Source organism: Lithobates pipiens, unplaced genomic scaffold (genome assembly GCF_037356315.1).
Source record: "Lithobates pipiens isolate NorthernLeopardFrog02 unplaced genomic scaffold, aLitPip1_a1.2 Scaffold_27, whole genome shotgun sequence".
NCBI lineage: Eukaryota > Metazoa > Chordata > Amphibia > Anura > Ranidae > Lithobates > Lithobates pipiens.
Window position 1 is genome coordinate 220,056,709 of NW_027507788.1, and position 144,179 is coordinate 220,200,887.

Consider the following 144,179-nt stretch of genomic DNA (forward strand, 5'->3'; position numbering starts at 1 on the left):
TAGGCGTCATTCAGTCTCCTCTGTTCCCCATTATCCTAGGCATGCCTTGGTTGAAGGCACACAACCAGGGCTGCTGATAGAAATCATGGGGCCCCGTACAGCCTACCTGATGGGGCCCCCTTTAGCCACATCCCTGGCCCCGCCCCTATACCGAGAGGCTAGGGTATACAGACAGCACCCCCCACCAATTTAACACAACTAGAGGATGATCAAATGAAATGGAATCAGTATACAGAGGTTAACTTTTTCTGAGAGATATTAAAGAAACACTCTAACCACAATGACCACTTCAGTGATTTGAAGTGATCAAAGGTGGTAGGAGTCAGTATGTGGGATGGCATATGAATATACCAAGGTGGTATAATGATTGGCTTCTAACACGGAGGGCTACACATAGATCAAAATTTGTCCGATTACTGCTAAACTGAATTTTGATGTGTGTGTACCCAGCTTTACCCAACTTCTTGCTTTAGCTGTCTTCTTTTAGCGCTGAATGGTTCCCTACAGCGCTTGTGTATGTTTTACTGACTATGGTGTCCTTTTATGAAGCAGTGAAATCTATTCACTACTTCATTCTCCAGCATTCACATAGGAGATCTTTCTCCTCTGTATGTCAGTTTATAAAGCGGAGTAGATCGCTTCACCCTTGGAGGAGTGAAGCGATCTACAAACGCTTCTAACACTGGAGAACGGCCCCTAATACTGGAATCTCGTGAGACTTTACGAGATTACAGTACTAGAAATTCACTGATACACAGAGATGTCAATTTATTAAGCAGTGATAAATTATCACCGCTCAATACACTGACACACGGTGTGATTAATGTTAGTAAAATAAAGAGTCCCCCTACATAATATATACATGTATACACACACCGACATTATATACATGTATATACACAAACATTATATATATACACACATTATATATAAATATGACAGGGGGACATGGTTACAGTGTTGGGGGGTCTGAACGAGGCATAAGGAAGTTAATCATCTTCCTCTTTCCTCCTCAGATCCCCCCCAGATTTCCTCTTCACTCCCCGATTCTCCACCTCTGAGCTGGTGAATCGGGGAGTGTGAATTCTGACACAGATCGCCAGTGAAGCGCTGAGATCGCAGCTTCATAAACTGGCCGTTTCTGTGTCATTCAATGAGTATTCTCAGTGTGCGGAGATAATCGGTGGGAGAACATATTCAAACACTTCTCCCCTGATTATCTCTGGTTCATAAACTTTATGGGCTGTGATCAGCGGCGATCCTCGGGATCACTGCTGATCACTGCTTCATAAACGGACACCTAAGCCCAGTTGCTCACACTTCAGCCCCCCTGCGATGTGATGAGGTTTGGTGGAGGAAGAGGGCTCTGCAGCTGGCTGGAGCATGGAAACAGGTAAGTAAAAGAGTCTATCCCCCCCCCCCTCCACACACACTGCAAGATTGGACTTTATTTCATTTCCTGGAGATGGGTTGTATTATATATATGTATACACTTTCTTTGCTGTTAATACTCAACTTTATGAATATGTTAGGAATATACTGGGACTTTTCAGGTGCTATATAAATATATTCAACATACAACTATATTAAAAGAATGATTTTGTGAAATGCATCTGTGTGTAGTCCCTGAAAAGTCCCATTATTTTCCTAACATATTCATGCATTTAGCTTTCACTTCCACCAGACCGGTCCTGCTGAGGTGCAGGGCAAGTTTGCAGCACAGATTTGTACAGAGGCAGAACGGGGATCACAGGAGAAGAATGCAATCTGTCACCTGTTATCTTGCCTTGAGGAGAGCTCCGGTGTTCTGTCCTTCCCCAGGAGGGGGAGGGAGGCTCGGGTGCTGATAGGAATACATGTCCTCTCTTATCCATAGATCCCTGTGTTATCTGAGATCCAGGCTCCTGGGGTGATGCTCTCCTCCTCCCTCGGTCAGCCCTGTGCAGTCAGACTTTTTTCTTTTTTTTTATTATTCTAAATGCTGTTAAGATTGCTCGGGCCCCCCCTGCTGGCTGGGCCCGGTACAACAGGGTCAGCTGTACTGGCTTATCAGCGGCCCTGCACACAACCCACGCATTGATTGGGCCACCGGAATAATTGAATTTCCCTCGGACTACTGCCACCAGCATTGTTGCCCGACCCCCAACGGGGACTCCTCGGTCCTTCTCTGTCTGGATTCGGATGATGAAACCCGACAAGCTGTGCCTAAGGAATACCATGCTTTTCTGGACGTCTTCAGTAAGAAGGGGGCAGAGACTCTCCCTCCCCATAGGCCATATGATTGCCCTATTGAACTGCTCCCGGGGGCAGAAATCCCCTTCGGAAGAATCTTCCCCCTATCCGAATCCGAACTAAGTACCCTGAAGTCCTATTTGGACGATAACCTTGAAAAAGGGTTTATCCGACCCTCTACCTCCCCAGCCGGCGCTGGGATTTTCTTCGTGGAAAAGAAGGACCACTCCCTGCGCCCATGTGTGGACTATCGGGCTCTAAACAAGATCACCATTAAAAACCGCTACCCCCTGCCATTAGTACCCGAACTTTTCCAGAGACTGGGTTCCGCTAAGTTGTTCACTAAGCTGGATCTTCGAGGTGCCTACAACCTCGTCCGTATCAGAAAAGGTGATGAGTGGAAAACAGCCTTTCGTACCCGCTTCGGACACTACGAATACTTAGTGATGCCATTCGGGTTGTGTAATGCCCCAGCCACGTTCCAGCATTTTGTTAATGATATTTTTAGAGATTATCTTGATTTGTTTGTGATTATTTACTTGGATGACATCCTAATTTTTTCCTCCACTCTAGCCACCCACAGAGAGCATGTTAAGAAGGTTCTGACCCGCCTCCGCCTTCACGGCTTGTACGCCAAGCCCGAAAAATGTGTTTTCGAAAAGGAGAGTATCCAGTTCCTTGGCCTGGTTATCTCGGTTAGAGGGGTAGAGATGGATCCCCAGAAGATCTCTGCAATCCAGGACTGGCCTGCCCCCTCCGATAGGAAGGGAGTTCAGCGATTTGTGGGCTTCGCTAACTTCTATCGCAAGTTCATAAAGGGATTCTCCTCTATTATCGCCCCCATTACCGGGCTGACCAAGCAGGGCCAAAGGTTCCGTTGGACCCCTGAAGCACAAGAGGCCTTCAAAACCCTGAAGGATTTGTTTGTCTCAGCCTCGATCCTGAAACACCCCGATTCCGCTCTACCATATATCCTCGAAGTTGACGCTTCAGAAGTAGCAGTCGGAGCTATACTCTCCCAGAGGCAGGGACCCAAGTCTTTACTCCACCCGGTCGCCTTCTTTTCTCGCAAATTATCAGAGGCCGAAAGAAATTATGACGTCGGTGATCGCGAGCTGTTAGCAATCAAGTCTGCACTCGAGGAGTGGCGCTATCTGCTGGAGGGGGCTATCCATCCAATCCTGGTCTATACGGACCACAAAAACCTGGAATACTTAAAGACAGCTAAGAGATTGAAGCCTCGTCAGGCCAGGTGGGCACTCTTTTTCTCAAGATTCGTATTCCACATTACTTACCGTCCCGGATCCAAGAATACGAAGCCAGACGCTTTGTCCCGCATGTTTAGTCAGCCGGAAAACTCGCCACCTATCGACACCATTCTTTCTGCTGGAAACTTTCTTCTACTCCAAGGAGATGTGGTGTCGCAAGTCAAGCAGGCCTCCATAGGCGCTTCACCTCCACCCGGTGCCTCGTTGTCCTCCAATGATGACCTTATGTGGCATGGGAACAGGATCTTTGTCCCCCAGGCAGTTCGGACCCTGGTTCTGGCCTCCTGTCATGACCACCCTCTGGCTGGCCACTTTGGGGTATTCAAGACCAAGTCAAGAGCCTGGGGCCTACTAAGACCGCTACCTGTTCCTGATAGACCATGGAGGATGATCTCCATGGATTTCATCGTCGAACTTCCCCCTTCGGAGAACCATACAACAATCTTTGTCGTAGTCGATAGACTCACTAAGATGGCTCACTTCTTGCCCATGAAGGGCACCCCCTCAGCCGCAGAGACAGCTAACACCTTTGTAAAAGAAATAGTGAGACTGCACGGCATCCCCGCCAACATCACGTCTGATAGAGGGGTGCAGTTCACCTCAAGATTTTGGAGGGCGCTCTGTGGAACTCTGAAGATCGACCTTTGCATGTCCTCAGCCTACCACCCGCAGACCAACGGTCAGACCGAGAGGACGAACCAGACATTGGAGCAGTACCTTCGCTGTTTTTCGTCCTTCTCGCAAGACGACTGGGTCTCCCTGTTACCAATGGCCGAGTTCGCCTACAATAATACAATCCATTCAGCCACCAAGCAGTCCCCATTTTATGCAAACTTCGGGTTCCATCCGTGGTTTTTGTCTGGCAGTCTTCCCGAGTGTTCGGTACCAGCGGTTCAGAAGAGACTTAACTTCTTTGAAGAAAATAACAAGCTCTTACAAGAAACCCTGGCCAGGTCACAAGAGCATAACAAGGAAGTCTTCGACAGAAGGAGAAGAGGGGAGCTGGATCTTAAGGTCGGGGATCGGGTCTGGTTGTCCACCTTAAATCTCAGACTGTCCTGTCCCTCCAAGAAGTTGGGCCCGAAATTCCTGGGTCCCTTCCCGATCAAGAGGAAACTAAATGACGTGGCATTTGAACTGGAACTTCCTGAATCCTTCCGAATTCACCCAGTGTTCCACGTATCGCTTCTCAAAACTGCAGTCGCGGACCCCTTCACTGACAGGACCTCCTGCCCCCCGGAACCTGTGTTGGTCAATGGGGAGGTTAAGTTTGAAATCGAGGCCATTCTGGACTGTAGGAAGAGAAAGAACCAGGTCCAATTCTTAGTCAAGTGGAAGGGGTACGGACCCGAAGAGAACTCCTGGGAGCCAGAGGCTAACATTCATGCCAAGAGACTCATCCGTGCTTTCAAGAACTCCCACCCGAACAAGTTGGCTCAGTTGGGCATCCGGAGGCTGCCCCTTGGGGGGGGCAATGTCACGATCACTCTGACGTTTCGACCATACACAGGAGACTTACCCATAGAGACCTGTCGTGGAGAGCCCGTCGTTTCCCTTTGACGCACGCTAAAGCCAACGAACGCACTCGCGTCAACACGAACGAGCGCGCACGTGGGTCACGAACGGGAGCACGTCTACTCGCGGGGGCGCGCTGACCCGTCGTATGTCCGTTTGGCGCCCTAAGGTCTTCTTAAGTCACTGGCTCCCTTCCATCCGTGCTGTCCAGTCTACAGCGTGTCCGTGACCTTGCTTCCTGTACCAGTACCTGTTACCTTGATCCTTGATACCCGGCTTGTTCCTTGACCCTGATCCATTGCTGCCTGCCTATGACCTCTGCTTGTCTGACCACGTCTCCGCCTCATCCTCTTGTACCTTGCTGACCGATTCCTGCTGACCCGGCCTGTACCCGACTCCGCTGTTCCTGTTTACCTGTTGGGGTTCCTGTGTTCCTGACGCTCAACTACTAGGTACGTGACAGGGGGCCTCAAGATTGTCCATAATTTGAAAGGGTGCCTCGAGATTTTTATTTATTTATTTATTTATTTTTCAAAATAGTTTTTATTGAGTTTAGCAAACATACAAAAATGCAAATAAGCAGTAGGTACAAACGGTACAATAGGAATGATAGGTACAAAAGGTATTATAGGTACAATATAATGTTCATTTTAGTACATAACGGTCTATAATATCAGCTTATAAACAGAAATAATGATAGGGAAGGGTGAGAGATATAGGGGGGAGGGGAGTGGGAGGGGGGAGAAGAAAGGGAGGTGAAGAAAAAGAGGGGGGAAGAGAAGAGGAGGGGAAAAAAGGGGGGGGAGGATAGGAGGGGAAGAAGCAAGAGAGGACGGAGAGCTGTGGTATTATCCAGAATCAAAGAGTTAATCAAACATTGCGGTAATGGTCATACCATACCGACCAGGGATTCCAGAGAGTTTTAATGCGATGATGGTTGTGTTTCCCTCTAGAGAGGACCATCTCATATGTATAGTCAGTTTGGACTACCATGATAATTTCGTCCAGTGATGGGGCTGCAGTTGTCTTCCATTTCCTTGCTATCAAGAGTTTTGTGGCTAAGCCTCGAGATTTTTTGAAAGGGTGCCTCAAGATTGTCCATAATTTGAAAGGGTGCCTTAAAATTATCCATCATTTTAAAGGGTCCCTTGAGGCTGTCCATAATTTGAAAGGGGGCCTTGAGGCTGTCCATAATTTGAAAGGGTGCCTCGAGATTGTCCATAATTTGAAAAGGATACCTCGAGATTGTCCATAATTTGAAAGGGTGCCTCGAGATTTTTTGAAAGGGTGCCTCAAGAATGTCCATAATTTGAAAGGGTGCCTCAAAATTATCCATCATTTTAAAGGGTGCCTCAAGATTGTCCATAATTTGAAAGGGTGCCTCGAGATTTTTTGAAAGGGTGCCTCAAGATTGTCCATAATTTGAAAGTATGCCTCGAGATTGTCCATAATTTGAAAGGGTTCCTCGAGATTTTTTGAAAGGGTGCCTCAAGATTGTCCATAATTTGAAAGGGTGCCTCAAAATTATCCATAATTTTAAAGGGTGCCTTGAGGCTGTCCATAATTTGAAAGGATGCCTCGAGATTGTCCATAATTTGAAAGGATGCCTCGAGATTGGCCATAATTTGAAAGAGTGCCTCGAGATTGTCCATAATTTGAAAGAGTACCTCAAGATTGTCCATAATTTGAAAGGATGCCTCGAGATTGGCCATAATTTGAAAGAGTGCCTCGAGATTTTTTGAAAGGGTGCCTCAAGATTGTCCATAATTTGAAAGGGTGCCTCGAGATTGTCCATAATTTGAAAGAGTGCCTCAAGATTGTCCATAATTTGAAAGGATGCCTTGAGATTGGCCATAATTTGAAAGGATGCCTTGAGATTGGCCATGATTTGAAAGAGTACCTCGAGATTGTCCAGAATTTGAAAGGATGCCTCGAGATTGTCCAGAATTTGAAAGGGCGCCTCCAGATTTTTTAAAAGGGTGCCTCAAGATTGTCCATAATTTGGAAGGGTGCCTCGAGATTGTCCATAATTTGAAAGGGTGCCTTGAGATTGTCCATAATTTGAAAGGGTGCCTCGAGATTTTTTGAAAGGGTGCCTCAAGATTGTCCATAATTTGAAAGGGTGCCTCAAAATTATCCATCATTTTAAAGGGTGCCTTGAGGCTGTCCATAATTTGAAAGGGTGCCTCGAGATTGTCCATAATTTGAAAGGGTGCCTCGAGATTTTTTGAAAGGGTGCCTCAAGATTGGCCATAATTTGAAAGGGTGCCTCAAGATTGGCCATAATTTATAAGAGTGCCTCAAGATTGTCCATAATTTGAAAGAGTACCTCAAGATTGTCCATAATTTGAAAGGATGCCTTGAGATTGTCCATAATTTGAAAGAGTGCCTTGAGATTTTTTAAAAAGGGTGCCTCAAGATTGTCCATAATTTGAAAGGATGCATCGAGATTTTTTGAAAGGGTGCCTCAAGATTGTCCATAATTTGAAAGGATGCCTTGAGATTGGCCATAATTTGAAAGAGTACCTCGAGATTGTCCATAATTTGAAAGGATGCCTCGAGATTGTCCATAATTTGAAAGGATGCCTCGAGATTGTCCATAATTTGAAAGGGTTCCTCGAGATTTTTTGAAAGGGTGCCTCGAGATTGTCCATAATTTGAAAGGGTGCCTCGAGAATTTTTGAAAGGGTGCCTCAAGATTGTCCATAATTTGAAAGGGTGCCTCAAAATTATCCATCATTTTAAAGGGTGCCTTGAAGCTGTCCATAATTTGAAAGGGTGCCTCGAGATTGTCCATAATTTGAAAGGGTGCCTCAAGATTTTTTGAAAGGGTGCCTCAAGATTGTCCATAATTTGAAAGGGTGCCTCGAGATTGTCCATAATTTGAAAGGATGCCTCGAGATTGGCCATAATTTATAAGAGTGCCTCAAGATTGTCCATAATTTGAAAGAGTACCTCAAGATTGTCCATAATTTGAAAGGATGCCTTGAGATTGTCCATAATTTGAAACAGTGCCTTGAGATTTTTTGAAAGGGTGCCTCAAGATTGTCCATAATTTGAAAGAGTACCTCAAGATTGTCCATAATTTGAAAGGATGCCTTGAGATTGGCCATAATTTGAAAGAGTACCTCGAGATTGTCCATAATTTGAAAGGATGCCTCGAGATGATTGTCCATAATTTGAAAGGATGCCTCGAGATTGTCCATAATTTGAAAGGGTTCCTCGAGATTTTTTGAAAGGGTGCCTCGAGATTGTCCATAATTTGAAAGGGTGCCTCAAGATTTTTTGAAAGGGTGACTCAAGATTTTCCATAATTTGAAAGGGTGCCTCAAAATTATCCATCATTTTAAAGGGTGCCTTGAGGCTGTCCATAATTTGAAAGGGTGCCTCGAGATTGTCCATAATTTGAAAGGGTGCCTTGAGATTTTTTGAAAGGGTGCCTCGAGATTGTCCATAATTTGAAAGGGTGCCTCGAGATTTTTTGAAAGGGTGCCTCAAGATTGTCCGTAATTTGAAAGGGTGCCTCGAGATTGTCCATAATTTGAAAGGATGCCTCGAGATTGGCCATAATTTATAAGAGTGCCTCAAGATTGTCCATAATTTGAAAGAGTACCTCAAGATTGACCATAATTTGAAAGGATGCCTTGAGGCTGTCCATAATTTGAAAGGGTGCCTCAAGATTGTCCATAATTTGAAAGGGTACCTCAAGATTGTCCATAATTTGAAAGGATGCCTTGAGATTGTCCATAATTTGAAAGAGTGCCTTGAGATTTTTTGAAAGGGTGCCTCAAGATTGTCCATAATTTGAATGAGTACCTCAAGATTGTCCATAATTTGAAAGGATGCCTTGAGATTGTCCATAATTTGAAACAGTGCCTTGAGATTTTTTGAAAGGGTGCCTCAAGATTGTCCATAATTTGAAAGAGTACCTCAAGATTGTCCATAATTTGAAAGGATGCCTTGAGATTGGCCATAATTTGAAAGAGTACCTCGAGATTGTCCATAATTTGAAAGGATGCCTCGAGATGATTGTCCATAAATTGAAAGGATTCCTCGAGATTGTCCATAATTTGAAAGGGTTCCTCGAGATTTTTTGAAAGGGTGCCTCGAGATTGTCCATAATTTGAAAGGGTGCCTCAAGATTTTTTGAAAGGGTGACTCAAGATTTTCCATAATTTGAAAGGGTGCCTCAAAATTATCCATCATTTTAAAGGGTGCCTTGAGGCTGTCCATAATTTGAAAGGGTGCCTCGAGATTGTCCATAATTTGAAAGGGTGCCTTGAGATTTTTTGAAAGGGTGCCTCGAGATTGTCCATAATTTGAAAGGGTGCCTCGAGATTTTTTGAAAGGGTGCCTCAAGATTGTCCGTAATTTGAAAGGGTGCCTCGAGATTGTCCATAATTTGAAAGGATGCCTCGAGATTGGCCATGATTTATAAGAGTGCCTCAAGATTGTCCATAATTTGAAAGAGTACCTCAAGATTGACCATAATTTGAAAGGATGCCTTGAGGCTGTCCATAATTTGAAAGGGTGCCTCAAGATTGTCCATAATTTGAAAGGGTACCTCAAGATTATCCATAATTTGAAAGGATGCCTTGAGATTTTCCATAATTTGAAAGAGTGCCTTGAGATTTTTTGAAAGGGTGCCTCAAGATTGTCCATAATTTGAATGAGTACCTCAAGATTGTCCATAATTTGAAAGGATGCCTTGAGATTTTTTAAAAAGGGTGCCTCAAGATTGTCCATAATTTGAAAGTATGCCTTGAGATTGGCCATAATTTGAAAGAGTGCCTCGAGATTGTCCATAATTTGAAAGAGTACCTCGAGATTGTCCATAATTTGAAAGGATGCCTCGAGATTTTTTTGAAAGGGTGCCTCAAGATTGTCCATAATTTGAAAGGATGCCTTGAGATTGGCCATAATTTGAAAGAGTGCCTCGAGATTGTCCATAATTTGAAAGAGTACCTCGAGATTGTCCATAATTTGAAAGGATGCCTCGAGATTGTCCATAATTTGAAAGGATGCCTCGAGATTGTCCATAATTTGAAAGGGTTCCTCGAGATTTTTTGAAAGGGTGCCTCGAGATTGTCTATAATTTGAAAGGATGCCTCGAGAATTTTTGAAAGGGTGCCTCAAAATTATCCATCATTTTAAAGGGTGCCTTGAGGCTGTCCATAATTTGAAAGGATGCCTCGAGATTGTCTATAATTTGAAAGGGTGCCTCGAGATTTTTTGAAAGGGTGCCTCGAGATTGTCCATAATTTGAAAGGGTGCCTCAAGATTGTCCATAATTTGAAAGGATGCCTTGAGATTGTCCATAATTTGAAAGGGTTCCTCGAGATTTTTTGAAAGGGTGCCTCGAGATTGTCCATAATTTGAAAGGGTGCCTTGAGAATTTTTGAAAGGGTGCCTCAAGATTGTCCATAATTTGAAAGGATGCCTTGAGATTGTCCATAATTTGAAAGGGTTCCTCGAGATTTTTTGAAAGGGTGACTCAAGATTTTCCATAATTTGAAAGGGTGCCTCAAAATTATCCATCATTTTAAAGGGTGCCTTGAGGCTGTCCATAATTTGAAAGGGTGCCTCGAGATTGTCCATAATTTGAAAGGGTGCCTCGAGATTTTTTGAAAGGGTGCCTCAAGATTGTCCATAATTTGAAAGGGTGCCTCGAGATTGTCCATAATTTGAAAGGATGCCTCGAGATTGGCCATAATTTATAAGAGTGCCTCAAGATTGTCCACAATTTGAAAGAGTACCTCAAGATTGTCCATAATTTGAAAGGATGCCTTGAGATTGTCCATAATTTGAAAGAGTGCCTTGAGATTTTCTGAAAGGGTGCCTCAAGATTGTCCATAATTTGAAAGAGTACCTCAAGATTGTCCATAATTTGAAAGGATGCCTTGAGATTGGCCATAATTTGAAAGAGTACCTCGAGATTGTCCATAATTTGAAAGGATGCCTCGAGATGATTGTCCATAATTTGAAAGGATGCCTCGAGATTGTCCATAATTTGAAAGGGTGCCTCGAGATTGTCCATAATTTGAAAGGGTGCCTCGAGATTTTTTGAAAGGGTGCCTCAAGATTGTCCATAATTTGAAAGGATGCCTTGAGATTGTCCATAATTTGAAAGGGTTCCTCGAGATTTTTTTGAAAGGGTGCCTCGAGATTGTCCATAATTTAAAAGAGTGCCTCGAGATTTTTTGAAAGGGTGCCTCAAGATTGTCCATAATTTGAAAGGGTGCCTCAAAATTATCCATCATTTTAAAGGGTGCCTTGAGGCTGTCCATAATTTGAAAGGGTGCCTCGAGATTGTCCATAATTTGAAAGGGTGCCTCGAGATTTTTTGAAAGGGTGCCTCAAGATTGTCCATAATCTGAAAGGGTGCCTCGAGATTGTCCATAATTTGAAAGGATGCCTCGAGATTGGCCATAATTTATAAGAGTGCCTCAAGATTGTCCATAATTTGAAAGAGTACCTCAAGATTGTCCATAATTTGAAAGGATGCCTTGAGATTGTCCATAATTTGAAAGAGTGCCTTGAGATTTTTTGAAAGGGTGCCTCAAGATTGTCCATAATTTGAAAGAGTACCTCAAGATTGTCCATAATTTGAAAGGATGCCTTGAGATTGGCCATAATTTGAAAGAGTACCTTGAGATTGTCCATAATTTGAAAGGATGCCTTGAGATTGGCCATAATTTGAAAGGATGCCTTGAGATTGTCCATAATTTTAAAAGAGTGCCTCGAGATTGTCCATAATTTGAAAGGGTGCCTCGAGATTGTCCATAATTTGAAAGGATGCCTCGAGATTGGCCATAATTTATAAGAGTGCCTCAAGATTGTCCATAATTTGAAAGAATACCTCAAGATTGTCCATAATTTGAAAGAGTACCTCAAGATTGTCCATAATTTGAAAGGATGCCTTGAGGCTGTCCATAATTTGAAAGGGTGCCTCAAGATTGTCCATAATTTGAAAGGGTGCCTCAAGATTGTCCATAATTTGAAATGATGCCTTGAGATTGTCCATAATTTGAAAGAGTGCCTTGAGATTTTTTGAAAGGGTGCCTCAAGATTGTCCATAATTTGAAAGAGTACCTCGAGATTGTCCATAATTTGAAAGGATGCCTCGAGATTGTCCATAATTTGAAAGGATGCCTCGAGATTGTCCATAATTTGAAAGAATGCCTTGATATTGTCCATAATTTGAAAGGGTTCCTCGAGATTTTTTTGAAAGGGTGCCTCGAGATTGTCCATAATTTGAAAGGGTGCCTCGAGATTTTTTGAAAGGGTGCCTCAAGATTGTCCATAATTTGAAAGGGTGCCTCAAAATTATCCATCATTTTAAAGGGTGCCTTGAGGCTGTCCATAATTTGAAAGGGTGCCTCGAGATTGTCCATAATTTGAAAGGGTGCCTCGAGATTTTTTGAAAGGGTGCCTCAAGATTGTCCATAATTTGAAAGGGTGCCTCGAGATTGTCCATAATTTGAAAGGATGCCTCGAGATTGGCCATAATTTATAAGAGTGCCTCAAGATTGTCCATAATTTGAAAGAGTACCTCAAGATTGTCCATAATTTGAAAGGATGCCTTGAGATTGTCCATAATTTGAAAGAGTGCCTTGAGATTTTTTGAAAGGGTGCCTCAAGATTGTCCATAATTTGAAAGGATGCCTTGAGATTGGCCATAATTTATAAGAGTGCCTCAAGATTGTCCATAATTTGAAAGAGTACCTCAAGATTGTCCATAATTTGAAAGGATGCCTTGAGATTGTCCATAATTTGAAAGAGTACCTCAAGATTGTCCATAATTTGAAAGGATGCCTCGAGATTGGCCATAATTTATAAGAGTGCCTCAAGATTGTCCATAATTTGAAAGAGTACCTCAAGATTGTCCATAATTTGAAAGGATGCCTTGAGATTGTCCATAATTTGAAAGAGTGCCTTGAGATTTTTTGAAAGGGTGCCTCAAGATTGTCCATAATTTGAAAGAGTACCTCAAGATTGTCCATAATTTGAAAGGATGCCTTGAGATTGTCCATAATTTGAAAGAGTGCCTTCAGATTTTTTGAAAGGGTGCCTCAAGATTGTCCATAATTTGAAAGGGTGCCTCGAGATTGTCCATAATTTGAAAGGATGCCTCGAGATTGGCCATAATTTATAAGAGTGCCTCAAGATTGTCCATAATTTGAAAGAGTACCTCAAGATTGTCCATAATTTGAAAGGATGCCTTGAGATTGTCCATAATTTGAAAGAGTGCCTTGAGATTTTTTGAAAGGGTGCCTCAAGATTGTCCATAATTTGAAAGAGTACCTCAAGATTGTCCATAATTTGAAAGGATGCCTTGAGATTGGCCATAATTTATAAGAGTGCCTCAAGATTGTCCATAATTTGAAAGAGTACCTCAAGATTGTCCATAATTTGAAAGGATGCCTTGAGATTGTCCATAATTTGAAAGAGTGCCTTGAGATTTTTTGAAAGGGTGCCTCAAGATTGTCCATAATTTGAAAGAGTACCTCAAGATTGTCCATAATTTGAAAGGATGCCTCGAGATTGGCCATAATTTATAAGAGTGCCTCAAGATTGTCCATAATTTGAAAGAGTACCTCAAGATTGTCCATAATTTGAAAGGATGCCTTGAGATTGGCCATAATTTGAAAGAGTACCTCGAGATTGTCCATAATTTGAAAGGATGCCTCGAGATGATTGTCCATAATTTGAAAGGATGCCTCGAGATTGTCCATAATTTGAAAGGGTGCCTCGAGATTGTCCATAATTTGAAAGGGTGCCTCGAGATTTTTTGAAAGGGTGCCTCAAGATTGTCCATAATTTGAAAGGATGCCTTGAGATTGTCCATAATTTGAAAGGGTTCCTCGAGATTTTTTTGAAAGGGTGCCTCGAGATTGTCCATAATTTAAAAGAGTGCCTCGAGATTTTTTGAAAGGGTGCCTCAAGATTGTCCATAATTTGAAAGGGTGCCTCAAAATTATCCATCATTTTAAAGGGTGCCTTGAGGCTGTCCATAATTTGAAAGGGTGCCTCGAGATTGTCCATAATTTGAAAGGGTGCCTCGAGATTTTTTGAAAGGGTGCCTCAAGATTGTCCATAATCTGAAAGGGTGCCTCGAGATTGTCCATAATTTGAAAGGATGCCTCGAGATTGGCCATAATTTATAAGAGTGCCTCAAGATTGTCCATAATTTGAAAGAGTACCTCAAGATTGTCCATAATTTGAAAGGATGCCTTGAGATTGTCCATAATTTGAAAGAGTGCCTTGAGATTTTTTGAAAGGGTGCCTCAAGATTGTCCATAATTTGAAAGGATGCCTTGAGATTGGCCATAATTTATAAGAGTGCCTCAAGATTGTCCATAATTTGAAAGAGTACCTCAAGATTGTCCATAATTTGAAAGGGTGCCTCGAGATTGTCCATAATTTGAAAGGATGCCTCGAGATTGGCCATAATTTATAAGAGTGCCTCAAGATTGTCCATAATTTGAAAGAATACCTCAAGATTGTCCATAATTTGAAAGAGTACCTCAAGATTGTCCATAATTTGAAAGGATGCCTTGAGGCTGTCCATAATTTGAAAGGGTGCCTCAAGATTGTCCATAATTTGAAAGGGTGCCTCAAGATTGTCCATAATTTGAAATGATGCCTTGAGATTGTCCATAATTTGAAAGAGTGCCTTGAGATTTTTTGAAAGGGTGCCTCAAGATTGTCCATAATTTGAAAGAGTACCTCGAGATTGTCCATAATTTGAAAGGATGCCTCGAGATTGTCCATAATTTGAAAGGATGCCTCGAGATTGTCCATAATTTGAAAGAATGCCTTGATATTGTCCATAATTTGAAAGGGTTCCTCGAGATTTTTTTGAAAGGGTGCCTCGAGATTGTCCATAATTTGAAAGGGTGCCTCGAGATTTTTTGAAAGGGTGCCTCAAGATTGTCCATAATTTGAAAGGGTGCCTCAAAATTATCCATCATTTTAAAGGGTGCCTTGAGGCTGTCCATAATTTGAAAGGGTGCCTCGAGATTGTCCATAATTTGAAAGGGTGCCTCGAGATTTTTTGAAAGGGTGCCTCAAGATTGTCCATAATTTGAAAGGGTGCCTCGAGATTGTCCATAATTTGAAAGGATGCCTCGAGATTGGCCATAATTTATAAGAGTGCCTCAAGATTGTCCATAATTTGAAAGAGTACCTCAAGATTGTCCATAATTTGAAAGGATGCCTTGAGATTGTCCATAATTTGAAAGAGTGCCTTGAGATTTTTTGAAAGGGTGCCTCAAGATTGTCCATAATTTGAAAGGATGCCTTGAGATTGGCCATAATTTATAAGAGTGCCTCAAGATTGTCCATAATTTGAAAGAGTACCTCAAGATTGTCCATAATTTGAAAGGATGCCTTGAGATTGTCCATAATTTGAAAGAGTACCTCAAGATTGTCCATAATTTGAAAGGATGCCTCGAGATTGGCCATAATTTATAAGAGTGCCTCAAGATTGTCCATAATTTGAAAGAGTACCTCAAGATTGTCCATAATTTGAAAGGATGCCTTGAGATTGTCCATAATTTGAAAGAGTGCCTTGAGATTTTTTGAAAGGGTGCCTCAAGATTGTCCATAATTTGAAAGAGTACCTCAAGATTGTCCATAATTTGAAAGGATGCCTTGAGATTGTCCATAATTTGAAAGAGTGCCTTCAGATTTTTTGAAAGGGTGCCTCAAGATTGTCCATAATTTGAAAGGGTGCCTCGAGATTGTCCATAATTTGAAAGGATGCCTCGAGATTGGCCATAATTTATAAGAGTGCCTCAAGATTGTCCATAATTTGAAAGAGTACCTCAAGATTGTCCATAATTTGAAAGGATGCCTTGAGATTGTCCATAATTTGAAAGAGTGCCTTGAGATTTTTTGAAAGGGTGCCTCAAGATTGTCCATAATTTGAAAGAGTACCTCAAGATTGTCCATAATTTGAAAGGATGCCTTGAGATTGGCCATAATTTATAAGAGTGCCTCAAGATTGTCCATAATTTGAAAGAGTACCTCAAGATTGTCCATAATTTGAAAGGATGCCTTGAGATTGTCCATAATTTGAAAGAGTGCCTTGAGATTTTTTGAAAGGGTGCCTCAAGATTGTCCATAATTTGAAAGAGTACCTCAAGATTGTCCATAATTTGAAAGGATGCCTCGAGATTGGCCATAATTTATAAGAGTGCCTCAAGATTGTCCATAATTTGAAAGAGTACCTCAAGATTGTCCATAATTTGAAAGGATGCCTTGAGATTGGCCATAATTTGAAAGAGTACCTCGAGATTGTCCATAATTTGAAAGGATGCCTCGAGATGATTGTCCATAATTTGAAAGGATGCCTCGAGATTGTCCATAATTTGAAAGGGTGCCTCGAGATTGTCCATAATTTGAAAGGGTGCCTCGAGATTTTTTGAAAGGGTGCCTCAAGATTGTCCATAATTTGAAAGGATGCCTTGAGATTGTCCATAATTTGAAAGGGTTCCTCGAGATTTTTTTGAAAGGGTGCCTCGAGATTGTCCATAATTTAAAAGAGTGCCTCGAGATTTTTTGAAAGGGTGCCTCAAGATTGTCCATAATTTGAAAGGGTGCCTCAAAATTATCCATCATTTTAAAGGGTGCCTTGAGGCTGTCCATAATTTGAAAGGGTGCCTCGAGATTGTCCATAATTTGAAAGGGTGCCTCGAGATTTTTTGAAAGGGTGCCTCAAGATTGTCCATAATCTGAAAGGGTGCCTCGAGATTGTCCATAATTTGAAAGGATGCCTCGAGATTGGCCATAATTTATAAGAGTGCCTCAAGATTGTCCATAATTTGAAAGAGTACCTCAAGATTGTCCATAATTTGAAAGGATGCCTTGAGATTGTCCATAATTTGAAAGAGTGCCTTGAGATTTTTTGAAAGGGTGCCTCAAGATTGTCCATAATTTGAAAGGATGCCTTGAGATTGGCCATAATTTATAAGAGTGCCTCAAGATTGTCCATAATTTGAAAGAGTACCTCAAGATTGTCCATAATTTGAAAGGGTGCCTCGAGATTGTCCATAATTTGAAAGGATGCCTCGAGATTGGCCATAATTTATAAGAGTGCCTCAAGATTGTCCATAATTTGAAAGAATACCTCAAGATTGTCCATAATTTGAAAGAGTACCTCAAGATTGTCCATAATTTGAAAGGATGCCTTGAGGCTGTCCATAATTTGAAAGGGTGCCTCAAGATTGTCCATAATTTGAAAGGGTGCCTCAAGATTGTCCATAATTTGAAATGATGCCTTGAGATTGTCCATAATTTGAAAGAGTGCCTTGAGATTTTTTGAAAGGGTGCCTCAAGATTGTCCATAATTTGAAAGAGTACCTCGAGATTGTCCATAATTTGAAAGGATGCCTCGAGATTGTCCATAATTTGAAAGGATGCCTCGAGATTGTCCATAATTTGAAAGAATGCCTTGATATTGTCCATAATTTGAAAGGGTTCCTCGAGATTTTTTTGAAAGGGTGCCTCGAGATTGTCCATAATTTGAAAGGGTGCCTCGAGATTTTTTGAAAGGGTGCCTCAAGATTGTCCATAATTTGAAAGGGTGCCTCAAAATTATCCATCATTTTAAAGGGTGCCTTGAGGCTGTCCATAATTTGAAAGGGTGCCTCGAGATTGTCCATAATTTGAAAGGGTGCCTCGAGATTTTTTGAAAGGGTGCCTCAAGATTGTCCATAATTTGAAAGGGTGCCTCGAGATTGTCCATAATTTGAAAGGATGCCTCGAGATTGGCCATAATTTATAAGAGTGCCTCAAGATTGTCCATAATTTGAAAGAGTACCTCAAGATTGTCCATAATTTGAAAGGATGCCTTGAGATTGTCCATAATTTGAAAGAGTGCCTTGAGATTTTTTGAAAGGGTGCCTCAAGATTGTCCATAATTTGAAAGGATGCCTTGAGATTGGCCATAATTTATAAGAGTGCCTCAAGATTGTCCATAATTTGAAAGAGTACCTCAAGATTGTCCATAATTTGAAAGGATGCCTTGAGATTGTCCATAATTTGAAAGAGTACCTCAAGATTGTCCATAATTTGAAAGGATGCCTCGAGATTGGCCATAATTTATAAGAGTGCCTCAAGATTGTCCATAATTTGAAAGAGTACCTCAAGATTGTCCATAATTTGAAAGGATGCCTTGAGATTGTCCATAATTTGAAAGAGTGCCTTGAGATTTTTTGAAAGGGTGCCTCAAGATTGTCCATAATTTGAAAGAGTACCTCAAGATTGTCCATAATTTGAAAGGATGCCTTGAGATTGTCCATAATTTGAAAGAGTGCCTTCAGATTTTTTGAAAGGGTGCCTCAAGATTGTCCATAATTTGAAAGGGTGCCTCGAGATTGTCCATAATTTGAAAGGATGCCTCGAGATTGGCCATAATTTATAAGAGTGCCTCAAGATTGTCCATAATTTGAAAGAGTACCTCAAGATTGTCCATAATTTGAAAGGATGCCTTGAGATTGTCCATAATTTGAAAGAGTGCCTTGAGATTTTTTGAAAGGGTGCCTCAAGATTGTCCATAATTTGAAAGAGTACCTCAAGATTGTCCATAATTTGAAAGGATGCCTTGAGATTGGCCATAATTTATAAGAGTGCCTCAAGATTGTCCATAATTTGAAAGAGTACCTCAAGATTGTCCATAATTTGAAAGGATGCCTTGAGATTGTCCATAATTTGAAAGAGTGCCTTGAGATTTTTTGAAAGGGTGCCTCAAGATTGTCCATAATTTGAAAGAGTACCTCAAGATTGTCCATAATTTGAAAGGATGCCTCGAGATTGGCCATAATTTATAAGAGTGCCTCAAGATTGTCCATAATTTGAAAGAGTACCTCAAGATTGTCCATAATTTGAAAGGATGCCTTGAGATTGGCCATAATTTGAAAGAGTACCTCGAGATTGTCCATAATTTGAAAGGATGCCTCGAGATGATTGTCCATAATTTGAAAGGATGCCTCGAGATTGTCCATAATTTGAAAGGGTGCCTCGAGATTGTCCATAATTTGAAAGGGTGCCTCGAGATTTTTTGAAAGGGTGCCTCAAGATTGTCCATAATTTGAAAGGATGCCTTGAGATTGTCCATAATTTGAAAGGGTTCCTCGAGATTTTTTTGAAAGGGTGCCTCGAGATTGTCCATAATTTAAAAGAGTGCCTCGAGATTTTTTGAAAGGGTGCCTCAAGATTGTCCATAATTTGAAAGGGTGCCTCAAAATTATCCATCATTTTAAAGGGTGCCTTGAGGCTGTCCATAATTTGAAAGGGTGCCTCGAGATTGTCCATAATTTGAAAGGGTGCCTCGAGATTTTTTGAAAGGGTGCCTCAAGATTGTCCATAATCTGAAAGGGTGCCTCGAGATTGTCCATAATTTGAAAGGATGCCTCGAGATTGGCCATAATTTATAAGAGTGCCTCAAGATTGTCCATAATTTGAAAGAGTACCTCAAGATTGTCCATAATTTGAAAGGATGCCTTGAGATTGTCCATAATTTGAAAGAGTGCCTTGAGATTTTTTGAAAGGGTGCCTCAAGATTGTCCATAATTTGAAAGGATGCCTTGAGATTGGCCATAATTTATAAGAGTGCCTCAAGATTGTCCATAATTTGAAAGAGTACCTCAAGATTGTCCATAATTTGAAAGGGTGCCTCGAGATTGTCCATAATTTGAAAGGATGCCTCGAGATTGGCCATAATTTATAAGAGTGCCTCAAGATTGTCCATAATTTGAAAGAATACCTCAAGATTGTCCATAATTTGAAAGAGTACCTCAAGATTGTCCATAATTTGAAAGGATGCCTTGAGGCTGTCCATAATTTGAAAGGGTGCCTCAAGATTGTCCATAATTTGAAAGGGTGCCTCAAGATTGTCCATAATTTGAAATGATGCCTTGAGATTGTCCATAATTTGAAAGAGTGCCTTGAGATTTTTTGAAAGGGTGCCTCAAGATTGTCCATAATTTGAAAGAGTACCTCGAGATTGTCCATAATTTGAAAGGATGCCTCGAGATTGTCCATAATTTGAAAGGATGCCTCGAGATTGTCCATAATTTGAAAGAATGCCTTGATATTGTCCATAATTTGAAAGGGTTCCTCGAGATTTTTTTGAAAGGGTGCCTCGAGATTGTCCATAATTTGAAAGGGTGCCTCGAGATTTTTTGAAAGGGTGCCTCAAGATTGTCCATAATTTGAAAGGGTGCCTCAAAATTATCCATCATTTTAAAGGGTGCCTTGAGGCTGTCCATAATTTGAAAGGGTGCCTCGAGATTGTCCATAATTTGAAAGGGTGCCTCGAGATTTTTTGAAAGGGTGCCTCAAGATTGTCCATAATTTGAAAGGGTGCCTCGAGATTGTCCATAATTTGAAAGGATGCCTCGAGATTGGCCATAATTTATAAGAGTGCCTCAAGATTGTCCATAATTTGAAAGAGTACCTCAAGATTGTCCATAATTTGAAAGGATGCCTTGAGATTGTCCATAATTTGAAAGAGTGCCTTGAGATTTTTTGAAAGGGTGCCTCAAGATTGTCCATAATTTGAAAGGATGCCTTGAGATTGGCCATAATTTATAAGAGTGCCTCAAGATTGTCCATAATTTGAAAGAGTACCTCAAGATTGTCCATAATTTGAAAGGATGCCTTGAGATTGTCCATAATTTGAAAGAGTACCTCAAGATTGTCCATAATTTGAAAGGATGCCTCGAGATTGGCCATAATTTATAAGAGTGCCTCAAGATTGTCCATAATTTGAAAGAGTACCTCAAGATTGTCCATAATTTGAAAGGATGCCTTGAGATTGTCCATAATTTGAAAGAGTGCCTTGAGATTTTTTGAAAGGGTGCCTCAAGATTGTCCATAATTTGAAAGAGTACCTCAAGATTGTCCATAATTTGAAAGGATGCCTTGAGATTGTCCATAATTTGAAAGAGTGCCTTCAGATTTTTTGAAAGGGTGCCTCAAGATTGTCCATAATTTGAAAGGGTGCCTCGAGATTGTCCATAATTTGAAAGGATGCCTCGAGATTGGCCATAATTTATAAGAGTGCCTCAAGATTGTCCATAATTTGAAAGAGTACCTCAAGATTGTCCATAATTTGAAAGGATGCCTTGAGATTGTCCATAATTTGAAAGAGTGCCTTGAGATTTTTTGAAAGGGTGCCTCAAGATTGTCCATAATTTGAAAGAGTACCTCAAGATTGTCCATAATTTGAAAGGATGCCTTGAGATTGGCCATAATTTATAAGAGTGCCTCAAGATTGTCCATAATTTGAAAGAGTACCTCAAGATTGTCCATAATTTGAAAGGATGCCTTGAGATTGTCCATAATTTGAAAGAGTGCCTTGAGATTTTTTGAAAGGGTGCCTCAAGATTGTCCATAATTTGAAAGAGTACCTCAAGATTGTCCATAATTTGAAAGGATGCCTCGAGATTGGCCATAATTTATAAGAGTGCCTCAAGATTGTCCATAATTTGAAAGAGTACCTCAAGATTGTCCATAATTTGAAAGGATGCCTTGAGATTGGCCATAATTTGAAAGAGTACCTCGAGATTGTCCATAATTTGAAAGGATGCCTCGAGATGATTGTCCATAATTTGAAAGGATGCCTCGAGATTGTCCATAATTTGAAAGGGTGCCTCGAGATTGTCCATAATTTGAAAGGGTGCCTCGAGATTTTTTGAAAGGGTGCCTCAAGATTGTCCATAATTTGAAAGGATGCCTTGAGATTGTCCATAATTTGAAAGGGTTCCTCGAGATTTTTTTGAAAGGGTGCCTCGAGATTGTCCATAATTTAAAAGAGTGCCTCGAGATTTTTTGAAAGGGTGCCTCAAGATTGTCCATAATTTGAAAGGGTGCCTCAAAATTATCCATCATTTTAAAGGGTGCCTTGAGGCTGTCCATAATTTGAAAGGGTGCCTCGAGATTGTCCATAATTTGAAAGGGTGCCTCGAGATTTTTTGAAAGGGTGCCTCAAGATTGTCCATAATCTGAAAGGGTGCCTCGAGATTGTCCATAATTTGAAAGGATGCCTCGAGATTGGCCATAATTTATAAGAGTGCCTCAAGATTGTCCATAATTTGAAAGAGTACCTCAAGATTGTCCATAATTTGAAAGGATGCCTTGAGATTGTCCATAATTTGAAAGAGTGCCTTGAGATTTTTTGAAAGGGTGCCTCAAGATTGTCCATAATTTGAAAGAGTACCTCAAGATTGTCCATAATTTGAAAGGATGCCTTGAGATTGGCCATAATTTGAAAGAGTACCTTGAGATTGTCCATAATTTGAAAGGATGCCTTGAGATTGGCCATAATTTGAAAGGATGCCTTGAGATTGTCCATAATTTTAAAAGAGTGCCTCGAGATTGTCCATAATTTGAAAGGGTGCCTCGAGATTGTCCATAATTTGAAAGGATGCCTTGAGATTGGCCATAATTTGAAAGAGTGCCTCAAGATTGTCCATAATTTGAAAGAGTACCTCAAGATTGTCCATAATTTGAAAGGATGCCTTGAGATTGTCCATAATTTGAAAGAGTACCTCAAGATTGTCCATAATTTGAAAGGATGCCTCGAGATTGGCCATAATTTATAAGAGTGCCTCAAGATTGTCCATAATTTGAAAGAGTACCTCAAGATTGTCCATAATTTGAAAGGATGCCTTGAGATTGTCCATAATTTGAAAGAGTGCCTTGAGATTTTTTGAAAGGGTGCCTCAAGATTGTCCATAATTTGAAAGGATGCCTTGAGATTGGCCATAATTTATAAGAGTGCCTCAAGATTGTCCATAATTTGAAAGAGTACCTCAAGATTGTCCATAATTTGAAAGGATGCCTTGAGATTGTCCATAATTTGAAAGAGTACCTCAAGATTGTCCATAATTTGAAAGGATGCCTCGAGATTGGCCATAATTTATAAGAGTGCCTCAAGATTGTCCATAATTTGAAAGAGTACCTCAAGATTGTCCATAATTTGAAAGGATGCCTTGAGATTGTCCATAATTTGAAAGAGTGCCTTGAGATTTTTTGAAAGGGTGCCTCAAGATTGTCCATAATTTGAAAGAGTACCTCAAGATTGTCCATAATTTGAAAGGATGCCTTGAGATTGTCCATAATTTGAAAGAGTGCCTTCAGATTTTTTGAAAGGGTGCCTCAAGATTGTCCATAATTTGAAAGGGTGCCTCGAGATTGTCCATAATTTGAAAGGATGCCTCGAGATTGGCCATAATTTATAAGAGTGCCTCAAGATTGTCCATAATTTGAAAGAGTACCTCAAGATTGTCCATAATTTGAAAGGATGCCTTGAGATTGTCCATAATTTGAAAGAGTGCCTTGAGATTTTTTGAAAGGGTGCCTCAAGATTGTCCATAATTTGAAAGAGTACCTCAAGATTGTCCATAATTTGAAAGGATGCCTTGAGATTGGCCATAATTTATAAGAGTGCCTCAAGATTGTCCATAATTTGAAAGAGTACCTCAAGATTGTCCATAATTTGAAAGGATGCCTTGAGATTGTCCATAATTTGAAAGAGTGCCTTGAGATTTTTTGAAAGGGTGCCTCAAGATTGTCCATAATTTGAAAGAGTACCTCAAGATTGTCCATAATTTGAAAGGATGCCTCGAGATTGGCCATAATTTATAAGAGTGCCTCAAGATTGTCCATAATTTGAAAGAGTACCTCAAGATTGTCCATAATTTGAAAGGATGCCTTGAGATTGGCCATAATTTGAAAGAGTACCTCGAGATTGTCCATAATTTGAAAGGATGCCTCGAGATGATTGTCCATAATTTGAAAGGATGCCTCGAGATTGTCCATAATTTGAAAGGGTGCCTCGAGATTGTCCATAATTTGAAAGGGTGCCTCGAGATTTTTTGAAAGGGTGCCTCAAGATTGTCCATAATTTGAAAGGATGCCTTGAGATTGTCCATAATTTGAAAGGGTTCCTCGAGATTTTTTTGAAAGGGTGCCTCGAGATTGTCCATAATTTAAAAGAGTGCCTCGAGATTTTTTGAAAGGGTGCCTCAAGATTGTCCATAATTTGAAAGGGTGCCTCAAAATTATCCATCATTTTAAAGGGTGCCTTGAGGCTGTCCATAATTTGAAAGGGTGCCTCGAGATTGTCCATAATTTGAAAGGGTGCCTCGAGATTTTTTGAAAGGGTGCCTCAAGATTGTCCATAATCTGAAAGGGTGCCTCGAGATTGTCCATAATTTGAAAGGATGCCTCGAGATTGGCCATAATTTATAAGAGTGCCTCAAGATTGTCCATAATTTGAAAGAGTACCTCAAGATTGTCCATAATTTGAAAGGATGCCTTGAGATTGTCCATAATTTGAAAGAGTGCCTTGAGATTTTTTGAAAGGGTGCCTCAAGATTGTCCATAATTTGAAAGAGTACCTCAAGATTGTCCATAATTTGAAAGGATGCCTTGAGATTGGCCATAATTTGAAAGAGTACCTTGAGATTGTCCATAATTTGAAAGGATGCCTTGAGATTGGCCATAATTTGAAAGGATGCCTTGAGATTGTCCATAATTTTAAAAGAGTGCCTCGAGATTGTCCATAATTTGAAAGGGTGCCTCGAGATTGTCCATAATTTGAAAGGATGCCTCGAGATTGGCCATAATTTATAAGAGTGCCTCAAGATTGTCCATAATTTGAAAGAATACCTCAAGATTGTCCATAATTTGAAAGAGTACCTCAAGATTGTCCATAATTTGAAAGGATGCCTTGAGGCTGTCCATAATTTGAAAGGGTGCCTCAAGATTGTCCATAATTTGAAAGGGTGCCTCAAGATTGTCCATAATTTGAAATGATGCCTTGAGATTGTCCATAATTTGAAAGAGTGCCTTGAGATTTTTTGAAAGGGTGCCTCAAGATTGTCCATAATTTGAAAGAGTACCTCGAGATTGTCCATAATTTGAAAGGATGCCTCGAGATTGTCCATAATTTGAAAGGATGCCTCGAGATTGTCCATAATTTGAAAGAATGCCTTGAGATTGTCCATAATTTGAAAGGGTTCCTCGAGATTTTTTTGAAAGGGTGCCTCGAGATTGTCCATAATTTGAAAGGGTGCCTCGAGATTTTTTGAAAGGGTGCCTCAAGATTGTCCATAATTTGAAAGGGTGCCTCAAAATTATCCATCATTTTAAAGGGTGCCTTGAGGCTGTCCATAATTTGAAAGGGTGCCTCGAGATTGTCCATAATTTGAAAGGGTGCCTCGAGATTTTTTGAAAGGGTGCCTCAAGATTGTCCATAATTTGAAAGGGTGCCTCGAGATTGTCCATAATTTGAAAGGATGCCTCGAGATTGGCCATAATTTATAAGAGTGCCTCAAGATTGTCCATAATTTGAAAGAGTACCTCAAGATTGTCCATAATTTGAAAGGATGCCTTGAGATTGTCCATAATTTGAAAGAGTGCCTTGAGATTTTTTGAAAGGGTGCCTCAAGATTGTCCATAATTTGAAAGAGTACCTCAAGATTGTCCATAATTTGAAAGGATGCCTTGAGATTGGCCATAATTTATAAGAGTGCCTCAAGATTGTCTATAATTTGAAAGAGTACCTCAAGATTGTCCATAATTTGAAAGGATGCCTTGAGATTGTCCATAATTTGAAAGAGTACCTCAAGATTGTCCATAATTTGAAAGGATGCCTCGAGATTGGCCATAATTTATAAGAGTGCCTCAAGATTGTCCATAATTTGAAAGAGTACCTCAAGATTGTCCATAATTTGAAAGGATGCCTTGAGATTGTCCATAATTTGAAAGAGTGCCTTGAGATTTTTTGAAAGGGTGCCTCAAGATTGTCCATAATTTGAAAGAGTACCTCAAGATTGTCCATAATTTGAAAGGATGCCTTGAGATTGTCCATAATTTGAAAGAGTGCCTTCAGATTTTTTGAAAGGGTGCCTCAAGATTGTCCATAATTTGAAAGGGTGCCTCGAGATTGTCCATAATTTGAAAGGATGCCTCGAGATTGGCCATAATTTATAAGAGTGCCTCAAGATTGTCCATAATTTGAAAGAGTACCTCAAGATTGTCCATAATTTGAAAGGATGCCTTGAGATTGTCCATAATTTGAAAGAGTGCCTTGAGATTTTTTGAAAGGGTGCCTCAAGATTGTCCATAATTTGAAAGAGTACCTCAAGATTGTCCATAATTTGAAAGGATGCCTCGAGATTGGCCATAATTTATAAGAGTGCCTCAAGATTGTCCATAATTTGAAAGAGTACCTCAAGATTGTCCATAATTTGAAAAGATGCCTTGAGATTGTCCATAATTTGAAAGAGTGCCTTGAGATTTTTTGAAAGGGTGCCTCAAGATTGTCCATAATTTGAAAGAGTACCTCAAGATTGTCCATAATTTGAAAGGATGCCTCGAGATTGGCCATAATTTATAAGAGTGCCTCAAGATTGTCCATAATTTGAAAGAGTACCTCAAGATTGTCCATAATTTGAAAGGATGCCTTGAGATTGTCCATAATTTGAAAGAGTGCCTTGAGATTTTTTGAAAGGGTGCCTCAAGATTGTCCATAATTTGAAAGAGTACCTCAAGATTGTCCATAATTTGAAAGGATGCCTTGAGATTGGCCATAATTTGAAAGAGTACCTTGAGATTGTCCATAATTTGAAAGGATGCCTTGAGATTGGCCATAATTTGAAAGGATGCCTTGAGATTGTCCATAATTTTAAAAGAGTGCCTCGAGATTGTCCATAATTTGAAAGGGTGCCTCGAGATTGTCCATAATTTGAAAGGGTACCTCAAAATTATCCGTAATTTTAAAGGGTGCCTTGAGGCTGTCCATAATTTGAAAGGGTGCCTCGAAATTGTCCATCATTTTAACCCCTTGCCGTTTAAGTCGGCAGAAGGGCACGTACAGGAATATTAACGCACCTGTACGTTGCCCTTTAAGACGCAGCATTGTAGGCTCGTGCCCACCGTGAACTCCATGAGTGCGATCGCAGGTCCTGCGGACTCGATCATCTCACGGAGAGGAAGAACGGGGAGATGCTGATGTAAACAAGCATTTCCCCATTCTTCCTAGTGATAGGACACTGATCACAGCTCCCTGTGATCGGGAACAGTGTTCAGTGTCGTGTCACAGGAAGCCCATCCCTCCACAGTTAGAATCACTTCCTAGGACACACTTAACCCCTGGAGCGCCCCCCTAGTGAGTAACCCCTTCACTGCCAGTCACATTTACACAGTAATCAGTGCATTTTTAATCGCACTGATTGCTGTAGAGAAGACAATGGTCCCAAAATAGCACCAAAAGTGTCCGATCTGTCCGCCATAATGTTTCAGTCATGATACAAGTCGCTGAATGCCGCCATTACTATGCCATAAAACTATCCCCTATTTTGTAGACACTATATATTTTGCGCAAACCAATCGATAAATGCTTATTGCGATTTTTTTTTTTTTTACCAAAAACATGTAGAAGAATACATATTGGCCTAAACTGAGGGAAAAAAATGTTTTTTGGGGATATTTATTATACCAAAAAGTAAGAAATATTGCGTTTTTTAAAAAAATGTCACTTTTTTTTATAGCGCAAAAAATAAAAACTGCAGAGGTGATCAAATACCACCAAAAGAAAGCTCTAAATGGTCCGGGGCTGAAGTGGTTAAAGTGTGCCTCGAGATTGTCCATAGTTCTAAAGGGTTCCTTGAGGCTGTCCATAATTTTAAAGTATGCCTGGAGGATGTCCATATTTTTAAAGGGTGCCTCGAGATTGTCCATAATTTTAAAGGGTGCCTCAAGGCTGTCCAGAATTTTAAAGGGTGCCCTGAGGGTGTCCAGAGTTTTAAAGGGTGCCCTGAGGGTGTCCATAATTTTAAAGGGTGCCCGAAGCTGTCCATAATTTTAAAGGGTGCCCTGAGGGTGTCCATAATTTTAAAGAGTGCCCTGAGGGTGTCCAGAGTTTTAAAGGGTGCCCTGAGGGTGTCCAGAATTTTAAAGGGTGCCTCGAAGCTGTCCATAATTTTAAAGGGTGCCCTAAGGGTGTCCAGAATTTTAAAGAGTACCTCGAAAGTGTAAAAAAATCCAACACTTTAACATCACTTTAAGGGTGGATGAGGAATGTGTGTGTGCACAGAAAGCCTTGGAAACTCCAGCTGGTTGACAAACAAGGATAACTTTATAAGTATATGACATAAAACACATCCAATGCATTTCATGGGTGTCACAGTTAGAGGAGAGGCTCCCACCCACCAGCTAAGTAAGTACATGAGCAGATCACCCTGGCGGATGAGGATGGCACACCCGAGGTGTAGGGGTCTAAGCGCTAACCAGTGTTCACCAGAGCTCCTGATGGTGAGTATGGGTTTTGCTGCCTGTTAGTACCAGGTTGCGGTCTTTAGAATCGCCCCATCAAGAGGTAAGCAAGCTGGGGGGTCCAGTAGCAGATATAGCAGGCAGTGTTGACTGGTGCAAAATAACATCACCCCCCAGCCCCCTTGTGCTGGGAGAGATGGACAGGTCTCAGGACCCACTTTCAGATTGGCCGGGAGGAGAATTAGGAAGACAATAGCGAATTGCACCCCTTATATCTGACAGGTACACGGCTCTGCTGGAGCATACACTCTGGGCTGTAAGAGAGGAGAGAGAGGCACAAAGAGCAGCTATGCATTTACAAAGGCTTCTGTGATTGGGCAGAAGGAGGGCATAGCAGCTGCACCAACTCTAATGTTGAAGATGCTTAATGTGCCCCCACTTTTCACAAAGGAGCTGAATTCCTGTCATTCTGCTTTAAGGGGTGCGGGGGCTGGGCAGGGAAGGTGTGAACATATATTCAATCACTTGTTGACATTTTCTGGAATTGTCTCCATTTCGTATCTCTCGAGGTTCTCCGCCTTCTCCGCGACCTCCATCGTTGTTCTGGAGGTTCTTCTCAGATCCCGAAGATTTCTTTCCTGTTTATTCTTTGCCTTCGGAAAAAAAATTAAATGTACACAATAAAACATACGATGGTTCCTTAAGGGGAAAAAATAAAGCGCACTTGTAGAGAGCGTAAAAGAAGACATAAGAGGGAGCGAGCTTTATAGAGCATGTCGTTCCACATTCTGATGTCAGCTTCGTTGGAATAAAATTTACAGCGGAAAGTTCTGAAGTCATTAAAATTCTTTTTTTTGAAAGCTTGGCGGATGAATTGCCACCGCGGTGATTTTTGCTCTTGGCTCTTTTAGTAAACCTTTCTTCAAGTAAAACTTATTTTTATTTTTTTTTATTATTATTTTATCAAATTTATTTGCTATCTGTGCCCCAAAGGGGGGTTTCCCTTCACTTCCTGCCCCATTGTCTAGGCAGGAAATGAGTGGCAATCCCTCCAAAGTCCACACTAAGGATGAGCCGAACACCCCCCTGTTCGGTTCGCACCAGAACCTGCGAACAGACCTAAACTTCGTGTGAACTTTAGAACCCTATTAAAGTCTATGGGACTCGAACGTTAACAATCTAAAGGGCTAATTTTAAATGCTAATATGCAAGTTACTGTGCTAAAAAGTGTTTGGGGACCCGGGTCCTGCCCCAGGGGACATGGATCAATGCAAAAAAAAGTTTTAAAAACTGCAGTTTTTTCGGGAGCAGTGATTTTAATAATGATTAAAGTGAAACAATAAAAGTGTAATATATATAAATTTTGTACCTGGGGGGGTGTCTATAGTATGCCTGTGAAGGGGCGCATGTTTCCCGTGCTTAGAACTGTCCCTGCACAAAGTGTCATTTCGCAAGGAAGAAAAGTCTTTTAAAATCACTTTCCATTGTCGGCTCCCGTAATACAGAAAACACTCAATGAGTGTTCTCTGTATTAGCCGACAATTCATTCATTCATTCATTGATTGATAAAAAATTAAAAAAAATTAAAAAGTGTGGGGGTTCCCCTAAATTCAATTACCAGGCCCTTCAGGTCAGGTATGGTATGGATATTAAGGGGAACCCCGCATCAAATAAAAAAAAAATGACGTGGGAGTCCCCCTAAAAATCCATACCAGACCCTTTATCCGAGCACGCAACCTGGCAGGCCGCAGGAAAAGAGGGGGGGCGAGAGAGCGCCCCCCCTCCTGAACCATACCAGGCCACATGCCCTCAACATTGGGAGGATGCTTTGGGGGTCTGTGACCCCTCAAAGCACCATGTCCCCATGTTGATAGGAACAAGGGCCTCATCCCCACAAACCTGGCCGGTGGTTGTGGGGGTCTGCGGGCGGGGGGCTTATCAGAATCTGGAAGCCCCCTTTAACAAGGGGACCCCCAGATCCCGGCCCCCCCTGTTTGAAATGGTAAGGGGGTACAAAATTACCCCTACCATTTCATAAAGAAAGTGTAAAATGGTTAAATAAGACAAACACACTTTCCAAAAATTCCTTTATTAAAAAAAAAAAAAAAAAAAAAAAAAGATTCCAGTGGTGCTAATCCACTCTTGCTATCCAGCGATGGATGATCATCTCTCCGGGGTCCAGCGATGGCGGATCTGATCCAGCGACGGGTGATCTCTCAGTCCAGCGCTGTCCATCCATGCATCCATCTTCTGTCTCCACTGCAGGGACATTGCGGGGATCCCAGCGCTGACATTTCTTATATTAGGAGGGCGGGGCCATCCGTCACCTGACCCCGCCCCCTCTGACACTGGTGAGGGAAGCAATGGGGTTCCCCAGTGACGTATGGGTGACCCCGCCCCCCTCTGATGTAACGCAGAAATCTTTACTGTGATCCTTTACTGTACAGCCCACCCCAATGTCCTGCGGCCTGCCAGGTTGCGTGCTCAGATAAAGGGTCTGGTATGGATTTTTAGGGGGGCCCCCACGTCAATTTTTTTTTTTTTTATTTGACACAGGGTTCCCCTTAATATCCATACCATACCAGACCTGAAGGGCCTGGTAATTGAATTTAGGGGAACCTCCACACTTTTTTTTTTTTTTTTTTTTTTACATTTTTTTATCAATGGATGAATTGTCGGCTAATATTACGGGAGCCGACAATGGAAAGTGATTTTAAAAGACTTTTTTTCCTGCAGAAATGACACTTTGTGCAGGGACAGTTCTAAGCACAGGAAACATGCGCCCCTTCACAGGCATACTATAGGCACCCCCCAGGTACGAAATTTAAAGGAATATTACACTTTTATTGTTTCACTTTAATCATTATTAAAATCACTGCTCCTGAAAAACGTCAGTTTTTAAAACCTTTATTTGCATTGATCCATGTCCCCTGGGGCAGGACCCGGGTCCCCAAACACTTTTTAGGACAGTAACCTGCATATTACCCTTTAAAATTAGCACTTTCGATTTCTTAGAATTTGCCGCGAACACCCCAAATTGTTCGCTGAACAGGCAATGTTCGAGTCGAACATGAGTTTGACTCGAACTCGAAGCTCATTCCTAGTTCACACCACCAATAAGAGTGCTTTTTTTCTTATTTACAGTAAACAATAACCGCAGACTATAAATAACATTTTTAGGTGGAAATCGGAAACCAAGAGAACTGACTCTCAATCATGTGACCACTGTCATAGCCTGTGATTGGCTGTCACAGTGATCCTTTACTTTACAGCTCACCCCAATGTCGTTTCTCCTTTGTGAAGAGGAAAAGATACATTGTACAGTAACTTGAAAAAGTATTCATACCCCTTGACATTTTCCACGTTTTGCGATGTTACAACCAAAAACGTAGATATGTTTTATTGGGGATTTTATGTGATAGACCAACACAAAGTTTTTAGGCCATCTACCTCGGGAAACCCCTAGACGCATACAAGGTGAAGAAGGTAACGGTAAGCCCAATAAAATCAGCGGCTCCTTCGGGAGTCAGTGCTACATTGGGATTGTATGTGATACACCAACACAAAGTGGCACATAATTGTGAAGTTGAAGGAAAATTATAAATGATACAAATAAATATGTGAAAAGTGTGTGTGTTTGGGGGGGGGGGCTTTTGTATTCAGCCCCTTTACTCTGATACCCCTAACTAAAATCTAGTGGAACCAATTGCCTTCAGAAGTCAACTAATTAGTAAATAGAGTTCACCTGTGTGTCATTTTATCTCAGTATAAATGCAGCTGTTCAGTGAAGCCCTCAGAGGTTTGTAAGAGAACTTTAGTGAACAAAAAGCATCATGAAGGCCAAGGAACACACCAGACAGGTCAGGGATAAAGTTGTGGAGAAGTATAAAGCAGGGTTAGGTTATAAAGAAAAAATCTCCCAAGCTTTGAACATCTCATGGAGCTCTGTTCAATCCATCATCGGAAAATGGAAAGAGTATGGCACAACTGCAAGCCTACCAAGACATGGCCGTCCACCTAAACTGACCGGGCCGGGCAAGGAGAGCATTCATCAGAGAAGAGCCAAGAGGTCCATGGTAACACTGGAGGAGCTGCAGAGATCCCCAGCTCAGGGGGGAGAATCTGTCCACAGGACAACTATTAGTCGTCTCTCCACAAATCTGCCCTTTATGGAAGAGTGACAAGAAGAATGACATTGGAGAAAGAAAGTCATAAGAAGTCCTGTTTGTAGTTTGTGAGAAGCCATGTGGGGGAGGGGGCAGCAAACATGTGGAAGAAGGTGATCTGGTCAGAGGAGACCAAAATTCTACTTTTTGGCCTAAAAGCAAAACGCTATGTGTGGGGAAAACTAACACTGCACATCACCCGGAACACACCATCCCCACTGTGAGACATGGTGGTGGCAGCATCATGTGGTGGGGATGGTTTTCTTCAGCAGGGACAGGGAAGCTGGTCAGAGTTGATGGGAGGATGGATGGAGACAAATACAGGACAATCTTAGAAGAAAACCTGTTAGAGTCTGCAAAAGACTTGAGACCGGGGCGGAGGTTCACCTTCCAGCAGGACAACGACCCGAAACATCCAGCCAGAGCTACAATGGAATGGTTTACATCAAAGCATATCCATGTGTTAGAATGGCCCAGTCACAGTCCAGACCTAAATCCCATTGAGAATCTGTGGCAAGACTTGAAGATTGCTGCTCGCAGACGCTCTCTATCCAATCTGACAGAGCTTGAGATATTTTACAAAGAAGAAGAATGGGCAGAAATGTCCTCTCTAGATGGGCAAAGCTGGTAGAGACACCCCCAAAAAGACTTGTAGAGAAAGGGGGTTCTACAAAGTATTGACTCCGGGGGGCGCCATACAAATGTACCCCCCACACTTTTCACATATTTATTTGTATCATTTATCATTTTCCTTCCACTTCACAATTATGTGCCACTGTGTGTTGGTCTATCACATAAAATCCCAATAAAATACATTTACGTTTTTGGTTGTAACATGAGAAAATGTGGGAAATTTCAAGGGGTATGAATACTTTTTCAAGGCACTGTATATAGCGGTATGAGTAATAAATGTATGTCTTAGCATTCTTTTTCTTTTTTTTTAAACGTACTTTGCTCTTCCCTGCGAGGCCGCTACCATCTTGAGTGTGGGCATCTGAAGCCAACTCGTTGCCTTTTCCAGGATATGGCGCTTGTGCATGCGCATGTCGTAGGGATGCTACAAGTGGAGGTTGCCTATTGGCTCCTTGGATTGCTAAAACTCATATCCCAGGAGCCAATGCTGGAAATGACATATGGCGAGGTACAGAGGAAGCGGAGCATTGGCCGGAGATGAAGGTACGCCCAATGATAAATCGTGCAGTAGTCATGAACGCAGGGGCCAAAAGTTTACAATGTGGGTGGGACTCTGCTTTGACCCCTTTAAGCTGAGCATAAGATATATGCGATGTCCAGGAAGCGGGACATATAAGTGCCTGAACCCGGACGAATGCAGCGATGTACGGGTATGTACTGTACCTTTGTAGGTGAGTGTCAATTTGACATGTAAATGGTTGAGGGTAGGTGGGTGTCAGTCTGAGGTATAAGTGGTTGGGGATAGGTTGGTGTCAGTGATTGGGGATTTGCCTGTAGATGCAGCGTGTCCGCAGTACAATGCTGCTGGGCGATCCTTTTGTGTAAATTCTAAGCCCCTAAGAGTATCCAACTGCTGTTTATTTACTTATCCAACTATTCATTGTAATAGCAGCTCATCGGCTCATCCAGTTGCTAAATTGAATCCCCACCTCCAATGACAAAGCCCTGTGGGTGGGGTGAAATGCGTCGGGATTTGTGGCCTGGAGGGGAGCCAGGTTGAAGCCACTTTCACTTGTCTGACACTTGGGCAGCTATGGTGGTCGGTGGCTCGTGCAGTGCACTCACCATAGGCAGAGAGGTCCAGAGGAGCCGAGTGGGGGTGTGGAGGTGATATCAGAGTGAGAGGAGGACATCGCTGGGAGCCCGGAGGGTGAAGGTGTGGCATGCATGTGCTCTGTCCAGTGTCAACCATAATATTACTCCTCCACATCATCAGTGCGCTGTGTCTGCACAGTGCTGCCCTCACCTGTGGAGAGGTGAAAAGGGCACAGGAGGAGGACACAGCACATTGATGATGTGGAGAAGTAATATGATGGTGGACAGAGGAGGAGGCTACTGTGAGGGGTGAGCAGGACACTATCATATTCGCATCCTCTGTCCACCTCCTGCAGTATGTCCGCAGCCTCTGTCCACCTCCTGCAGTATGTCCGTAACCTCTGTCCACCTCCTGCAGTATGTCCACAGCCTCTGTCCATCTCCTGCAGTATGTCCATAACCTCTGTCCACCTCCTGCAGTATGTCCACAGCCTCTGTCCACCTCCTAAAGTATGTCCGCAGCCTCTGTCCAACTCCTGAAGTATGTCCGCAGCCTCTGTCTACCTCCTGCAGTATGTCCGCAGCCTCTGTCCACCTCCTGCAGTATGTCCGCAGCCTCTATCCAACTCCTGAATTATGTCCGCAACCTCTGTCCACCTCCTGCAGTATGTCCGCAGCCTCTGTCCACCTCCTGAAGTATGTCCGCAGCCTCTATCCAACTCCTGAATTATGTCCGCAACCTCTGTCCACCTCCTGCAGTATGTCCGCAGCCTCTATCCAACTCCTGAATTATGTCCGCAACCTCTGTCCACCTCCTGCAGTATGTCCGCAGCCTCTGTCCACCTAATGTAGTATGTCCGCAGCCTCTGTCCACCTAATGTAGTATGTCCGCAGTCTCTAATAATTAAAAAAGAGTCCTGCGCAAATAATACCACAAAAAATGAATAATGTATAAAAATGTGAAAAAAACAAGAGTCAATGTAAATATTTCAAAATAAACACACCAATAGTGTAAGTGTGTAGTGAAAAAGCACTGGAGAAAGAACAGGACCAAATGTTCCAAAAGATCAGGCTCCCAGAACTCTCACCTCAGAGATGGAATAATAAGGCAAAAGAAAGTAATTCCAATGGACTTCTCCTTCACTTCTCTGTGCACAATCATCAAATGGTATAAACTTCTACCACTAGAGGGCCGATTCAATCTCTTATGAGTAATGCTGCAGCATATGTATCCTCGTGGTATGAAACTTAAAGAAAACACAGAGGGGAAGGGGGAAGGGAGAGAGAAAGGGGACTCCAATAGTGTAGTGGTTTCCAAAACTGAATAAATTTATTTAAGAGAAAGCAAATGGACTCTCACATTTAAAAAGAAAATATCAAACAGAAAGAGATCTGGCGTATACAGCCAGTCTTACGCTTGTTCCGGTATTCCTACGGCCACTCCCTACGCGTTACGTCACCACGTGACTTCTTCATGGGGATGACGCTAGACCGTTCGTAACATACTTATATACGAGAAAACCGGAAACGATCGGACCGGAAACGTCCGAACGACCATTTTGAAAGAGGTAAAAAGCGTCCGAACGACCATTTTGAAAGAGGTAAAAACAAACATGTTGGCCGGATGTAGAAACTCCGCCATCTTGCTCCTCCAAAATGATGAAAGGGAAGTGTATGTACACCACCATTTTAGACCGGAAATGATTCTTCGGCCATTTTAATACAATATGGTGTACAGAAAAATATGCATTCTCCCTTTAAAGAGCAAAAAAGATCCGAACAAAATATAGAATCCGAACGAAATATAAATACTACAAAATATAAAGCCTAAAAATTGAAAAATAATAAAATTGAAAAATAATTGAAAAATAATATATATCCAGTAATTTATATTAAGATCATCAAAAATTATATATAAAAACCGCAATAGACATGAATGTATAAATAACATAATATACAAAATAGGAATATATAAACAATGTGGATAAGGAATAAAATATCCTAGGGATTTAAAATATTCCGTCACTGTATAGAAAATGTATATATAATGTAAATAGCGGCAATAGATAAAATATTTAAAAATATTTAAAAAATATAAAAATATATGTAAAAATAGTAGATATAGTCAAATATAACTGTTCACCAATTAAAGTGCCAAAAAATAATGGCATACCGGAAATAGAGCAAGACTTTACATGAAATATCCTATCATAATAAAAATGTATACAGTATAATGCATAAAAAATATTTAAAAATTGTTTAAAAAACAGTTAAGATCAAAATCAACATTTAAACCATCAGGATAAAAAGATCTCATAGTAAAAATCCACCTAGATTCCTTCTGACTGATGGTTCTAATTTTATGGCTACCCCTCCATGAAGGATTAAATCTTTCAATACCCCAGAATTATAAATGGGAAGGGTCCCTGTTGTGAACTAGATCGAAATGTCTGGAGACACTGTGTTGTGGAAAGCCCTTTATGATATTCTGTATATGTTCTTTTAGTCTTACTTTAAGAGCTCTTTTTGTTCTTCCAATGTATTGTAATTTACAACTACATTGTAAACAATATACCACGCCTTCTGTATGGCATCCAATAAAATCACGTATCGTATGTGTTTCTCCGGTAATAGTACTAGTAAAATCAGATCTTTTATTTTGAAATTTTTTGGCATGTCGACATGTGAAGCAATTCTTGCAAGGATAAAAGCCTTTTCCAGTAAAAAAAGTAAAATCTCTTTTAGGGGGTGGATCAACCACGGATTTAGCTATGATATCTCTCAACGTGGGAGCCCTTTTAAAAATAATATTAGGTTTTTGTGGCAAGAGATTGCCCAGATCTTTATCTTTCTTCAATATGTGCCAATGTCGACTTAACAAACGGGAGATTTCTTTGTGTTGTACATTATAATCCAATATAATCGAAGGTACTTCTGGATTACTTTTATTTTTGTTCTTACTGTTGTTTTCAAGCATCTTGAACCTATCCATACTTTTAACATGTTCAATTTCTTTTCTTATAAAGGCGTCATCATATCCTTTTTCTTTGAATCTGGTAGCAATTAAATCAGCTTGTTCTAGATAATCATCAATTTTGCTACAGTTTCTTCTAATTCGAACCAATTGTCCTTTGGGTATATTAAACAACCATGGCTTAAAGTGGCAGCTGTTGATGGAAATATAACTATTGGCATCAACGTTTTTAAAATGCGTTTTCGTGATAATCTTATTTTTATCCAGGGAAATATCTAAGTCTAGAAAATTAATTCTATTATTGTGTATTTTCCATTCTAAATGGATGTTTTTGTCATTCACATTTAGTTTTGTTAAATATTTCTCTAGAGCATCTTGGTTACCATTCCATACTATGATGATGTCATCAATATACCTTTGATAAAAAGTTAGCTCTGCTGGTGTGTTTTTATATATGGCATCTTCTTCCCAATAGGCCATAAAGGCATTTGCAACACTGGGCGCAAATTTAGCGCCCATAGCTATCCCTATAACCTGTCTATAATAAGTTTGATTATGCCAGAAAAAATTGTGTTTTAGGCAAAAATCCAAACATTTGATCAGGAACTTCCGTTGTTGGCAGCTTAATGTAGTGAAGGTTCTCAAAAGCCATTTGGTAGCAGAACATGCTTCATGATGTGCAACAATAGTATATAAGGAAGAGACATCTGCGGTGGCAAGTAAAGTTCTTCCTTCTAAAACAGTTACAGTTTCTAGTAATTGAAGTGTATGTTTTGTATCTTTAAGGTATGCTTTGGTCTTCTGTATGGCTGGTTGAATAAAAAAATCTAGATATTCTCCCAATCTGGAAGTGAGAGAATCGATGCTATTCACGATCGGTCTGCCGGGTGGGTTATCTCTATTTTTATGTATCTTTGGAATCATATATATAATAGGTACTCTGCATTAGTGATGGACGAACTTCCGACGGGACGTTTCGCGAACGCGAAACGCGAACGGACACAAACGTTCGCGAAAACGACCGTTCGCCGCGGGCTCCATTGACTTCAATGGGAGGCGAATTTCGCAAACCTTTAGGTCGAATTTGCGGCCACGGGGTAATTATTAGGGGGTAGCACGTAGTCCCACCACCTGGACAATAGCATAATACATGTATGAGGTGAATTTGGGATCGATAACTACAAGCATTTTTTTTTTATTTGGGAAATTGTTCTGACAATTCAGGACTATGGAGCTAATGAAGGCAATGGAGGAGAGGGAAGGTCAGGGACCAGGGTAGGCAAACAAGAGGGTGCAGGAGATACAGAGCACTGACAGCAGCACCGTAATACAGAGCACTGACATCAGCACCGTGACATACAGCGCTGACAGCAGCTCCGTGACATACAGCGCTGACAGCAGCTCCGTGACATACAGCGCTGACAGCAGCTCCGTGACATACAGCGCTGACAGCAGCTCCGTGACATACAGCGCTGACAGCAGCTCCGTGACATACAGCGCTGACAGCAGCACCGTGACATACAGCGCTGACAGCAGCTCCGTGACATACAGCGCTGACAGCAGCTCCGTGACATACAGCGCTGACAGCAGCTCCGTGACATACAGCACTGACAGCAGCTCCGTGACATACAGCGCTGACAGCAGCTCCGTGACATACAGCGCTGACAGCAGCACCGTGACATACAGCGCTGACAGCAGCTCCGTGACATACAGCGCTGACAGCAGCTCCGTGACATACAGCGCTGACAGCAGCTCCGTGACATACAGCGCTGACAGCAGCTCCGTGACATACAGCGCTGACAGCAGCTCCGTGACATACAGCGCTGACAGCAGCTCCGTGACATACAGCGCTGACAGCAGCTCCGTGACATACAGCGCTGACAGCAGCTCCGTGACATACAGCGCTGACAGCAGCTCCGTGACATACAGCGCTGACAGCAGCTCCGTGACATACAGCGCTGACAGCAGCTCCGTGACATACAGCGCTGACAGCAGCTCCGTGACATACAGCGCTGACAGCAGCTCCGTGACATACAGCGCTGACAGCAGCTCCGTGACATACAGCGCTGACAGCAGCACCGTAAGCAGCCCCAGGAGGAAGTCAGCACAGCACAGGGATGGTGTGATCCCCTCATAATAAGAACCCCCAGGAGGAAGTCAGCACAGCACAGGGATGGTGGGAGCCCCTCATAATAAGAACACCCAGGAGGAAGTCAGCACAGCACAGGGATGGTGGGAACCCCTCATAATAAGCAGCCCCAGTAGAAATATGACACCGCTCAACCTCTTCAAAGAGGAGGGTAGGGGCATATAGTACGGTGTGCTTTTTTGGGTCAGGGAAGTGAGCCAAATGAATTAAGAAGGTCTGTGTGCTTGATTCCAAAAATTGTTTATAGACATATACATGGTCTACTGATCACATGTGTTGAATTCCTCCGAGATCCATGCCTCATTCATTTTTAGAAATGTGAGGTAGTTAACACTGTGGTGAGCTAGGCGAGTACGCTTATCGGTCACAATCCCCCCTGCTGCGCTGAACGTCCTTTCGGACAGGACACTGGATGAGGGGCAAGCCAACAGTTCGATTGCAAATTGGGCAAGCTCTGGCCAGAGGTCAAGCCTGCCCACCCAGTAGTCTAGGGGTTCATCACTCCTCAGAGCGTCCACATCGGCCGTTAACCCAATGTAGTCGGACACCTGACGGTCTAGGCGTTCCCTGATGCTGGATCCGGATGACACCTGTCGATGGGTCGGCTGAAAGAATGACCTCATATCCGAAGTCACCAACACATCTTCAAACCGGCCTCTTCTTGCAGGCGCTGTTGGATTGGTACCCGCAAATCCTTCTCTGGGAGTGGGAATTGCTCCTCTGCCAGCGCACGCAAAAGCAGAATGCAGCATTTCTCGAAGCAAGGCCTGGAAGTGCTGCATTCTGACAGCCCTCTGCGACGGCGGTAACATTTCCGCCATTTTGTGTTTGTACCGGGGGTCTAAGTACGTTGCCACCCAGTACTGGTCCTTGACCCTCATGCTTTTTATACGGGGGTCCCTATTAAAACACTGGAGCATGAAGGCCCCCATTTGCACTAAAGTGGAAGCGGTGTGGTGGCCTGGCTCCTGCTCATCATCCAGGATAATGTCGTCCTCTTCATTCTCCTCTCCCCATCCTCGCACAACAGGGATCCCAGAAAGGTTTAAAGCATGCTCTTCTTGCTCCTGCTCATCCGCCCCGGCACCATCCTCCTCTGACTCCTCATCAGACTCCTGTTGTTGACTTGTCTCAGATAGAGTAGCCCCCCCTGGGAATTCATCCAGCATTGCGACTTCCTCATCTTCCCGCTCCTGCTCCTCCACAGCCTGATCAATGACACGACGCAATGCACGCTCCAGAAAGAAGGCATAAGGTACCATGTCACTGATGGCGCCATGGCTGCGACTGACCAGTTTGGTGATCTCCTCAAATGGCCGCAGAAGTCTGCATGTGTCGCGCATGAGCAGCCACTGGCGCGGTGAAAAAAAACCCAGCTCCCCAGAACCGTTTCTTTCGCAGAGTTCATACAGGTAGACGTTAACTGCACGTTTCTGCTGGAGCAGCCTATCAAGCATATAGAAGGTTGAGTTCCATCGCGTCGGGCAATCGCAAATAAGACGTCTGACCGGCAGATGGTGTCGCCGCTGAATGTCAGCAAGGCGAGCCATGGCCGTGTAAGATCTTCTGAAATGGGCCGAGATTTTCCTTGCCTGCCGCAAGATGTCCTGGACCCCAGGGTATTTGACAAGGAATCGCTGCACGACCAAGTTTAAGACGTGTGCCATGCACGGCACGTGCGTGATTTTGCCCTGTTTCAATGCGCTAAGCAGATTGGCACCGTTGTCACACACCACTTTACCAACTGTCAAATTGAGCGGTGTTAGCCACTCATCTGCCTGTGAACGCAAAGCTGAAAGGAGTGCCGGGCCAGTGTGGCTCTTTGCTTCCAGGCACAACAGACGCAGCACGGCATGGCAACGTCTCACCTGGCATGTGGAATAGGTTCTGGGGAGCTTGGGCGGTGCAGTGGAAGAGACGCTAGCAGCGGAAAAGGAGGAGGCAGCTGAGGAGGAGAGGGAGGAGGATGGAGTAGGAGGAGGAGAAGAAGAGTCAGGCCTGCATGCAATCCGTGGCGGTAAAACCAAATCTACACGGGTGCCACGGGTTACATGCTTGACGGCCGTCAGAAGGTTCACCCAGTGGGCAGTAAAACTGATATACCTTCCCTGCCCGTGTTTGCTAGACCACGTGTCTGTGGTCAGATGTATCTTGGCACCGACACTGTGTGCCAGAGATACATTCACTTGCCGCTGAACATGGCCATATAGCTCTGGGATGCCCTTCTCTGAGAAATACTTCCTTCCTGGGACCTTCCATTGTGGTGTTCCAATGGCCACAAATTTGCGAAAGGCCTCCGAGTCCACCAGTTTATATGGCAGTAGTTGGCGGGCTATGAGTTCTGACAAGCCAGCCGCCAACCGTTGGGCAAGAGGGTTATCCGGCGTCATCATTTTTTTACGCTCAAACATTAGGCCCACGGAAGCCTGCCTTTTTGCAGAAAAATGTGAGCTTGGCGTGATGGAAGGTGGAGTGGAGGACAATTGTGAGGAGAGAGGAGAAGGAGAAGTAGAAGACGAGGCTGGACGGTGAGAGCCTGCAGTGTGGCTTTGTGTGTTCCGTTGCTCCCACTGGGCTCGGTGATGGCTGCTCATGTGCCTTCTTAAGGCGGTCGTCCCTAGGTGAGTATTGGGCTTACCGCGACTAACGCGTTGACTGCAAAGATTGCAGATGGCAACGCTATTGTCAGCAGCGGACACGTTAAAAAAAGCCCACACTGCGGAGCCATGTGCCGGTGTCCTGGGAGCGCCAGATGTGACCGTACATGGTCGATGACTCGCTCCTGATACATTTGCAGTCTGCTTTGTCCCTGCTGTGCAATGTAAGTCATTGCTGCTTCTCCTCCCTATCTGCTGGTCCATATCTCCCTCTGAACTCCCCTCCTCTTCCTCTCTTGTGGGCACCCACGTGACATCACTAGACACGTCATCATCAACGTCACCTTCCCCACCGCTATAAGTAGAGTAGGCAGCAACACCGGGGACCAACCTCCTCCTTGGGCTGATCTGGGTACTGGCGTCAGACTGCTGAGTAGCGCTTGTTGCTACCTCCTCTTCCTGATCCAATACCAAGAGTGGCTGCGCATCAGAAATGTCCTCTTGATATGGATCGGAAAATAATTCCAGTGACTCAAGCGGAAGGTATGTGGTGGTGGTGGTGGTGGTCGTGTTGTTGGTGGTAGTGTCTTTGGGGGTGCACATAGCAGAGAGTGAAGAAGAGGGTGCAGATCGAGAGGATGAGGAGGGTGCAGAAGAGTAAGGCTGAGCGAGCCACTCAACCAAGTCTGGTGCATCCTTTAAAGTAATTGAACGCACCTTCTGCAACTTCCCACTTTGGCTCAAGCCTGTTGCTCCTGCCCTACCCCTACCACCCCTGCGGAAGGGCCTGCCTCTTCCTCTGCATGTCATTTTTTAAATGACCCTGTGACAAAACTCTTAGTCCCTATACCGCTGAAGGACTGCTGCAGTATAGGTGAGCGGTCAGCAGTGGTGCACGTCAACCCTATCTATTGTGGACCTATAGCGGTCCTTACAGAACAGCAGACTGTACCGCACTCAAGCCTATGTACCGTAGCACCCTATACCAAGTTACCAGTCCTTATAAGAACTTTTGTGGACCAAGCAGGTTGTGTATTAGTGTTTAGCAGACTGTACGTCAGTCCCTATACCGCTGAAGGACTGCTGCAGTATAGGGCAGCGGTCAGCAGTGGTGCACGTCAACCCTATCTATTGTGGACCGATAGCGGTCCTTACAGAACAGCAGACTGTACCGCACTCAAGCCTATGTACCGTAGCACCCTATACCAAGTTACCAGTCCTTATAAGAACTTTTGTGGACCAAGCAGGTTGTGTATTAGTGTTTAGCAGACTGTACGTCAGTCCCTATACCGCTGAAGGACTGCTGCAGTATAGGGCAGCGGTCAGCAGTGGTGCACGTCAACCCTATCTATTGTGGACCGATAGCGGTCCTTACAGAACAGCAGACTGTACCGCACTCAAGCCTATGTACCGTAGCACCCTATACCAAGTTACCAGTCCTTATAAGAACTTTTGTGGACCAAGCAGGTTGTGTATTAGTGTTTAGCAGACTGTACGTCAGTCCCTATACCGCTGAAGGACTGCTGCAGTATAGGGCAGCGGTCAGCAGTGGTGCACGTCAACCCTATCTATTGTGGACCGATAGCGGTCCTTACAGAACAGCAGACTGTATCGCACTCAAGCCTATGTACCGTAGCACCCTATACCAAGTTACCAGTCCTTATAAGAACTTTTGTGGACCAAGCAGGTTGTGTATTAGTGTTTAGCAGACTGTACGTCAGTCCCTATACCGCTGAAGGACTGCTGCAGTATAGGGCAGCGGTCAGCAGTGGTGCACGTCAACCCTATCTATTGTGGACCGATAGCGGTCCTTACAGAACAGCAGACTGTACCGCACTCAAGCCTATGTACCGTAGCACCCTATACCAAGTTACCAGTCCTTATAAGAACTTTTGTGGACCAAGCAGGTTGTGTATTAGTGTTTAGCAGACTGTACGTCAGTCCCTATACCGCTGAAGGACTGCTGCAGTATAGGGCAGCGGTCAGCAGTGGTGCACGTCAACCCTATCTATTGTGGACCGATAGCGGTCCTTACAGAACAGCAGACTGTACCGCACTCAAGCCTATGTACCGTAGCACCCTATACCAAGTTACCAGTCCTTATAAGAACTTTTGTGGAACAAGCAGGTTGTGTGTTAGTGATTAGCAGACTGTACGTCAGTCCCTATACCGCTGAAGGACTGCTGCAGTATAGGGCAGCGGTCAGCAGTAGTGCACGTCAACCCTATGTATTGTGGACCGATAGCGGTCCTTACAGAACAGCAGACTGTAACGCACTCAGGCCTATGTACCGTAGCACCCTATACCAAGTTACCAGTCCTTATAAGAACTTTTGTGGACCAAGCAGGTTGTGTATTAGTGTTTAGCAGACTGTGCGTCAGTCCCTATACCGCTGAAGGACTGCTGCAGTATAGGGCAGCGGTCAGCAGTAGTGCACGGCAACCCTATGTATTGTGGACCGATAGCGGTCCTTACAGAACAGCAGACTGTAACGCACTCAGGCCTATGTACCGTAGCACCCTATACCAAGTTACCAGTCCTTATAAAAACTTTTGTGGACCAAGCAGGTTGTGTGTTAGTGTTTAGCAGACTGTGCGTCAGTCCCTATACCGCTGAAGGACTGCTGCAGTATAGGGCAGCGGTCAGCAGTAGTGCACGTCAACCCTATGTATTGTGGACCGATAGCGGTCCTTACAGAACAGCAGACTGTAACGCACTCAGGCCTATGTACCGTAGCACCCTATACCAAGTTACCAGTCCTTATAAGAACTTTTGTGGACCAAGCAGGTTGTGTATTAGTGTTTAGCAGACTGTGCGTCAGTCCCTATACCGCTGAAGGACTGCTGCAGTATAGGGCAGCGGTCAGCAGTAGTGCACGTCAACCCTATGTATTGTGGACCGATAGCGGTCCTTACAGAACAGCAGACTGTAACGCACTCAGGCCTATGTACCGTAGCACCCTATACCAAGTTACCAGTCCTTATAAGAACTTTTGTGGACCAAGCAGGTTGTGTATTAGTGTTTAGCAGACTGTGCGTCAGTCCCTATACCGCTGAAGGACTGCTGCAGTATAGGGCAGCGGTCAGCAGTAGTGCACGTCAACCCTATGTATTGTGGACCGATAGCGGTCCTTACAGAACAGCAGACTGTAACGCACTCAGGCCTATGTACCGTAGCACCCTATACCAAGTTACCAGTCCTTATAAAAACTTTTGTGGACCAAGCAGGTTGTGTGTTAGTGTTTAGCAGACTGTGCGTCAGTCCCTATACCGCTGAAGGACTGCTGCAGTATAGGGCAGCGGTCAGCAGTAGTGCACGTCAACCCTATGTATTGTGGACCGATAGCGGTCCTTACAGAACAGCAGACTGTAACGCACTCAGGCCTATGTACCGTAGCACCCTATACCAAGTTACCAGTCCTTATAAGAACTTTTGTGGACCAAGCAGGTTGTGTATTAGTGTTTAGCAGACTGTGCGTCAGTCCCTATACCGCTGAAGGACTGCTGCAGTATAGGGCAGCGGTCAGCAGTAGTGCACGTCAACCCTATGTATTGTGGACCGATAGCGGTCCTTACAGAACAGCAGACTGTAACGCACTCAGGCCTATGTACCGTAGCACCCTATACCAAGTTACCAGTCCTTATAAGAACTTTTGTGGACCAAGCAGGTTGTGTATTAGTGTTTAGCAGACTGTGCGTCAGTCCCTATACCGCTGAAGGACTGCTGCAGTATAGGGCAGCGGTCAGCAGTAGTGCACGTCAACCCTATGTATTGTGGACCGATAGCGGTCCTTACAGAACAGCAGACTGTAACGCACTCAGGCCTATGTACCGTAGCACCCTATACCAAGTTACCAGTCCTTATAAGAACTTTTGTGGACCAAGCAGGTTGTGTATTAGTGTTTAGCAGACTGTGCGTCAGTCCCTATACCGCTGAAGGACTGCTGCAGTATAGGGCAGCGGTCAGCAGTAGTGCACGTCAACCCTATGTATTGTGGACCGATAGCGGTCCTTACAGAACAGCAGACTGTAACGCACTCAGGCCTATGTACCGTAGCACCCTATACCAAGTTACCAGTCCTTATAAGAACTTTTGTGGACCAAGCAGGTTGTGTATTAGTGTTTAGCAGACTGTGCGTCAGTCCCTATACCGCTGAAGGACTGCTGCAGTATAGGGCAGCGGTCAGCAGTAGTGCACGGCAACCCTATGTATTGTGGACCGATAGCGGTCCTTACAGAACAGCAGACTGTACTGCACTCAGGCCTATGTACCGTAGCACCCTATACCAAGTTACCAGTCCTTATAAAAACTTTTGTGGACCAAGCAGGTTGTGTGTTAGTGTTTAGCAGACTGTGCGTCAGTCCCTATACCGCTGAAGGACTGCTGCAGTATAGGGCAGCGGTCAGCAGTAGTGCACGTCAACCCTATGTATTGTGGACCGATAGCGGTCCTTACAGAACAGCAGACTGTAACGCACTCAGGCCTATGTACCGTAGCACCCTATACCAAGTTACCAGTCCTTATAAGAACTTTTGTGGACCAAGCAGGTTGTGTATTAGTGTTTAGCAGACTGTGCGTCAGTCCCTATACCGCTGAAGGACTGCTGCAGTATAGGGCAGCGGTCAGCAGTAGTGCACGGCAACCCTATGTATTGTGGACCGATAGCGGTCCTTACAGAACAGCAGACTGTACCGCACCCAAGCCTATGTACCGTAGCACCCTAGACAGACCAAGTTACCAGTCCTGATAAAGAGCTTTGTGGAACAAGTGAGTTGTGAATGATTAGCAGACTGCAGCAGAAGGGCAGCAGTCAAGTATAATATTCTTTCTATATTTGGAAGAAAGAATATTATACGTGTACAAGCCTATTACCGTACCACTGATACCAGTCCTGAAAAGAACCTTTGTGGAACTAATAGTAACAGCAAGTCTTTAAAATTATCCTCACTGCCTGACACACTGCTTCCTGCCTGTCCCTATACAAATTGGCAAAAAAGAGTAGGCTGGAACGATTAGCTGGAATAGCTCTTTTGTGGACCTGATAGTAACAGCTAATGATGATGATGATGATGATGATGAAGAAAGACTAATCTGGCTGAGCTGTCCCTAAAATAGCAGCATACAGCGCTCTGTCCCTTTATCTAAACTGACAAAAGAAACTCAGGCTGCTGACCTAACACCTATACCAGTCCTGAAAAGAACTTTTGTGTACCAAATAGCTAGCGTTTTCTCTGTCCCTACTCCACACAGGATCCTTTCCCTACAGTGACAGAAGAAAGAATGTAAAATGGCCACCGGATCGGGTGTATTTATAGGTTAGGGGGAATGTCCAAGTGTCCATGAGCTGTCATGTCTCAATTGGTTGTCCTGTAACACATGATAAACGTGTCACGAAAGGTTAAAGTTCTTGTATACATTAAACACGTAAGTCCGCCGGGGCGAACGACGGAAAAAGGCGTTCGAACCCGCGGACGGCGAAAGTCGGAAATTCGCCGCGAAACGACCGCCGGGCGAACCGTTCGGCCATCACTACTCTGCATGATTCAGGAAGAAGATATTTGCTTTCTCTTTTACTTAAAATAGCTTTCTTACTTCCTAAATGAATTAACTGTTCCAATTCCTTTTTATATTTCGTGGTAGGATTACCCAAAAGTTTGGTATATGTATTGCTGTCTTGTAATTGTCGATCCATCTCATCTAGGTAGGATTTTTTTGATTGTATAACGACAGCGCCTCCCTTGTCAGCCGGCCGAACAACAATATCTTTTCTTTGTGTCAATGTTTTAATACCTTTTTTGATATATCCTGGATCGGAAACTTTTTTGATCTTCATGGTATATATATCATCCAACACGAGTTTTTTGAAAACTTCGACATGTTGATTACCACTGACTTGTGGATTAAACACTGAATTATTGCGTAAAGTGCTAAATTGTGCAGGATTAGGTTCATTTGCTGTAATAGTATTGGATTTAATAGGATTATTAATAATGTACTTTTTGATGTTGATTTTTCTAATGTATTTTTGGATGCCAATGTACGTGTCAAATTTGTTCAAATTTTTTGTGGGGGCAAATTTGAGACCTTTATCTAGAACGGCTAGTTCTTCTGGGGAAATGGGAGTATCGCTCAAATTGATAACTCCTTCTCCAATCATTCTCTTTTTCGTTTGGATTCTCTTTCCCGCTCTGCAGCCTCTCTTCGTTCTGGGCTGTTTCGTATTCTTTCGTTTTCTGTTCTTCTTATGGGGGAGTGATACGGTTCCTGTGGTGGTCTTCTTCCCGGCGAATCCCTCCTCCAATGTGTCTCCTGAGGTCTCCTTGGGGAGTAGTCTCTCCTGTCCCGATCTAAAAAATGATGATCCTGTGTATCTCGAGGATACTGATGATAAGAGTGCTCATAGTGGTTTTGTTCCAGATAATTTCTAATGGGTTCATATCGGTTAGACGTTGGTATGGGGCTTCTATCCCTTCTTCCCTGATAGTCATTTTGATATGAAGGCCTTCCATTATTTCTTTGTCCGCAGTCTCTGTCCACCTCCTGCAGTATGTCCGCAGCCTCTGTCCACCTCCTGCCTCCTGAAGTATGTCCGCAGCCTCTGTCCACCTCCTGAAGTATGTCCGCAGCCTCTGTCCACCTCCTGAAGTATGTCCGCAGCCTCTGTCCACCTCCTGAAGTATGTCCGCTGCCTCTGTCCACCTCCTGCAGTATGTACACAGCCTCTGTCCACCTAATGCAGTATGTCCGCAGCCTCTGTCCACCTCCTGCAGTATGTCCGCAGCCTCTGTCCACCTCCTGCAGTATGTACGCAGCCTCTGTCCAGCTCCTGCAGTATGTCCGCAGCATCTGTCCACCTCCTGCAGTATGTCCACAGCCTCTGTCCACCTCCTGCAGTATGTCCGCAGCCTCTTTCCACCTAATGCAGTATGTTCGCAGCCTCTGTTCACCTCCTGCAGTATGTCCGCAACCTCTGTCCACCTCCTGCAGTATGTCCGAAGCCTGTGTCCACCTAATGAAGTATGTCCACAGCCTCTGTCCACCTCCTGCAGTATTTCCGCAGCCTCTGTCCACCTCCTGCAGTATGTCAGCAGCCTCTGTCCACCTCCTGCAGTATGTCAGCAGCCTCTGTCCACCTCCTGCAGTATGTCCGCAGCCTCTGTCCACCTCCTGCAGTATGTCCGCAGCCTCTGTCCACCTTCTGAAGTAGGTCCGCAGCCTCTGTCCACCTCCTGCAGTATGTCCGCATCCTCTGTCCACCTCCTGCAGTATGTCCGCAGCCTCTGTCCACCTCCTGCAGTATGTCCGCAGCCTCTGTCCACCTCCTGAAGTATGTCCGCAGCCTCTGACCATCACCTTTTCTTTTATCATGAGTCAAGAAGTCAAGGATGGGAGTGCAGCTGGGACGGGGGGGGGGGTACGGGGGAGAGACAGACATGTGTGGACTGTGGAGAGGAGACTATAGAATAAAACCAGAGCCGCCAAGCTGGAGCTGTCTGACTGAGAGGAGGTCAGTTACAGTGATGCCAGGCCAATCTAAAGGGGGTCACTGATGTAAGGAGGGGAGTGAATACAATAATGTAAGGGGACACTGATAAAAAGGTTCCCCCCTATATTAGTACCCCCCCCCCCCCTTACCTTAGTGTATTCTCTACAGATTATCTGCAGCGTTCTTCTTTACATAAGAGTTCCCTTGCACTATAAGGGGGGATCCTGCAGACTCTGATGTAAGGGAGAACTCTGTGCTGGCTGGGTTATAGTAACCTGACCTTCATGTAAATTGAGAAATATGTTTTTTGACTTTTGTTTAACTTGAACACATTGCTAATACATAGCATTGGCTGTGTGTTTATAGTTCAAATATTGATATTTTCACTGTTTAGCACTAAAAACAGTTTTTTTAGGTACCTTTTTGCAGTGGCAGTAAAGAATGTGGATCTGCCGGTAAAGTTCATGATTTTTTGCCAGTAAAAAAAAATTGGTGTCGTTTGTAAATTTTGTCGTTTTGCCATTAAATTTCACTTCGGGGGGTTGGCAACACTGCACTTGGGCATTCTTCGGGGTGTGGCGTCTGGTCTTTTTTCTTTTCCATGTGTGGACATTGAGCCCGGACTGCTCTTTTAGCACCAACATCCTTTCAAAGTGAATCAAGGTGAGTAGAAAATTCTGGACAGCCGATCTTCATTTCCTAAAGGAAGAACTCTTTTTGTTTCAGCAGACCTACCTGGAGCGGTGGTAACTCCATCCTTTCAAAGTGATTCAACTGAGTTAATCAAATGGAGACCTGGAGAGGCACCTCCCAGTTTTTTTTTGTATCAATGTTTCAGTTAGATGCAACTAGTCTCAGCAGAAGTGACAGTGGCAGTGTAAGTGGCAGTTAGTGGAATTAAATGTCAGTGTAAGTGGCAGTTAGTGGTAGTGTTAGTGTCTGTGTTAGTGGCATTTTACGTGGCAGTAAGTGTCAGTGTAAGTGGCAGTAAGTGGCAGTTAGTGTCAGTGTAAGTTGCAGTTAGTGCCAGTGTCCTAATTGTGTCCAAGAAGGGGTTAAGATGGCGCTGGTTTGGTCCATACATTTCACAAACCAATCTTCTGCATGAGCCTGGTGATGACTGGATGGCACGTGTGATGTTTCAGCGCAAATTTACTGGAAAGAGCCGTTGGAGTTGATTATGCAGTGCACAGGTACGCGCCAGCCCCTGCAAAACACTTTGAGATGAAATAACTATTTTTTTTTCAGAGCCACTGAAGCAACTTCAATGGAAACATTCATGAGATGAAATGGGCGTCTCTAAAGCCACCTTCAGCCATGGGGGGAGGGGGAGGGTGCCATACCGGTCATTGGGAAAAAGAAATATCCGGCGCTTAAAGTGAGCCTCTCGTCGGGGAAGACTTTCCTTTATTAAGGTGCAAATGAGCGCAGAGCGGACTGGAGGAGAAAAATAGAGAGCTTGACAAGTGGAAGAGAACTGGAAATGTGATCATAAACATAAACGGGGAAGAAACTTTTTTGGTGAAGTGATGTTGGATGTAAATCTTAGGGGGGAGAGAGAGAGAGAAGGAGAGAAAGGGGGAGATAGAGGGGAGGAGAGAGAGAGAAAGAGAGGGGGAGAGAGAGAGAGGAGAGAAAGGGGAGAGAGAGGGGGAGGAGAGAGAGGAGAGAGAGAGGGGAGAGGAGAGAGAGGGGAGAGAGAGAGAGAAAGAGGGGGGGAGAAAGAGAGGGGGGATAGAAAGAAAGAGAGGGGGAGAGAGGGGGGAGAGAGAAAGAGAGGGGGAGAGAGAGGAGGGGGAGAGAAGGAGAGAGAAAAAAAAGAGAGGGGGAGAGAAAGAGGGGGGAGAGAGAGAAAGAGGGGGAGGAGAGAGAGAAAGAGAGGGGGGAGAGAGAGAGAAAGAGAGGGGAGAGAGAGAGAGAGGAGAGAGAGAAGGAGAGAGAGGGGGAGAGAGAGAGAGAAAGAGAGGGGGAGAGAGAGAGGGGGAGAGAGAGGGGGGAGAGAGAGAGAAAGAGGGGGGAGAAAGAGAGGGGGGAGAGAGAGAGAAAGAGAGGAGAGAGAGAGGGGGGCGAGAGAGAGAGGGGCGAGAGAGAAGGAGAGAGAGGGAGGAGAGAGAGAAAGAGAGGGAGGAGAGAGAGAAAGAGAGGGGAGAGAGAGGGGGGAGATGGGGGAGAGAGAGAGAGAGAGGGAGAGAAAATGAGAGAAAGAGGGGGAGAGAGAATGAGAGAGAGAGGGGAGAGAGAGAGAGGAGGGGGAGAGAATGAGAGAGAGAGGGAGAGAGAAAGAGAGAGGGAGAGAGAGAGAGAGAGGGAGAGGGAGAGAGAGAGGGGGAGAGAGAATGAGAGAGAGAGGGAGAGAGAAAGAGAGAGGGAGAGAGAGAGAGGGGAGAGAGAATGAGAGAGAGAGAGAGGGGGGGGAGAGAGAGAGAAAGAAAGAGAGTGGGAAGGAGAGAGATCTTTTGCTTTAAAAAAAAAAAAGACTTCCGCCCTAGATTGGAAGCGACGTCATGATGTCATTCCAGTCTTCCAAGGCCATCTAGAGACAATTTAGTCCCTCATTCCCTTTGTGAACCACCCGGCTGTCCCGTCGGGGCACTCCGGTGAAAGCGGTAAGCCTGAGAAGCACCAGGGAACAGCGGGAGGGCAGGGGACGTTCCCTAAAGCCGCTTTGGAAAGCGATCCAGCTGCTAATAAGCCACTCAGATCACTTTCATGAGAAAGCCAGTTACCGGCTGGAAAAAAAAATAAAAACCGCGCTTATAGCTGATATCTTCAGCTATTTCCCCGATTAACCACTTGCAAACCACAATGTGTATATATATATTTATACTGTATATATGTATATATATATATATATATATATATATATGCAATGTGGTCAGCAAGTGGTTAAACATTCTGCATTATGGACTCGTATAAAGTATTCTAATTCCCAAAAGCTCATCAACACGCTGTAATTGCAGAAGAAACTTTTGTAGCGAGTGTCTCCCGAGCCGGCTGTCTGCATCACAGTTGTAATATTTTCCTGACACTTGTCTGGTATTATCAACAGCTTCTGAACTGCAAATAATCTGCCGATATCTCATCAAATAAAAGGTATTATTTTCTCGAATTAAATCCTTAACTGCTGCAGTGCTGGGTAAGAGCGGGGGCCGCCGCGTGCTTTATGTATTTCATGTCATCGCAGATGTGCCGCCCTTGAACCTAAGTGCTTATAATTTCTATGATTATTAGAAGTTATGCTCTAGTTGGAAAATAAATTAATTCATATGATAACCCTTTCATGCGTGCGTACATTTCTGCCTCTTTCATTTCAGGGAGCTCAGAGCTAAGATGTACCGTAACAGAGAAGAATCTCTTTGTCTGGACATCAGTATAAAACAGAGAGAAAGATAAATCTATACACCAATCAGCTACTGTATAACCCCTCACTATGACATTACAATCACTCACCTAATATTGGGTAGGTTCCCCCCCCCCTTTGCTGCCTAAACAGCTCTGGACCGTCAAGGCATGGACCCCAGTAGACCTCTGAAGGTACGCTGTGGTATCTGGCACCAAGCTGTCAGTATCAGATCCTTTAAATCCTGTCAGTTAGGAGGTGGGGCCTCCATGGATCAGACTTGTTTTTCATAATTCCACAGATGCTCAATTGGATTAAGATCTGGTGAATTCAGAGGCCAGGTCAACACCTTCCAGTCATTATTGTGTTCCTCCAACCGTTCTTGAATTTATCAAGCCAGGCTTCCTTCTTCCATTGCTCCGTGTTCCAATTCTAATGCTCGGACACGGGTCAGCATGGACACCCTGACAGGTCTGCCGCTATACAGCCCCATACACGACAAACTGAAAAGCTCTGTGTGTTCTGAGACCTTTCTATTGAAACCATCATTCACTTTTCCAGAAATTTGAGCTTCCGTAGCTCTTAAATCAAAAATCTAACTACACATGCCAGATGTCCCTCCCCACCTCCATCAATGAGCCCTGCCTCCTCACCTAAATAGAATGAGCCTTCCCTTTCTACCTCCATCAATGAGCCTTCCCTCCCCCCACCTCAATCAATGAGCCTTCCCTTCCCCCCTCCATCCATGATTCTTCCCTCCCCACCTCCATCAATCAGCCTTCCCTTCCCACCTCCATCAATCAGCCTTTCCTCCCCCACCTCCATCAATGAGCCTTCCCTCCCCCACCTCTATCAATGAGCCTTCCCTCCCCACCTCCAACAATGAGCCTTCCCTTCCCACCTCCATCAATGAGCCTTCCCTCCCCACCTCCATCAATGAGCCTTCCCTCCCCACCTCCATTAATGAGCCTTTTCTTCCCACCTCCATAAATGAACCTTCCCTCCCCACCTCCAACAATGAGCCTTCCCTTCCCACCTCCATCAATGAGCCTTCCCCCCCCCCCCTCAATCAATGAGCCTACCCTCCCCACCTCCATCAATGAGCCTTCCCTTCCCCACTTCCATCAATGAGTCTTCCCTTCCCACCTCCATCAATGAGCCTTCCCTCCCCACCTCTATCAATGAGCCTTCCCTTCCCCACTTCCATCAATGAGTCTTCCCTTCCTACCTCCATCAATGAGCCTTCCCTCCCCCCACCCCCATCAATGAGCCTTCCCTCCCCACCTCCATCAATGAGCCTTCCCTTCCCACCTCCATCAATGATTCTTCCCTCCCCGCCTCCATCAATCAGCCTTCCCTCCCCCCACCTCCATCAATGAGCCTTCCCTTCCCACCTCCAACAATGAGCCTTCCCTTCCCACCTCCATCAATGAGCCTTCCCTCCCCACCTCCATTAATGAGCCTTTTCTTCCCACCTCCATCAATGAGCCTTCCCTCCCCACCTCCATCAATGAGCCTTCCCTCTCCACCTCCATCAATGAGCCTTCCCTCCCCCCACCTCCATCAATAAGCCTTCCCTCCCCCCACCTCCATCAATGAGCCTTCCCTCCCCCACCTCCATCAATGAGCCTTTCCTTCCCATCTCCATCAATGAGCCTTCCCTCCCCACCTCCATCAATGAGCCTTCCCTCCCCACCTCCATCAATGACCCTTTCTTTTCCCACCTCCATCAATGAGTCTTCCCTCCCCACCTCCAACAATGAGCCTTCCCTCCCCATCTCCATCAATGAGCCTTTCCTTCCCATCTCCATCAATGAGCCTTCCCTCCCCACCTCCATCAGTGAGCCTTCCCTCCCCCCACCTCCATCAATGAGCCTTCCCTCCCCCCACCTCCATCAACGAGCCTTCCCTCCCCCCACCTCCATCAATGAGCCTCCCCCCCCCCCACCTCCATCAATGAGCCTTCCCTCCCCCACCTCCATCAATGAGCCTTCTTTCCTCACCTCCATCAATGACCCCCCCTCCATCAATGAACCTTCCCCCACCTCCATCAATGAACCTCCCCCACCTCCATCAATGAGCCTTCCCTCCCACCTCCAACTATGAGCCTTCCTTCCCCACCTCCATCAACAAGCCTTCCCTCCTCACATCCATCAATGAGCCTTCCCTCCCCCACCTCCATCAATGAGCCTTCCCTCCCCACCTTCATTAATGAGCCTTCCCTCCCCACCTCCATCAATGAGCCTTCTCTCCTCACCCCCATCAATGACCCCCCCCCTCCATCAATGAGCCTCCCTCACCTCCATCAATGAGCCTTCTATCCTCACCTCCATCAATTAATCTCCCCCTCCATAAATGAGTCTTCCCTCCCCATTTTCCCCAATGAGCCTTCTCTCCCCACCTCCATCAATGAGCCTTCCCTCCCCACCTCCATCAATGAGCCTTCTCTCCCCACCTCCATCAATGAGCCTTCCCTCCCCACCTCCATCATTGAACCTTCATCCCACACCTTCATCAATGAGCCTTCCCTCCCCACCTTCATCAATGATCCTTCCCTCCCCACCTCCATCAATAAGCCTTGGCCACCCATGACCCTGTTACCAGTTGGCCAGTTCTTCTTTATTGGATGACTCGTGATCAGTCCTGACCACTGCAGGAATAGGAACATCCTACAAGAGCTGCAGTTTTGGAATTGCTCAGACCCAGCCATCTAGTCAAAGTCACTCAAATCCTTAGACTGGCCCATTTTTTCTGCTTTTACCACACATAATATAACAATATACCCATTACGCAATGTGGGCGGACAGGGGACCTGCATTTTTTTAGAAGAAATCATGGGAGGGGACCTGCATTTGATAGGTGAGTGCAGATGTTCAGGGGACTGCATTTTAGAAAAAGAGTAGAGGAGGGTAGGAGAATACATTGCAGAAGTGAATGGCGGTGGGCAGGGGACCTGCATTTCTGAAGGGAGTGTAGTTGGTAAGGGGACCTTTTTTTTTTTTTTTTTTTTTTTAAGAAGAGGGCATGGGGAGGCAGTGAGCCAACATTTCAGAAAGTAGTGCAGGTGGGTAGGGAAGCTGAATTTTAGAAGGAAACATGAGTGGGGACTAGGGGGCTAGGGGACCTGCATTTCAGAAAAGGAGAGTAGTAGGGTTGTGGAACATATTTCAGAAGGGAACATCAGTAGGCAGGGGACTAACATTTCAGAAAATAATGCCGATGGGCAGGGAACCTTAACTTCAAAAGGTGGACCAGGAGACCGTCATTTTTGAAGGGAGTGTGGCTGAGCAGGGGACCTTATTTCAAAAGGGGGCATGGGTTACTGTTGGACTAATGTTTCAGAAAGCAGTGCAGGTGGGCAGGGAACCTTCATTTCAGAAGGAAGCATGGGTGGAGACTAGGGAGGGGTCCTGCATTTGATATGTGAGTGCAGAAGGACAGGAAACCCGCATTTCGGAAAATTAGCATGGTAGGGTAGGGGAATACATTGCAGAAGTAGTGCCGGGACAAGGCCATCTGGCGCCCAGGGCAAAGATGCCAAACTGTGCCCCCCCTTTCCCCTAATGTTAGCATCAGGGCCCCCACATTCCTGCAATAAACCATTGCACCCAGGGAAGCCACCCCTCCTGCCCACCCCTTGTCCCAGCGTTTCCTCCTAGCACAAATCCTTTACCCTCCACTCCAAACCCCCCTCCCAGCACAAATTCTCCCCAATCCCCCCTCCTAGCACAAATCCTCCCTCTCAAATTTCCCCTTCTAGCACAAATACCCCCAATCATCCCTACTAGCACAAATCTCCCCCCCCCCAAAAAAAAACATTTCCCCTCCTAGCACAAATTCCCTCCCCCCTCTACCATATCACAACTTCTAGAACAAACCTCCAAAATCCCCCCCACACAAATCCTCTTCTCCCTCTCCCCCCTCCCAACACTACAACCCATCACTACTTCTAGCATACACCCCGGATTTCCTCTCCTAGAAAAATTCTTACTCCCTGCCACCCTCAAAATTCCCCTTCCCAACACAAATTCCCTCCTCCCAATCTCCTTGTGGTGCCTCCCCCACCTCACATAATACCACAGTGCCCAGGCACCCCTCCTACCCACCCCTTCTCCTGGCCCTGTGCAGAAGTGAATGGTAGTGGGCAGGGGACTTGCATTTCAGAAGGGGGTGTAGTTAGTAAGGGGACCTTATTTTCAGAGGAGGGCATGGGTAGGTAGGGGGACTAACATCTCAGAAAGGAGTGCAGGTGGCCAGGGAACCTGCATTTCAGAAGGAAGCATGAGTGGGGACTAGGGAGAGAACCTGCATTTCAGAAAATAAGCATTAGAGGGTAAGGAATGCAGCTGGGCAGCATATCTACATATATAAAGGGGGCATGGGTGGGCAGGACACTAATATTTTAGAAAGGAGTGCAGGTGGCCAGGGAACCTGCATTTTCGAAGGGGGCATGGGTGGGACCCAGAAAGGGACCTTCATTTCAAAGGGGAGTATGGAAGGGCAGGGGACCTGCATTTTAGGAAAGCACGGTGGTTGGGTAGGGCAATACATTTCAGAAAGGGAAGGCCAGTGGCAGGGGAGGTGGGTAGGGCAATACATTTCAGAAAGGGAAGGCCAGTGGCAGGGGAGGTGGGTAGGGGACCTAATTTCTAAAGAAAGTGTAGTTGGTCAGGGAACCTCATTTCAGAAGGGGGCATGGGTTGGGCAGGGGTTAACATTTTAGAAAGCAGTTCGGGTAGGCCGAGGACTTGAATTTGAGAAGGGAGAGCAGGGGACCTGCATTTTCTGAAGGGAGTGTGGCTGGGCAGGGGAAGGGCAATAATATATGAAGGGCCCACAACTGAACATATTACAAATATGTTTACAAAAAGAGAGAATGCAGCGTTTAGCCCAGAGATTTCCTCACGTATACCTGATCTCTAATCTCAGCCTCTGATTGTAACATTGTCACATCTTTTCCTGCATCTTCCTACGCATGGCTGTTCTCTGTGCCCATGGAGTCCCCAATCTTCATACATTTTAAATAAAACATAATCACATCAGATAATTGCCATTTCATGCATATGGTTGCCTCCAGATCCATCTAGGACGTGCGCCATGTTTACATCGATGTTTCCACCATCCTGATTCCCAATCTTCATGTGACTCGTGTATATGGTGCTGACGCATTCCGCAGTGATTTACAGAACATTGAACTTCAGTCTCTGCTGCCAAATCCAGGGCCAGCTGATGTGTCTGGTGCAGCACACACACCTACGTATCCATTTACTGGATGGAACCATTTTTGGTAAATTTAAGGTCGCAGCTTTGTAAGGTCAGGATATGACTACTTTGTCTGTATGCTTTATCATTTAATAGAAGCAAATACAAAGCCATTATCTGCCCCCTCAGCTAGCATATACTGTATATCTAAAGCTGAAATGATAATGGTCTCTGACAATTCCCTGCACAAGCAGCACTCAGACTAAAAGAGGGAGAAACAGCACTCTAAACCAAACAGGACTTTTTATTTTGATCTTTGCTCTCAGTGTAAGCCCCCGTACACACGGTCGGACATTCCGACCACAAAAGCCGTCTGATTTTTTCCGACGGATTTTGTTCGAAACTGGTGTTGCATACACACGGCCGGACAAAGTTGTTTGAAAATCCGATCGTTCAGAACGTGATGACGTTCGTTCTTTATGACGGGACTACGTTCAGGCTAGTAGCCAATAGCTTTGGACTCATAATTTGATCTGAGCATGTGTGGCACTTTGTTCCGATCGGAATTCTCTACAATTTTGTTGTCGGGAAATTTGAGATTTCCGACAGAAAAAGTCTGATCATGTCTAGTGGGAGGGCATGGGGGTAACCTTATCAGTATGCTGCTGCTCCTTTACTGTCCAATAACAGGTGGGTTCCAATGAGCACACAGTGGTTGGAGGAGAAGGCGGGGAATGTCCGCCAATGAGCACGCAGTGATTGGAGGAGAAGGCGAGGAATGTCCACCAATGAGCACACAGTGTTTAGAAGAGAAGGCGGTGAATGTCCTCCAATGATCACACAGCGGTTGGAGGAGAAGGCGGTGAATGTCCTCCAATGAGCACACAGCGGTTGGAGGAGAAGGCGGGGAATGTCCACCAATGATCACACAGTGGTTGGAGAAGAAGGCTGGGAATGTCCACCAATGAGCACACAGTGGTTGGAGGAGAAGGCGGGGAATGTCCACCAATGAGCGCACAGTGGTTGGAGGAGAAGGCGGGGAATGTCCTCCAATGAGCACACAGTGTTTAGAAGAGAAGGCAGTGAATGTTCACCAATGAGCACACAGTGTTTAGAAGAGAAGGCGGTGAATGTCCACCAATGAGCACACAGTGGTTGGAGGAGAAGGCAGGAATGTCCACCAATGAGCACACAGTGGTTCGAGGAGAAGGCGGGGAATGTCTGCCAATGAGCACACAGTGGTTGGAGGAGAAGGCGGGGAATGTCCACCAATGAGCACACAGTGGTTCGAGGAGAAGGCGGGGAATGTCTGCCAATGAGCACACAGTGGTTGGAGGAGAAGGCAGGGAATTCCACAAATGATCACACAGTGGTTGGAGGGGAAGGCGGGGAATGTCCACCAATGAGCACACAGTGGTTCGAGGAGAAGGCGGGGAATGTCTGCCAATGAGCACACAGTGGTTGGAGGAGAAGGCAGGAATGTCCACCAATGAGCACACAGTGGTTGGAGGAGAAACTGAACCCGAGACGTTCTGCAAAGAGCGGGCAAATATTGCAAAGTCTAGATGTGCAAAGATACTAGAGACACATCCCAACAGACTAAAGACTGGAATTAAAGCAAAACCCCGACAAAATACTGACACGAGGGGTGATCCTTTTTCCAACTGTTGGTGGCATGTTGGTGTTGTATCTTTCACTTGGATAAGTTGCACGGAGTAAATACAGCTGGGTAGGTAAAAATACCCACCTATATTGATCTCATTTTTAGCTTGCATGAATTGTTTTATAGGACTGATATAAGCCCTGTTCTAACAATAAGAAAAGGATATATTGGTGTAGGTTTTACCTGACTATGTGCTGTGAGTGGAACTTTTGCAAAACATTCAATAAAATGTAATTATAAAAAAAAAAACTACAGCTGGATAAAACAAAAACCGTGTCTGTCTTTTAGACTGCAAAGTAACAAAATGTGATTTCAAAGGGAGGGGGGTGGGATTCTTTTCTTTATGCTCCTACATGCATAAACGTCTCTAAATGCACATTAATGCACCTATATACGCGGACATATGCTTGTAAAATGTATTCTAATGGCTATAATAAATTAATATTCTAGCCATTAGAATGAGTTTATGCCCATATGCATCTAAACACAGTAGGTGTATAAACGTGCATGCCTAGGCTTATAAACATGTATGAAAAATGCCAACACTAGAGGCATTTTCTTCTGCCAAGTTCTGCAGAAAAAAATGCGGCATATTTGCACACTCCCATGCACGAGGCCTACGGTATTTGTTTGAACTACAATAAAAAAAAGGAAATAATGTAACCCTGGACTTTATTTCATATATACATACGGAATATAAATGCTTTATTGTTTCTTTTTTAATGCTCATTGCTAGGAGTTTAGCTATCAGGGTAGATCTTCAGCTCCAGTGTATTGTTCATCCAGGAGTTTAAAAACATCTGATTGGCTTTAATCTCATCCTTTAATCAATCAGCGGTAATAGCACCTAGTTTTAATCAGTGACGTGAGATGGTGATAATACATACCAACGGTCCCGTAATTGACTCTGCTTTAAATTCACTTACTGAAAGTAATTAAATCAGTCCAGTGTAGCATGAAGCGTGACTGCGCTCTCTGACGGCGACTCCGGATTCCTGGCCGCGGTATTAAAGTTGTTTTAACCACTTTCAGACCGGTACCATTTTGCTGGTCAAAGACCAAACCACTTTTGAGTAGAGGTGAGCCTATAAGTGGCTTTTCTGATGGGGGGATCTGCACTGATAATCAGTGCAATGATTATCAATGCAGCCCCATAAGCGATGCCCACCTGTGCCCACCAGTGATGCCTGCCAGTGCATCCTCATCAATGCCACCTATCAGTGCCCATCAGTGCTGCCTGTCAGTGCCCATAAAGTCTGTCCATCAGTGCTGCCTATCAGTGCCCATAAAGGCTGCCCATCAGTGCTGCCTATCAGTGCCCATAAATTTTGCCTATCAGTGCCCATAAAGGCTGCCCATCAGTTCTGCCTGTCAGTGCCCATAATTGTTGCCTATTAGTTCTCATGAAGGCTGCCTATCAGTGCCCATCAGTGCCGCCTGTCAGTGCCCATCAGTGCAGCCTCATCGGGGCACATCAGTGAAGGAGAAAAATTACTTATTTACAACATTTTATAATATAAATTATGAAAAGATGATTTTTTTTTCAAAATTTTGGTCTTTTTTCATTTGTTTAGCAAAAAAGAAACCACCAGAGGTGATTAAGTACCACCAAAATAAATTGCTATCATTCTAAAAAAATGATAAAAATTTAGTTTGGGTACTTCATTGCATGACCTTGCAATTGTCATTCATAGCGTGACAGCGCTGAAAACTGAAAATTGGGTAGGAAGGGGGTGAAAGTGCCCAGTATTGAAATAGTTAAACCTCTGCAGCTGAGAACATCAGTAACGCACAATACCCAACTGTCTGGGAGCTGTCCGTTCAGCACCACACACACTACAGCACATGTATCAAACACAAGGTCCGTGGGCCAAATCCGGCCCTCCAGGCCATTTCATGTGGCCCTCAGATCTCTCGTGCAGCTGCAGGAGCGTTTCAGTCCTCCTCTGGTCCTCCCTGCACTTTCTCTCCAGCAATGTCCCCAGCTTTTTCCCAGCAGCAGCAAAAGGTAAGGTGGTGTATTGTGCTGTAAGGGAGGGTGGAGGAATCTTGACCGCTGATGGTGGGGCGGGTGAAGTGCTCTCTGGACATCTAGTCTTACAGATACAGCCAGCCCTTTGACGGCAATCACAATGCTGATACAGGCTGAGATGAAATTGAGTTTGACACCCCTGCACTACAAAAATGTACACTATCCAATTGTCTGGGAGCTGTCCATTCAGCACCACACACTATCCAACGGTCAAGGAGCTGTCATTCAGCACCACACAATATCCAACTGTCAGGGAGCTGTCCATTCAGCACCACACAGTACAGTAATGCACACTATCCAACTGTCTAGGAGCTGTCCATTCAGCACCACACAATAGCCAATTATCCAGGAGCTGTCCATTCAGCACCGCACAATAGCCAACTTTCCGGGAGCTGTCCATTCAGCACCACACAATAGCCAACTATCCGGGAGCTGTCCATTCAGCACCACACAATAGCCAACTGTCCGGGAGCTGTCCATTCAGCACCACACAATAGCCAACTGTCCGGGAGCTGCCCATTCAGCACCACACAATAGCCAATTATCCAGGAGCTGTCCCATTCAGCACCACACACTACAGTAATGCACAATCTAGGAGAGCCGGATCCATACTTCACATTGATGCTCGGGGATGCTGGGTCAGGAACTCGCAACCTGGGCTTGCCGACCCGCTATTCCAGAGCAGGAGGTGGTGGGTCACATCAGAGGGCGCCCGGGGCCAGCGGTTGGGCACCCTGCACTACAAAGGAGCTGTGCACTTTGCACACACACTTGCTTTTCATTAGGGCTGTTGCTGATTAAAAATTTTGTGTTAGATTAATCCATTTTTTTTATCGATTAATCGACTAATTTTGATTAATTATAAAGCACATACAGATCCAACTACTTTTAGCTGATTTACATCACACATCATAAACTCACCGTGGCCATAATCTCAGCCTTACCATGCCCATAATCGCAGCCTCGCCATGCCCATAATCTCAGCCTTACCATGCCCATAATCTCAGCCTTACCATGCCCATAATCGCAGCCTCACCATGCCCATAATCTCAGCCTTACCATGCCCATAATCACAGCCTTACCGTGCCCATAATGCAGTCTTGTCGTGCCCATAATCTCAGATTTACCATGCCCATAATTGCAGCCTCACCGTTCCCATAATGCAGTCTCACCGTGCCCATAATCGCAGCCTTACCGTGCCCATAATAGCAGGCTCACCGTGCCCATAATGCTGTCTCACCGTGCCCAAAATCGCAGCCTCGCCGTGCCCATAATGTTACCTCACCGTGCCAATAATGTTGTCTCACCATACCCATAATGCTGTCTCACCATGCCTATAATCGCAGCCTCGCCGTGCCTATAATGGCAGATTCACCCTGCCCATAATGCAGTCTCACCGTGCCCATAATCGCAGCCCCACTGTAGTCAGTGACTGTGCCTGGATTACACAGTCTGCAGGCATCTCTCGCTGTGTGTCTCTGAGCTGAGTGTGAAAACTTTGGCCGCGCTGTGAGAAAAGTCCCGCCCTCCTCCTAGATCAGCTTGTGTGATAGACAGAACACTGCGTCTATCACACGAGCTGGAGACACATCAGAGCCCATCAGTACCATGTATCAGTGCTCATCAGTGCTGCAAATTAGTGCCTCCTCATCTGTGCCTCCTCATCAGTGCCACCTCTTCAGTGCTCATCAGTGCTGCATATTAGTGCCTCCTCTTCAGTGCCACCTCTTCAGTGCCCATCAGTGCTGCATTTTAGTGCCTCCTCATCAGTGCCTCCTCTTCAGTGCCCATCAGTGCTGCATAATAGTGCCCCCTCATCACTGCCGCTTCATCAGTGCCACCTCATTAGTGCTCATCAGTGATGCATATTAGTGCCTCCTTATCAGTGCCTCCTCTTCAGTGCCACCTCATTAGTGCCACCTCTTCAGTGCTCATCAGTGCCTCATCAGTGCCTCCTCTTCAGTGCCGCCTCTTTAGTGCTCATCAGTGCTGCATATTAGTGCCTCCTCATCAGTGCCGCCTCATCTGTGCCATCTCTTTAGTGCCACCTCTTCAATGCCCATCAATTCTGCATATTAGTGCCTCCTCATCAGTGCTCATCAGAGCTGCATATTAGTGCCTCCTCTTCAGTGCCCTATCATTAGTGCCACCTCTTCGGTGCTTATCAGTGCTGAATATGAGTGCCTCCTCACCAGTGGCCCCTCTTTAGTGTTCATCAGTGCTTCATATTAGTGCCTCCTCATCAGCGTCTCCTCTTCAGTGCCTCCTCATCAGTGAAGGAGAAAAATTACTTATTTACAAATTTTTCGGACAGATATTAAGAAAAACTTTTTTTTTTCAAAATTTTCGGTCACTTTTTCTCCTCTCTCCTCTTCTTCTCCTCTCTCCGTCTCATATGTATTCTGGGAATGCGCTGCTATTTTCTTAGCAGTAGGAAGACTCTATTATTTCGGAGTGCGGTTGCCGGATTCAGAAGAAAATCAAATAGTTTGATGTTTTCTTTGGTAATAGAGATTTTGTGTGAGAGCGGCTGAGAACCTCCTGACAGCTGTAATCCCTCTAAAGATTGGGAACATTTTCCCGGGTACATATGTACTGAGAGAGATATGAGAGGGATTAGCTACAAATTACAGCAGCCTCCCCTACAACTACTAACCTAATGGACTCCATCCACAGATCAGTCAGTGACACCCGAGCCTTGCTCTCCTGTGAACTGCCAATTTACAGCAATTAGAAGAAAGAGGGGGACATAAGAAGAAAGGGATATAATGGGTCATGTGACCTCTCATCTTCTGTGCCAGGTGACCCATTCCCCCCAGGGGCTACAGATAATAACACTGTAAATAGCAATGCTGAGTGGGAAGTGTGGGAGGCTTTAGTACCGAGAGCAGCAAATCGTAACCCAGATCTCAGAAAAAAACAAATATTGTCTAAATCCCTACATCATGTGTCTTCTTCTGGAATCTCGTGATTTTTCCTCCAGATCTGTGCAATAATCCAGCACGAGACTTCCTGTAATAAAGACCGCTCACTGCTGATCTCTCTCCTTGTGCAGGGGGACTGGTCTTGCCTCCACCCCCTCGTCTTGTGATTGGGGACTGGTCTTGTCTTTGTCCCCTCCTGTAGTAGGTGGAGCCTGCTGAGTCCCTCCCACATCTCTGCTCTCTCTCTCTTCTTGTGGCAGGGGACTGGTCTTGTCTCTGTCCCTCCTGTAGTAGGTGGAGCCTGCTGAGTCCCTCCCACAGCTCTGCTCTCTCCTTCTTCTTGTGACTGGGGACTGGTCTTGTCTCTGTCCCCTCCCATAGTAGGTGGAGCTTGCTGAGTCCCTCCCACATCTCTGCTCTCTCTCTCTTCTTGTGATGGGAACTGGTCTTGTCTCTGCCCCCTCCTGTAGTGGGTGGAGCCTGCTGCGTCCCTCCCCCAGCTCTGCTCTCTCTCTTCTTGTGACGGGACTGGTCTTGTCTCTGCCCCTCCTGTAGTAGGTGGAGCCTGCTGAATCCCTCCCACATCTCTGCTCTCTCTCTCTCTTCTTGTGGTGGGGACTGGTCTTGTCTCTGCCCCTCCTGTAGTGGGTGGAGCCTGCTGAGTCCCTCCCACAGCTCTGCTCTCTCTCTTCTTGTGAGGGGACTGGTCTTGTCTCTGCCCCTTCTGTAGTAGGGGGAGCCTGCTGAGTCCCTCCCACAGCTCTACTCTCTCTCTCTTCTTGTGACGGGTGACTGGTCTTGTCTCGGCCCCCTCCTGTAGAAGGTGGAGCCTGCTGAGTCCCTCCCACAGCTCTGCTCTCTCTCTTCTTGTGAGGGGACTGGTCTTGTCTCTGCCCCTCCTGTAGTGGGTGGAGCCTGCTGAGTCCCTCCCACAGCTCTGCTCTCTCTCTTCTTGTGAGGGGACTGGTCTTGTCTCTGCCCCTCCTGTAGTAGGGGGAGCCTGCTGAGTCCCTCCCACAGCTCTACTCTCTCTCTCTTCTTGTGACGGGTGACTGGTCTTGTCTCGGCCCCCTCCTGTAGAAGGTGGAGCCTGCTGAGTCCCTCCCACAGCTCTGCTCTCTCTCTCTCTTCTTGTGACGGGACTGGTCTTGTCTCTGTCCCCTCCTGTAGTAGGCGGAGCCTGCTGAGTCCCTCCCACAGCTCTGCTCTCTCTCTTCTTGTGGCAGGGGACTGGTCTTGTCTCTGTCCCCTCCTGTAGTAGGTGGAGCCTGCTGGGTCCCTCCAACAGTTCTGCTCTCTCTTCTTGTGGCAGGGGGCTGGTCTTGTCTCTGTCCCCTCCTGTACTAGGTGGAGCCTGATGGGTCCCTCCAACAGCTCTGCTCTCTCTTTGTGCAGGGTGACTGTTTTTTTCCCACCCCCCCTCCTGCAGGTTTCTGTAGTAGGTGGAGCTGGGTCCCTCCCATATCTCTGCTCTCTCTCTCCCTGTGCAGGGTGACTGGTCTTGTCTCCACCCCCTCCTGCAGTTTCCTGTAGTGGGTGGAGCCTGATGGACCCCTCTCACAGCTTTGCTCTCTCTCCTTGTTCAGGGTGTCTGGTCTAGTCTCCACCCCCTCATGTAGTGGGTGGGGCCTGCTTGGCCCCTCCTACAGCTCTGCTCTCTTTCTCTCTCCTTGTGCAGGGTGACTGGTCTTGTCTCCGCCCCCTCCTGCAGTTTTCTGTAATGAGTGGAGCCTGATGGGCCCCTCCCACAGCTCTGCTCTCTCTCTCTTTATGCAGAGTGGCTGGTCTTGTCTCTGTCTTCTCCTGTAGTGGGTGGAGCATGCTAGATCCCTCCGACAGCTCTTCTTTCTCTCCTTATGCAGGGTGACTGGTCTTGTCTCTGCCACCTTCTGTAGTTATGTGTAGTGGGTGCAGCCTGCTAGGCCCCTCCCACAGTGCTGCTCTTTGTACTATGCACTATGTACAGCAGAGTGATGATGTCACTGCTACTTTTACAAGGAAATATCTGGGTTTGTAAAGAAATTCAGTGCACACAAAGTGAATTTATATCCTTTGTGGCAATTGAGGGTTTATTGAAGTCAGGTTGCATTCACACTAGAACAGACAGCAGCAAAGCGCTGTGCTTCCCTGCCAGCTGTCCCTTCCTGGCTGCAGTAGGGGGCAGTGTGGTACACAATTCAACATATCACACAGCTTCCGTCCTTTTTTCTTTCTACAAACTTTATTTGATGCATACAAAAGTTAATTCCTGCAGCTGCACAGCAGTGCCATGCGGCTCTGTTCAGTGCGCTGCGATAGAATCCAGCATGTCTCCGGGCTGCATTGCAGTGACAGGCGTTTCACAATGCAGTAGGACGCCTGTGTGAATGAGCCCTCAGGCTATTTTGTGCTGGAGTTCAGCTTCATAGTGGATTTTGCAATAAAATGCAAGAGCTGCTTATTTTTTAGTGCCCCCTTCATATTAAAATACCACATTTCCAAAAAAACACAACTTAAAGTGGTGTTGCACAGAAAAAAAAATCATTAAAATTCCAAAAAAATTAAAAAAAAAAACATTTTGATTTTTTTTTTTTTAAACTCACCTCTAAATGCCTGTTGCTAGGGGGTCCCTCGTAGTCTGCCTCCTTCAGTGCCTGGGCTGGTGACATCACTTCCCCTTGGCGCAGGAAGGGCTCAGCTCTGCCCCCTCTCTCCTGTCAGTCATTTGGGACATGTGACAGGTCCCAGATGACTGCGCGGCCAATCGCGACGAGTGGCGACGCTCGCGCATGCGCAGTGGGTGCCCAGCTGTAAAGCCACAGCCGGATGCCCACAGTTAGAGCTTTTGGTAAATCTGAAGGAAAAAATTTGCATAAAATATGATAGTGTGTATGGGGCTTAAGAGCATGGTGACGTTTGAAGACCTCAGATCTCACATTTATACTAAAATGCAATAATTAAAAAAAATTAAAATAAATAATATATGTATATATATATATATATATATATATATATATATATATATATATATAAATAAATGGAGCATGGCGGGAGCGGCCTCTCCTTTTAAAGTAGCTGCTGACTTAAAAAAAAAATTTCAGCTGGCCCACAACTTTAATTAACTAACGCATGTATGTTGTTTTCTGTGCATTTTTTTGTAATGTATTGTAATGTGTTGCCATTCCTTTTACATGCGTTGCGTTTTTCTTTTTTTGGGGGGGGGGGGATTTGGTTGCTTTTCAATGCATTGCATTTATGTGCATTTGTGTGTGTTTGGTTGCATTAGAATGCATTATGTCGCACTGTGCCGATAAAATGCATGCCATATTTGTTTTCTGCGCAGGGCAAATGCAACACTGCGCAATGCACCGGTGTGAATTGCAAACCAATATTTTTTGATTGCCATGCATTGGGAATGCGCTCACAAATGACCCACAGCACATCTGGTGTGAATAAACCCTGAACGTCGTCAGCTGGTTGTCACCAGAATACGTGTCCTCATTAGATTTCCCCCTCTATTCCTGTTATGGTGACAACTAGACATGTGCATTCGTTTTCGTCCAAATGCATTTTAGTCCAAATTTCAGGTATTTTTGTTATGGTTTTAACAAACGATAACGAAAGTGCAGAATCCGAAAACCGAAAGATCCAACATAAACAAATGCTTTATTTTAGTTTTTCGTTGTGGCAACAGTTCTATATAGATAGGGGATTCAACATGACGCTGACAATAGCGATCTGTGACCATCGAACCTGTGGTCGAATGTGCCTAACCTTAACTCTATTAGTTCAAGATTATTCTACATAGAGAAAAAAGATTTGAAACAGATAGAAAAGATTTGACATAGAGAGAAAAGATTTGACACAGAGAGAAAAGATTTGACATAGAGAGAAAAGATTCGACATAGAGAGAAAAGATTCGACACAGAGAGAAAAGATTTGACATAGAGAGAAAAGATTCGACATAGAGAGAAAAGATTCAACATAGAGAGAAAAGATTCGACACAGAGAGAAAAGATTTGACATAGAGAGAAAAGATTTGACATAGAGAGAAAAGATTCGACACAGAGAGAAAAGATTTGACATAGAGAGAAAAGATTCGACACAGAGAGAAAAGATTCAACACAGAGAGAAAAGATTTGACACAGAGAAAAGATTTGACATAGAGAGAAAAGATTCGACACAGAGAGAAAAGATTCGACATAGAGAGAAAAGATTTGACATAGAGAGAAAAGATTCAACACAGAGAGAAAAGATTTGACACAGAGAAAAGATTTGACATAGAGAGAAAAGATTCGACACAGAGAGAAAAGATTCGACACAGAGAGAAAAGATTTGAAACAGAGAAAAGATTTGACATAGAGAGAAAAGATTCGACACAGAGAGAAAAGATTCAACATAGAGAGAAAAGATTTGAAACAGAGAGAAAAGATTTGAAACAGAGAGAAAAGATTTGACATAGAGAGAAAAGATTTGACACAGAGAGAAAAGATTTGACATAGAGAGAAAAGATTTGACATAGAGAGAAAAAATTCGACACAGAGAGAAAAGATCTGACATAGAGAGAAAAGATTTGACACAGAAAGAAAAGATTCGACATTATAGAGACAATAGCAAAAAAGATCAAATGTGTCTAAAGCCGCGTACACACGTAGCCGTTTTTCCGACGTACTTAGTCTGGCGGACTTCCCGCCAGACTGTCCGTCGGACTTTCCGAACGGGCTACTTGCCCACACACGGCACTTTTTGAGCGGACTAATACGGCGTACTAAGTCCACCGTACTATCCGCCCTACTTTTGAAATGAACGGACTCGCCTACACACGCGGAGGAAAGTCCGCTCATTTCGAGCGCGTCTCCAGGTAGGCGGGGCCCGCGAAGGAGACGCCGCTGGCCCCGCCGCCTGGTATGGACTTAAAGGGGAACCCCAACGCTGAAAAAAATCGGCGTGGGGGTCCCCCCAATGTTGAGGGCATGCGGCCTGGTACGGCTCAGGAGGGGGGGGCGTTCGCTCGCCCCTCCTTTCCTGGCCGGCTGGGTAGCGTGCTCGGACAAGGGTCTGTTGTGGACTTTGGGGGGACCCCAACGCCGAAAAAAATCGGCGTGGGGGTTCCCCTTTAAGTCCATACCAGGTGGCGGATCCAGCGGCGTCTCCTTCGCGGGCCCCGCCTACCTTCAGACCCCCTCGAAATGAGCAGACTTTTCTCCGGGCGGGAAAAGTCCGCTCATTCCAAAAGTACGGCGGACTGGCACACACACGGCCGGAATGTCCGCCGAAATGCGAGTCCGGCGGGAAGATTGGAGTGCAAAACTTCTTTCTAAGTCCGCCGTACTTTCGGGTCAAAAAATATGCCGGAGGCTACACACGGGGGGATTGTCTGGCGGACTTGAGTTTGCCGGACTTTTCCACCCGCTTGTTTGATCGTGTGTACGAGGCATAACCTAACTCTATTAGTCCAAGATTATTCGACATAGTGAGAAAAGATTTGACACTTCGACATGAAGATTTGGCGAAGCAGTTGCCACAAGTGGACATTTATGGTCAAATGCTCCGCCCATAGGCTATAGAAGAATCCTAATGTTGGTTGACTAGTAATAATAATTAATACATATAATTATTACTAGTGTCATACAACATTAGAATTCTACTATAGCTTGTAGGCAGAACATTCGACCGGAAATGTACGATTGCGGCGGCGTACAGTTTAGCTGCTCCATCGAATCTTCTTAGAACATTCGACAGGCACCATAATGCCCCGTACACACGGTCGGAAATTCCGACGCAAAAAGTCTGATCGGATTATGTTGTTGGAAAATCCAATCGTGTGTGGGCTCTATTGGACTTTTTCTGTTGGAATTTCCGATGGAAAAAGTTGGAGAGCTGGATCTAAAATTTTCCGACAACAAAATCCAATCAGACTTTTTCCGATCGTGTGTAGAGAATTCCGACGCACAAAGTGCCACGCATGCTCAGAAAAAAATATGAGACGAAAGCTATTGGCTACTGGCCTCTGCGTAATCCGGTCGTACTTTACGAACCACACCTCGTTCCCGAACGATCGGATTTTCCGACAACTTTGTGCGACCGTCTGTATGTAAGACTAGTTTTGGGCAAAATCCGTCGGAAAAAATCAGACGGATTTTGTGGTCGGAATGTCTGACCGTGTGTATGGGGCATAAGCCTTCAATGACAGATTCGACCTTAATTATTTCAGGTTTTCGGACAAATGCATTTTTTAACTAAACAAAATAAATAAAAACGACTTGCAGGAGTAACTAAATACATTTATTTTTTCAGACAAAAACAAAATTCCGAAACAAAATATTTCAGTGTGCACATGTCTAGTGACAACTGGGATATTTTGGCTTAAGATTCATCAGTGCCAATAGAGAGGATGAATCTCCCAGGCAGGGAAAAATGGCGTGGGGGTCCTCCCCAAAGTCCATATCAGACCCTTATCCGAGCACGCAGCCTGGCCGGTCAGGAAAGGGGGTGGGGACGAGCCAGCGCCGCGTGCTCTCAACATGGGGGGGAGTAAAAGAGCAGAAGATATCAAAGAAGTCCGGGGAGAAGACTCCCCCAAGACGGAAGAAGACCACCGGAGCTGTCTAATAAATTATTTTAAAAACTTGTGTTTTTTTATTTACAATTTTTTCACCAGGTGAATGGGTAGGGGTACATCATACCCCATACTCATTCACATAGGGTAGGAGTCCGGTATCTGGGACCCCCTTATTAAAGGGGGCTCCCAGATTCTGATAAGCCCCCCACCCACAAACCCTGACATCCAACGGCCAGAGTTGTCGGGAAGAGGCCCTTGTCCTCATCAACATAGGGACAAGGTGCTTTGGGTTGGGGGGGCTGCAGGGCGCCCCTTCCCCAAAGCACCCCCCATGTTGAGGGCACGTGGCCTGGTATGGCTCAGGAGGGGGGGCGCTCGATCGTCCCCACCCCATTTCCTGACCGGCCAGATTACATGCTCGGATAAGGGTCTGATATGGACTTTGGGGGGGCCACGCCATTTTTTCGGTGTAGGGCTTCCCCTATAAGTCCATATCAGGTGACGGGGCCAGTGACGTGTCAATTTCGTCGATGGAGGCGGCGACATTGATTTCCTTCGGTAGTCCCGTCTACCTGGAGCCGCGTTCAAAATGAACAGACTTTTCTCCGTGTGTGGGCAAGTCCATTCATTTCAAAAGTCCAGCGGACTCCCGCCATAGTCCGGCGGGTTGTCCGCCGGAAAAGTCCGGTCATGTGTGGGCAGGTCCACTCGGAAAAGTCCGGCGGACCTCCACTTCAAAGTCTTCCGGATAGTCCGAAAGTCTTCAACAGGGGCCCCTGTTGAAGACTTTGAGGTCGAAATGCGTAGGGATAGCAGTTGTCTGCTCCCCACATTGCTATTTTTTATGTATCATGTGATTTTATAATTTTAGTTTTGTTCATCGAAATTTTTTTTTTCAATAAACCATCATTGGTTGTATTTCACCATGCGAAGCGTATTCTATGCTCTATTTCCTTATGGTGAACTTTTGCGGGACGTCTGGCATCAAGTTCGATCGCAGCGCTTGGCACGGAAATCCCACCCACCTTTCCTATCTGCAGACCGCGAGGAACCCTGAGAGGAAAATATATCGGGTCAATGTACTGGGGTGAGTGGCCGGAGCCCCCCCATAAGCTCGCAAGACACACTACTATAAGGTGGATGTGTCCAACCCATCTGGTAAGGGTACTTATTTTTTCTACTTGCTTATAATTGAGTTCCAAGAGTCGCCAAGGGCGGAGAACTTAGCAGGATAATTCACCCTGAATGCCATCTGCGGACTTGTAATTCAGCTTGAGACGCACCAGAGTGAATAATTTTTTGGGACTGTTCTCAAATACTTCATGAACTTTTGTATTCACTTGCTTGTATTGTCAGTTATACACATTATTTACTTCTTTCACCTATTTAAATAGGTGCCTTCAAGCGCAGCACTTATTGTATTTATGTAGCCACATATCGGCTATATTGTGGGCAGGAATGTGGTTGAAAAAGTTGCAAACATTGAATGTTATAGACACTCCCTAATACAATTATACCTATGCTGGCACCTATCTTATACCTGGTCGAAGCCGAATTGAAAAGACAGCTTCCCATACACCCCTTGTCCTATTTTCTCTGGAGTTGATGGATATTCCAGGGCACAGAGTGGCACAGGTGCCTGTGGGAAATGCGGGTTGGGAGATCTTGTAGCAGACAGTGGAACAAGCAAGGTGGCAGCTTGTAGATGAAGGATCTTAGATGTGTGGTCAGGTGGCCAGAAGTTGGCAACAACCAGACAGCAGAGGTACAGAATCATCAACCATGAGCAGAGTTGGAGCAAGAGCTAGGTCATATCAGGTCAGTTTTGGGTAAGTAAAGCAGGTATCGGAGCAGGAGGCAAGATCAGGTCACAAGCCGGAGTCAGGAACAAGGGTCCAGGAACAAGCCGGGTCAGGAACAGGGGTTCAGGAACAAGCCGCGTCAGGAACAGGGGTTCGGGAACAAGCTGGAGTCAGGAACAAGGGTTCAGGAACAAGCCGAAGACGGGAACCGGGGGTTCAGGAACAAGCCGGATTCAGGAACAGGGGTTCAGGAACAAGCCGGATTCAGGAACAGGGGTTCAGGAACAAGCCGGATTCAGGAACAGGGGTTCAGGAACAAGCCATAGTCAGGAACAGGGGTTCAGTAACAAGCCGGAGTCAGGAACAGGGGTTCAGGAACAAGCCAGATTCAGGAACAGGGGTTCAGGAACAAGCTGGATTCAGGAACAGGGGTTCAGGAACAAGCCGAATTCAGGAACAGGGGTTCAGGAACAAGCCATAGTCAGGAACAGGGGTTCAGTAACAAGCCGGAGTCAGGAACAAGGGTTCAGGAACAAGCCAGAGTCAGGAACAGGGGTTCAGGAACAACCCAGAGTCAGGAACAGGGGTTCAGGAACAAGCATGACACAGGAACAGGGGTTCAGGAACAAGCCGGGTCAGGAACAGGGGTTCAGGAACAAGCCGGGTCAGGAACAGGGGTTCAGGAACAAGCCAGAGTCAGGAACAGGGGTTCAGGAACAAGCCAGAGTCAGGAACAGGGATTTAGGAACAAGCCGGGTCAGGAACAGGGGTTCAGGAACAAGCCGGGTCAGGAACAGGGGTTCAGAAACAAGCCGGGTCAGGAACAGGGGTTCAGGAACAAGCCGGGTCAGGAACAGGGATTTAGGAACAAGCCGGGTCAGGAACAGGGGTTCAGGAACTAGCCGGGTCAGGAACAGGGGTTCAGGAACTAGCCGGGTCAGGAACAGGGGTTCAGGAACAAGCTGGAGTCAGGAACAGGGGTTCAAGAACAAGCAGAGTCAGGAACAAGTGTTCGGGAACAAGCCGGAATCAGGAACAGGGTTTCAGGAACAAGCCGTGTCAGGAGCATGGGTTCAGGAACAAGCTAGAGTCAGGAACAGAGGTTCAGGAACAAGCTGGAGTCAGGAACAGGGGTTCAGGAACAAGCCAGAGTCAGGAACAGGGGTTAAGGAACAAGCTGGGTCATAAACAGGGGTTCAGGAACAAGCCGGAGTCAGGAACAGGGGTTAAGGAACAAGCTGGGTCAGAAACAGGGGTTCAGGAACAAGCCGGAGTCAGGAACAGGGGTTAAGGAACAAACCAGGTCAGGAACAGGGGTTAAGGAACAAGCCGGGTTAGGAACAGGGGTTTAGGAACAAGCCGGGTCAGGAACGGGGGTTCAGGAACAAGCCGGAAGTCAACAAGCCGGGTCAGGATAGACACATGGGATCAGGTCACAGGCAGAAGGAGCTAACAACCACTCAGCAATGATCCTGAGTAGTGATGGACGAACTTCCGAACCACGAACACGGCCAAAAGTTTGCGAACCACAAGGTTTGCGGTGGACCCCTTTCACTTTAATGGCAGGCGAACCTTAAAAACCTCCAGGTCATATTTTCAGCCACAAAATATTTACTAGCTGTGCACACATAGTCCCACCACATGGCCACTGACATAACAAAAGTATTAAGTGAATCTGGGATCGACAACGACAAGCATTCTTTTTTATCTGTGAAATTTTGACAATTCAGGAGCGCATGAAGGCCATGGAGGAGAGGCAAGGTCAGGCCAGGCTATGAAAGGGGTGCAGGAGATGATAAGTGCTACAGTCAGGGCAGCGCAGTCCTGTGCCAGTGTCCCAGTGTGCCAACCTGTGCTTGAGCCCCTCCCTCTGCCCGGCCCTTACCCCCACCTATGCAGGGGCTCCACTGCGGTGGTACAGAGGTGCCAGTCCAGTGCTGATCCTCAGCCATGGTGCTGGCACTGCCTGCTGATTGGCTTCTCCACTGCTATCTCCCTCACTGTCTGAAACCAGCACCGTGATAGAGACTGAGCACTGACACCAGCACCATGATAGAGACTGAGCACTGACACCAGCACCGTGATAGAGAGCACTGACACCAGCACCGAGATAGAGAGCACTGACACCAGCACCGTGAGAGCACTGACACCAGCACCATGATAGAGAGCACTGAGACCCCACCAGCACCAAGATAGAGAGCACTGACACCAGCACCGTGATAGAGAGCACTGACACCAGCACTGTGATTGAGAGCACTGACACCAGCACCGTGATAGAGAGCACTGACACCAGCACTGAGATAGAGAGCACTGACACCAGCACCGAGATAGAGAGCACTGACACCAGCACCGAGATAGAGAGCACTGACACCAGCACCGTGATAGAGAGCACTGACACCAGCACTGAGATAGAGAGTACTGACACCAGCACCGAGATAGAGAGCACTGACACCAGCACCGAGATAGAGAGCACTGACACCAGCACTGTGATAGAGAGCACTGACAACAGCACCGAGATAGAGAGAGAGAGCACTGACACCAGCACCGTGATAGAGAGCACTGACACCACACCAGCACCGTGATAGAGAGAGCATTGACACCACACCAGCATGGAGATAGAGAGCACTGACACCAGCAACTCGATGCGGGACCCAAAAATATGACACCGCTCAACCTCTTCAAACAGAAGGGTATGGGCATATAGCAAGGTGTGCTTTTTTTGTACAAGGAAGTGAGCCAAAGGTAGAAAAAAGGTCCGCGTGCTAGATTAAATAAATCGTTTATAGAGTTATGCATATACATAGTCTACTGGTCACATGTGTTGAATTCCTCCAAGATCCACGCCTCATTCATTTTTATAAATGTCAGGTAATCAACACTGTCATGAGCTAGGCGAGTAAGCTTATCGGTCACGATCCCCCCTGCTGCACTGAACGTCCTTTCAGACAGGGCACTGGACGAGGGGCAAGCCAACAGTTCCATTGCAAATTGGGCAAGCTCTGGCCAGAGGTCAAGCCTGCCCACCCAGTAGTCCAGGGGTTCATCACTCCTCAGAGCGTCCACATCGGCCGTTAACCCGATGTAGTCGGACACCTGACGGTCTAGGCGTTCCCTGATGCTGGATCCGGATGACACCTGTCGATGGGTCGGCTGAAAGAATGACCTCATATCAGAAGTCACCAGCACATCTTCAAACTGGCCTCTTCTTGCAGGCGCTGTTGGATTGGTACCCGCAACTCCTTCTCTGGGAGTGGGAATTCCTCCTCTGCGAGCGCACACAAAAGGAGAATGCAGCATTTCTAGAAGCAAGGCCTGGAAGTGCTCCATTCTGACAGCCCTCTGTGATGATGGTAACATTTCCGCCATTTTGTGTTTGTACCGGGGTCTAGGTACGGTGCCACCCAGTACTGGTCCTTGACCTTTATGCACGGGGGTCCCTGTTAAAACACTGGAGCATGAAGGCCCCCATTTGCACTAAACTGGAAGCGGTGTGGTGGCCTGGCTCCTGCTCATCATCCAGGATAATGTCGTCCTCTTCATTCTCCTCTCCCCATCCACACAGAACAACAGGAATCCCAGAAAGATTTAAAGCATGCTCTTCTTGCTCCTCCTCATCCGCCCCGGCACCATCCTCCTCTGACTCCTCTTCAGACTCCTGTTGTTGACTTGTCTCAGATAGAGTAGCCCCCCTGGGAATTCATCCAGCATTGCCACTTCCTCATCTTCCTGCTCCTGCTCCTCCACGGCTTGATCAATGACACGACGCAATGCACGCTCCATAAAGAAGGCCTAAGGTACCATGTCACTGATGGCGCCATGGCTGCGACTGACCAGTTTGGTGATCTCCTCAAATGGCCGCAGAAGTCTGCATGCGTCGCGCATGAGCAGCCACTGGCGCGGTGAAAAAAACCCCCAGCTCCCCAGAACCTGTTCTGCCGCAGAGTTTATACAGGTAGATGTTAACTGCACGTTTCTGCTGGAGCAGCCTATCAAGCATATAGAAGGTTGAGTTCCATCACGTCGGGCAATCGCAAATAAGACGTCTGACCGGCAGATTGTGTCGCCGCTGAATGTCAGCAAGGCGAGCCATGGCCGTGTAAGATCTTCTGAAATGGGCTGAGATTTTCCTTGCCTGCCGCAAGATGTCCTGGACCCCAGGGTATTTGACAAGGAATCGCTGCACGACCAAGTTTAAGACGTGTGCCATGCATGGCACGTGCGTGATTTTGCCCTGTTTCAATGTGCTAAGCAGATTGGTACTGTTGTCACACACCACTTTACCAACTGTCAAATTGAGCGGTGTTAGCCACTGATCTGCCTGTGAACGCAAAGCTGAAAGGAGTGCCGGGCCAGTGAGGCTCTTGGCTTCCAGGCACAACAGACGCAGCACAGCATGGCAACGTCTCACCTGGCATGTCGAATAGGTTCTGGGGAGCTTGGGCGGCACAGCAGAAGAGACGCTAGCAGTGGAAAAGGAGGAGTCAGCCGAGGAGGAGAGGGAGGAGGATGGAGTAGGAGGAGGAGAAGAAGAGCCAGGCCTGCATGCAATCGGTGGCGGTAAAACCAAATCTATGGACAAAGATACAATCAATTTTGTATTGCTTTGTCAATACTGATATGAAAACAACATTTTTTTTATTTTATTTTATTTTTTTAGAAAATCGCAGCTTTTAGCATTTTGAGAAATTAGACTGAAATCTCATCTCAACTCAGTGTTTCATCCATAAAAAGGTAATTTAACATATTTAAATAAAATTGTAGCACATCCGTGCTTCTCATAAACAGTGTAGATTGTGGCGATCTATTAACAATTAACACAACAAAGTTATTGAACTAATCCCCTCCCCCCATACACACACACAACCAATACCGTCAAAACCTAGAATAATAAAAACTATTTTCGAAAAAAACAGTAACAGAGCTTTTAGAATAAATTCCAGAAGAGGGGATTAACCACTTATGGACCGAGCCTCTTTTTGAGATTTATTTTTTACACGGTAAAATCTTTTGCTAGAAAATTACTTAGAACCCCCAAACATTATATATATTTTTTTCTAACACCCTGGTCGATGCAACACTTTTGTCACACCGTATTTGTACAGCAGTCTTACAAGTACACTTTTTTGGGGAAAAAAATCACTTTTTTTACTTAAAAAATAAGACAACTGTAAAATTAGCCCTTTTTTTTATATTGTGAAAGATAATGTTAGATCGAGTAAATTGATACCCAACATGTCACTCTTCGAAAATGCACCCACTCGTGGAATGGCGACAAACTTTTATACTTAAAAATCTCCATAGGTGACATTTAAAAATGTCTACAGGTTACCAGTTTTGAGTTACAGAGAAGGTCTAGGGCTAGAATTATTGCTCCACCGGATACGTGCACTCATTCCACGTGTGTGAAGGCAAAGACTCCCAGCTCCAGCCCCCTGAGTGTCCATCGTACATGGGAATAAGCGGAAAAATTGTTTGGGAGTTGGCATTCCCACTCCTCCAAAAGGGGTATCACATATACATGGACAACTACTATACCAGTTTGCCCCTTTTGTGACACCTATACCTAAAAAAAAAAAACGTTGGTCTGCGGTACAGCAAGGAAAACCAGAAAGGGCTTCCCACAGAGTCTTGTCACCACAAGGCTACAAAGGGGGGAATCGACAAGCTTGAGGAATGAGGAAGTGTTGGCTGTGACGTGGAGGGATAGGAAAGATGTGTACATCATGTCCACCATCCATGATGGCACCTCGGCGAAACATTGCAGAAGATGCGGTCCCATTCGCAAACCTTCCTGTATCAACGAGTACAATAAATTCATGGGGGTGGGGGGGGGGGGGTGGATTTAAATGATCAAATGTTGTAGCCCTATCTTTCAACAAGAAAATCCCTCTTCTGGTACAAAAAAAGTCGCAAATTACTTTTTTCATTTGGCCATGTATAATTCTTTCATAATCTACCAAAAATCAACAGAAACACCCACCACCTTCATAAATTTTATTGAAGACATTGTCACTGCCCTGATCTATCAGTACGTATCCCCCCCAGAAAGCATTCGCTCCAATTGTGTCAGCAGACTACATGAGCGCCATTTTCCAGACCATATTCCACCATTACGACGCCAAAAAAAAAAGTCGGTGTGCACCAAAAGAGGAGTTAGGAAAGACACCAGTTTCCATTGGCCCCAATGGCCCTCCCAACCTGGCCTTTGCATCAGAGAATGCTTCAAACACCATCACACACTTGTAAATTATTAGCCCATGTTTCTAATAGACTGCCATTTCCCCCCATTTTCAATTTCTGTCCTGAATATTTCTCTGGTGCTTCAGCCAACCATATCATTGTCTTCCATGTGAACTGACCCTGGCCTGTTTCTTGACTATGCCTCTGCCTACCGTCTGCATTGTTTATCCGCCATATTTCTGCCTTTCATGTGAACTGACCCTGGACTGTCTCCACTATGTCTCTGCCTACCTTCTATTTCTTCCTTTTACCTGCACTAGCCTGTTGACCATGTTTTCGCCTGCCCCTTGGATTGATCTTTCACCTGGCTACACAGGGGTCTCACATATGTGAGGGGCTCCAGAATAGTGTTCTGAGTTGAGAAAAACTGTTTTTGGTGTCTGTGTTCCCAGAACAGGGTCTGGTTGTCTGGAGGCTTCAATGCAATTTGGGTGGGAGAAGCCTCTACCCCTGTCCCCGTTCTTTCCTGACTGATGCCCTAAGCTTGATGGGTCCTGCCTGCTCCCTGGACAAATACTCTGGCTGTGCTGACCACATCTCGACCTGCTGCATGGACTATGTACTATGGACAGTATTCCTGCCTGCTGCATGGACGATCCTTTGATCCTTTTATGCCTCATAGATTATAAATTGGGGTGTTAGCTTTCCAAAATGGCGTCATTTTGTGGGCGTTTCCATTCTCCTGGTGCTCTAGGGTCTTCAAAACTGTAATAGGTGGTTGAGAAATGAGATGTGTAATTTATGCTTGTAGAACACCTGAAGGTGCTACTTCAATGTTGGGCCTCTGTATGAGGCTGTTTAAAAGTCTCTCATGTGTGGTATCGCCATACTTGGAAGGAGTAGCAGAATGTATTTTGGGCTGTCAGTTTTGCTATGTGTTGGAAAAACTTCTGGGATTCAAAAGACTCATTATACCTCATAGATTATACATTGGGGTGCTTGCTTTCCAAAATGGGGTAATTTTGTGGGCATTTCCATTGACCTGGTGCTCCAGGGCCTTCAAAAGCAAGATAGGTTGTCATCAAATGAGATGTACAATTTATGCTCGTAGAACGCCTGGCGGTGCTACTTGGATGTTAGACCTCTGTATGTGGCCAGACTGTATAAAAGTCTCACACATGTGGTATCACTATACTCAGGAGAAGTAGCAGAATGTATTTTGGGGTGTCATTGCAAGTATGCGTATGCTGTGTGAGAGAAATAATGGGATTTTTATATACAGCTTACCTGTAAAATCCTTTTCTTGAGAGTACATCACGGGACACAGGAGCTTCATTACATAGTGGGTTATATAGGCACCCCTGGTGATTGGACACTGGTTGACCCTAATTAAAGAGAATTCCTCCCCTATATAACCCCTCCCATTTGGGAGGCACCTCAGTTTTGTAGCAAAGCAATAAGAAACCACGTAAAACCCAAGAGGGGCGGGAGCCCTGTGTCCCGTGATGTACTCTCAAGAAAAGGATTTTACAGGTAAGCTGTATATAAAAATCCCATTTTCTTGATCATACATCACGGGACACAGGAGCTTCATTACATAGTGGGATGTCCCATAGCAATGCTCCGGTTGAGGGGAGGGAGACACAGATCGTAAACATAGACCGCCAGGGACCCGAGGACCTAAACTGCAGCCTGCAGTACACTGCGCCCGAAGGCGATATCCTCTTGCCCTCTGACATCCACCTGATAGAATCTGGTGAATGTGTGGACTGATGACCAAGTCGCAGCCTTACAGATCTGAGCCAGAGAGGCCTGGTGATGCACTGCCCAAGAAGCACTGACAGCCCTAGTAGAGTGCGCTTTCACCTGAAAGGGAGGAATCTTCCCCTTTAAGCTATAGGCCTGAGAAATAACCTGTCTGATCCACCTTGAGAGAGTGGACTTAGACGCTGCCTGACCCCTTGTAGGGCCTTCTGGCAGAATAAATAAACAGTCAGTCTTTCTTATCTGAGCAGTTGCCTGAAGATAAAGACTGATTGCTCTAACCACATCTAAAGTGTGTAAAGACTCTTCCTCTATGGACTGAGGATTTGGAAAAAAGGATGGTAGGATTATATCCTGATTCAGATGGAAACCCGAAACCACCTTAGGAAGAAAGGAACCGTTGGGACGCATAACCACCCGGTCCTTATGGATAATTAAATAGGGCTCTTTACAGGAAAGAGCTGCCAATTCTGATACTCTTCTAGCCGTGGATATGGCTACTAAGAAGACCAGCTTTTTAGTCAAGAGAGCTAAAGAAGCCAGCTGCAAAGGTTCAAATGGTTGGGCCTCTAAGGCCGAGAGAACCAAATTCAGATCCCATGGGCATACCGGAGGTCTAACTGGCGGTTTTAACCGCATAGCTCCCTGGATAAAAGCCCGAACTAGGGAGTGTGATGCAAGAGGTTTTTGAAAAAATACCGACAGGGCCGAAATCTGCACCTTGATGGTGCTTATGGCCAAATTCATCTCTAGACCTGACTGGAGAAAGGCCAATATTCTGTTAACGACATACTTTCTAGGATGCCATCTCCTGAGTTCACACCAGGAAACATATGCCCTCCAGATCTTGTAATAGATACGCCTGGAGGCCGGCCTTCTGGCATTGACCAGAGTGGAAAGGACTGGCCCCGAAAGGCCACGGTCTCTCAGAATGTGGGTCTCAGCAGCCAGACCGTCAAATTCAGACTGCGTAAAGCAGGTTGGTAGATTGGACCCTGTGAGAGCAGATCTGGCCGGAGAGGGAGGGTCCAAGGCCTGCCCACTGCCAACTTCATGATTTCTGCAAACCATGGTCGCCTGGGCCAAGCTGAGGCCACTAAAAGGACCGACTTCGACTCCCTCTTGACCCTTCCCAGGAACCGCGATAGCAGCGGGCTCGGGGGGAAGGCATAGATCAGATTGTACTGATCCCAGGGAACCGTCAGAGCATCTGACCCCTGAGCGAGTGCATCTCTTGTCCTTGACACAAACTTGTCCAGTTTCCTGTTGAATCTGGACGCAAACAGATCCACGTCTGGAGTGCCCCACTTGTAACATATGTTCTGGAACACATCGGGGTGCAGAGCCCATTCTCCTGGGCACAACTGCTGGCGGCTGAGAAAATCCGCCTGCCAATTCTCCACTCCTGGGATGAAGACTGCAGAGAGACACGGAACATGCTCTTCTGCCCAGACAAGTATGCGATTCACCTCCTTCTGGGCTACCAGACTTCTGGTACCGCCCTGGTGATTGATGTAAGCCACTGCGGTGGCATTGTCGGACTGAATCCGAACTGGGAAACCTCGCAGTCTGTAAGACCACTCTATGAGTGCCATGTAAACTGCCCGAATCTCCAAGATATTTATGGGCAGCAGACCTTCGGTCGCAGACCATCTTCCCTGCGAGCATGTTCCCTCCAATACGGCTCCCCAGCCTGTCAGGCTGGCATCCGTTGTGACAATCTTCCATGAGAGGGGAAGAAAAGTTTTGCCTTTCAGCAAATTCCTGGTTTGTAACCACCAGGCAAGACCTTTGCGTGTCCCGGGGGATAAACGCATAGGAAGATCCAGGGATTGGGGCTTCCTGTTCCAAACCGCAAGGATGCATTTTTGCAGAGGCCTTGAGTGGAACTGGGTGAATGGGACGGCCTCGAATGAGGCGACCATCTTTCCCAATAGTCTCATACATAACCGAATGGAGGAAGATCTTCTGCCCAGAATCAGGCGCACCAGATCTCCAATGGCCAAGGCCTTTGGCCTTGGAAGAAACACCCTGCCCTGGGCGGTGTCGATAATCAAACCCAGGTAATCCAACCTGGTGGTCGGTTGCAAGGACGACTTCTCTAGGTTTATAATCCAACCTAGGCGCTCTAGATGTTCTAGCGTCCTGGTGACGCTGCGACTTAGGCATGCTGCAGTTCTCTCTACGAGAAGCAAGTCGTCTAGGTATGCCATGATGGCTATGCCCTGAACTCTTAGGATTGCCAAGAGAGGGTCCAGAATCTTCGTGAAGACTCGAGGGGCCGTAGCTAGCCCGAATGGCAGGGCCACAAATTGAAAATGGCGCCGCTCTACCGCGAACCTTAGAAACTTCTGGTGTGTGGGAAATATTGGCACATGGAGATATGCATCTTTGATATCTATTGATGCCATGAACTCTCCCCCTTGCAGGGAGGAGACCACAGTGCGTATTGACTGCACCCGGAAGGTCTGGATGTGTAAAAACCGGTTTAAGTCTCTCAGATCCAAGATAGGTCTGACACTTCCGTTTGGTTTTGGAACGGTGAAGAGATTCGAATAGAAACCTGAACCCTGATCTTTCGGGCTCACTTCTACTATCACACCCTGGGATAGTAGCAGATCTAAGGCCAGAAATAGCGGTTTCTGCTTTACTGGATCCTTGGGGATCCTTGACCTTAGAAAACGATAAGGTGGAATCTTCTGAAACTCTAGCCTGTAGCCCAGAGATACTGAAGAGATCACCCATTTGTCCTGAATCTCTTCCCGCCAGGCGCCTGCAAATTGCAGGAGCCTTCCCCCCACTCTGTCGAGCGGGGGCGCCCCTTCACAAGGAGGTCTTGGGGGTCTGCTTGGCAGGCTTTCGCCCCCAAGTCTTCTTCTGTCCCTGGGCTCGGCCCTGAGGCTTTCTAGCAGAGGAGGGCTGGGAAGGCCATCGCCATTGTTTAGAGTTTGATGCTTCGGGAGAGAGCGTACGCCTGAATAAAGGGCGTTTGCTCCTTTTGACTGGAAGGAGAGTAGACTTACCTCCCGAAATATTTTGGACGAATTTATCTAATTCTTCCCAAAACAAACGCTCCCCTTTAAACGGGAACCCAGTCAAATGCTTCTTGCACGACATCTCAGAAGCCCAATTCTTTAGCCATAGAGCCCTACGCATGTGTACCAACATGAGGGATAAACGTGATGCTTGTTGGACCGAATCCAAAATCGCATCAATTATGAAGCACAAGATGTGAGGCATCTCTGCATAATTCTCTACTTCCTCACTGGGAAGGAGACCAAACATTTGTTTAACCTGTTCCTTAAGAAACTGACACAACCCCACGGCTGCGACTGTAGGCTGCACCACAGCGCCAGCTATGGAAAAGGAGGTTTTTAATAAGGTCTCCAGCCTTTTATCAGTTGGATCCTTAAATACCTGCGCATTATCCAAAGGACAAGTTAGGCTTTTATTCACACAAGAAACAGCCGCATCGACAGATGGGGCCCCCCATCTCTTAGTGAAACTTTCCTCCACAGGATAATGCATAGAAAACCTTTTGGGAGGAGTAAACAGTTTATCGGGATGTCCCCAATCCTCATACATCAATTTATCCATTAAAGGATGAATTGGAAAGGAACAAGCAGTCTGTGGGGCTTTCCTGACTCCCAGGGAAGAGACAGAGGATGTAGCGACTTCAGCAGCAGGCATTCTGAATGTGGTACGCACCAATTCAGTGTAATACTGCACCTGCTTTCTGAGTGCCTGGGAGGAGGGGACTAACTCCTCTTCCTCTGACTCATCCGACTGCTCCTGATCCCTATCCAAAGATAGGGATCCCTCCTCATTTTCAGAGCAACTATCTGAGAGAGGGGTCTCAGCAGAGGGAGGGGATCTACCCCTTTTCCTGCTATCTTTTAGGGAAGCAGAAATAAAATTCATGATCCTCCCTTCAAAACCCTCCAATGTAGCCCTAAGGGAGTCCTCAGTGACATAGACCGGGGCTGCGACATTAGGAGAGGCTGCAAAGCCTGAAAGGGGCACTGACTCGTCTTGAGATGCAGGCTCCAGTCTTGCAGAGGGGGATGGTAATTTACAGGCACTTTTGGAACCCCTGGACCTAGGCGGTGACTTGCCAGTGCTCTTATTACCTGCCCCTGAAACCCTCTTACGAGGAGACATAGTACTAAGCTACAAAGCAGAGGTACTAGTACAAATGCAATCACTGTTGCGCTTAAAGTCTCACAATAAATCAATATATGCTTAACTGCACAACCTGATGCTGAGTAGGTGTCTTAAGGTTTGCCTGGATCCAATCCCCACGGATGCTTACAGCCCACAGCTCCTGTGTCTCCAGTTACAGCCCCCTGACGCTCTGGGCTTTTTAAAACTGCCGCTTGGCACCTGCGATACAGCGCCGTGCACACTAACGTGCACGGCTCGCAACCACACCCCCCCCCTCCTCCATTAGACCGGGAGCGCGCCCGGCGCACGTGCACGTGCCCGCGCGCGTGCACGAGGACCGCGGAATCCGGGGGGGGGGGGAAGGAGAACCCAAGGGGAGCCAACGTGGGACCCCTGACCTGCATGGGACCCCTCTTTACCTTAACTGTGGCAGGAACTGTAAGGGAGACGTGAGTAGCTGGAGAACCAGGCATTCACTGAGCGTGTTTGTATTGAAAGGCATGTAAGTATGCATCAGGCTGCTCTTACTCCCTCTAGTGGTGGAAACCAGGTAAGACATACAACTACTCACAATGAAGAAATCCATTCATATATTTAAATATATAGGATGACTTCCCTTACCTGTCCCCGCCGCAGGAATTGCTGAGAACAGACCAATTCCAGCCTTCACCCATCACGGCGGGTATTGTTAGCCAACCTTCAGGTATATCTGGGGCTCTTACGAAAAGATCCTCCCACCTGGGCCATGTAGAAAGCTCTGCCAGAAACTTACGGGCGCCCTGAGTAAACAGTACCCCAAGTCTGGTTGTCCCAGAGCCCAGTCTTCCAATGGAGAGGACTTACAGGCAAAACCTCGTGTCTTCGGCAAACGAGGCCCAGGTACCATACCATCTTGGGAGTCAAATATCGGCCCGAGGTATGGATCCGGTTTGTTGTAGCCCTTCGGCCCTCGCCGGGACCCGCATAGAGCTAAGTTTTACGTGACCATCGACCAGACACTGGCGAAAAAACTGAGGTGCCTCCCAAATGGGAGGGGTTATATAGGGGAGGAATTCTCTTTAACTAGGGTCAACCAGTGTCCAATCACCAGGGGTGCCTATATAACCCACTATGTAATGAAGCTCCTGTGTCCCGTGATGTATGATCAAGAAAACTTGTTATTATGACAATTTTGTGTAAAAAATATAAAATAATAATATTCCCAAGAATTGTGGGAAAAAATGACAACTTCAAAAAACACTCCATGCCTCTTACTAAATACCTTGGAATGTCTGCTTTCCAAAAAGGGGTAATTTGGGGGGCATTTGTACTTTCCTGACTTGTTAGGGTCTCAAGAAATGGCATAGGCCTTCATTACATCAGGTGTGATCGGGTGATTTTCACCATAGCTTGTAGACTCTCTAACTTTCACTAAGACTAAATAATATACACTAATTTGGTTATTTTTACTAAAGATATGTAGCAGTATAAATTTTGAAGAGGGTATTCCTCTTTAAACAGCCATCATATAATGATACGGTCTGTAAGTGGTTAAAGTGGTTATAAACCTAAACTTGTTTTACCTTAAAGTGATTGTAAAGGCAGAAGGTGCATTCTATGCATTAAGATAATGAGGCTGCACTGACAGGCACTAATAGATACTGATAGGTGGCACTGATTTTCTGCATTGATGGGCACTGATGAGGCTTTACTGATAAGGCTGCACTGATAGGTTGCACTGATGGGCACTGATAGACACTGATATGTCGCACTGACGGGCACTGATAAGACTGCACTGTTGGGCACCGATAAGCTGGTGCTGATGGGCACCGATAATCTGGTTCTGATGGGCATTGACAGGCACTGATAGGCGACACTGACAGGCACTGATAGGTGGCACAGATAGACACAAATGGGGCTGCACCATAGTCATGCGCAGCGGGTGTGCTAGGTGTGCCTGGGCACACCTTAATCACTCTGTGCGTTGCCAATTCCCCCTACTTTCCCCAGGATTCCCCTCATGTTTTTCCCCTCCTGCAGCACTGCTAGCTTCCTTCCTCTCCTCTCCCCTCTGCTACTGCAGGGATGTTTCAGGATGGAGAGCGGGGGAAAGGGCTAGTCAATATATCATTCACCAGCCCCTTACTTTTCTAAATGAATAAAGTGAACACACTCAATCACTGTGTTCATTCATAAGTGAAGCATAGTAAACTGTTTTTTACTATGCTTCAGTTTGCGAAGGAACAGAAAGCTGCTCAGCACAGTGCACTTCCCATTCATTCACTGTCCCGTGCAGCTGAGGCGGCAGAGAAAGGCAAGTGTGTTTGAGCTTTGGTGTGCACCCCCTTAGTGCCGGTTCACACAGGAGCGACTTGTCCAGGCGACTTAGCCGCCTGACAAGTCGCGCTCCGTTCTGTACTATGGAACCATTCTAATAGGAGCGACTCAAGTCGCTCCGACTTAGAAAAAAGGTTCCTGTACTATTTTTGGGGCGATTTCAGGCGACTTGCATTGACTTCTATACAGAAGTCGTTTTGCAAGTCACCGCTGATCGTGTGCAGGTCGCGTCTGTGAGTCGCGCTGCAAGTCGTGCCGCCCCTGTGTGAACCGAGCCTAATACAATAGGCTGCGCACACCTATGGGCTGCACTGATCATTAGTGTAAATGCCCCCTGTAACTGGAAAGTCAGGAAGGGGGGTGCACATGACCACCCCCCCCCCCCCCCACAATCCTGGCCAACCAGGCTGCATCTCCTGATCTTCTGATTATGGGTCTAGTATGGATTTATAGGGGGATCTCACAGATTTATTTTGTGGGTGAGAGGTCCCCCTTAAAGCGGGAGTCCACCGGGACTCCGCGTTTTTTTTTTTTTTTTAAAAGCCAGCAGCTACAAATACTGCAGCTGCTGACTTTTAAAATAGTGACACTTACCCGCCCAGCGCGCCCGCGATGTCGGCACCCGAAGCCGATCGCTAGGTCGTCTGTCGGGTCCTGCCGCCGCCATCTTGGGTATGGGAATCAGGAAATGGAGCCTTTTCGGCTTCATTTCCCGGTTCCCTACTGCGCATGCGCGAGCCGCGCGGCGCAATCCGGACGGTCCCCGCTGCCTCTGGGATCTGTGTGTTTCCCAGCAGGCAGCGGGGCACTTGCGCAAAGGGGCGGGCAGTTGCGGAAAGGGGCGTAATCTACGCCCCTTTCCGCAGACAGCTATCCCGGAAGTGGGTGCAGATACCTGGATTATCCAGGTAACTGCACCCCCCTCCCCCCTGAAAGGTGCCAATTGTGGCGCCGGAGGGGGGGGGGGGATTCCGATGAGCGGAGGTCCATTTTAGGGTGGACCTCCGCTTTAAAATCTGTAATAGATAGATAAATGGGTAGATAAATCTTGATATACATGTATTACAAGATAATTCTGTTAGGTAACAGAGATAGGAATGTGAAGGTCAGAGAAGAATAATAGAATATATTGCTTGGCATCCGTGCAGCTCGTTGAATATTTTCCGTCCATCTCCGCTCAACAATCAGTAAATCTGGGAGATAAAGCATATTTATACAGTGAAGGTAACACAGGTCTTGTATGTATGAATTCACTGAACACCAATGCTTGGCCTTGTACAACCCGAAAATTCTGAAACTGCAAATAAGACAGCAATAAATCTGGAGGTTTATTTTATGCCAGTGATTCCTGGTGATAGAGGTAAGACCTATGTACTACGATGAATGATTCCGCCCGCAGCTCGGTGTAATCCTTCACTGAATATAGAAGACTGGAGACAGAGATTTTCGAAAGGGGATCTCTCAACCCAGAAGTGAACATTCTTCATATGGGAAAAATAGAGCCCCTTATTTGCTTTTTCTTGGGACCAGGATGAACAACATGTACTTACACTGCACTACTGAGACTGAAACCTGGTACTGCATCTCCGTGATAATTGTAATGATAAAAAATATGTTAAATCAATTTATATATACTATCAATAATAGTAACAGTAATAATAATAAATGTATAAGGAAAGAGGCAGATCTGGCCGCTATACCTTTAAAATTGATGGTTAGATAGAAATTGGAAATTAAAATGAAAAAATTTGTGTACTTCTATTATTTAACTTCTATTGATAAAAAATTGTGATTAAATAGATATGTATTTGTGAGGTGTAACCAAATGCGCCTATCAAAGCCACATTCTGGTGTATAAAATATCAGTGAAAGTAAAAAATATATAAATCAAATTATATCCGTGCAAAATTGTACCAATCCTAAAAAGAAAAAGGAATAAAAAATTATACCAATAAAAATATATGAATCAAATAATGTCCATGCTTGATTATGCTGAAAAAAAAAAAAAAAACTATATATATATATATCAGTGTATACAAGCCCAGTATACAATCATTACTCTAAAGTGCTATTAGACTATTAATTTGTGACAATACAAACAAATGTATCAAAGGTGCAATGAGTCCTCAAATGCACAGGTGCAAGGAAGCTGTCAAGAAGGTCAGCCCGATCATCCGACTGTCCCCGGAGGCTCTGTCCGTAAAATCCTTGATGAGGGTGCCAGTCGGCGCACGCGGGTGCGCGGACGTTCTAGGGGCCGCACGTGGGTGCGCGTTAACGCTGGTGAGCGCACGTGGGTGCGCGCTGTTGCTGCCGGGCGCACGCGGGTGCGTGGTAGTGATGTTGAGCGCACGCAGGTGTGCGGGCGCGCGGCGTGACAGCTCTTGGCGCCGAAGGGGTTATTTAAAGGGACCTGTTACCTTGCCTCCTTGCTGTCCGGTCTATAGCATTTCTGAAGTTATCCCCTTGTACCTGCCTGATTCTCGTTTACTCCTGTGACTCGGCTTACCCTGACTACTACCTGCTTGCTGCCTGCCCACGACCCCGGCTTGTCTGACGATTCTCCTGTCTGCTGATTCGGTACCTTACCTGCCTGCCTGTTCCTGACCTGGCCTGTCCACGACTTCGTCCAGTCTGCTGTTCGTCTGCGGTTCCTGCCTTCCAGTGTTCTACTCTATCTGCCTGAAGGTCTTCTGAGAGAGCCGTACTACAAAACACCTTCCCCGCTTCTTCAGCGTGTGTGTTCCCTGCAGCTCCTGCTTCCTGCTGATTCCTGTTCCAGCCCGCATCTGGTCCTCTTCAGCTCCCGGAGCCGGACTAGCCCTTGCACCAGTGTCCTGCCTGGCACTTGTGCCCCTTCCGCGCTCTCGAACCTCTGTCTCCTCTACCAGGAGTTCCTAGAGCCGGAGGAATACGAGTTGCCGCTCCCAGCATCCGTGGGCTCAACCACCATGTACGTGACAGAAGCACTGAAAGTTTCCACAAAGTCCCAAAAGATTTGTACAGACAGTTCATGCAGGAGATGTGAGGTTAAATGCTGAGTATCATTCCATTGTACATGACAAAAAATTGATAATGCCCTCACCAGATACCCTGCCCCTGCAGGGGTGATATAGCCTCCACAGTGTAAGCCCCTGTGCCGCTATGTGGATCTCTGGGGGGTTCGTTTGTCCCCCACTGGGGGTACTCCGTTTAGATTCTCAACAAAAAAGAGGAGTCTCCATAGTGTAAACCATTTCAAATAAGCAGTATTTTATTAAATAGCAGGGTTGTACTCACATTTAATATGTAATAAAACGCCAATAACATAAAACGCGTCCTGTTGTTGTTACAGCTGAAACTGAATGGTGCACGTCCCGTGGCCACGCCCTACTAGTTTCGCCACACCAACGTCATCTGGAGCGCTCCAGATGACGTCGAAATTATTTGATTCATATATTTTTATTGGTATAATTTTTGCACGGTTATTATTATTCCTTTTTCTTTTTAGGATTGGTACAATTTTGCACGGATATAATTTGATTTATATATTTTTTACTTTCACTGATATTTTATACACCAGAATGTGGCTTTGATAGGTGCATTTGGTTACACCTCACAAATACATATCTATTTAATCACAATTTTTTATCAATAGAAGTTAAATAATAGAAGTACACAAATGTTTTCATTTTAATTTCCAATTTCTATCTAACCATCAATTTTAAAAGGTATAGCGCCAGATCTGCCTCTTTCCTTATACATCTAATATATTTCCATCTATGTGGTGGTGATATCAGGTAGAGGCAGCTCATACCACTAACATACTGTTTCTACCCATAGCGCAACCCCCCCCCACCTCTATATATTTTCATAGTAATAATAATAACATTTTTAAAATGAAGGAGAAGGAAAAGAAGAAGGAAGAAGGACAAAGGACCAAGAAAGAAACAAAGAAAGAAAAAGAAAGAAGGGCAAAGAAAGAAAACGAAAGAAGTACCAAGAAAGAAAAGGAAAAAAGGACCAAGAAAGAAAAAGAAAGAAGGGCAAAGAAAGAAAACTAAAGAAGGACCAAGAAAGAAGGACCAAGAAAGAAACCAAGAAAAATAAAGAAGGACCAAGAAAGAAAAAGAAAGAAGGATCAAGAAAGATAAAGAAAGAAGGATCAATAAAGAAAAAAAAAAAAGAAGGACCAAGAAAGAAAGAAGGAAGGACCAAGAAAGAAACCAAGAAAGTAAATGAAAGAAGGGCCAAGAAAGAAACCAAGAAAGAAAAAGAAAGAAGGGCCAAGAAAGAAAAAGAAAGATGGGCCGAGAAACAAAAAGAAAGATGGACCGAGAAAGAAACCAAGAAAGAAAAAGAAAGAAGGGCCAAGAAATAAAAAGAAAGAAGGGCCAAGAAAGAAGGACCAAGAAAGAAAAAGAAAGAAGGGCAAAGAAAGAAAAAGAAAGAAGGACCAAGAAAGAAAGGCCAAGAAAGAAAAAAAAAAGGAAAGGAGCAAGAAAGAAGCCAAGAAAGAAAACCAAAGTAGGACCAAGAAATAAAACTAAAGAAGGACCAAGAAAGAAAACTAAAGAAGGACCAAGAAAGAAGGACCAAGAAAGAAGGACCAAGAAAGAAACCAATAAAGAAAAAGAAAGAAGGACCAAGAAAGAAAGGCCAAGAAAGAAAAAAAAAAAAAGAAAGGACCAAGAAAGAAACCAAGAAAGAAAACTAAAGAAGGACCAAGAAAGAAAGAGAAGGAAGGACCAAGAAAGAACCCAAGAAAGAAAAAGAAAGAAGGACCAAGAAAGAAGGGCCAAGAAAGAAACCAAGAAAGAAAACTAAAGAAGGACCAAGAAAGAAAGAGAAGGAAGGACCAAGAAAGAACCCAAGAAAGAAAAAGAAAGAAGGACCAAAAAGAAAAAGAAAGAAGGACCAAGAAAGAAACCAAGAAAGAAGGGCCAAGAAAGAAATCAAGAAAGAAGGGCCAAGAAAGAAAAAGAAAGGATCAAGAAAGAAACCAAGAAAGAAAAAGAAAGAAGGGCCAAGAAGGAAAAAGAAGAAAGGACCAAGAAAGAAAGAGAAAGAAGGACAAAGGGAAAAAGAAAGAAGGATAAATAAGGAAGGATGGAAGGAGGTGGGAGAAGAAGGAGGTGTTGTTTTTCTGTTTTGTTTTTCTTTGCTTTCTGCTCCCCTACGAGGGAGATTTTTCACTCTGTTTGGCTAGTAGAAAATAATGGTGTGAAATCTAATGTTTACTGTTGTCACCAGAACACAAGATGAGGAAGAATATTAAGATGGGGACACCAGGTGACAACAGTCTAAGATTGCCCTTCACATTGATGAGACTAACACTAACTTCCTGTTGTAGTTCTGGGCCAGGAAATGAGAGTTACTTCATGCTAATGGGACTGAGTCAGCAAAGGAACCTGAACAGAGTGTCTAACATTATTCTAGTCTGTCCAAAAAAAAAAGAGTTTTATCTACAGATGCCCTTTTTGGGTCATATGGAAAGTATAGTAACCCATCCAAACAAATTTCAGTTTACTATGGTCTCAGGTCAGATTTAGACATGGTGTGTTCAGGGTGATGTGCAGTGTTGGTTTTCCCCACACATAGCGTTTTTCTTTTAGGCCAAAGAGTTAAATTTTGGTCTCATCTGACCAGATCACCTTCTTCCACATGTTTGCTGCCCCCTCCCCCACATGGCTTCTCACAAACTACAAACAGGACTTCTTATGACTTTCTTTCTCCAATGTCTTTCTTCTTGTCACTCTTCCATAAAGGGCAGATTTGTGGAGAGACGACTAATAGTTGTCCTGTGGACAGATTCTCCCCCCTGAGCTGTGGATCTCTGCAGCTCCTCCAGGGTTACCATGGACCTCTTGGCTCTTCTCTGATGAATGCTCTCCTTGCCCAGCCTGGTCAGTTTAGGTGGACGGCCATGTCTTGATAGGTTTGCAGTAGTGCCATACTCTTTCCATTTTCCGATGATGGATTGAACAGAGCTCCGTGAGATGTTCAAAGCTTGGGAGATTTTTTTTTAGAACCTAGCCCTGCTTTATACTTCTCCACAACTTCATCCCTGACCTGTCTGGTGTGTTCCTTGGTCTTCATGATGCTGCTTGTTCACTGAGGATCTCTAACAAACCTCTGAGGGCTATTCAGAACAGCTGTATTTATACTGAGATGACATTACACACAGGTGGACTTTATTTACTAATTAGGGGACTTATGAAGGCCATTGGTTCCACTAGATTTTAGTTAAGGGTATCAAAGTAAAGGGGGCTGAATACAAATGTCCCCCCACAGTTTTCACCGATTTATTTGTAAAAAAAATTTGAAAACCATGCATCATATTCCTTCCACTTTGTGTCTATCAAATAAAATCCCAATAGAATACATTTACGTTTTTGGTTGTAACTAGGAATGGGCTTTATGTTCAGGTTGAACAACATTGGCTGTTCGCCTGTTCGCAGTCACGATAAAAATTACCAAAAATATGCAGAAGAATACGTATCGGCCTAAACTGAGTAAAGAAATCATTTTTTTTTATATATTTTTGGGGGATATTTATTATATAAAAATGTAAAAAATAATGCGCTTTTTTCAAAATTGTTGCTCTTTTTTTGTTCATGGCGCAAAAAATGATAACTGCAGGTCAAATACCACCAAAAGAAAGCTCTATTTGTGGGAAAAAAAGGACATCAATTTTGTTTGGGAGCCACATCGCACGACCGCGCAATTGTCAGTTAAAGCGACGCAGTGCCAAATCACAAAAAGTGCTGTGGTCAAGAAGGGGGTCAATTCTTCCGGGGCTGAAGTGGTTAATAATGCTTAAAGTGAAACAATAAAAGTGTAATATTCCTTTAAATTTTGTACTTGGGGGGTGTCTATGGTATGCCTGTGAAGGGGCGCATGTTTCCCGTGTTTAGAACAGTCTGACAGCAAAATTACATTTCTAAAGGAAAAAAAGTAATTTAAAACTACTCAAGGCTTTAATGAATTGTCGGTCCCGGCAATACACATAAAAGTTCATTGATAAAAAGGGCATCGGAACCCTGAACCAAAATTTAAAAAAAAATGCATGGGGGTCTTCCCAAATTAAATACCAAGCCCTTCAGGTCTGGTATGGATATTAAGGGGAACCCCATGCCAAAATTAAAAAATAAACACCAGACCTTTATCCGAGCATGCAACCTGGCAGGCCACATGCCCTCAATATTGGGAGGGTGCTTTGGGGTAGCCCCCCAAAGCACCTTGTCCCCATGTTGATGAGGAGAAGGGCCTCGTCCCCACAACCCTTGCCCGGTGGTTGTGGGGGTCTGCGGGCAGGGGGCTTACCTTTTATTTCACAAAAAATGTGTCAAAAATGTTAAAAAAGACAATAGACGGTTTTTGACAATTCCTTTATTAATGTCTTCTTCTTTCATCTTCTTCTAGTCTTCCTTTTGGTGTTCTTCTTCCTCCATCTTGTTCTTCCCCCGCTTCTTCCTCCGGTCTTCTCGTCCGGCATCTTCCTCCAGCTTCTTCTCCGCTTCATCCTCTGGACGACCTGCCTCAATGGGAGCCTCCCACTGTGTGATTCTTCTGTTCAGGTGACAGCTGTTAATTCACAAGGGGGGCGTGATCTGGGGGTCCCCTTGTTAAAGGGGGCTTCCAGATTCCGATAAGCCCCCCGCTCGCAGATCCCCACAACCACCGGGCAAGGGTTGTGGGGATGAGGCCCTTCTCCCCATCAACATGGGGACAAGGTGCTTTGGAGGGCTACCCCAAAGCACACTCCAAATATTGAAGGCATGTGACCTGGTACGGTTCAGGAGGGGGGGGGGGCGCACTCTCGTCCCTCCCCCTTTTCCTGCGGCCTGCCAGGTTGCATACTCGGAAAAGGGTCTGGTATGAATTTTTGGGGGGAACCCACACCATTTTTTTTTAAATTTTGGCGCGAGGGTTCCCCTTAAAATCCATACCAGACCTGAAGGGACTGGTATGGAATTTGGGGGGACCCCCACGCATTTTTTTAAAAATATTTTGGTTCAGGGTTCCCCTGAATCAATGAACTTTTATGTGCATTGCCAGGACTGACAATTCATTATAGCTACGAGTCATTTTAAATGACTTTTTTTCCTTTAGAAATGTCATTTTGCTGCAGGGACTGATCTAAACACGGGATACATGCGCTGTTTTACATGCATACTATAGACACCTCCCAGGTATGAAATTTAAAGGAATAGTACACTTTTATTGTTTCACTGTAAGCATTATTAATATCACTGCTCCCGAAAAAAACTGCATTTTTTAAAACTTTTTTTGCAGCGATACATGTCCCCTGGGGCAGGACCCGGGTCCCCAAACACTTTTTAAGACAATACCATGCATATAAGCCTTTAAAATTAGCACTTTTGGTTTTTCATGTTCGTTTCCCATAGGCTTTAATGGTGTTTGCGTGTTTGAACACATTTTTTGCCTGTTCGCATGTTCTGGTGTGAACCGGACGTGAGGGGGCCGAACGGAGTTGGGGGGGGGGGGGATGTTCGGCCCATCCCTAGTTGTAATATGACAAGATGTGGAAAATTTCAAGGGGTATGAATACTTTTTCAAGGCACGGTACCACAATTGCAGCAGTAGTGATAGGGCAGATGTGGTGCATCCCTATTTCCTTGAAAGGGGTCACATTCAGTGGTGATATTGCCTGACCAATGCAGCAGGGGGATTATTTTTGCTGGGGGTGCAAAGAAAAGGTTCACAACCAAAGCACATGAACACCACCCTCTGTCCCTACTGCTAAAGGATGGGGGGAGTGGGGGGGGGGGGGGCAGCTGCTCAAAAAATGCCCCAACCTCAAGTCTAAATGAGCCCTTATTGGTGAAAGATGTACCATTAGTTGCCAGGCGTTAGTACAGTTGCATTGGATACTTGCCAATAAATAAGCCAGGCAGTAGAGTAGAGCTCTTTGTATAATACTTAACTTTGCTCTTCCTGGCTCTGGGATTTATGTTTATAAGGAAAAAGTCGGTGTAAATCTAGGTCGAAATAAAATAATCAATGGAATAATTTACTGTTCATAAATATGGAGTGCTCATGTCGTCCTAGATTTTTTTTTTTTCTCCTCCTGTTCCCCAATGGAGGAGACAGATACGACGCGTCCAGTGACTATAAATCTGATCAAAGCAGTTGCCTACCACCACCAGCCCTATGGCTTGATCGTTCCAAAGACGAACGAGCGCGACTTTGAGGTCACCGGCACCCACAGTCTTAATTAAGCCTGCGGATAGATCATAAGAGGCCCAGAGAACAATGACTTCATAAGTCAACAAATCGCCCGGTAAATTTGTTTACTCCGGAGTCATTAGATGGCCCGTTACTTGTAGCAGATTTCTGTATCCGGAGCTAAAATTATAAGGAGGTCTCTAAACAAATCACCCAACTGGTTGTAATCAAAAGTTGGTAGCCTTGAACAATTATCAGCGGCTTTGTTTATTTATAAGCCTACAGGAAATTATTGGTGTACAAAGCAGCAGATCAGATTTACCTCCTTCGGTGGGATAAACTTCAGCAAAGAGGAAATCGCATTGGCCAGAACATCACGATGTGGGTGATTCTCCTAGTGTAAGCCCTGAGTATGGTCAACTACGTGTAGGCAGGTGCCTTTATGTCTTGGCTGTATGGTTCATTAACGGCTTTTCCTCCCCCTTGCTCTCTACAGACATCGTGGTAGCTTCTGTTTCCTCCCTCCTCCTCCTCGGCGGCCAATTGGGACTCTTCTTTTGGCCAATCGGAAAACGGGTCTCAGACCTGCTTCTGATTGGCCGGATTGAGGATTAGTGATTCAATAGTGAATATTCATTTACTGTTGTAACACACCTGAGTGGGCTCTTGGCGCAATGCTCTGCGCCACAATCCCACCCTATGGTTCTAATCAGGTGCTTAAAAAAAACAAACACACACAAAAAAAACCCATGCCTCTGTAATTCACGCCACTGGCGTCCTGAAAGGGGTGGGAAGCATGAATAGGGGGTGGCTGGGGTGGCCGTGGATAGATTAATTCATAGCATGAGCTCTATGTATTCATATAGGGGGTGGCATGGATAGAGGGGGTTGCGCTCCCGGGTGCCCCTAATGGATGGGCCGCCACTGGCGTAGAGGGGTTGGGCTTCCTCAGTAAAGTAAATTGCCGGTTAAGTGAATCGTCTGATCTGAGTTTACTTGAAGAAGAGAGTGTGCTTCTACATTGTATAAAAACTGTGGGCAATATTGTGGGCAACTACATGCAAATGAGGTTCAATGTAGAAAAATGTAAAATAATGCATTTGGTTGGCAAAAATCAAGTCCATTAAGTCCACTGGGGGGAGAACCTCTGCGGGGATCTAGGATGGAGAAGGACCTGGGGGTCCTAGTAGATGATGGGCTCAGCAATGCCAAGCTGCTGCTAACAAAGCAAACAGAATATTGGCATTAAAAAGGGATCAACTCCAGAGATAAAAGGATAATTCTCCCCTCTACAAGACTCTGGTCCAGCCGCACCTGGAGTATACTGTCCAGTTCTGGGCACCAGTCCTCAGGAAGATGTACTGGAACTGGAGCGACTACAAAGAAGGGCAACAAAGCTAATAAAGGGTCTGGAGGATATTAGTGATGAGGAAAGGTTGTGAGCTCTGAACTTATTCTCTCTGGAGAAGAGACGCCTGAGAGGGGAAATGATTTCAATTTACAAATACCGGACTGGAGACCCCACAATATATAAATACCGGACTGGTGACCCCACAATATATAAATACCGGACTGGTGACCCCACAATATATAAATACCGGACTGGTGACCCCACAATATATAAATACCGGACTGGTGACCCCACAATATATAAATACCGGACTGGTGACCCCACAATAGGGAGAAACTTTTTAGTGGAAGGGAGTTTAACAAGACAAGTTTTTTCCAATGGAAGATCCGCTCGTGTGTACGGGGCATGACACTTAATTAAAGTAATTGAATTAAACGGACTGCATATGGTTCCCCTTATGCCGCCAGCACACAGGGCTTTTTTCTCAGATCTCTAGAGCAGATATATGCAATTAGTGGACCTCCAGCTGTTGAAAAACTACAAGTCCCAGCATGCCTCTGCCTCTGGCTGTCATGCTTGTGGCTGTCAGAGTCTTGCTATTCCTCATGGGACCTGTAGTTCTGCAACAGCTGGAGGTCCGCTAAATGCATATCCCTGGTCTAGAGGGTGAACATGCTGGCGGGGGAGGAGGGACATACTGTTGCAGAAGGGATTAGCTCTTAAGCAAACCTGGATGGGCAATGTGCAGATTCACTTTAAATGAGAATTCCTCCCCAATATTTAATTTTCTGGCAAACTGACATACCTACTGGAATGTTTCATGCGCACTGGTGTGCCGTCATGTTGGAACAGGAAGGGGCCGTCCCCAAACTGTTCCCACAAATTTGGGACCATGAAATTGTCCAAAATGTCTTGGTATGCCGACGCCTTAAGAGTTCCCTTCACTGGAACTAAGGGGCCAAACCCAACCCCTGAAAAACAACCCCACATCATAATCCCCCCTCCCCCCACACCATAATCCCCCCCCCTCCACCAAATGATTTGGACCAGTGCACAAAGCAAGGTCCATAAAGACATAAGAGTCCCGACCTCATCCCCCATAGAACACCTTTGGGATGAATTAGAGCGGAGACTGCCAGCCAGGCCTTCTCCTCCAACATCAGTGCCTGACCTCACAAATGCACTTCTGGAAGAATGGCCAAACATTCCCCATAGACACCCTCCTAAACCTTGTGGACGGCCTTCCCAGAAGAGGTGAAGCTGTTATAGCTGCAAAGGGCCAATTCAATATTGAACCCTACGGACTAACTGCAATATAGTGGTGGTGCATCTATAAGGGAACACGGGTGCCCCCCCCTCTCTCCTGCCGCCCCCTCTATCACCAATAGATAGATTCATGCATTTGGGTATTTTTTTTAAGCACCTGATTAGAGCCATAGGCTCTAATAAGCGTAAACAAAGGTAAACAGTGAGCACCATGCTGGGCGCTCGCAGTTCACCCAGCTGTGTTAGAAAAGTGAATGAATATTCACTTTCCTAACACTGAACCGCCTCCTCTCCACCAATCAGGTGCTCGTGTCTGTTACCTGTCACCTGAAACAACAGGTGCTGTGATTGGCCGCCTATCAGGCATCTAATCATAGCACAGGACAGGAAGAGAGGATGGTAGAAGACATCAAGGAGCATGGAGGGCACTGCTCGTCGCCTTCACCCACTGCCCCACAGAGACAGGGTAAGTGCCGGGCAGACAGTGGGCAGGTGGAGGGCACAGCATTTGATGGGCACAGTGGGAGCATTTGATATGGCACATTGTTTGCGTTTGATGGGCACAGTGGCGGCAATTGATAGGCACAGTGGCTGCATTTGATGGGCACAGTGGTGGCAATTGATGGGCACAGTGGCTGCGTTTGATGGCACAGTGGTGGCAATTGATGAGCACAGTGGCTGCGTTTGATGGCACAGTGGCGGAAATTGATGGCACAGTGGTGGCAATTGATGAACACAGTGGCTGCATTTGATGGGCACAGTGGTGCCAATTGATGGGCACAGTGGCTGCGTTTGATGCCACAGTGGCGGCAATTGATGGGCACAGTGGCGGCAATTGATGGCACAGTGGTGGCAATTGATGGCACAGTGGTGGCAATTTATGGGCACAGTGGCTGCGTTTGATGGCACAGTGGTGGCAATTGATGGCCACAGTGGCTGCATTTGATGGGCACAGTGGTGGCAATTGATGGGGTGTTTTTTTTCAGAATTTTTCAGTTTTTTTCAAAAATTTTGAGCACCAACCACCACTGCTGCAATGGAATGGTTTGGCACCGAGCAGTCCTGATCCTCCTTTTCTCGGGTCCCCCACCGGCACTCCTGGCTCCTCCCCTGATGAGTGCCCCCCATAGCAAGCTGCTTGCTATGGAGACACTTGTATGTGCTCATTTCTCAGATGGGCTGTGTGTGTCCATTGACACACACAGAGCAGGGGTTGTCCTCTTTACTGGCTGTGATTGACAGCAGCAGGAGCCAATGCCCCCCTCCCCCCCCCCCCCCGCTGCTGTCTTTGAGCCGATGAGAAGAGAACCAATGGAGCCTTTGCTCTTGTGCACATCGCTGGATTGAGATCGGGCTCAGGTAAGTATAAGGGGTGCGGGGGGGGAGGGGCTGCATGCAGAATTATTTTTTTTACCTGAATGCGGAGAATGCATTAACCTTCTTCCTTTAGAACCGACTTTAAGATGAAAACGAAATGCTGCGTTCTCCACAAAGGAGATACAGACCCTCCTGTGCTTCGCTTTGTGTCATTTGTCTTGTCTTATTCAGCCGGAGTCTGCTAACAAGAGCGATCTCGTACTCCGGGGACGCACTTTACAAATGGACTGTAAATCTTGAGCTGCGTAAACTGGGAAAAAGCTTCGCCCTGCTGTGGTTTCAATCTCGGCTCGCTCAAAAACAATCAAAGTATTTGTTTTAAAGTGAAAACAAAATTCTTTCATCGTAAAAATAGTTGCCATGTCTTCTCCTTTCGCTTGTGTTCTCATCACTTTATGATGTGCTCTCGGCTCAAAAGTCAGCTGGCGATTCTGAATTGTTGACGCAGCTCCTCCAACGCTGGCCTTATTCACATCGATTTTTCATGTAGTTGAACGTTCTGTTTTAATCATCTGAAAGTCTGAAATGATCGGTCAGTGCAGCGCGGTCACCGCCCATCAATTCCATTCCCATCAATGTCAAAATTGAGTTCTAAAATTTAAAACAAGAGTCCATTCTCCAAGAGTGACCATCCAATATTCCTTAACTAGTTCAATACCATGCCCCTTTATTAGGTCCGCCGTTCTAGTAATGGGTTGGAGCCCCTTTATTGGGTCCCCCTTGCTAGTAGCGGGTTGGACCCTCTTTAAGCCCCCCTTGTTTGTAGCAGGTTGGACCACCTTTATTAGGTCCCCCTTGCTAGTAGCAGGTTGGACCCTCTTTAGGTCCCCCTTGTTAGTAGCAGGTTGGACCCCCTTTATTAGGTCTCCCTTGTTAGTAGCAGGTTGGACCCCCTTTATTAGGTCTCCCTTGCTAGTAGCAGGTTGGACCCTCTTTAGGCCCCCCTTGTTAGTAGCAGGTTGGACCCCCTTTATTAGGTCTCCCTTGCTAGTAGCGGGTTGGACCCCCTTTATTAGGTCTCCCTTGCTAGTAGCAGGTTGGACCCTCTTTAGGCCCCCCTTGTTAGTAGCAGGTTGGACCCCCTTTATTAGGTCTCCCTTGTTAGTAGCAGGTTGGACCCCCTTTATTAGGTCTCCCTTGTTAGTAGCAGGTTGGACCCCCTTTATTAGGTCTCCCTTGTTAGTAGCAGGCTGGACCCCCTTTATTAGGTCCCCCTTGCTAGTAGCGGGTTGGACCCCCTTTATTAGGTCCCCCTTGCTAGTAGCGGATTGGACCCCGTTATTAGGTCCCCCTTTCTATTAATAGGTTGGACCACCTTTATTTGGTCCCCCTTGCTAGTAACGGGTTGAACCCCCTTTATTAGGTCCCCCTTGCTAGTAGCGGATTGGACCCCGTTATTAGGTCCCCCTTTCTAATAATAGGTTGGACCACCTTTATTTGGTCCCCCTTGCTAGTAGCGGGTTGAACCCCCTTTTTTCCTTCATTCATGGTGGCATAGATACAACAAGGTGTTGGAAATGTTCCTCACAGATTTTCGTTCATAGTGACCTGATAGCATCACACAGTTGTTGATGATTTGTCGACTCCACATCCATGATGCCAATCTCCCATTCCACCATGTGACAGACCCCAACCCAGACAGGGGCTTTTGGAGGGGACTAGGGGCTTGCTTCCTACACACTGACTATGGCCCATGGAGGGAGCAGATCATCCTCTAATGATTGGCAACAACGTGGCGAATGCTGAGATCAAGGCTCGGATTTATTCTCTGAATAAGGACAATAAGGCTTCCCTTCCGGAGTGGATGGAAAGATGTATTCATCTTGTACAGTTTAATGGTCAGAGGGAATATGGGGGGCCTCCTGCAGACTCCATTGGAGAAGCCCCTCCATTTGGTAAATAAATATTTATCAACAATATCCCTCAAGAATTCTATGATGATAAATTAATTCCACTTTTTCAGACTACTGGGAGGGTTTGGAGAGCAGGAGGCACTGTTTGGTGGAAGCACCGAAGCTGGGTGCCAAGGTGTTCCGCCACATCCCAAAGGTGCTCTATTGGATGAGATGTGGTGAGTGTGGAGGCCATTGGAGGACAGGGACCTCATTGTCCAGTGGTGAGATGATTGGAGCTTTGTGACATGGGGCATTATCCTGCTGGGAGGAGCCATCAGAAGATGGGGACACTGTAGTCATAAAGGGATGGACATGGTCAGCAACAATACTCAGGTAGGACACGGGATTTAAACCATGCTCAATTGGTACTAAGGGGCCCAAAGTGTGCTCATCCCCCCACACCATTACACCCCCACCACCAGCCTGAACCGGTGATATCCCATCCCCCACACCATTACATTCCCACCACCAGCCTGAACCGGTGATACCCCATCCCCCACACCATTACACCCCCACCACCAGCCTGAACCGGTGATATCCCATCCCCCACACCATTACACCCCCACCACCAGCCTGAACCGGTGATACCCCATCCCCCACACCATTACACCCCCACCACCAGCCTGAACCAGTGATACCCCATCCCCCACACCATTACACCCCCACCACCAGCCTGAACCGGTGATATCCCATCCCCCACACCATTACACCCCCACCACCAGCCTGAACCGGTGATATCCCATCCTCCACACCATTACACCCCCACCACCAGCCTGAACCCGTGATACCCCATCCCCCACACCATTACACCCCCACCACCAGCCTGAACCAGTGATACCCCATCCCCCACACCATTACACCCCCACCACCAGCCTGAACCGGTGATATCCCATCCCCCACACCATTACACCCCCACCACCAGCCTGAACCGGTGATATCCCATCCCCCACACCATTACACCCCCACCACCAGCCTGAACCGTTGATACCCCATCCCCCACACCATTACACCCCCACCACCACCCTGAACCGGTGATACCCCATCCCCCACACCATTACACCCCCACCACCAGCCTGAATGATGGGGCACTATTCCTCTCACTGATACCAATGATGGAGCACTATTCCTCCCACCGACACCAACGATGGGGCACTATTCCTCCCACTGATACCAATGATGGGGCACTATTCCTCCCACTGATACCAATGATGGGGCACTATTCCCCCCACTGATATCAATGATGGGGCACTATTCCTCCCACTGATATCAATGATGGGGCACTATTCCTCCCACTGATACCAATGATGGGGCACTATTCCTCCCACTGACACCAATGATGGAGCACTATTCCTCCCACTGATAGCAATGATGGGGCACTATTCCTCCCACTGATAGCAATGATGGGGCACTATTCCTCCCACTGATACCAATGATGGGGCACTATTCCTCCCACTGATACCAATGATGGGGCACTATTCCTCCCACTGATACCAATGATGAGGCGCTATTCCTCCCACTGACACCAATGATGGGGCACTATTTCTCCCACCGACACCAATGATGGGGCACTATTCCTCCCACTGATACCAATGATGGGGTACTATTCCTCCCACTGACACCAATGATGGAGCACTATTCCTCCCCCTGACACCAATGATGGGTCACTATTCCTCCCACTGATACCAATGATGAGGCGCTATTCCTCCCACTGACACCAATGATGGGGCACTATTTCTCCCACCGACACCAATGATGGGGCACTATTCCTCCCACTGATACCAATGATGAGGCGCTATTCCTCCCACTGACACCAATGATGGGGCACTATTTCTCCCACCGACACCAATGATGGGGCACTATTCCTCCCACTGATACCAATGATGAGGCGCTATTCCTCCCACTGACACCAATGATGGGGCACTATTTCTCCCACCGACACCAATGATGGGGCACTATTCCTCCCACTGATACCAATGATGGGGCACTATTCCCCCCACTGATATCAATGATGGGGCACTATTCCTCCCACTCATACCAATGATGGGTCACTATTCCTCCCACTGACACCAATGATGGAGCACTATTCCTCCCACTGATACCAATGATGGGGCACTATTCCTCCCACTGATACCAATGATGGGGCACTATTCCTCCCACTGATACAAATGATGGGGCACTATTCCTCCCACTGATACAATGATGGGGCACTATTCCTCCCACTGATACCAATGATGGGGCACTATTCCTCCCACTGATACCAATAATGGAACACTATTCCTTCCACCAACACCAATGATGGGGCACTATTCCTCCCACTCCACTGAAACCAATGATGGGGCACTATTTCTCCCACTGACACCAATGATGGGGCACTATTCCTTCCACTGATACCAATGATGGGGCACTATTTCTCCCACTGACACCAATGATTGAGCACTATTCCTCCCACTGACACCAATGATGGGGCACTATTCCTCCCACCGACACCAATGATTGAGCACTATTCCTTCCACTGACACCAATGATGGGGCACTATTCCTCCCACCGACACCAATGATTGAGCACTATTCCTCCCACTGACACAAATGATGGGGCACTATTCCTCCCACCGACACCAATGATTGAGCACTATTCCTCCCACTGACACCAATGATGGGGCACTATCCCTCCCACCGACACCAATGATTGAGCACTATTCCTTCCACTGACACCAATGATGGGGCATTGTTACTCACGCCAGGACATTTTCTACCCCCACTGGCCACAGTCCAGTCCCGCTAAAGTCTGAAGGACAGTAAACGGGCCCTTTGTTTAGAAAGTTTGAAGACCCCTGGTTTACAGAGTAGAGAGATATTTTGTTTCATCTGTTAAGAGATCGTTTGCCATCCTTAGTGATCAGTCACTAGTGATCTTAGCGTTCTGTAGCTTTTATCTGGATGAAGTTGGAGTTCTCCTTTATCCAATCACCTGTTTTCAGTTGGGTCCTCATTGAACCATCATTATAAAAAGCTTCCTATAGACGGTGCCCAGCGGGGATGTAGGTGTGAGCGGCACGTCTTCCACCGCCGAACAATAGAACTGTGCCGGCTTCTCGGCTAATGAGATTCTCTTCCAATCGGGAACTAATTGGCACAATATATCTTTAGTAAATTGGTGAATAAATATTGTGTGATCCGCATTTTATTGGAATTTGTTCATTATTAAATGATAGATATTAAAAAGTTTCCATTCTCCTAAACAGTGCTGCATGTTGGAGGAGACATTCATAAGCCGGCTTCCAGTTAGAGTTTATTAATGAATATTTAACGCCCCGAGATCCTCCCCACCCCCCAAATCAATATTATTTCCTTCACATCAGATGATAATTATTTATTCCAATTACCATTATGTGTTCACACTTTCTTTTCGGGGGCCATTAGCACCATGAGATAAGGAAGGCCTCTCCGTCCGGGTGGGGACAGAGATAGGACTTGACTTCCGCAGGTATTCGCTCCTAGACAGCATCAATAATTAGAAGAAGGTGTGATAAAAAGTGGGCGTGTCCAGGAATCAGGGACGCATCGTCATTAGTGTGTGTTTGTCCAGAGAATATCGGATTGCCTAACGGCCCTTTCCACACAGGTGACCCGATCAGGTCCGCCTGTCTGTTTTTTAGTTGTATTTCTATGGACCAGCCTACACCCACCTACCTCTAATGTGATCCACTCCGCAAATAAAAGGCCATTTCATGTGGCCCTCACAAGCTCATGGCTTTTTTTCAGTCAGAACCCTGCACCCTGTGCATAGCACACCCCTAAACCCTGCACTCTTTACATAGAACACCCCTAAACCCTGCACTCTGTACACAGCGCATCCCTGAACTCTGCACTCTTTACATAGAACACCCCTGAACTCTGCAATCTGTACGTAGCACACCCCTGAACCCTGCACTCTTTAACATAGCACACCCCTGAACTCTGCACTCTGTACACAGCACATTCTTGAACTGTGCACTCTGTACATAGCACACCCCTGAACCCTGCACTCTTTACATAGTACACCCCTGAACCCTGCAATCTGTACATAGCACACCCCTGAACCCTACACTCTTTACATAGCACACTCCTGAACCCTGCATTCTGTACATAACAGACCCCTGAACTCTGCACTCTTTACGTAGCACACTCTAAACTCTGCACTTTGTACACAGCACGCCCCTGAGCACTTCACTCTGTATATAGCACGCCCCTGAACTCTGCACTCTGTACACAGCACATCCCTGAATGCTGCACTCTGCACATAGCACACCCTTGACTCTGCACTCTGTACACAGCACACTCTTGAACTGTGCACTCTGTACATAGCACACCCCTGAACCCTGCACTCTTTACATAGCACACTGCTGAACCCTGCATTCTGTACATAGCACACCCCTGAACCCTGCATTCTGTACATAGCACACCCCTGAACCCTGCACTCTTTACATAGCACACCCCTGAACCCTGCATTCTGTACATAACAGACCCCTGAACTCTGCACTCTTTACGTAGCACACCCCTGAACTCTAAACTCTGTACACAGCACACCCCTGAAGTCTGCACTCTGTACATAGCACACCCCTGAACTCTGTACCTACTGTAGCACACCCCTAAACTCTGCACGTTGTACACAGCACGCCCCTGAGCACTTCACTCTGTATATAGCACGCCCCTGAACTCTGCACTCTGTACACAGCACATCCCTGAATGCTGCACTCTGCACATAGCACACCCTTGACTCTGCACTCTGTACACAGCACACTCTTGAACTGTGCACTCTGTACATAGCACACCCCTGAACCCTGCACTCTTTACATAGCACACCCCGAACCCTGCATTCTGTACATAGCACACTGCTGAACCCTGCATTCTGTACATAGCACACCCCTGAACCCTGCACTCTTTACATAGCACACCCCTAAACCCTGCACTCTTTACATAGCACACCCCTGAACCCTGCATTCTGTACATAGCAGAGCCCCTAACTCTGCACTCTTTACGTAGCACACTCCTGAACTCTGAACTCTTTACACAGCACACCCCTAAACTCTGCACTCTGTACATAGCACACCCCTGAACTCTGTACCTACTGTAGCACACCCCTGAACTCTGCACTTTGTACACGGCACACCCCTGAGCACTTCACTCTGTATATAGCACACCCCTGAACTCTGCACTCTGTACACAGCACATCCCTGAACGCTGCACTCTGCACATAGCACACCCTTGACTCTGCACTTTGTACACAGTGCACCCCTGAACCATGAACTCTGTACATGGCACACCCCTGAGGCCTGTACATAGCCCACCCTTGAACACTGCACTCTGTAGACAGCGCACCCCTGAGCTCTGCACTCTGTACACAGCACACCCCTGAGCTCTGCACTCTGTACATAGCACACCCCTGAACAGTGTACATAATGTAGCACACCCCTAAACTCTGCACTCTGTACATAGCACACCCCTAAACTCTGCACTCTGTACACAGCACACCCCTGAGCTCTGCATTCTGTACATAGCACACCTTGAACTCTGCACTCTGTACACGCTGCACCCCTAAACGCTGCACCCCTGAATGCTGCACTGGCGGATCCAGACTTCCTAAGTTGGGATGACGCGCTGCCTCGATTGATTGCAGTCAGCGGAGAGCGAATTTCAGACCGATCTCCGCTGAATACGGGTCACAGGAGTGCAAAATGAATTGCACTCCTGTGACCCTTATGGGGAAGCCCATCCTAAAAAGCTCAGGCTGGACTTCTCCTTTAAGGACCCCAACTTGGTACCAACGCACAGCAAATCCCATGTCCACCATCAGAAGCTCTGGTGAATAGTGGTTTGTGCTTAGACCCCACACCTCAGATGAGTCCACCCACGTCATCCAACAGGGTGACTTGCTTGTGTACTTATCCTGCTGGTCAGTGGGAGCCTCTCTACTGCTATTCTGTAGCTACTGGTCTCTGAGTCTGACCCCTGACCATGATGCTAGTCTTAAATGAATTTTGTAAAAGATGGAGCTGCGCTAAAAACTGATATGTACCCTTACGTGTATAATGAAACCACGTTATATATAAAAGGAATATAAACACTATACCCCCAGATCCCTATGACAAAATAATTACCATAAATTAAAGCGGGGTTCCACCCTAAAGTGGAACTTCCGCTCATCGGAACCCTTCCCCCCCTCCGGTGTCACAATTGGCACCTTTCAGGGGGGAGGGGGGTGCAGATACCTGTCAAAGACAGGTATTTACATCGACTTCCGGGCATAGACTCCCACGGGAGTCTATGCCTCTTCCTGTCCCTGCCGCGCTGTCTGCTGGGACACACACGGGTCCCAGAGACAGCGCGGACAATTCCTATTGCGCTGCGCAACTCGCGCATGCGCAGTAGGGAACCGGGAAGTGAAGCCACAGCGCTTCACTTCCTGATTCCCTCACCTAGAATGGTGGCGGCAGCAGCTGAGAGCCGAGTGATCGATCGGCCTCGGCTGCCGGCATCGCTGGACCCTGGAACAGGCGAGTGTCCATTTATTAAATGTCAGCAGCTGTAGTATTTGTAGCTGCTGGCTTTTAATATTTTTTTCCACAGTGAAATCCCTCTTTAAGTGAAAAAAATGAAAATGTGCATAACACGTGGAAAATAAATACAGATAAAAAAAATATATATGAAAAGTCCATTCCGTGAAAGAAAGTGCTTATGAAGAAACACCCAGGTGTCAGATTTTCATATAATTCGCTGTATTGTGCATCCACCACCAGCTAAATTCAAGGCTTACCAGACAGCCAACACATAAGGCGTATCTCCCGATGGGTTATTACCAAAGCCCAGGGTGTAAGCCCTTGTACACACGGTCGGAGATTCTGACGGAATGTGTCCTATTAGACCGTTTTGTCGGATAATCCGTGTGTGGTCTCCATCGGACTGTTTCCGTCTGAGTATCCGACGGACCAAGTTTTCCAACTTGTCCGTAAAATTTTCCGAAAAAACGCTCGATCATGTGTAGCCTACTCCGACGGACAAAGTGCCACGCATGCTCAGATCAAATTCCTAGACCAAAGCTATTGGCTACTAGCCTGAACATAGTCCCGTCGTAATGAAATAACGTCATCACGTTATGTACAATCGGATTTTCTGACAACTTTGTGCGACCGTGTGTATGCAAGAGTTTCGGACAAAATCCGTCGGACAAAATCCAACGGATTTGGTAGTCAGAATGTCCGACCGTGTGTACAAGGGCTTACACTTCGAAGAGGAGAAGTAGTATCTTTCGTCCACCTCCCGGCAAGGAACCACAATTGCTGCTCTGTCAATACCGTGACACTCGATCATACGTGTGTATATATGCAGGTGAAGCAATCAGAAGTCCAGAGCCATAAAAAAATTAAAAAAAAATGGAAAAACCAACAACGGTAAAATCTGAGGGTTTTAGTGCATAAAATAAGACAAATGAAACAATCAATGTATTGAAATAGTGCTTGAAAAGCATAAAAAAACAGCCTGGCCAGCTCAAGCAGTTCGCTCGCTTGTGCAACACGGAACGAGACAGCACGCGGTGACCTTAAATGAACAATGAGACCCTTTTATAGAGACCCCAATTAGAGGAACAGTGGCTGTCATTTTTACAACTTAAATAATTGATGAAAATATATATATTTTTTTTTAAATTGTGATTTTTTATTGAATATAAAACATTTAAAAAAAATGGTAGGTACAGAAATTGAAAAATGCAGAGAAAAGCACATCTAGTTCAATGAAATTCAAAGGAATCAGTCTGAGATCTAGTAAAAACAGATCTAGTACAAGATGTGTAACGCTATCAAAGGGAATACAAAAAAGTGAGATCAGAGGGCTATAACCTAGGAGAAGTTGAGGACTAAAGATGAAGGACTGAGATGTTGGGTGGGTATGTGGGTATCAGGTTGGGTTTAGTGGTGTGATACCGAACTCAGATTTATCCCACAGATCCCAAACTTTATCATATCTGTCCAGGGCTGGACTGGGACAGAAATTTGACCCTGGACTTCATCCAGACCGGCCCACTTACATTTTGAGTGTCCCATCACCAGCCACTTACAACATCAGCACCACCTTACATGAGTGTCCCATTACCAGCCCCCTTACATCAGTGTCCCATCAGCACCCCCTTACATCAGAGTGTCCCATGAGCAGCCCCCTTACATCAGTGTCCCATCACCAGCCCCCTTACATCAGAGTGTCCCATCAGCAGCCCCCTTACATCAGAGTGTCCCATCAGCACCCCCTTACATCAGAGTGTCCTATCACCAGCCCCCTTACATCAGAGTGTCCCATCAGCAGCCCCCTTACATCAGAGTGTCCCATCAGCACCCCCTTACATCAGAGTGTCCCATGAGCAGCCCCCTTACATCAGTGTCCCATCAGCAGCCCCCTTACATCAGAGTGTCCCATGAGCAGCCCCCTTACATCAGATTGTCCCATCAGCAGCCCCCTTACATCAGAGTGTCCCATCAGCAGCCCCCTTACATTAGAGTGTCCCATCAGCAGCCTCCTTACATTAGAGTGTCCCATCAGCAGCCCCCTTACATCAGAGTGTCCCATGAGCAACCCCCTTACATCAGAGTGTCCCATCAGCAGCCCCCTTACATCAGAGTTTCCCATCAGCAGCCCCCTTACATCAGAGTGGCCCACTGTGCCATCGGCCCACCGGAAAACTACATGCCTGTATCTGTCCACTGCATCATCTACCTGGGCTGTCATGTGTTCCATTCTGCATATTTTGGTGATAACCTGAGATGGGGAGGGGGGACAACCGACAGATTGGGATAACTCGCTTGGCGGCCAGCCAAATATAGGAGGCTAATTTGTTCAAAGCTTTCCCTAGTTCAGAGAAGGGGAGACCTAGAAGGAGGTGTACCGGATCCAGCAGAAGGGAGTGTTCAAATATACGCTGAAGCAGGGATATCACCATGGACCAGAAGGCCACAATCACTTCACATTTCCAGAAGATGTGGTAGTGGGTGCTTCTGGATTTACCACACCTCCGACAAAGAGGAGAGAGGGATGGGGTTGTAATGATGCAGTAATTCCGGAGTCCTGTACCAGAAGAGTAGTATTTTAAGTGCTGTCTCTCTCTGCATCGTGCACCTAGATACTTTGGACGTATGAGTCCAGATCTTAGACCACTGAGAAAGGGAGATTGGTGTTTGAGTGATATGAGCCCATTTTCGCATGTAAGTCCTCGGAGAGCGGAGAGGACTCCTTCAGTAATTAGTATATGGTAGATACTAGCCGTCTTTGATGGGGGACGTTGGGAACAAAGGAGCTCGGAGACCGTTGGTTTAGGTAGAGTATGGGTCAAAGAGATAGTAGATAGGTAATGGCTCACTTAGAGATATGCGTAGAACAGATAGTTAGGTATCTGGTGCTTAGACTGGAGGTCTGCAAAGGTCAGGAGCTTACGAGTAATTGGATGGGCGAATTGGCAGAGCTGGAAGAGACTTGCTTGAGCCCAGGGATGCATTCGGGTGCGGGACAGACTGGCTGGGATTAAGGGGTTATAGAGGACATGGGGGGGGGGGGCATGATAAAGAGAGAGAGAACCTTATCTTTAATGAGAACAGCATAGGGCCTAGGCATAGACTTTGAAGCTTGGGATCTTGGTGCAGTAAAGGGGACCAGATTAGGGAGCAGGGACGGGTGGGAAACAGCGAGCCCATCTCAATCTCCAACCACCTATTTGGCAGTGAAAGGCAAGACCAGGATATCACTGCACAAGGATGTGAAGCTAGGTAGTATTTATAACATCAGGGGCCCCCAGATCCTGAGATCATTGAACTCGCTATTCTGTGTGCCTTATTCCCCCAAATGAGAACCATTGTTTGATCGGTTTCAGTTGAGACATGGGTTTGGGAACTGGCAGGGTCTCAAAAAAGTATACTAGTTTAGGCATGACCGACATTTTCAACACATTGATTCTGCCCAACCACGAGAATACAAAGAAATTAAAATTTTATCATTTTTATCATAGGAGTATTTATTAATTTTTTAAGGACAGAGACAGAATATCAACCAAAAATCCAGAAAAAACTCAAAAAACAATGGAGTTGCAGATCATTCAGTAAAATAAGTATTACTACCAACCAACAATAATTCCGGCTCCCACAGACTGGCTACAGTAGGTGCTCATGTGGTACACAGATTAGTCCTGTCAATGTATGAAGGTTCTCCCAACGACATCTCGTTATGTGTATGAAAGACACCTGTCCACAGAATCTCTTTCTTACAATCAAACCTCACCATCATGGGCAAGACCAAAGAGCTGTCAGAGGACGCCAGGGACATGATTGTAGACCTGCACAAGGCTGGAATGGGCTACAAGACCATCAGCAAGAAGCTTGGTGAGAAGGAGACAACTATTGGAGTGATTATTCACAAATGGAAGAAATTTAAAATAAACACCAATTGTCTTCGGTCTGGAGCTCCATGTAAGATTTTTCCTCATGGGGTGAGGATGGTCATGAGAAAAGTGAGGGATCCGCCCAGAACTACACGGGAGGAGCTTGTGAATGATCTCAAGGCAGTTGGGACCACAGTCACCAAACAAACCATTGGTAACACAATACACAACCATGGATTGAAATCCTGCAGCACCCACAAGGTCCCCCTCCTCAAGAAGACACATGTACAGGAACGTCTGAAGTTTGCCAATGAACATCTAAATGATTAAGAGAAGGATTGGGAGAAAGTGTTGTGGTCAGATGAGACCAAAATGGAGCTCTTTGGCATTAAATCGACTCGCCATGTTTGGAGGAAGAAAAATAACGACTATGACCCTAAGAACACCATCCCTACAGTCACACACGGAGGTGGAAACACGATGCTTTGGGGCTGTTTCTCTGCCAACGGTACAGGCCGACTTTACCACATTGAGGGGCCAATGGACGGGGCCATGTATTGTAAGATCTTGGGTGAGAACCTTCTACCCTCAGCCAGAACACTGAAAATGGGTCGTGGATGGGTCTTCCAGCATGATAATGACCCAAAACATACCGCCAAGGCAACAAAGGAGTGGCTCAAGAAGAAGCAAGCACATTAAGGTCATGGATTGGCCTAGCCAGTCTCCAGACCTTAATCCTATAGAACATTTATGGAGGGAGCCGAAACGTTGAGTTGCCAAGCGACAGCCAAGAACCCTTAAGGATTTAGAGAAGATCTGTAAAGTAGAGTGGACAAAAATCCCTCCTGAGATGTGTGCAAAACCTGATCACCACCTACAAGAAACTGACCTCTGTGATCGCCAACAAGGGTTTCGCCACCAACTACTAAGTCATGTTTTGCTTGAGGATCAAATACTTATTTTACTTATTGAGCTGGAACTCCACTTATAACATTTGTATTATGTGTTTTTTTTCTGGATTTTTGGTTGATATTCCGTCTCTATCATATAAAATACACCTATGATAACAATTATAGACCCGTCATTTCTTTGTAAGTGGGCAAAACTTACACAATCTGCAGGGGAGCCAATCATGATTTTTCCGCAATATAATTAAACCCCCATAGTCTACCTTTCAAGGTGTCTTCTGCCCAGCCATAGAGCTGTAACTATTTTCTTTGATACATTGTAATGTTCTCGGTTCCTTTCCCTGCATTTGAGAAAAGATTTCAAGACACATTTCCTCCCGGCCGTCACCCTTTATCTCTTTCATTGTAGAATCCGTCATATGGCCGACTCTTCATCCCCCCAGGTATGACCGCAGGCCCTTCCAAGCCGCCTGTCCCGCCATCGCTCCGTCTTGCTTTGTAAGCACTTTACCTTTTCTGTCGGTAACATTTGTCTGCTCTCAGCTCAGCGGCTTGTTATCTCAGACGTGATTTCCCTAATCACACACCAGTCAGGATCAAAGTCTCCACTGCCATGTCACAGCGCCACCCTGAGGAGGAATTATTCCCAGCAGGATCCCGGGTCACACGCAGGATACGTAGTGACATGCAGGAAGATTAAAATGTAAAGTGTATCCATACCAAAAAAACTTAATTTTTTATTCTTTGATAGAATGCAGAAAATTTATAACTCATCCTGTAGGTTTGTCCTGTTTATTGTTATCACCAGAAGTGAAAGAAAATCACAAACTTTGGCTTGTCACTAGGACAGGAATGGAGGAGAAATCTGCCAGTGGGGACACTAGTTCTGGTGACAACTGGGCATTCCCTCACTTTGGAGAGATTTCCTGCCACTTCTCGTTGTGGCTATAGGACAGGAAGTTAAGGGAAATCTCCCCAATGGGACTCAAATATCAGAAACAATAGACAGGAGTAATAACCAGTGGCGGCTGCTCATACAGTGCGCAAGGGTACCTCTCCCCTGATCCATGCGGCAGGCCCCAAGCAGCGACCTGGATGGGGTAAGTGAGGGGCTTATGGGGGGGCCTGGCAGGCGATGGGCGAGCAAAGCAGTGATTTATTGATCGAGCGATTGGGTGGGGGGGTTGGGGGGGTGGGGTAGGCCACCCCCCCAAGAGAATTGAGCACCAGCTGCCACTGGTAAAAACCCTCCTTTAATCTATCCACAATGAAATAAAATGTTTCCCTTTAGCTCCACTTTTACTTAAAGCAGACCTTCACCCTCTCTGGTCACTTGCCACCAAATCATGTACCCAGTATGTCATTTGACTTCAAATGGTTGCAGGTGTAGCACTAACCCCTGAAGGAGCTGCTGTTTTTTTTCGGGGTTACCGTTACCTCTTCTGCTCGCCTCTTCATCTTAGGGGGGTCCCGTGGAAAGTAGCCCAAATGATGATAGATCAGACACGTGGTCCTTTTTGAAGATTTATTTAGGGGTAAAACCAAAGAAAGACACAAGACACAGTCCTTCAATAGAGGGTTAGAGGATAAGGGGGAGTTCAGGCACTTGGCAATTGTAGGTTAGAGGTATCAGTCAGATCCAGAGGACAAACAGCTCCACAGACTGGATCCAGCAGTCACCGGATAGGACCCTCCCACTTGACCTAGCAGCCGATGATATGCCAAAGTCTCTGCCACAGACTTGTTAATGAAACTTAGTGGTTCTTGACAGTGGCGTAACTAGAACCTTAAGGGCCCCGATGCAAGAAACCATGAAGGGCCCCCCTGAACCCCAGCCAGGGCCCTTCCCTCTGAGTCTGGCGGTGGAACTCCAGGGCGTGGTCACAGGTATGACCTTTGTGAGCCCTGTAGTTCCACCACTGGTATCAGTAGTTTTTATTTTATTTTATTTTTTTAGGTGCCCCATTGGGGGACTGTGCCTAGGCAGGATGGGGTCCCCGTCCCCAGAAGAGATGAGGTCCTTTTCTCCAGGGCAGATGAAGTTACTGCCCCCAGGTGAGAAGGGGTCCCTGTCCCCAGGGGAGGTGGGGGTCCCTGTCCCCACGTGAGAAGGGGTCCCTGTCCCCACGTGAGAAGGGGTCCCTGTCCCCAGGGGAGGTGGGGGTCCCTGTCCCCACGTGAGAAGGGGCCCCTGTCCCCAGGGGGAGATGGAGGGGGTAAGTAATGGTGTGTGGGGGATGGGGCCCTCTCACTCACCATGACCAAGCTGTAGGCCGCGCACTCATCCATGTTGGCCTGGGCTCCATCCAGTGTGCTGGACGGGCGATCAGCATATCTCCCAGAAAGACCTTTCATCATCTGTGTATGACGGGGAGGAGGGGGGCTGGCAGACAAGCCTGCAGTGTCCTCCGGGGGGCTCTCATAGGGCTGCACTGCATCTGTGTGCTTAAAGTTTGTTTACCCGGGAGAAGTATGCAGTGCAGTGTGGGCCGGACTCAAGGGGGCGGGACTCTGGCTGGGGAGAACAGACATCTGACAGAGCGGCAATGCATGGAGCAGGAGAGGGGTACTCTGAGGAGCCGGCTGAGGACACAGGTCATGCGGGGAATGCACAACTAAAGAGCAGCCAGTGTGATAGTCGAGTATGGAGCTCTGCTAGTCACCCTCCACCTCCAGCCACCCGTGTGCATGGTGCACTGGTACCCCTAGCTGCCTATGCTGTTGCCAGCCATATGTAGAGGGGGCTGCATGGGCTCCCTGCATCACAGTGCCCGGTTGCGGTCGCGACTGCTGTACCCCCTATTGTTACACCCCTGGTTCTTGAGAATAGATGCGCAACAAAGTCTCTGCCACAGACTTGTTAACCAAACTTAGAGATTTCTTGAGAGTTTTTCGGAAGAACTACCATACAGCACCAGATTCTCTCAGCCGACCCGGCGATACTGTAAGGATATTGATCCGGGATGCGTCCACAAACTGAGTTTCCAGGCTTCTTCGGAGACATCAACCTTGCCCTCGGTCCTCCCCTGGATCCTCCAGCTTTCCTTGGCTTCTCCCCGCAGGCGAGACAGCACAGGACCGCCCCTGGATCAGTAGGCCCCAAGAAATTCCTAGGCCTACACTCTCAGCAGCAAAGTCTCGGGCCAGCCGGCCCTGAGGCGCAAAACCATGTGATACAGACCCTAGGCCAGGAGGGCCCTGGGGTTGGGATCACAGACCCCGGAAAACGAACCCAGAAAAAATGGCATCGGTACCTTAAATACCCTCTCCCAGAATGCACAGCAGGAAAACCACACCCACTGAACCATTTCCGAGCAAGAGGCGGCATTCAATGCATCCAGCCTGCTGCTGTTCCACACCCACCGATGGTGACAGCGACACCTACGGTCAGGTTGGAATCAGTGCAACCCAACTGGACTGGTACAGAAACAAGAACTTTTAGAGAAATTAGTCTGAGCCAAACTACAGCTTCAGATATTTAAATGCTCATCAGGAGCAGGGCGCTCAGGCATCACCCCAGTACTGTGTTTTTAGAGCCAACGGTCGGCTCTTTTGTAATAGCAATCAGAGAGGCTAACTAGCCACTGGATTACTTATACAAGCAGCAGGAGAGGACGCCTCCCCCTCCCCCCCCCCCCCCCCCACGCATCACGCTGCCTTCCATGGCTCTCTCGGCCTCTCCTGTCCCACTTGGAGACCCAAGCTACTAGCCGGCATATCAACCGGCTAGTCGAAGAGCACACAAAGCCAGGATCAGCTATGGTGACCCGGAAGCGATGACATCACTTCCAGTTTACCCGGATGTCAATGGGACCATTTTTTAAAAATTTAAAGTATTCAAAAATGCCGATCTTGGTGTCTTGAATGCTTTTAACGGCAACGAAAGGGATTTGGGGTCTTATTATATTATTATTATTATACAGAATTTATATAGTGCCAACAGTTTATGCAGCGCTTTACGATAAAAAGGGGGACAGTACAATTACAGTACAGTTTGATACAGAAGGAATGGGAGGGCCCTGCTCAGGGAGCTTACAATCTAAAGTGTACCTGTCACATGCCTATTGCTGTCACAAGCATATCTATGTAAGGGTAGGGGCTGCTGAGTGACTGTGGCCCACCTGTCACCCTGCGCAGCCCAGCATTCACTTCCAGACACTCCAAGACAATGAACAAGTCCATCAGATTTGTTTTTTTGTATTTTATTGAACTTTTTATTAGAACTTGGATGGGGTTAATGAATTCATGGGATACCCAGGAAAACGATTCTTGCGTGGTTTGAGACTATTTAGATACTCTCCTCCTGCACAACACTTGCTGCAGACTATCTCTCCTTCTCCCTCCAGCACAATTCTTCAGGTGCAGCTAGCTAGCACATGGTTAGGCCTGACTCTGGTTTCAGCCAGGCCTTAGCAACAGTTCCTTATTACAGGCAGAGACCGCGGGCCCCTATGGTGTAGCAAAGAAAATTCAAGTGCCAGCTGCCCTCTTTGGTGGACTACTGCTCCCAGTCAGTCCTCTTCAGACCCTGACAGCCCTCCTGGCTGCAGCTGTCCATCTCCACTGCCCATGACACCGCAGTCTCTCCCGCTGGTCCTACATCCATCTCAGACTGCACACTCCCAGTCTGCTCCGGAATGCCTCCCCAGCTCTGCTAACTGTGCCTGCCACTCACCGACACCTGGTGGATCCCTCCTGGAGACTTCCCCGGCAGTATCCCCCACTGTTCAATCCTGCTCCTGTTCAGGACACCCCTTTGGGTGGTGTGGGGTTCCTGCTCCGAGCCCCCTGGTCCAAGTTCACCCCCCACCCCAGACTGGGGAGCTCCCTCCAAAGCCCCCAGAGCCTAATACTCCATCTCCACCCGAACAACTCCTCCCAAACTGGGCTGACTCTAGGTCAGGGATATGCAATTAGTGGACCTCCAGCTGCTGCAGAACTACAAGTCCCATGAGGCATAGCAAGACTCTGACAGCCACAAACATAACACCCAGAGGCAGAGGCATGATGGGACTTGTAGTTTTGCAACAGCTGGAGGTCCGCTAATTGCATATCCCTGCTCTAGGTATTTAAGGAGGCCTGCCCCCTGCCAATCCAGATTGGGGATTGGTCAGGGCTCCTTAGAACACCTCAGACAGCTCCAACCTTCTTCCCCACCTTTTTTTCTAGAAGCCTTTAGAAGCAGAAGGGAGGTAACCTAAAGATGAAGCTATGTGTGAGTCACCGGCCTACTCTGAGCCACTCCCAGCCCACACAGATCAAAAGAAACAGGCTTAGCTTTTAGCTGCCTAAATTTACCTGTTCTACAAAAAAAAAATCCCTGCAGCACCTACACTAGGTAGAGGGTGCTACACTTACATTCCTTGTGACAGCAATAAAAGTGATAAAAAAATATTAAAGCAACAGTGTAAAAATAAATAAATAAATAAAGTGTGTTCCGCACGCACACAAACAGCGATCGTCCCACACATGTGAGGTATCACCGTGAACGTCAGATCATGGACAGTAATTCTGGCACCAGACCTCCTCTGTAAATCAAAAGTGGTGACCTGTAAACGCTTTTAAAGCGTTGCCTATGGATAGTAAAATGTATCTCTTTTGTCACCGTTGCATGGGCATGCGCAATTTTAGCACGGCATGTTTGGTATCTTTTTATGTGGCGTAAGGCCGCGTACACACGCGCGGACTGTTCGCCCAACTTTGTCCGCTGAACAGTGTTTGGGCGGACAGTCCGCTCGTGTGTGGGCTTTCAGCGGACAGTTTCAGCGGACAGTTTGACGAACAAGGTTTTTCGGAAATTCCGTAAAACTGTCCGCTGAAACCTTGTTTGAGCGAACAGTCCGCCCGTGTGTAGGCTTGTTCGTCAAACTAAGTTCCGCGCATGCTCAGAAAGGATTTACACGCCGAAAGTTATAATGCAGTGTATAGGACGTCGTATTCTTCGTCCCGTCGTACGTGCCGTTCACGTCATCGCGCACGGTTTCAGCAAACTGTTCGTTCGTCGTGTGTGGCCATGTCCGTCCATGCTAATTTTGAGCGGACTGTTTGCCGAAACTGTTTGACGGACAAAGTTGGGCGAACAGTCCCCGCGTGTGTACGCGGCCTAACATTGTCTTTTATGTTTTACAAAAAAATGTGGTTATGTATTGTGTTTGTTTTGTTTTTTGTTTTTTTGCATTAACATTTAAAAAAAGGGTATTTTTTCCCCATAACTGGCATTTGAAAAATAGCTACGCAAATACCGCGTGACATACAAAATTGCAAAGTCCACCAATTTATTCTCCAGGGCCTCTGCTTTAAAGATATATATATATAAATATATATATACCATTTAGGGGTTCTAAGTCATTTTCTATATAAAAACATGATTGTTACATGTTAACAAAAAGTGCCAGAAAAGTGCCTAATCAGTTTACACAACCCCCCCCCCCTCGCAGGGCCGTTTTTAAGGCAGGGCAAAAGGGGCAGCTGCCCTGGGCCCTGTCATTGTTGTGGGGCCCAAAGCAGCTACCTCATACTTGCCAACTATCCTGGTTTAAATTCCCTCGTCCCTTGAGGTTTTAGTCCTGTGCTGTGTCCTGATATCTCAGTGTGAAGTGCTGCTACTAATGATGCCAAGCTCTGCCCTATTGTTGTGTACAGATGACTCACCTGCAGACCCTGTGTTTACATGCAGTGGCGTAACTAGAACCTTCAGGGCCCCGATGCAAGAAACCATGAAGGGCCCCCCCTAAACCCAAGCCAGGGCCCTTCCCTCCGAGTCCGGCGGTGGAACTCCAGGGCTTGGTCACAGGTATGAACTTTGTGAGCCCTGTAGTTCCACCGCTGGTATCAGTAGTTTTTTTTTTATTAGTTTTTTTTTAATTTTTAGGTGCCCCATTGGGGGACTGTCCCTAGGCAGGATGGGATCCCTGTCCCCAGAAGAGATGAGGTCCCTTTCTCCAGGGCAGATGAAGTTACTGCCCCCAGGGACTCTGGCTGGGGAGAACAGACATCGGACTGAGCGGCAATGCATGGAGTGGGAGAGGGGTACTCTGAGGAGCCGGCCGAGGACACAGGTCATGCGGGGAATGCACAACTAAAGAGCAGCCAGTGCGATAGTCGAGCATAGAGCTCTGCTAGTCACCCTCCACCTCCAGCCACCCATGTGCATGGTGCACTGGTACCCCTAGCTGCCTATGCTGCTGCCGGCCATATGTAGAGGGGGCTGCATGGGCCCCCTGCAGTACAGGGCCCGGTTGCGGTCGCGACTGCTGCACCCCCTATAGTTACGCCCCTGTTTACATGTAAATTACCGGCATTCATATGTAAATAGTGTCTGCATTCATATGTAAATATCAACGGCTGGCAGCATTGATATGTATATCATGCCCCCCTGAGGTCATATCCACAGTAATCTTTAGCAACCAATCAACAAGTAGAAATCATGTAACCTCTAGCAACTAATTAGTGAGTGCTGTAACCTATAGCAACCAGTCAGTGAGCGGTAATGATATACTAACCTCTGGCAACCAATCACAATAGCTGCCTGATCTGATTCAGTAAACTCATTTTGAGTCTAACTGCTAATTATTGTTTATCTTAAAGCAGGTGGAGAGTGAAACTGCATGGGGGGGGCCCCAAGAAAAGATTTGCCCAGGGTCCAAACAATAGTAAAGATTGCCCTGCCCCCCCCCCCCCCCCCCCCCGTTATATAATTGGACATTAAAACTTTTTTTTGCCCCTATATACATTTTTAGGATAGATTTTTATTTTTCTAATTTCTGCAGTCAGGGGCTTTGCTGTGTGACAGCTGTGTATTTCTTAGGACTGGATGGACAGGGATACAATACCATCCATATTGTATTATTGTATTTGTATATTTAGCAGTTTGCCTGAAGTTCATGTTTAAGCTTTTCTTTACAATGGTTAGATACATTAGCATAAATTATCGTTCCATCTGATTTTTTCAGTTTCCGTTCCTGGGATTAATTAATGAGCAGGAATGTTTTTAAATCAAGTCTATTTCTGTGCTTCCTGCCAGCCTATAAATCGCACCATAGACCCCCGTGCCAAGAAAGTGTTTGTTAAAGGAAAAGAAGAAAATTTCATTGATTTCACCTTCGTCATCTGATCTCCAGGAGCCGTCTCTGGAAACAAAAAAAAAAAGCTCAAAAGCATAACGAGGAGATCATCGCCCGCACACGACTTTTAGAATTCACCTTTATATACGTTTAGCATCAATGAGCGCGTTCACCTGAAGTAACCTAGTATTAGATCTGGATGCCATGAATTGCACAGAGCTGCATAATAGATAGCATTGCTTATCTTGCAGTATTTGCTGATCATAACAGAGAACCTGGTGTCACGTGCAGTTTGGGACATTGGGCGGCAACTGCTTTCCATCTAATTCTGTCAGTTGCAACTGATTCAGCCCCATCCCATGAGACTTCTATGGTTTTCTGGTCTGTTTTAAAGGTGGAGCGCCAGGTTGTTGGTGGTCTTCCTTGTTTCTGCTTTCTATTAGATGGTGGTGTAACTCTGGTTATCTTGTGGTAGGATCAAGGGTCAACAAAAAAAAGCTCAAAAGCATAACGAGGAGATCATCGCCTGCACACTACTTTTAGAATTCACCTTTATATACGTTTAGCATCAATGAGAGTGTTCACCTGAAGTAACCTAGTATTAGATCTGGATGCCATGAATTGCACAGAGCTGCATAATAGATAGCATTGCTTATCTTGCAGTATTTGCTGATCATAACAGAGAACCTGGTGTCACGTGCAGTTTGGGACATTGGGCGGCAACTGCTTTCCATCGAATTCTGTCAGTTGCAACTGATTCAGCCCCATCCCATGAGACTTCTATGGTTTTCTGGTCTGTTTTAAAGGTGGAGCGCCAGGTTGTTGGTGGTCTTCCTTGTTTCTGCTTTCTATTAGATGGTGGTGTAACTCTGGTTATCTTGTGGTAGGATCAGGGGTCAAGTCCTGGGGAAAAAAGTGTGGGAACTTCCACCCAAGATCCACTCCCCCACCAAAAAAAAAAAAAAATGATACGCTCATATGCACCGACGCTTCAAAAGTGGTATTTTTCATCCAATTTTCGTATTGTGTGTATGAAGCTTAACTGTTAGTACATAAAAAAAACAATCCTCAATAAACATAAATAAGGTAATTCTCTGAATAATCAGCATTCATTCAATTGTGCTTCCATACAAATGTGACCATCATGTTCTGATCTTTATTGGGGGATGTTATTTTGTATATAGAGTGTTTATGTGGTGAGTTTACACTTTTCATTGAACAGAGTTCGGATAACACAGGGTTAAACGGAAAGGTCATAAATGAACTGCAAATTATCTGGACAGAATGCTTGGGGAGATAGTGATGTGTTCCTGCTGAGGAGATGTATGTTAGCTTGGGGGGGCTGCAAACTCTGCAGGGGCTCCAACACACACTCGCTGCTATTCCAACCCTTCACATATTTCCACATAAACTTCCCTCCTGGCATTAAACTTTGCCAGGTATTGTGCCCAGCTTACCACCCCAAACTGATGTTCCTCCCTCAGCTCACCTCTCTCCCTGCATGTCCTGTGAGCAGAATAGCTGTGCTCCTCCTCTGGGTTCTCTCATCATATGGCACTGAAGATAGAGGAGGGGGGATTCAGTGGGACATACAGAGCAAGTATGCAGGAGACTGGGGGGGGGGGGGGGGGGATGAGGAGACAGAAAATCAGGAGGGGCCGGCGGCGAGGAGCACATCACGAGAGGTCTGACTAAATACAATCTCGTAGCAGCAGGGACCTGATCTACCTGTCAGCTAGCTGTGATTGACAGGTAGATTGAAGCGGAAGCTATCATGGGGCCCCCTACTGGCAATGCCTGAATGGTCAGGTGTGCGGCACTTACTATTGCGAGCTGTGCCGGCGGCTGCTGGTGTAGCACCTGCCACACAGCTCACATATTTCAAAGTCTTTCAGGACAAGGCTGCTAACAGGAACCAAGTTCCTGTTGTGGAAAAAGTACAGGAACTCCGTTCCCATGCGTTCCCGCAGAACTTAAGCCCTGGGTAGGATAGGTGCATGATATGTCTGGTCAGCCGCAGCTGACAATATCTTGGTGAAAATATCTTCTACCTTCTCCCTACCATTCTGTTTCAAGATTTTCTTGTTTGTTATATGCCCACAATTTTCCATGGGCATCTTGTGATCTTCCAAGTTCTGTTGGCATATAGATCAGTAGGAATAACAACTGTTGGAGCACCTTCTTGATTGAAGCTAAAGAAGGTGTAGGCCAGATTTGATAGAAATGCTGGAACATGCACGCTGCCTTGCCAATCCCGCAATTGACATCTTTCTCCGCACCTCCATCACATTAAGATATAATACTTCCAAGGTAGGTCAAGTGTTCAACTTCTTCAGTGATCTGGGTTTCAGGCATCAATTGCAGAAGTAAGTCAAGCCTTCAATGATCTGGTCAGCATCCCTTGCTAAGGTAGATCAAATCTACTTTTTCAATGATCTGGTCCTCAAACCTCAATTGACAAGGTAGGTCAAGTCTTCAACTTCTTCAATGATCTGGTCTTCAGGCATCAATTGCCAAGGTATGTCAAGTCTTCAACGATCTGGTCTTCAAGCATCAATTGCCAAGGTATGTCAAGTCTTCAATGATCTGGTCTTCAAGCATCAATTGCCAAGGTATGTCAAGTCTTCAACTTCTTCAAGGATCTGGTCTTCAGGCATTAATGACCACATTAGGTCAAGTCTTCAACTTCTTCAGTGATCTGGTCTTCAAGCATGAGTTGCTGTGGTAGGATAAGTCTTTAACTTCAATTATTTGGTCTTCAAGCATGAATTGCCAAGGTAGCTTCTTCAACTATCTGGTATTCAGGCATCAACAAACAAATTAGGTCAAGCATTCAAGTTGAATAAAGACACCAGTACATCCTGAGTTAGTGTGGGTGCATGTCTACAATTGTCCCTATCCCTGTACATTGTGGCTCATCTATTATATATTTTTTTTTTTTAAGGAATGCATATATAGTCAACAATTTACACAGTGCTCCACAAATACACCAGTCCCTACCCTTAGCTTCTTCAACTATCTGGTATTCAGGCATCAACAAACAAATTAGGTCAAGCATTCAAGTTGAATAAAGACACCAGTACATCCTGAGTTAGTGTGGGTGCATGTCTACAATTGTCCCTATCCCTGTACATTGTGGCTCATCTATTATATTTTTTTTTTTTTAAGGAATGCATATATAGTCAACAATTTACACAGTGCTCCACAAATACACCAGTCCCTACCCTCAAGAGCCCACAATCCAAGGTCCGCCACTCACATTCATATACTAAGGCCAATTTTGAACAGAAGCCAATTAATCTACCTGCATGTCTTTGGAGTGTGGGAGGAAAGCGGTGTACCCAGAGGAAACCCACAGAGGCACAGGGAGAACATGCAAACTCCAGGCAGGTAGTGTCGTGGTTGGGATTTGAACCAGCGACCCTTTTTATGCTAGGTGAGAGTGCTAACCACTACACCGCTGTGCCACTGTGCCACTCAATGAACTGGTCTTCAAGCATCAATTGCCAGGGTAGGTCAAGTCTTTTATTTCTTCAAGGATCTGGTCTTCATACATCAATTGCCAAGACGGGTCAAGTCTTCAACTTCTTTAGTTATCTGGTCTTCAAGCATCAGTTGCAAGTTTGTCTGTTGGTTTAGCCTTCAATGTGCTAATATACGCAGACCGACCTTTTCTCATTCCTGCTTGAGGCTCTTTGTCAGATGTTGCAGACCAGGTTTTGTTTCCAACAGCAGCATCATGTCATCTGAAAAAAAAAAAAGATCTGTGAGTTAGGATCTTTCTTGCCAAAACATTCCGGAATGTGGGAAGTCTGCCATTGCTCTCCTCATTTCAAAACTTGTAGTCAGTAGAAAAGGAGCGGTATCCATAGCAAAGAAGTTTGTACAACCATTGGCAGTTTTAATGCAGAAGCCGGTTAATGGATCCATAAGACTGGGAACTGGACACGTAAGACTATGCTCAGTGGGAACTGGACACGTAAGACTATGCTCAGTGGGAACTGGACACGTAAGACCATGCTGCTCAGTGGGAACTGGACACGTAAGACCATGCTCAGTGGGAACTGGACACGTAAGACCATGCTGCTCAGTGGGAACTGGACACGTAAGACCATGCTCAGTGGGAACTGGACACGTAAGACTATGCTCAGTGGGAACTGGACACGTAAGACCATGCTCAGTGGGAACTGGACACGTAAGACTATGCTCAGTGGGAACTGGACACGTAAGACCATGCTCAGTGGGAACTGGACACGTAAGACCATGCTCAGTGGGAACTGGACAAGTAAGACCATGCTGCTCAGTGGGAACTGGACACGTAAGACCATGCTCAGTGGGAACTGGACATGTAAGACCATGCTCAGTGGGAACTGGACACGTAAGACCATGCTCAGTGGGAACTGGACACGTAAGACCATGCTCAGTGGGAACTGGACATGTAAGACCATGCTCAGTGGGAACTGGGAAATAGAAACTATGCCCCTCCTTCCTGTCACCTGCCAACACTGGATTGATCCTGCAGGACATCTTCAAACATTGCCGGATAGTAGAACTTGTTACATAGAATAAAAAAATATTTTTGAAATCATGTTTTGTGCTATTTTTTTTTTTTACTTTTTTTATACCCACACTAACCGGTGTGGTTTGATAGACCATTAAAATATGTCCTCTGCTATGGAAAGGCAGGTAGGTGGTTTCATAAGCTCCCCATATGCTCGGCCTCCCTTTCTCAGCAGTGGGAGTGCTGAGAGTCCAGTACCTATTAGCACTGGTCCTTTGGGAAGAGTACCCCCTCTCAATGCAACCTCCAATGCAGGCTGGTATCAACATAGGAGTGGGTGCATGCTTGTTTCCACACTACAGGGAAATAGGGCTCTATGGTTTATACACCATTTTAGCTAATGTCAGAATATTCTGACTCTTTACGGATACTGTGTACATGCAGCTGCATTCACCTCACTTTTATGATGACTTTTACTGTACAGAGAATGTTGGAATACTGCCCAGTCTCTGAAGGGAGGGGATCATGCTCTGCTTCAGTATGTCACAGTACATGTTGGCATTCATGGTCTCCTCAATGATCTGTAGCCCCCCAGTGCCGGCAGCACTCATGCAGCCCCAGACCATGACACTCCCACCACCATGCCTGACTGTAGACAAGACACACTTGTCTTTGTCCTCCTCACCTGGTTGCCCCCACACACGCTTGTCACCATCTGACACCAAATACGTTTATCTTGGTCTCATCAGACCACAGGACATGGTTCCAGTAATCCATGTCCTTAGTCTGCTTGTCTTCAGCTAACTGTTTGTGGTCTTTCTTGTACATCATCTTTAGAAGAGGCTTCCTTCTGGGATGACAGCTATGCAGACCAATTTGATGCAGTGTGCGGCGTATGGTCTGAGCACTGACAGGCCGACCCCCCACCCCTACAACCTCTGCAGCAATGCTGGCAGCACTCATACGTCTATTTCCCAAAGACAACCTCTGGATATGACGCTGAGCACGTGACCTCAACTTCTTTGGTGGAGAATGGCGAGGCCTGTTCTGAGTGGAACCTGTCCTGCTATACCGCTGTATGGTCTTTGCCACCGTGCTGCAGCTCAGTTTCAGGGTCTTGGCAATCTTCTTATAGCCTATATAGCCTCTTATTTGCCATGAGGTGCCATGTTGAACTTCCAGTGACCAGTATGAGAGAGTGAGAGCGATAACACTAAATTTAACACACCTGCTCCCCATTCACATCTGAGACCTTGTAACACTAACGAGTCACATGACACCGGGGAGGGAAAATGGCTAATTGGGCCCAATTTGGACATTTTAACTTAGGGTGTACTCACTTTTGTTGCCAGTGGTTTTGACATTAATGGCTGTGTGTTGAGTTATTTTGAGGGGACGGCAAATTTACACTGTTATACAAGCTGTACACTCACTACTTTACATTGTAGACAAGTGTCATTTCTTCAGTGTTGTCACATGAAAAGATAGAATAAAATATTTACAGAAATGTGACTGAGGGGTGTACTTACTTTTGTGAGATACTGTATATCTGAAAGGCAAACTACAACTTAACTTACAGTTTGGTGTCAGAAGTGTTTTGGGGTAGGTAGAGACCACCTTTTTTGGTTGCCCTCCTATAACAGACTCAGAGTGGGTTAGGAGTTAAAAGAGAACCGGATGGCAGCTGCTTAAGTGCCTATGTCCTCTCCAGGATCTTTAAGGCTAGGTTCACACCACAGCGAATCTGCGGCGTTTTCCCGCATCGCATGACTCCCGTCGGCAGTTCACACTGCCCTATGCGAACGGCTGGGAGTGTCAATGAAATGTTAATGACACCCCCAGATCCATCCGCATATCGCAGTGCGATCTGCACACTCGCACAGGAATCGGATCGCATGGTGTGAACCCCCCATGCGATCCGATTCTGTTGCGGACCAAAAAAAGGGTCCCGTGCGAGTTTGCTGCGGGAGCGATGCGAATTCAGCCATACTATCTGTATGGCTGAACTCGCATCGCTACGGAGATCGGATGTGATTTGCACTGCAGTGCGGTGCGAATCACATCCGGATCTCCCCCCCCCGCAGCAGTGTGAACCCGGCCTAAATGAACATACCAAGTTCCCAAAGCTCTAAGAATAAATACATCTGTATATATGATTTGATGAATAAGGAAGTTGTTTTCATGGCCATTTGTTGAAATGATCTCTGGCCCGTCTCCAGACAAATTGCATTAACCGGCATTAATCTTGAAGTGACCATTCCAAGCTTTGTCATTTACATCCATTCCATGGTTGTTAATGGATGTCATGATGTGGAGGAAACTGTTGACTCTGCAGAAAATGGTGACAATGAATGGGTTAAATTATGTTCAACAAGCCATTAGTTCATAATTCAACATAATATCTCTTGATAGTAATTGATATGGATAGGCGACAGTGTCAACAAAAAGGCACCGCCATCCCTGAACAGTATATACAGTGGTGTGAAAAAGTGTTTGCCCCCTTCCTCATTTCCTGTTCCTTTGCATGTTTGTCACACTTCAGTGTTTCGGAACATCAAACCAATTTATACAATAGTCAAGGACAACACAAGTAAACACAAAATGCAATTTGTAAATGAAGGTGTTTATTATTAAAGGTGAAAAAAAATCCAAACCATCATGGCCCTGTGTGAAAAAGTGATTGCCCCCTAAACCTAATAACTGGTTGGGCCACCCTTAGCAGCAACAACTGCAACCAAGCGTTTGCGATAACGTGCAATGAGGCTTTTACAGCGGCCTGGAGGAATTTTGGCCCACTCATCTTTGCAGAATTGTCCTAATTCAGTTACATTAGAGGGTTTTCGAGCATGAACGGCCTTTTTAAGGTCATACCACAACATCTCAATAGGATTCAGGTCAGGACTTTGGCTAGGCCACTCCAAAGTCTTCATTTTGTTTTTCTTCAGCCATTCGGTGGTGGACTTGCTGGTGTGTTTAGGATCATTGTCCTGCTGCAGAACCCAAGTTCGTTTCAGCTTGAGTACACGAACAGATGGTCGGACATTCTCCTTCAGGATCTCTTGGTAGACAGCAGAATTCATAGTTCCTTTTATCACGGCAAGTCTTCCAGGTCCTGAAGCAGCAAAACAGCCCCAGACCATCACACTACCACCACCATATTTTACTGTTGGTATAATGTTCTTTTTATGAAATGCAGTGTTCCTTCTACGCCAGATATACTTGGACACACACCTTCCAAAGAGTTCCACTTTTGTCTCATCGGTCCACAGAATGTTGTCCCAAAAGTCTTGGGGATCATCAAGATGTGTTGTGGAGAAATTGAGACGAGCTTTGATGTTCTTTTTGCTCAGCAGTGGTTTTCTCCTTGGAACTCTGCCATGCAGGCCATTTTTGCCCAGTCTTTTCCTGATGGTGGAGGCATGAACGCTGACCTTAACTGAGGCAAGTGAGGCCTGCAGTTCCTTGGACGTTGTTGTGGGGTCTTTTGTGACCTCTTGGATGAGTCTTCGCTGCGCTCTTGGGGTAATTTTGGGCGGCCAGCCACTCCTGGGAAGGTTCACCACTGTTCCATGTCTTCGCCATTTGTGGATAATGGCTCTCACTGTGGTTCGCTGGATTCCCAAAGCTTTGGAAATGGCTTTATAACCCTTTCCAGACTGATAGATCTCAATTACTTTCTTTCTCAATTGTTCCTGAATTTCTTTGGGTCTCGGCATGATGTGTAGCTTTTAAGGATCTTCTGGTGGACCTTACTGTGTCAAGCAGCTCCTATTTAAGTGATGCCTTGATTGTGAACAGGTGTGGCAATAATCAGGCCTGGGTGTGGCTAGAGAAATTGAACTCAGGTGTGGACAACCACAGTTATAGTATGTTTTAACAAGGGGGGCAATCACTTTTTCACACAGGGCCATGATGGTTTGGATTTTTTTTCACCTTTAATAATAAACACCTTCATTTACAAATTGCATTTTGTGTTTACTTGTGTTGTCCTTGACTATTGTTTAAATTGGTTTGATGTTCTGAAACACTTAAGTGTGACAAACATGCAAAGGAACAGGAAATGAGGAAGGGGGCAAACACTTTTTCACACCACTGTATATATATATATATATATATATATATATATATATATATATATATATATATATATATATATACATATATATATATATATATCTATATATATATATATATATAAAGAGAGAGATGATTTAATGAGACTTTCAGGGTGCCTGGTAAATAAAATGAACTATAGATACACCAAAGAATATAAAAAAAGATATCAAAATTTATTAAACAAAAAACAACAAAAGTTTTGTAAAAAAAAAAAAACTGTGATATTGGCTATACAGACATTGCGCAGACATGAGTACACATCTAATGAACAGATGAAGCGAGTCTTTCAGCAAAGGCCTACTTCTCTGTACGCTTACATATTGTTTTGCGCTTTCTTAATTGTATATTGTCTTATGCAGTGACTCATCTACCTTTGTCTCTCAACAAGCACCCCTGAGGAAGCCCTAACAGGCGAAACATGTCAGGGTACTGTTTCTGAAAGACTCGCTTCATCTGTTCATTAGATCTTTTTTTATATTCTTTGGTGTATCTTTAGTTATATATATACATATATACACACACACACATATATATAATATCTCTTGATAAGATCCTAGTATAAAGCCACATTTTCTTAATGCCTCTAGTGGAACTTTTAGGATTTTTTTGTAGTGTTTCGTCATGTGTGGTAACAAACACTGGGGAGTCACTGCAACTGTTACTACTTCGTGCCAACACATTGTCTGCACCAATGGGAAATGGGTGACTCCATTTACATTTACAAGGAGGCAGAATAAGTTTTAGGCTCAGTGTTTACATTCTCCTTTCTTTAGCAGCTCTTAAAACCCTACTTGTTTACAGAACCCAATAGCTCAAGCTGAAGTTCACACATACAGGGGGAAAGACTCATGCCATATAGGATTTCTGCCTGAGGGTTCAATCAGAATTCATTTCTTCAGATACATATATTTTTGTCACACTCATCAGTTCTACCCACCAGCACTGAGTCTTTGCCTATGTGTGCGGCCGTTGGCATCCTGCTCCTGCCTTTACTGTAGCCAATCACAGAGGGGCGCTGTCTTAAAGTGCTGACATGCCCTCTATTTCCAGTCACCTCAAGTGTCTCCCAGTACCTTTCAATTTGATCTCTCAGTGTTCCCAGTTCCTGTGCGTCTCCTCCGATCCCATTCCCCAATGTTCTCTGCACACTTCCAGCTTGTTTGTCCCTGTGCTCTCCGGTGCTTACTTAGCTCCAATGTGAGCCTGTGCCCTTCCACTTTACGTGACCCCATGTACTCCAGTGTGTGGTCTGCTTCCGGTGACCCTATGTGTTTCTGTGCTCTAATGCCAGCTTGGATCTGTTACCTACTGACTTGTGAACCCAGCATCTCAGCCCTTCAAAGAACTCTTTCCTGCATACCTGCTTTTAGCTCCTACTCAGGTGAGTCAGAGGGCCACAACCTTTGGAGCTAGCTGCAACAAAACCCATTACCCCCTTAAGAAACTTTGGTGAAGCCAACATGGATTCATAAATTCTGCACCTCAGCCCCCCCCCCCCCCCCCAAGGGCTCTCACTCTCACTGTATGGGCAGGTACGCTAGTCCTCCACCTTGATGCAAACAAGTATCCTGCTCCTCCAAAACACCTTGCAGCTCTCTGGGTCTCCTCTGTGGCCAAAATCACTGCCTAGACCCAACTGGGATAACAAATTTCTGGTTAGTCAGTCTGCTTCTTTGTGGGAATGGACTCCCGTCCATGAGACTTTTACATTTGCAATTTTATGCAGAGAGGTTAAACATTTCAGCTCTTTGGTTGTACTATGGGATGTAACGAAGGGCACTAAAGTTAGGAGTAGTACAGATGGTGTACTGGGGTCACTAGGTGACACAGGATGCTCTGGGGGTACACTTGCAGTCACAATGTGCACAGAGGCACATTGGGGTCACTAGGTGACACAGGATGCTCTGGGGGTACACTTGGGGTCACAATGTGCACAGAGGCACATTGGGGTCACTAGGTGACACAGGATGCTCTGGGGGTACACTTGGGGTCACAAGATGCACAGACGCACATTGGGGTCACTAGGTGACACAGGAGGCTCTTGGTGCACTGGAGTCATGGGCAGTACAGGGGATGCACTGGGTTCACTAAGTGATATAGAATAATTTATGATGCACTAGGTCACAGGACACACAAGGGGCACACTGGGGTCACTAGGTGATATAGGATGCTTTAGGGTGCACTAGGATCATAAGCAAAAGGGGTGCAGTGGGGTCACTAGGTGATACAGTTCTGTAGTGTACTGGGGTTATACTGTAGGGTACACAGGATAGCACCAGGGTTGCTAGAGGACACAGAATGCTCTGGATTGCCCTGGAGTCACAAGGTGGCACAGGAAATTCTGGGGTGCACTGGGGTCATGGGGGCACACTGGGCGTCTCTAGGTGACAAAGAACGCTCTTCAGTGCACTAGTAATTATTGCAGTATAGACATGTGCACTGACAAAAAAATTTGTTAATTTCCGTTTTAGTTTCATTAGTTTTCTTGATTTTTTTCGGAAAATTTTGAAAATCAAAATTTTCGGAAATTCGAAAATTTGGAATTCGGAAATTTCGGGAATTTTCTCATTTCGATTTTTTTTGATTTCCGAATTTTGAAATCTCGGAATTTTCGGATTTCTGAATTTCTGAATTTCCGAAATTTCAAATTTTCGGAATTCCGAATTTTCGGATTTTTGGAATTCGGAAATTCAAATATTTGAAAGTCCAAAAATTTTAAAATCTGAAAAAAAGAAAGAAAATCAGTTTAATTAATAACTAACGAGTGCGAATTTATCCGAAGTTGCAAATTATTTGAAATAACAAATGGAACAGAACAAATTAATAATAAATAATTAATAATAATAAAAAGGTTTTATTATTATTATTAGATCGTTACATTCCATTTGGTGAGATGTGGCATTCATTATTTCAGATAATTTAATTCGGAACTTTGGATAAATTCGTATTCGTTATGTTCACTAACAGACAAATTTGAAAGGGAATTCCAATACCTATAATTTAATAATTAGTTATTATTTAGAATTAAACAGATTTTCTTTCTTTTTTCTGAATTTCCAAATTTCCCAAAATCCGGAATTCCGAAAATCGGAAATCCAAAATTAGAAAATTAGAAAATCTGAAATTCGGAGATTTGAAAATTCGGAAATCTGAAATTCAAAAATTTGGAAATCTGAAAATCAGAAAATTTCGGAAATCCGAAAATTCGAAATTCGGAAATTAAAGAATTCGGAAATCCGAAAATTGGAAATCCGAAATTCGGAAATTCTGAATTTTGGAAATTCGGAATTTTGCAAATTTAGAAATTCGGAAATTCGCTAATTCAGAAATTTCGGAAATTGAAAAATTCAGAAATTCGGAATTAACGAATTTGTCAAAATTAGTTAAAAAACTAATTTGGAACTAAACGAATTGCACATGTCTATTGCAGTAGGGGTCTTGGCTGAAGCTTAGGGACACATTGCTCAAACACATACATAACTCCGATGTTGTTAGTCTTATGTACGAGGGCTGCACAGAAAGTAGACATGTGCGATTCGGTTCATAACAAATAGATTTTCACACAAATTTGTTAGTATTCGTACATTCGGATCAATTCGAACATCCAAATAGCTGAATGAACAAAAATTAAGAATAAGCAAAATAACGAACACGCGAAAATACGAACTTACAAACGGACAAAGAGAATGATTTACATTTCGTATTTTCAATCCTTTGTTCGTAATTTTGTATGTTCGTATTTTTATTCCTGTGTTCATAATTTTGTTTCTTCATCTGTTCGTATTTTCATTTGTTCGTGTTCTCGAATCGTTCTTTAGAATGCACAGTGTAAGTGTATCTTAATATGGAGGGGAAAGTGTAGCGCTAAATAATCAAACCAGTGAAATATGTATAAATCATTAAATAATGCACACCCTACAAGGCAAGGAGGTGAAACACATGTGAAAAAATATGTTATAAGTCCACAAGTGAACACAAAATTAAAATGCCCATCGTGGAGGTTGAAGAATATTACGGTAAAGATGTCATAAAAATTTAGATGCTAAACAAGATGGACTTTAGAGGCACGCGGGTAATAGATCTAAAAAAATATTATTAATTTGCATCTCATTTTATTAATGAAATATAAAGCTGAAGTACAATTATTTCAAACATGCATATGTACAGGACAAGAATACAATTATTTATCGGTATACCCTACAGATATAAATATTGACACCACATAATATCGTATATAGCCCAATCCATAAATTTGAGCCGTTTGTTTGAAATAATTGTACTTCAGCTTTATATCTTATTAACCACTAGAGATCCGTGCTATAAGCGAATGACGGCTACAGTGAGGACCTGCTTTGCCGGGACTACGTCTATTGACGTCGTCCCGCACACGAGCGGCCTGCGCCCCCCCCCAAGGGGTCTATGAGACTCGCCTGATCACAGATCGGTGTAAGGGGTCGATCCCGACCCCCTACCACGTGATCAGCTGTCAGCCAATGACAGCTGATCATGTGATCACAACAGAGCCGGTAATCGGCTATTTTTCCTCCTCGTGCTGACACCTCCTCGCGCGATCACCGGCGGCCGTGAGAGGGACTTCAGTCCCGATCACGGCGAGCTGGGGCCAGCTCATCAGTGCCCACCTGCCCCCTGCCAATGCCACCTAAGTAGGGAAAAAGTTCTACCCATCAGTGCCACCCATTAGTGCCCACAGTGCTACCCATCAGTGCCCACAGTGCCACCTATCAGTGCCCACAATCTGCCTCAACAACAGTGCTGCACCTCAGTGCCACGGCGAGCTGGGGCCAGCTCATCAGTGCCCACCTGCCCCCTGCCAATGCCACCTAAGTAGGGAAAAAGTTCTACCCATCAGTGCCACCCATTAGTGCCCACAGTGCTACCCATCAGTGCCCACAGTGCCACCTATCAGTGCCCACAATCTGCCTCAACAACAGTGCTGCACCTCAGTGCCACATATCCAGGCCCATCAGTGTCATCTACCAGTGCCCATCAGTGACCATCAGTGACGCCCATCAGTGCCCAGCAGCGCCACCTATCAGAGACACCTATAAGTGCCACCTATCAGTGCCCATCAGTCACATCTAACAGTGGTACCTATCATTACCCATTAGTGCCACCCATCTGTGCCACCCATCAGTGCCATCTTATCTGTGCCCATCTTTGCCCATCAGTGCCGCCTTATCTGTTCCCATCAGTACTGCCTTATCTGTGCCTATCTGTGCCACCTTATCTGTGCCTATTAGTGCTGCCTTAACTGTGCCTATCAGTGCCCACCAGTGCCGCCCCATCAGCGCATTTCAATGAAGGAGAAAAATTACCTGTTTGCAAAATGTTATAACAAACTATTAAACATGATTTTTTTTTTTGCATCTTTTTTTGTTTGTTTAGCAAAAAATAAAACTCCCAGCTGGAATTAAATACCACCAAAAGAAAGCTCTATTTGTGGGAAAAAAATTACAAAAATTAACTTGGGTACAGTGTTGTATGCCCGCGTAATTGTCATTCAAAGGTATCAGCAACAAATCCAAAGAGGACCAGTGGATAAATATGAAGTGCCCCTTGGAAGAGTAGCACAGACCCAATGAAGGAACTCAGAAGAAGCTGTAAAATCCTTTTCTTGGAGTACATCACCCGAAACTTCAATCCTTTGTCTGTTCATAATTTCGTATGTTCGTATTTTCATTCCTCTGTTCGTAATTTCGTTTGTTCGTGTCCTCGAATCTTTCTTTTGAATGGACAGTGTTATGCCCTGTACACACAATCGGACATTCCGATGACTAAATCCGTCCTATTTTTCCTGAAGGATTTTGGCCCAAACTTGTCTTGCATACATAACATACACAACGTTTTCGGAAAATCCAGTCGTTCTGAACGTGGTAACGTGCAACGTGTACAACGGGACTATAAGGGGGGCAGTAGCCAATAGCTTTCGTCTCGTAATTTAGTCTGAGCATGCGTGGCACTTTGTGCGTCGGAATTGTCTACACGCGATCGTAAATTTAAACAATCGGATTTTGACACATTTTTGGGACCATTGTCATTTATACAGTAATCAGTGCTATATAAATGCAGTGATTCCTGTGTAAATGACACTGGCAGTGAAGGGGTTAACCAGTGGGTGGCAGTGTAGGGGTTAAGTGTTCCTAGGGGTGTGTTACTAACTGTGGGGGGGTGGGGCTTTCATTTAGTGAACACTGATCTCTGCTCCAATCACATGGAGCAGAGATCAGCGTCACTAGTTGCTAGGCAGAATTCCTCCATTCAGCCGTCCTGTGAGACGATCGAATCCGCGGGTCCCGCGACCGGACTCACGGGGGTCCCAACCAGCGCGGGAGCGCGCCGCCGGTGGCGCGCTCCCGATGGCAGGGCGGCATTGAAAGTTGGACGTACCTGTATGCCAATATGCCTGCCCGTGCCATTCTGTCGACGTACATCGGCGTGCGCTGGTCGGGAACCGGTTAATATGTATGTTCGTAGTTTCGTATATTCTGAATTTTTTGTTCTCGAATCGTTCTTTTGAATGGGCAGTGTACTAGCGAGTGATGTATCTTACTTAATATCTTTAGCCAATCAGCTTATCCCTTTTGAGTCACACGGCATTCCTGAATCTTTTTAGATTGAGTCGAGGAGGAGACGGAGTCGGGTCCGGTGACTGAGGGAATGGACTGGAGTAAGAACAGGACTTATTAGAAGAGCAAGCCTAGGATTATTATTCTTTATTTCCTATGAAAATACGAATCAACGAAAAAAAGGCAATCTCACAAAAGTAACAATTACTAAATTATGAGTAGTGTACCGAATAAACGAAAATGATTATCTAACAAAATTACGAATTTCGAATAAAAGAAAATTACGCTAATGGAATTATGAATCATTTTGTATCAAAGAAAATATAACTGTTACAAAAATATGAACGAGTCCGAATATAAAAACTCACGTCTTACGAAATTACGAATTGTTACGACTCAACGGAAACGTAAATTAACTAAACAATTATTTTTTTTTTTTGTTGTGCACATGTGTAACAGAAAGTAATGCAAAAGTGGGCATAACTTTTTTTTTTTAACTTCTATAGGCCATTCAAATTTCACGTTGGTAGAGTAACTCTTCGTCTATAGGAAATCATCCTCTATAGGAAATCATCCTCTATAGGAAATCTTCCTCTATAGGAAATCATCCTCTATAGGAAACCTTCCTCTATAGGAAATCTTCCTTTATAGGAAATCATCCTCTATAGGAAATCTTCCTCTATAGGAAATCTTCTTCTATAGGAAATCATCCTCTATAGGAAATCTTCTTCTATAGGAAATCTTCCTTTATAGGAAATCTTCCTCTATAGGAAATCTTCCTCTATAGGAAATCTTCCTCTATAGGAAATCATACTCTATAGGAAATCTTCCTCTATAGGAAATCATCCTCTATAGGAAATCTTCCTCTATAGGAAATCATACTCTATAGGAAATCTTCCTCTATAGGAAATCATCCTCTATAGGAAATCTTCCTCTATAGGAAATCATACTCTATAGGAAATCATCCTCTATAGGAAATCATCCTCTATAGGAAATCTTCCTCTATAGGAAATCATCCTCTATAGGAAATCTTCCTCTATAGGAAATCTTCTTCTTTTTCTTTATCATTGCAGGTAAATAATGGATTCCAGGCAGAAGCAAAATGCTGTCATTGAGTTCTTGATAGAGGGGCGCAGGCAGGGGCGGACTGACCATTTGGCCACTTGGGCACTGCGCGAGGGCCCCCCCGGGCCACTAGGGGGCCCCATCAGGGTTTCCAGCCTCAGTAAAACCAGGGACAGTATGCAAAAATCTGTTTTTTTTTTGCATCTGTCTCTGAAATGTCCCTTACCGACATCCTTTTGGTCTAAAAATCCCGAGATTATAGCTGCCCCACCTCTCCGGTACCTTCTCAGCCAATAGAAACATGTCCGTGTATACTGTGTGATTGTATACTGTGTGATTGTATACTGTGTGATTGTATACTGTGTGTGTGTATACTGTGTGGCCCCATAATCTCTGATTGTCTGGGGGCCCCATAATCTCCTATTGCCCGGGGGCCCCATGAGTTGTCAGTCCACCCCTGGGCGCAGGCTATCCGAAATCAACAGAAGGCTACCAAGAAAAAAAAAACCACCCAAATATATTGGACTTTACTGGTAACAGAGAGGGACGGCCAGACATTGTTATAAAAAAAGTAAATGTTTATTACAAAATATGTTTAAAAGACAGTCATAAAACCATTAGAAAAGAACTCAAATTGGACTATACAAGCCGTATAGTAGAACTACAAAAGTAAATCTTGGCTATATCTTCCAAGAGTTCGGCGCATTTCACATCTAACCGATTCCTCAGGACTTCATTGCCTTGGCAACAAAGAACATTGGCCTATCCAAAGAAAAAAGTACAATACTCAATATATACCATATACAGAAGCAGGGAATCATAATCATATCAGGGTTTGAGTAATATTCCTAAAGTATATGTAGCGCCGGCTCCTGAAGAGCACGCGCTATGTGTTTTTATTTTATTTTAATTTGGACTTCATGGGTGGGGGGCATCTGTTTCTAATGCCACGTACACACGACCGGACTTTTCAATGGACTAGGTCCGACGGTCTTTCCGACTGACTTTCGGCAGAGCTCCAACAGACTTTCCAAACTAACGGACTTGGACACACACAAGCACACCCAAGTCCGACGGATTCGAACGTGATGACGTACGACCGGACTAGAATAAGGAGGTTCATAGCCAGTAGCCAATAGCTGCCATGTACACACGACCGGACTTTTCGAGGGACTAGGTCCGACGGTCTTCCCGACAGACTTTCGGTGGAGTTCCGACGGACTTTCCAAATGAACGGACTTGGACACACACAAGCACACCCAAGTCCAATGGATTCGAACGTGATGACGTATGACCGGACTCGAATAAGGAAGTTCATAACCAGTAGACAATAACTGCCCTAGCGTCGGTTTACGTCCATCCGGACTAGCATACGAACTGATTTTTCGACCGGGCTCGAGTCTGTTGGAAAGATTTGAAACATGTTTTATTTCTAGGTCCGTCTGACTTTTGGGGAAAAAAAAGTCTGCTGGAGCCCACACACATAGTTACATAGTTAGCAAGGTTGAATAAAGACACCAGTCCATCCAGTTCAACCTGAGTGAGTGTCCACAATTGTCCCTATCCCTGTACATTGCACACTTGCATTGGTCCCTACCCTCAAGGAGCCCACAATCCAAGGTCCCCATCCATACACTAGAGCCAATTGGCCTATCTGCATGTCTTTGGGGTGTGGGAGGAGGCTGGGGTGCCCGGAGGAGGCCCACGCGGGCACAGGGAGAACATGCAAACTCCAGGCAGGTAGTGTCGTGGTTGAGATCTGAACCAGCGACCCTTCTTACTGCTAGGTGAGAGTGCTAACCACTACACCACTGTGCCACCCTCACAATCAAACAGAAAAAAAAAGAATTCAAAGGAAACCTGTGGTCAGACTTTAAAGGCACAACGAACACCGGGAGTACAAAAAATTATTTAACATTTATTGAAAAGTACATAGAGTATAAAGAGCAGAGACATGAAAGAAATATAAAAAAATCACATATACAGATACAAATCGATACATGATGTGAGCCCCTAATGCGTCTACGCGTTTCGTTGTGCACTTCTTCAGGACACATTTGGGGTTCAGAAATTGCAAAGAAGAGAAGGATCTCACTATCTTGCGGGAGGATCCCGTAAATACGTGATAGTCAATCAGTGATTGGACAGAAAAAGTATCCAATAAAGAAAAAAAACATATGAAAAAAACTCAGGGGCAACACAGCTGAATACCGCCGAAACCTATAGAGGCCACCTGTGAGCCCATTATTAAAATCTTATTAAACAGGGGATATTAGATGGGAGATTTTGTGTGCTGTGGGCCATGATGAATAGATCAAAAAAGATCCTTAAAGTGGGGTGCCCCTTAAAAAAAATAAAAGTCAGCAGCTACAAATACTGCAGCTGCTGACTTTTAATAATTGGACACTTACCTGTCCCAGGGTCCAGCGATGCGGGGGGGCGAAGCCCCACTCGTTCAGCGCTCCGCTCGGCGGCGCCATCATTCTTACTGTGGGGCACCCGGCTGTGGCTTCACAGCTGGGCACCCACTGCGCATGCGCGAGCGCCGACCGCGTGCCGTGATGCGCCGCGCAGTCATCTGGGACCTGTCACGTGTCCCAGGTGGCTGACTGCGCCGAGGGGAAGTGACGCCAGGTGCCAGGGCACTGAAGAAATTATAATTTTTTTTATATTTTTTGGTATATTTATTATAGCAGAAAGTAAAAAATCTGCCACTTTACAGGTAGACTGAGGCAGTGATTCTCAACCAGGGTTCCTCCAGAGGTTGCTAAGGGTTCCTTCAGCGAGGGACCCCCTAGCAACAGGCATTTAGAGGTGAGTTAAAAAAAAATTCCAGATTTTTTTTTTTTTTTTAGGAATTTTCATAATTTTTTTTTGGGGGGGGGGAAACACCACTTTAAGTCACAAAAAAGGTAGAAGCCTAACTATTTAACCAATATGGTGGATCCAGATCCCAGCTAGCATCATCCCAAATAGGTATATGGTGGTATCACAAACATGCCCTGGGAGAGAGTGAAGAACATTCACGATCGTAATATACCTAGTATGTCGAAAAAGTCCGGTCGTGTGTACGCGGCATTAGGAGTCATCACAGGAATTTTTAGCGGCTGACTTTGAATTTTCTTGCGCCCTGGTGACGTTCCCCTTCAAACAGCGTCACCTTCTTTGAAATATTGTTTTCTGATCGTTTTGCATTGAATGTCCATCTTCACGCTCGCCACAAAATAATCGTATCACTGGACTCCTCCATGTAATGGGCACTTCGTTTACAAGTCAACTCATTTTCCTGTCCTGCTGATTAAGGTAATACAAATAGGATTTGTGCTGAAAACCAATCCACCGGTGAAGGGTTTTGTTTCTTTCTAGGATCGATTCCGAAGGAGTAAAACGTGTTTTCCAAGCCTGAGCCGCAGATGTTTTATTTTTATTCTTTTTTTTTCCCCTCCACGATGCCACAGACCTACAATTCTTGCCAATTATCTCAATTGATCTTTTGTACATTCTTGAACAATTGTAACCATTCCATTCACCTCGCCAACGCCACCGCGTCACCCTTCCTAACGCCGGTGATGTGTTGAATTCTGTCCCTTGTTGGATAGTGTCCGCTTTGTACTGCGCTTGCGCAGTACGGAGGACAAGGAGATGCCGAACGCCTTCCGAAGATGAACGCCACCTGCGCCGTGAGTCCAGGTTCAAGCCCCACCATCTAAGTGGACACAGAGTTAGAATAAAAAATAGCCGAGCGAAGCGAGGCCGTGCCCGAACCGTGCCCGCGAGGGTCCCTGTTACTATGTGCTACCGTATGTCCACTTGGATGGTGGGGCTTGATCCTGGACTCCAGGCGCCGTTCTTCTTCGGAGACCTTCGGCGCCTCCTTGTTCTCCGTACTGTGCAAGTGCTGACAAAAAAAATGCGGCCCTAACCGGAATTGGTGCAAAGATGTACTGTAACTCCACCCTACGGGTTGCATCATTCAAGACGTCATCTGGAGCGTCCGTCTTGCTACACCTCCTGTCCTTTTATAGGGTGTAGTGTTCCTTTGCGCGAAAAAACGATGGTGGCCATTTTTGATTGGATTTTGCAGACCGAAGCCCGTACTTTAATTTATGGGAAAGATAAAGTAGTATACTCACATTTGGTTAAAATAAACATGTACTTTAATTATGGAAAAGATGAGTAGGCTTCCGGATTCTGATAAGCCCCCCGCCCGCAGACCCCCACAACCACTGACCAGGGTTGTGGGGATGAGGCCCTTGTCCTCATCAACATGGGGACATGGTGCTTTGGGGGCATCCCCCCAATGTTGAGGGCATGTGGCCTGGTAGGTTCAGGAGGAGGGGGCGCTCTCTCGCCCCCCCCTTTTCCTGTGGCCTGCCAGGTTGTGTGCTCGGATAAAGGGTCTGGTATGGATTTTTAGGGGGAACTCCATGCCATTTTTTTTTTATTTAGCGTAGAGTTCCCCTTAAAATCCATACCAGACCCTTCAGGTCTGGTATGGATATGCGGGGGGAACCCCACATGGGTTGCTCGGTAGGCAAGGGACTAAACTACAACCAGCAAAAGTTTGCAATGAATTTTTTCCTTACAGTCGTCGCTGCTTTATTTTCAAAGAATAACAAAGTACCGGTAATACATTGTATGTAAATGTATGCACTAATCAATGGGCTGTATAATGCTTAAATACAGTGGAAAATATTACAAGACAATTGCAATGCAAATTGGCTATAAAATAGAAAAGAGGGTGAATGTACTTAACATTTTATGATACAGTAGGTGGAACATTGGGAGACTTCACTGAAAGGGAAGAGGAACAAAAAAAAATTATTTTGTAAGATTGTTGTCCTGATTCAGTCTTATGAAGAATCGGCAAAAGCGGCGTGATGACTTTATGCGGTGAGAATACCTTCGGAATCAATATGTGCCCCGGCAACGCTTTCTATATTGCGCGCCTGCTGAGTAAGAACCGGTCAAGGTACAATATTGCTTGATGGCCTGACGGGATTCCATTATCAGTCCTTCCCATCCAGCAGAAGGAGAATATTCTTCGGCTCAGCCGCAGCTCTCGTGTATGACGGTGATTGAGTCATGCCGGCCATTTCTGTATTGATCCGGTCATTTGCTGAAACGATTGTTTCAATATTCTAATGACATTTTCATATTATCAATTGCTTTATACTTCCATTCCAATCGCTTTTCGACTGATTTTGTAGCAGGCAGCGAAAGCTGACGTTTAATCTGCTTATACACTTTTGTGCTTGCCTCTATTTATCTTGAGCTGAGCTCAAAGATCTACGACTTTTTCTATGTACACAAAAGGCCGATTTCTCTTAAATATTGTTCACAAATCTGTCTAAATCTGTGTTAGTGAGCGCTTCACCTTTGCCGAGATAATCCATCCACCTCACAGGTGTGGCAAAGTAAGATGCTGATTAGACAGCATGATTATTGCACAGGTGTGCCTTAGGCTGGCCACGATAAAAAGCCACTCAAAAATGTGCAGTTTTATCACACCACAAAATGCCACAGATGTCACAAGTTTGGAGGAGGCATGCTGACTGCAGGAATGTCCACCAGAGCTGTTCCCCTTGAGTTTAAAGTGGGAGTCCGCCGGGAGTTCCGCCGTTTTTTTTTTTTTTTAAAGCCAGCAGCTACAAATACTGCAGCTGCTGACTTTTAAAATAGTGACACTTACCCGCCCAGCGCGCCCGCGATGTCGGCACCCGAAGCCGATCTCTCGGTCGTCTCTCGGGTGCTGCTGCCGCCATCTTGGGTATGGGAATCAGGAAGTGGAGCCTTTCGGCTTCATTTCCTGGTTCCCTACTGCGCATGCGCGAGTCGCGCTGCGCAATAAGGATGGTCCCGCTGTCTCTGGGATCCGTGTGTTTCCCAGCAGGCAGCGGGGGACTTTCGGAAAGGGGCGTAGATTCTGCGGGAAAAGGGCGTACCTTCTGCAGAATCTACGCCGGAAGTGGGTGCAGATACCTGTACTGTACAAGTACCTGCACCCCCCTCCCCCCTGAAAGGTGCCAATTGTGGCGCCGGAGGGGGGGAGGATTCCAATGAGCGGAAGGTCCACTTTAGGGTGGACCTCCGCTTTAATGTTTCTCTCTCCAAAGGCATTTCAGCCTCAACCCGACAGAACACCTTTGTGA